We start from the raw sequence: 135,731 nt of genomic DNA, 5'->3' as shown, positions 1-135,731 counted from the left end.
GCCGTTAATGACTCTCAGCGAAACTTTACTTTCACTCACACAAACACGGCCTCGACAAGTTGTTGGATGAGTTTCCAATACTTGCCGAAACGTAATGGACGAGTTAAGACCCATTCCCAACTATTCTTATTTTTCGAGAAAGTTTAAAGAAAAACAAAAATCGAGAAGAAGGCATTTTCCTACTACTACTAATTTTACGAGCGAGGTTCGAGTTGTGAATCTTCACCAATTAAGTTAAATCAAATTAAAAACACGGCGTTGAAAACCCATTTTTACGTAAGTGTTTAAGTGAATCTACGTTAAGAATTACAAATGTTACAATAAAATAGATATGTTGTTGTTGGTGTAGTTCAAGTAAGGGTCCGCCTGACCTCGTACTTCTTCGGCTCATCCGCCGGCATTTTCAACCTTCTCGAAAGAACTCGTTCTTGATCACCTGCTATTGTGGTTTTTGCAAAATAAAGGCTAGGTACACCTGTGGTTGATGAGACCATGGTTGCCCCCAACTTTGCCGATATTTTGCAGCCACAACTAGGGATAAGAAAACAACCAAAGGCTGGTATTTCTTGTGGTAAATGTACCGTAACAAGCTTTCCAGTCAACTTTCCAATAAAGTGGCCTTAGTTGGAAGGGAATTTTTTGACATCTGGCCAATCAAATACTAGAAACTTTGCCTATTTCCAGTCAATTATGTAGTATGAACCTGCCCAATCTTCAATCTGTAAATTAACAAATTGTCACTTGTCATATGTTCAATTTTCAATGTTTATGGAGACCCGTCATATAAATTTTTGTGGGATTAGACCTGTAGTGCAAAATTTAGGAACCTCACGTATAGAAAAATGAAGGCAGGAATAATCATAGTTTTAGTTGAAACTAATTTTAAGAATTTTAAGAAATGGAATTCAGTTTCCCATTCAGCATTCCCTGAATGGGAAACCTATTTGTAAGGTCTTTACAAATTCATAATACGACATTCGAATCACTATTTTTTTTTAAATATTTTTATCATCAATGCGTAGCATAAGAATTGATCTGTCCAGACTATGAATAGAGGCGCCATGTCTGGACCTACATATATTCTTTCCTGTTGTATTTTGTATACAAATAAGTGTATTTATGTCACATGTGGAAATGTATGCTTGACAAAAGACCAACAAATTCAATTAGGTATGTAGGTAAAAATCCCAATGAAAAGATATTTTACTGTCCAAAATGACATGTGTTTGCAAACATTGTGCAACAGATTTATAGAAACCTTCAACTTAAATATTTATTTTTATTTACAAAACAAACAAATCAAAAACAATGCAACATGACTTGAAAAACATGTGTAGTATTTACATATTTTTTGTTTGCGTTTTGTTTCTTTTACCTACATACCTCCTATTTTTTAAGAAAGTAGGAAGTAAGTTTTTGTTCTACCTGTGTGAAAAGCATAAAGCATAATCTTATATAATATCCAATAAAAATGTCTTCAAAAGTTAAATAAACATTACTGTGATTGATAAGGGTAAAAAGAGTCAAATGATACAAAGTAAATTGTTTTTAAGTTGTCGGTAAGCTCTCTTATCATGAATCATATTCAACACAAAAGTATTTCAAAGAAATTCCTTAACTTTATATCGGTGAGCTTATTTCAACGTACACATTTTTTAATGACAATTAAATTTCGTCTTAATTTAACAATCTTATCGAGGATGGAGGCAAGAAATAAAAATAAAATTATTTTAAGCAGATTAAAGAATTTTGAGAAAGAAAAAGACTTGGTTTACAAGAGAAACACAAACATATTGTAATACATAATTATCAATGTAAAACTTGGAATAACAACTTCGAGAAAGTAATTGAGTTACTGAACACTACCAATTTTGAAAATATAATGCTCATAGGGGATATGAACGCTTGCACAAGGACGACACAAATAAAAACAGTACTTACAGAACCATTAACGACCGAATCGACAATTTTCCTCCATACAAATGGACGCGTTTTCTTGGAAATGTTTCAAATCAATTACCTTTTTATCCTTAACGGATGCAGTAAACAGGATAATCAAGGCGCATTCACATTTACAGGAGGGCCAAGGTAAATCAATTGTAGACTATTGTGCAGTATCCTCAGGTTAGAGGAAACTTATTCAATCGTTCAAAGTTGACTCACAAACATGTTCGGATCATATGCCACTAGTTGTTTCCTTTAACTTTCCGCCAAAACTAATGTGGAAGGAAAGTAGAATGGAAATATACCAAAATAAAATAATACAAAGTTTATAAATTTATATCTTTCTACTTTAAACCCAATGCAGAAGGATAAATATCTTTTTTAAACGGCTATAAGCTAACCCTAATAATCTAAATTCGAAAACACTCAACTATAAACAGCAATGGTTTGATAACGAATGGTGCACAGCCAGAAACTTATCATTTACATTGCTAAGGGAAATAAATTCTTCATCTAATTTAAATGAAACACTTACCAGAAAGTACACTGTGGCCAGTAAAAACTACAAACACCTGTGTACATTACAAAAAGAACAATCTTACCGGTCAGTAGCAGCAGGACCCTCAACTTCATGCAACGGTAGAAATTTTTGATGCAAAATCAACCAACTAAAAGGTCAAAGCATGATTTGTGGGATTAGACTTAATGTTAATGATCTTGCAAAAAGCTCCTCCTGAATCCTCAGGTAGAACCCAGTAGCTTTTGCATTCAAAGCAGCAAATAATAAGGCACCGGGCCCTGATAGAATTCCAAACGAATTTTATAAAAATGATCCTCATGAAATTCAATCAAAAATGTTGGAGATATTCAATTATATCTACAATTCTAGAGATGTACCTCAAAGCTTCAGGGATTCCATTGTCTATCCTATTTTCAAAAAAGGTGATGCAAACTTGCCTTGTAATTACAGAGGCATATCTTTTATGAATTCGGTAGTTAACATTTTCACGTCTATTTTGTTAGAACGCATAAATGCATGGCTAGATCAAAAAGAGATGCGTAGTGAGTTTCAATCCGATACTTAACCATAGACAATATTTGTACACTAACGTCAATTTCACAATACTTTTTGAGACACAAAAGAAAATTGTACATATTTTTGTTGACTTCAAGGCAGCTTTCGATTTGATAGATCGTAATGCATTGTTTTACAAGCTGTCTTAAAAAGGTTTGTCAACTAAGCTTATTCGAATTTTAAGAAATATTTAAACAAAAAAAAGCACGCGTGAATGTGTGTAGAATGGAGAGAGTACGTCCGATTTGTTCGAGACAAAATCTGGAGTTAAACAAGGATGTCTTTTAAGCGCAGTATTATTCGCAATCTTCATATGCAACTACCAGCTGGTGTGCAAATAGATGACCTAGTCATAAAAGGTCTCCTTTATGCTGACGACATACTCCTGCTGGCAGAATCCCCTTCAAGCTTACAACTCATGATTAACAGACTCTCAAAATTTTGTAAGACATGGAATTTATCTGTTAACCTCGAAAAATCAAAAATAATGATTGTGAAAAACGAAGCTTGAGAAAACTGGCAAATAACATTTTGATGGTCAAATAATCGAAATAGTTACTGAATAAAAAAATCCTGGCATTCTTTTTCACTTTAACATGAATATGTCATCACATCTAGAGAAAAAATTAGTATCAGCAAAAACAATGATCTTGAAAAAAAAGTTATATCCCGTGCTGAAATCCCAACATTAGCTAAATATAAAGTATTCGAAGCTATTATGCGCTCAGTCATGGTCTACAGCTGTCAGACATGTTGGTATATGGCATACGAAGAAGTTGAAAAACTGCAACGCTTTTTTTCAAGAAAATTATTTTATCTGCCGTCAAACACACCAAACTACTTCCATACCCTTAAAACCGGACTTCCAACTCTTTTCGTGCATACACTAATACTTAATTTTGACTACATCCTAAAGATTCTCACTTACACACCTAAAAGAATACCAAATAGGCCTGTTAAATACACTATTTGAAAGCAAGTAGAGTGGATAAAGGAATGGCGTACTTGGGCGAAAGTATGTGGTGTAGAGCTTACAATTCAATGTGATAATCTTGATCTATTAAAAAGTCAACTTTATAGATTGTTAAAAGAGATAGACATATTTTAACGTAATGATAGTATACAAAGATCAATCTCATCAACCAATAGAATATGGACTCAGAACTTACCCATGACTTCGTAGAAAATTATTTCAATGACAAATATAGCGTGCGTGCGATGTCCTTTATTTGCAGGGCTAGAAGTGAAACACTAAATTTGAATGGATCACCTTACAGAAATTCCTCAGATACACGGTGCACTCTATGTAACCTTAAATCAAAAGAAGAATGCTTTCACTTTTTATCAATTTGCACTGTCTATAAAGAAATTAAAAATGGCATGAACACGTCGAAACAATTTAGGTCAGAAACAGGTGTCCCACAGGGTTGCATTTTGAGTCCCTTGGTTTTCTCGCTCTTTATAAATGACATTGAAGATAATATACCAGGTGGTGTTGTTTTTGGTGATCTAGTTATCAAGGTGCTCCTTTATGCGGATAACCTTGTTATTTTAACTGATAATCCTGTGACGCTTCAACTCCAAATTAACAAGTTAAAACAATATTGTGATTTATGGGACCTTCAAATAAATACTGCGAAGTCTAAGATCATGATATTCAGATACCATAATCGCAGTGCACGTAATGACCGTTCTTGGAACTTGAGCGGTTCAAATATAGAAGTAGTGAAGGACTTCAAATATCTAGGTTTCACAATAACACGCAATCTGAACTTTCGAAGTCATATAAGAGATAAATTGACCGCAGCAAAAGCAGCTATTAACTGTATGTGGTCAATTTTTTTTAATAACAAAAATATAGATCCGGTTAATCCGGAAATTTAAAGTGTTTGATTCAACCGTTAAAAGCTGACTTTGCTATGGAAATGAAGTTTATGGCTACATGCAATTAGACGAAATAGAAGCGAATCTTTAGACTCCCATCTAATACCCCTAATTATGCCATACACGTTGAGTCGGGACTACCACCAATTTTTTTAAAGAATCTAAATGCAGACTATAATAATCAAAGTCATGCAAAGATCTAATAACAATTTGCAGAAAAGGATTCTCCTAACAGCGTTACGCTACAGATACACACCTTTTAAAGATTGTAGTGATTTGGCCTCAGAACATAACTTTCCTTTGACGTTTTGTTTGGATAATCTAGATTCGTGGAGGAATGAACTTTACGATTGTATTTCTGTTATAGATGACAACATTTTTCAGACATTTCTTAATCGGGCAAGGGAGTCCGAATCTAGATCATTATACAGTAAACTTAATTTCTCTTTGGGGGAAGCAAATTATTTTCAAACAAAAGTGAACTTTGTTGAGATAAGTCTGATATTTAAGGTTCGCACGGAGATGCTTGAGCTTAACTATAGACCTCACAGAAATGATATAAATCCTAACTGTACATTATGTAACCTCAATCAAATTGAAAATGTTTTCCACTTCCTAGCGTTATGTCCGATCTTACAAGAGATACGGCGTTTCTACTTCAATAAGAGCCTCCTTTTGTTTGAGGACTGTCTTGGAGTTTTGAATGGTGAGGGTGGTTGGAAACTTCTTATCCGTTTTTTTCTCTGAAGCTGTTGCGTATAGAAATTCATTCGTGGACCTCTAATGTAATGTTCATTCTAATAGAATTTTGTTTTAGCTAAACTTAAAGCCCGTTTCAATGTTGATATTGAAAGTCTTTTACTGCTCTTCCATTTTTTTTATGTGTTTTTTATGTATCTAAATATCAATGATTAAACCTAAAAAGTTACCAATAAGCTCAACTATACCAAACTAATATTTATTTCAAGATATATGTTAGTAGTTTTTGTTTTTGTTAAACTGAAAGCCTGTAACATTTGTTATTTTCAAATCAAATAAATCGTTCAATCTGGCATACCTAATCATAATCAGTATCTTAATCTTAAATTATTTTGTAAATTGTTAAATTTTATAACATAAACTGATGATGACGGAATTAAGGGTTCTTTTTGTCTCCTAAGTTAGCGAAACTCCAAATTAGTATCTCCACCACTTACCCCCTAAAATGAGTCGCAAAGTTGAAGTGTTTGGAGACTTTTTAAACCAAACATAATTTTAAAAAACTAATGATGGGGTCACTAAGTGCTACTTTTGAGCTCCTTACTTCGCGGAACTCCAAATTGTTTTTTTAAACCCATATCCCCAAACTTAAGTCTTAAGGCTTAAACTTTTGGAGAATTTCCCAGCCAAACACAATTTTCAAAATCTAATGATGCGGATTTTTAGGGCTCTTTTTGTGCTAATTTAGTGCTTCTATCCCCAGTTGGTTCAAAAATCCCTTCGCCCTAAAAATTAATTTCAAAAATTCAAACATTGTACATTGATTTGAAGAAAAAAAAATAAAATCTACTTAAAAAGGATAATATATAATTTTATAAATTTGTTATCTTACCAAAAACAATGATGATAACACAAATTTGAGCTTCGACCAGGGGTTAATAAGGTTCTCAACCAAAAAGTATCTTAAAGACGATAATTTGGTTCCTAAATTGTGCTCGATAAGTTAGTACTTGAGATCCTCTTTGACTTGCATTTTTCGTCTAAATCAAAATCTTTCTATATATCCCAATATATTGCGCCTTCTTTCAGGAATATATTCGGAAATTTTTAATTTGAGAATCCAAATTATCAATAATCTAGTCATCAAAAAATCAATTAAAAATATGAAAAAAAAAAACATTTTTCTTTAACTTTACTTTATTTCTTTTGTGTTTCATTAGAAATCTTTGGGATAACAGGTGGTGGTCCATTGCCGGTTCTCGCTTTAATACTCATCCACAAATGCTGATACGGATTTTGTAATTCAGTCTGTGTTTGTGGTATTCTAACTGCTCGTCTTAATTTTGGAGAAAGTAATAACAAATTTTGTAAGAGACCATACGAGCTTGATGCTGTCCAATACACACAAAGGGCCTAGAAAAACAAATTGAATATCTTATTAATTTTTGTTTTCTGACACAAGAAAGGTCTGTTTCTTTAGTTCGAGTTTATGTGGTTATTTGCGATATTCAGTCTTAACAATTCAAAACTAACCAAACATACTTCTAAAACCCACAGTAACTCAGAGCAAGCTTATAGACCTGAAAATGAAACTTACCGATGGAACAGTACAAGCAATCGGTATCATAGCCACACTGAGAACTCGAAAGGCATTCGTTGCTATCGTTTGAAATCGACCAGAAGGACGAGTTTTCAGCATTTGTTGCATCTTAAATAAAGAAACAACATTTAAAGCAACAAAGTTCACATCTTTCAAACAATTAAACTCACTTCAATGATAGACAAGTTAATAGCTCCAAGTACCACGGGTAGAATAAAAGAACTATCAACCTCTGTCAAATTGGGAATCCATCCAAAACCACCAAGCGTTAGTTCAGTGAAAACCAATTGAGCATCAAGCGAATTTGGATTTGGTAGCATGTAGACTAAATTACGGAGTGCCACCGATTGGAATATCCACAATGGAATCTGACCCCAGAGAACTATCAATGTTTTAGCAGGATGACAATTATCACGAACAATTAACTGATTCCATTGTTTTTTAAGCTTAAATTTGAGAATATAAAAAAATCTTCTTAATTCGACAATAGTGTTTTTTTTTAAACAACAATCTTACCGAATGATTGTACGCCCGCCTTGTTTGTGCTTCGGTCCAGTTGAACTTCTTCATAGCAAAGGCTGCTTCTTTTTTAAGTTCAGCAACTAAGGCAGGCATTTCAAGTGTGAGAAGTTCAATCCTGGCCGTGATTTTGTTTTGATAAATTGTAAGTGGCAGGGTGACTATAGTTCGAAAGACAAACGTGGACAAAACTATAGTTGCCCACCATGGTAAGCCGGTGAAATCATGTATTTCGATAAGACCCTGTTGCATGTACGAAACTGGGGTACTAGTAGATATTGTTTGCCAAAAACCCGTCAGAAATGATTGCTCCGTTGCAAGATTTCTCTGTGGAAGACGCAGTACCAGAGGTTGAAGTCTCTTTGGCTCATCTTCACGTCTTCTCAGACATGAAAATGACCTAGCAGCAAGAGTGATGTTAGGTCTTCCTGTACCCTTAGCGGTAACTCCAACTAATTTTCCTACCCACAGCATTTGGTATTTCATAACATTCTATACTTTGATTCAATAAATAAAACAAAAATAAAGTTTAATTTTTCATTTTAATTCAATAGAATTTACAAGTACATGTTTCTTTACATATAATAAATTTATTTGGTTAGAAAAAGTATTCAAATATCATTTTATTTAATAAAATAAATTATATTATTCGTTTTGAACTCACAGAAACAGAAATAAACACCAACCACACCGGATAAATTTGACGTTTCATCAGCTGTTGTACTTCTTTTTATATTTTTGCTAATGGCTGTGTTCAAACGGCCTGACTTTTGTTTTAGTTATTTATCCGAAGACGGTAGTTTTAAGCTGTGTTTTCACTTATTAATTATTTTATGGCTCAAAAAGAAAACGAGTCTTTTCATTATATTTGTTAAAATTAAGTGACTTTAAAAAATAACTGAAACTTAAAGAAAATGTGCATATAAAAATAATTCTTTATTGATTTTTAAAGATGATCGATCTATATATAAAATATTTATGAGTTCTATTAGTAGTCGAGTCTTCGTGAACTTATTTCAAATTTAAACAATTATATTTTTTTTATGTTTTTACCAGAAAAAAACAATTAAGGGCTCATATTTAACAAGCTTTTGAAAGTTTGAATATGTAACACAAATTTTTCAATTTTGTAATTCCACGAGAATTAATTAATTTGGTGTCTCTATTGAACAGATAATCGAATAGAGACCAACAATCCAATATCCAGTCCATGATCCATCGCAGTTTGGATTTTTCGAGCGGATCAAAATCCTGTCATCAAATTTGACGTTTGTATTGTATGTAGTGGTGAGCTTCCATTTTCCACAGTCTTTTTGAAATCAAAATTTCATTTCGTTTAAATTGTCGTCGAGTGCGTACATACCTACATATTTTGTACATTAATTAAGTAAAATTAATTAAAGAAATGGAGACATATTTAAATTCTTATATTGTTGTTGTTCACAACTACTCAAAGGCAATTTTTTATACAATTTGTTTTAATTTTATTTTGTAAAAAAAAACAACAACTACCAACACAAAAAGTAAATCAACAAAAAAGTAAACAATAGATTAACCGTTGTGTCAAATGTGACATTTGAGGTTGCGCATGGCAAGACATAATAAGCCCAGTCAAAAAAAAACACTGCATTGTGGATGAGATTACAGAAGAGAAGTTGGACTGGATTTTACTCTTGTGGAGCCTCAGGGTAACCATTGACGTACTAGATTTGGACTAGTAGTCGATACTAATTTTCATAGGAAACCCCTCTTCAAAGTGATTACCTCTTTATCCATTTTTATTATAATTAGCGAACACTGAAAGGGTTTTGTATACCTTTAATATGCCAAAGACACAGTGTGAGCGTAAGGAAAAGAGGAAAGTGTTGGAAAGGAGGTGTCGGTGTAAATTCATTTTAAATTTCTGAATATTGCAATGACAAGGAAAGATAGAGCGTAACAAGGGGTTCCACATGCGCGAAGTACAGCTAATTTGCGCTCAAGGGTAAATTGATGTGCATTCCTAGAAGCGCGGGTATTACGGTTAAATTGTTTAAGGGAAGAAATGCAACTGGCTATTTCATTAGATCATAGTCCGTTAAAAAAACGGTAAAAAAGGGTGAGCAATATCAATGTCTGAGTGACGTAAACGAGTTGATGATGTTAATGTCAACAATCATTTTAAAAGCGGTTTCGAAGCATTAAATTCCACACGATTTTTTATTCCCTATTGTACAATGCTGTGTAGGTCGGAATTTAATGAGCTAATCATATTTTTCCTTTGCTGTTCCACACCCGAACTATTTTGGTTTAAAAAATGATACAAAATTTTCAAACCCCATCACTTCTTTTCTTTAAAAGGCTTGTTTTTTAAAGAACAGCTGTTGTTATAAAGTTTCTAAATATTTTCGGTGAAGTAAGAGAGTATATGAAACCAACGTCAAGTTGGCTACTAGCAGTGCATATTTAATAGGCCAATGGAATTAATGTTCCGATTTCAAGAAACTTGAGTATATTTTTCTTGAAAACTTTTTTACATGTATATGAACATTTTTGCCCAGAGACTATCAATCTGCCTTTGCTGATGAACACTCTCCGGTTCATTTTCTGTTTGCAGTTTTCTTTAAATGTTCTTACACTCACTGATTATTTTCTTAATGGAGAAAATATAATTTTAACCATTTGTTTGTATCGTAATAATTTCAAAAAATCACTCCGATACATCCCCAGTTGATTCTCCAATCGCCTTAAAAAATAAGCAATTATAATGTGCTCTTAAAATATTTATAAAACAGTAACACCATTGAACAAATATAACAATTAAATGACAATACTCAATAAAAATCAAGAAACAACATTTCATCAAATAAAAGCAACAATGAACCACTTTCATGCAATCACCACCTTACGATGAAATTCATTCTGCGATGAATTCATCAACTTTCGTTGTCTCAAGTTTTCAGCACTGCGACAACTGCACCGTTGTCAAAATCAGCTGCTTTCTGTTTTTATCTGCAAGTGCAAAAGAGACACATCCAAAACAATATCTAAATTTGTCTCACTTTCTCCATCATCTTTCTTCATAATTTCACCGTTTTTTTCATAGCCGTTGTCGCGCTATCCTCTTCCTTGTCTATAGCCATCGCTCCTCATCATCATTCTTTTTCTTTATTTTGAACTGAACTGAGTGCATTCGTCGCAGTGTTAAAAAAAAGGAAAAACTTTTACTTGTCCAGCTAAATTATCGACGACGACGACAGAAGGAAAAATCAAAAACTCAACTCATACGACGCAATCACAGTTCAAAAAAAGAAAAGAAATCAAATCAAGTTAAAAGTTTTTTCCTTCATCAAAATAAAAATCATCAAGATAATCAAAAAACAAGGTGAATAAATTGTAGTTGAAATTTTAATCAAATCGAAAATTTGATTTTTTTACATTTTAATTTTTGTTCTTCTAAATTTTTTGTGTACAATTCAATCCTTATTTAAAAAAAGAATTTGACAAGAAAAATTTAAACATTTTCCTCAGAGCCTTCAACTTGAACGAACAGTTTGTGACTTACCCCAAAAGATCACCAACCGAAGGAAAATAATTGGAGAAAGAAAAACTAAACAAGAAAAATTTTCATTTTTTTCCGTACGTACTGAAAATCTCACACAACTCTTACTCTGCTAACTGGTAATCATCGCTGCTGGCCGTGGGGTGGTCGACGGTCGTTGATTCGAGAGGAGGCGAACGAAACATGACCCGAAGATCCCCACAATGGGGCGAAGTTCCAGCCCTTGCCCTTAGTCGGGTCTTTGAATACTTGGACGAGACCAAGGATCGATATAATGCTTCCCTGGTTTGCTGGCATTGGCGAAGCATTCTCTTCCAAAAGAGGTATGTAAATACTTTTTTTTTTGTGTTTTGGGTGTCTTGACGTGACTTATTGGAATTCACAATATGCTGCCACCTTTTGTTTAAAGATTCTTCTAAAAATAGCCAGAGTTAAGATTCAATATTATATTTGTATGTATGTAATTTTTTATTTTGCGTTTTAAATTTTTCGAAAGTGGGCGGAGGAGGGAGGGCGGGTTGCGATAAATAATAAGTTAATCAAGTGGCAGTGGTGCTGGTGCTGGTGCGCTGGGTGTTGCGCATTTGCTCTTACTCCGGTCACAGCGATATGGTGGTGCAGCACCAGCAATTAGTTGAAAAGTGCAGGTGCAACTGTATTTGCAGAGGCGAGGAAAAAAAATATTTTTCTTTTGTCTCTCGCTCGACTCTCCTCGAGTCGATAGATGGATGGATGGATGTGACCTTAAACGGGCGGTTGAAGTGGGTTGGGTTGAGTTGGTTGGGTTAATCCAACCTTACCCTACCATAGTCGGAGTGGAGAAGCTTAAAGGCATTTTTGATGGACGTTGGAGTCGCTTTTGATGGCTTCAATTTATTGTTTGTTTTTCTCTGTTTCGAACACAAAAACAACAACAACAACAAACTACGATACGTAATGGTGAAAGTATTTTTTTCTTCTCATTTTTGCTATAAAGTAGGTATGCCATACCTATCTATCTACTTGAGGTATTTTTGTTTAGACTTTGTGATTAAGTTTCTTGTTTTGTGGTTTCTGTTTTGAGTTATTATTCCGTCAACGTGCTTGATACATTTCTTACAAAGAGAGAAATACCACACTTATGATATCGGGCCATGCGTTTAGCCACACAGATAGCAAAAACAACAACAAGAACAAGACCACGAATAATGTCACAACACAAGAGTAAGATAAGGTGATGCAACTTTTGGGTAAACTAACTTTGATAATATGAAACCAAATTGAATAACACTTAACTGAATTATTTGTATATTGGGTTTTGTTTCGTTTTTCTTATGATTAAATTACGGTAACTTACATTTCTGGTTTTAGATAGTATTAAAAATGCAATTTAGTTAGGTATGTACATAATAATTGTGTAGGTACATGTTGTCATGACATGAACATGGAAAGATTTATAAACTATTTCTTTCCTCAGGTATCAGGAAATAGCACCTGCCTACTTATTGTATACAAATAGAACATGAAATATTTTAATGATCTGGAATTATAGATCACACAATATGATTGAAATACCAGTTGGCAGTTATGTTAAAAATAATGTATTGTTACTCAAAAATTAAATTAATTAAACGTCTAAATTGCACTATTAAAATTAAAGCGACCTTGAATCATTTCAATAATTGTATGGTGTGAAAAATCAATTAAATTTAAGTCTGAACTTTTTTTATGACTTATTTTTACTACTGTGAAAGTAGAATTCTGTAAATAACATGTTTAGCTATGACGAATTCGCCATCTCTGTTTTGAGGTACTTAATCATATTTGTTCTTTTTTGATCGAATTATATATGCTTAATTTAACGACGTTTTTTTTTCTTAAGTTTGAATAAGGATATTGAGTAGTTAATGTGCCGACTTAAGTATATACATATGTCTTTTTTTTTCTAAATCGATCAAGATTTCAATTAAATAGTTAGAAATATTTATTATTATATTATTATATTTTTGAAATCAATCACAAACCATTTAAGATACAGTGACGGACAAAATACGAAAAACTCAAAATTTGTGTGAAGCTGCATTTTTTTTGTTTTGTTTAAAATTGCAGATAAGTTAATTTTATGCAATGCCGATGTCTATTGATTTATTTTAATTTTTAATGTTTACATAGTATAAAATATAACAGAAACGATAACTTAAAGGCTTTTTGGCATACTAATACTGGGCCTTTGTGTTGTACATACCTAGTCGTGCCATAAGTTCTGCTAGAAGCATACAATACAAAATAAGAACTAAAGGGTCCTGCAAAAAAACCTCACGTAATTTTAGACGTTTATATTTAAAGCTATTTATAGATAAAATGGTAATGTTTAAAACTAAAATTATTAACTTCCCATAGGAAGTTATTGTAATGGGTCCAATTTGTCAAATTGAAAATCTTGACATTTCTCGAAGTTTCAAGATGTCTGCGCGTGCGTGTGTACGTACGTTCGCGACGTTTTTTTCGTCCTCCATAGCTCAAGAACCAAAAGAGATATCGACTTCAAATAAATTTTGTTATACAGATAATAAGGCAGAAAGATGCAGGAAGGGCTCTCAAGAAAATTGCGTGGGGTTTTTGGTTAAACCTAAATATCTTACGAACCAAAAACGCTAGAGACTTGAATTTAATTTTATTTGATATATTGTAACGTAATATCAAACAAGTATATTTTTTGAAAAAAAAAACAATATAACGGTTTTTTTATAAATCAATAAAACTGAAAAAAAAAATTGTCACCTCCAAAATTTTACGACAGAAATATAATTTCATCTCTAAAACAATTTTGTGCAACGAAGAATAATGTTTTTGACATCTGATAAAATTTAAAAATTGACAGTTTTTTTACAACAAATTAAAAACCGAAAAAAACTTAACAAAAGTTGGTTAAAATTGATTTTCGACTCAAATATCTTTTCTAAAATTGTAGATATTAGCTTTTAACTAATTTTTATTTATAAGAAATATTGTTTTTACCATTAGGACACATTTATAGAAAAATCTAATTGACAGTTTTTTTTTATAAAAAATAAAAATCTAAAAAAAACATTACTCAAAGTTGGTAAAAATTGAATATCGATTCAAATATCTTTTCAAAAACTTGAAATTTAGGCTTCAAGAAATATTGTTTTTAACATTTGGTAAATTTTTTTTAAAAATTCGAATTGACAGTTTTTTTTACAAAAAATAAAACTCTAAAAAAAAACAATACTAAAACTTGGTCAAAATTTACTTTCGGTTCAAATAGTTTTTCAAAAATTAAAAATATTCGCTTCAATCTTATTTTATTTCACAGAAAATATTGTTTTCAATATTCAGTAATTTTGATATAAAAATCTAACAGTCCGCTTTTTCATAAAAAATAAAATCTACAAAAAATAGTACGCAAATTTGGTAAAAATTGATAGGAGTACATATAGACAAACTTTTAAGCAAGACAAATCGACAGACGGGATGGGAAGTTATCAGTGTGGGTCGCATCCCAGCCTCTTTTTTCAGATTTAACTTTTTATTTTCACATAGATTATATCAGAAGCGATAACAATAGTAGAAATATTAAAAAAAATATACATTGGTATACATTAGGCCATTCCTATCCAATGAATTGTGTTTACCTAGTCGTGCCATAAGTTCTGTTACAAGGATTTTGTACCCTAAGACAAAAATTATCTAATGTTTTATTTTCATTGTTGTTTCATTTATTTGTTCATGGAATTAGTTTGTTTAAAAAAAATTGTTTCACTCAAAATAACTTTAAAAATTGTATCCATTGATCTATAGTTACACGCACTGTTTCTGTTGATATTTTTACTGATTGGGTCAGTTCTATTTTTAGAACTTTAAAATTCCTGTAAGATTGGTTTCCGGCACGCTTTCCAATTTTCAACACTAAACAAAAATCTTAAGGATTAAAATATGGACTACACAAGCAGAATTCTATTGTAGAATCCATATCTACAGTTGTGTTCACAAAAATAGCAGTGCTCTCCAAATAAAACAAAAAGGCCTTCAATATCAACTTTATAAAATGTTTCATTAAACTTCTAATAACAAACTAAAATATTTTATTCATAATAACAGAAAATAAGTATTATCGATTTTTTACCGTTAGCTTTGTCACAGTAAAAACCGCTTTTAATATATATGGCTGTTCATAAAAATAGCAGTGCATGGAAAAGTACTGGATCTATCACGTAAGAAGTAAGAAGAAAGTAAGTTATATGAAAGTATACAAAAAATTTTAGCTTACAATTAGTACTTTGTTGCATAACCATTGTTTTTTATGATGCCTTGCATCTACGTGGCATCGAGTCCACCTGACACCTCTCGACTGGTATTACGTTCCACGAATCACGCACTGCTTCCCACAATTCTTTTAAATTCTTGGGTTGTGCTTTATGAACTGCGTTCTTAACATCCCCCCACAAATTTGCGATTGGGTTAAGGTCGGGGGATTGAGCGGGCCACTCCATAACGAATAACTTCTTCTGCGTAAACCATGATTTTTCATTTTTTGACGTGTGCTTTGGTCATAGTCTTGTTGGTATAACCAAACCAACGGCATTTCCTCTTCAGCATGAGGTAACATAACCTCCTCGAGAATTTTCACATAGTCGGTTGCATCCCTTATACTCCTGATAGATAGATAAATAGGCCCGACTCCGTAATATGAAAAGCAAGCCCATATCATAATTTTTCCTCCACCATGCTTCACTGTGTACCGTGGATCGATTGCTGCATTTTAGGGTCTTGTCACATATTTTGACTTTGCTTTCATCGCTCCACAAAACATACCTGCATTTCTCTTTTGCCTAATCTCTATGCTCTTTAACAAAGTCCATTCTCTTGTCACATGTCTTTTCGTCATGTAACTTCGCTTAAAAAAGACGTCTTCGTATTGTGACAGCGTTACCAGATAGTTAAAGTCCATTTCTTTTTTTTCCTAGAGCCTATGGAAGGGTTTTGTTCTGCTAACTAACCTAGCGCTTTCGGTTTATTTTGCCATCTTCAGGCGTTACTGACAATTTTTGATTAGCAGCCTTGGATGTCTTGAATATTTTGAAAGGTTTTTCACTCCATACGCAGTTTTCTAATAAGTTTACGAATTTCTTCGGTGCAGTGTCTTGACCGTCCCGTTGTTTTTTTTGAGCTATTATTTATTCATTTTTTATATGCTAGTATGTTACAAATACCTAAAACTTTACATAGTAAAATATTCACTTAACGAAAAATGAAAAAAATTGAATTTTTAACACTTTTTAATTATAAAATCAAAAGCACTGCTATTTTTATGAACACTCTAAATCCAGAGAGTTTGAAATAATGTGTGTTCACCGGGAAAAGTAGGGTATAACTTTAAGCTTAAAGTCTTTAATATGAGAACGAAAGACAGTTAGATGCAAGTAACAAGATAATTTTGTTGAAAGAATTTCCGTTATTAAATAATTGACAATCTAATAAAATGTGACCAGCACTGCTCCATTGAAAAAGGTATTTGTTAAACCTTTTGCGAAATACATTATCTTTCTCTTCCATGGTAACAGAAGTGAAACTGAGAATAATAAGATAAATATTTTATATCAAATGGATGTTTTCAGCAGCAAGGTCTTGAAGTTTTGTAACAGAATGTATAGTACGACTAGGTACATACAGTTTTGGCCGAAAAAAAGCAACTTTAATTGCAACGGTTATTAAATAATTAAAAAAAAAAACAAATTTAGGATTCAATTATTGTATATTTTTGTTTTTAAAATTTAAATAAATATTTACAGTTTCTAATGGAAAATAAAATATAGTTGTTTTTGATATAGTTTATTTTCAATCACTTCCGGGATACTTTCAAAAGCTAACTAAATTAATCAAACAGATCGTTTTTATATTTGCAATTAATCTTTAAAATTCATCGATCTACAATTTTGCCCCGAAACCACGTCTGAACCTTATAAAACAATCCATTGTACCATCCTATTTTTGGTGAATCGGTCCCAGTCCATGCACTGAAAAATATCCTCACACCATTACGTTACCTCCTCCATGTTTTACAGTAGCTGCGGTGTAACGTGAATTTAGTGACTTTGGCTGGTCTGCGAACACGACGGACTCGTCCGAAAGGAGTACGTTCCTCTATTTTCTAACAGTCAAGTTGATGTGGTCATGAGGAAATTTTAATCTCAACGGCTTCTTGTGGAAATAAAAGGCTAACAGCTTTTAAAGATGTTAGTCCAACAGCTCGTCTCCGATTTTTTCTCGATCTTACGTTTAGGTCGAGTTGGGTTCGTATTTCTCTTGATGATTTCTTCTTTATTTGATATACTATAGCAGAATCCTATCGTTTTATTGTTTTTCTGAGTCTGCCACCTCGATGAATCGTTTGGAATGACTTTTTGGATTTGTAAAACTTTATTTATGGGCAAATGATTGATTTATAAATATTTTTATTTGACTCATTCCACTTTTATTTTAGAAACAAGTTGCTTTTGTCCTACTCATGACGTATTTTAATATACGGTTATGAAAACTATATCCTCTTGTGGTCTATTTAGAAGTACATACATATGTACATACATAATGTATTAAATTTTGGAAAAAATTAACATGATTTGTTTAAGTTATTAATTTTGAAATTCATAAAGATGGAGGTAGTTTTAGTTGCTAATGTTTTGGCCAACACTGTAGTTCCAAATGAAAGTTAATATTTTGAATTTGCTTTACTCCTACTTTAGTGGTTTTCAAAAAAAAGTTTGTAATTTCTGTATCTCATTTTCTGTCTCACTTCAGCACAGGAATTTAAGCAACAAACAAAAACAATGGTGTTTGTGTTTCTCAATTCTTAAATTTCTCAACGTTTCATGCAAGAAATTAATTTTTTCAGAAAGTTATCTAGCATAACATTCTTGTTTATTTTTTAAAAATCTTTTTATCTTAAGACACTTTAATTAGCTGTCCTAACTCTAAATATATTCCAAAGCAAATAAATTTAATGAAACAAATAATTCCCAAACTTAAACAAAGTTGTTGTATGTTAACACTTAAAAGAAGCTTACTATTGGACTGCGTAAGGAACTGTTGACAAATGTATTATTTAATTCAAATAAAAGTTAATTTTTCTTATGTTGCCTACGCAAGGCGTTATATACAATTTTAAGTTAAATGTACAAACATTCGACCCGAATTTAGCACATTGAAAAGAGTACAGGTATTTTTCTACTTTCAATTCTTTATTACTTGCAAGCAACGGTTCATTTTTATGTTTTTACTATGACTACCTAATATGTTAATAAAAATGTGTAAATGATTGAAAAGTAAAATAGCGTTTTGCGAAAAATGAAGATTGTTTGTGATTCGCGTTGTTTTTAGCTGAACATAAATTTAGCCCGTTTTGCAATCAAAGAGTGTATTTTTTTTGTTTTTTTTTTTCAAAAGAAAATAATAATTTTTGAGGTAATTAAATATCCCTTTAATGATCTATATTAAAAAAAATGAATTAGTCATAGCAAAAGGAAAATGATGCTCAAAGGAAAAAAGAAGTCTGATCTTGAAAATTAAGTCAAAGAGTTGGACGGTTACAGACATTTCTAAGTTGTTAGAATGCACCAGGAAGCTGGTTTATAATGCCCTTCATCATTTCAAAAAGTTTGGAGTGATTGAAAACGTTAAACAAAACCCCCGGGCCAGAAATATATGTTCTGGAGCGATGGATCCAAATTCTGCCGGTTTGGATCGGATGGAAAAAAATATGTATGGCGTCCAAAAAACAGGGAATATGAAGCAAGGTACTTCGTAATAATTGACACAAAAATATACCAGAACGTGTACAGAGATATCCTGTTGGATCATATGATACCCTACTCAGAAGACAATTTGCCGTTATTATGGCGCTTCATGCACCACAACGACCATAAACACACTTCAAAGTTAGTGAAGTGTGCCTTAGAGGTGAATAAAATCGACGTTTTGAAGTGGCCAGCACAATCTGTCGATCTTAACCCGATGGAGAATTTGTGGAATGATGTTGAACATCACATTGAGCAAAAAAAAACAACCAATTTAACACAATTGTGGCAGCGGGGTGAAGCTGTGGTTATATACATATATAAATTGACTTATTTATCAAGTAATACTATTATTTTAGTGCATTCAAGTAAAATTTCATATAAATGTGATTATTATTTACCGTTAAATCCCTATTTAAACAGAATCATAATGGCAACTGAGACGATTATGGTGAAAATTAAGCATGGCGCTGTAATTAAATTTCTCACTAAGCAAGGAAAAAGTCAAAAAACTATTCATAAAGAAATGGTGACAGTTTACCAGGGTTCCGCACCTTCATTATCAACTGTGCAAAAGTGGTCAAGTGAGTTCAAGAGAGGCAGAGAGAGCATTGAAGACGACTAGTGCTTGTACGGGAGAAAGCATCAAAGAAGTCGAAAAACTTGTTCTCGAGGATGCCTGAATAAGGGTGAAAATGATGGCAGAGATCACCAAGCTTTCGACTGGTACCATTCACACCATCTTTCATGACCATCTTAACCTTTCAAAGGTCAGTGCAAGGTGGGTGCCACGAATGCTCACAGCGCCTCAGAAAAAAGTGAGAATCGCATGCTGTAGAGAGCTTTTGGAGATGTGTAGTGAGAACGCGGACGGTGTTATGCATCGGATTGTTACTGGGGACGAAACATGGGTTCACTACTATGACCCTGAAAGCAAACAAGAGTCCATGCAGTGGCATAAAAAAGGAACAGACCCCCCGAAGAAGTTCAAAGTCACTCCGTCTGCCGGGAAGCTCATGGCCACAGTTTTTTGGGACTCAAAGGGAATCTTACTCATTGAGTACAAAAAAAAAGGTGAAACCATCAACGCCAAATCCTACGCTTCCACTTTGCATAATTTGCGGGAGGAAATTAAAAAGAAAAGACGGGGTAAACTCGCAGCGGGACAACGCTCCTGTTCACACGGCGCGAGTTTCCAAGGCTGCTGTGCGAGATAGTGGTTTTGAAGAAATTCAACATCAACCCTATAGTCCATGTGAAAAAAATGTCTTCGTGGAAAAAGATTTTCGGATGATGAAGAACTCAAGTCGGCATTAAATGGGTATTTTGCAGGGAAAGAGGAAACTTATTTTTTTGAGGGTTTAAAAAAGCTTATCTCAAGATGTAACAAATGCATTGATGTTAGGGGAGATTATATTGAAAAATAAAAACAATTTAAATTGAATTCGCATTTTCCTTCATATCGATACCGAGAATATATTGAACGCCCCTCGTATCTATAGTAATTTCCATTTTGTCTTACTTTTTCTTAAAGCTTTATTATTTATTTATGGAAAATGAGTACAAAAAAATATCTTGATAATCTTGAAAAAAACTAATCTTTCGAGTCGCTGATTTTGCTTAACATTTGTAGCAAAATGCTTTTCTTTGCTTTTCGCAATTGTTCTATTTTGAATTGCAAATTTAATATGTAACTTTTAAACGATTCACATTTCTAAACTCTAAATGTTTTTTCTATATCAATTTTGTTTATGAAACCTATAGTATTATCATGGATACGTTCGCCGCAGCCGCAATATGTCGTCGTCGGTTTTATGAAATAAGGTTAAGCACAAGCTAATGTCACTGGATTCACTAGTTCACCCCCTCCCCTAATCTCCCGCTAATAGTTCTATAGGTTTTGTATACAAAAATATCACTAGGTTTGAAATTTTTCGACCAAACATTATAAATGCATGCATAATTTTATTTATTCATATTTTATGTGTTAGGATCTTTCTTCAAAATCGTAAAACAAGCATAAACGTCATATAAACTAGAAACTTATTATTTGTTATTTTTTTATTACAATTTATCTAAAAAAAAGAGGTTATTTTATATGTTTATTTTTCTTGCAGGTTTTTCCAAAAGTTTAAGTTCACTCTGAACATTGATAACGACCGACAATGTTCGTTTTTTCTTCAAACTCTTTTGCACTTAACAAACGAACTTACAATGGTTTTCGATTTCATGTGTGTTTATCACATTGAGAAAATTCGAAGGATCCTTTATAAGTATGTTTATCAATTTATCATATAAAAATTCAAAAAATATTGATAATATTTCATTTATTAAAAAAAAGAATTGCCAGAAGTGATAGTTTGGAAGGTTTACGATTCCAAACAAATAACGTTGGACATGTTGCACCAGGTGATATAATGGACGAAGGTCTAATCGATATCGAAAAGTAAGATCAAGATATAATTATTATATTTTTGGGGATAGTATCTTTTTATCTCATTTTCTTTTAGATTCTTTGTTGAACCAATAAAAATTATTTTGAGTCGCAAAAAATCATCAATCAAAGTTCTTGATATGGGCGCTATCGAATCGTTGACATATTATGGTGGAGATTTTCTCAAGTCCATTGCCAAGCCTCAAGAAATCGAACAACTAACATTCGCTTCGATTAAATTCGATCCTAGTCACTATCCAATATTTGTATTGGAACCTGTATTCCTAGAGAAATGTGCATCACTTCAGGTAAGAAAAAAAAACATTAAAAAATTGTTCCCAAAGAACATAATATATGTTTTTTTTGTTGTTGTTGGTTTTGAAGGTATTATCGCTTGACTATGACACACTGAACGAAGATGTCCTCCGTACAATCCAAATACTTCCATTAAAAAAACTAATGATTTGTGTTCATGGATTGGATCGTGAACATCCTGGAATCTCAGAACATGCATGGTCTGAGTTTTCAAAGAAATTCCAAAACATCGATTTGATTGTCTCATTGGTTTATGCTTATGAAGCTGTTGAAGTTCTTCAAGTTAGGATTTTACGCCAGAATATGCCAATCACTCATTTGAGAGTTCTATTTTGTGATTTTGTAAATATAAATGTTTTTTTTTAATTAAATACAAATTGTAACTAAAGTTTATTTTTTTTAGATAAATGTCGAAGCTTTGGAATGGATGTCACTTTATAACAAGAACACCTTAAAGAGTGTTCAATGGATTGACTCTGTAAGTTTTCTTTTTAGAATTTAAAATTGGATCTTGAATCTTAAATGTATTCTCTTCTTTTATTTTGAAGGCTTTTAAACATCCTGATAAAAATGTGATGGATCTATTCTTACGTTCAGGGCAGGATCCTTTTGTAATGATGTCTTGGCGATGTGAAAACTTACAAGAGATTGTTATACATGGTTATGTATTGGATGCGCACAATATTGTTGGAATTTCAAGACTTCGTGGACGATCATTGAAACGATTGGAAATTTCCATGATTGACAATACTCCATCTTCTGCAAGTATGGAGGCATTTATTGAGGTAAGTGGAACAAATTTTCACTTTGAGTGAGTTTTTTAAAAATTAAATTAAATTAAATTAATTAATAGATGCAATTTTAAATCTGATTTTCTTTAAGTGTTTCGATAGACGCCCATCGACTCGGGCTCATTTTAGTCGACTTATTTGACTTTTATTCATAAGAATTTGTAAAATTAGATGTTTGTGTTTCCTGAGACAATTTATTTTAACGGATTTTGCTCCAAAAAAAAACAGCCAGTTGCTTTCTCTCCTTTAAAAAACTTCATCCGTGATACTCGCGTTTTCAGTTTATCCTCGAGTCCAACTTCGGTAGTACTGTCAGTATAAAGATTAGTTCTTTATCCATACTATTCGAATGTAGAATACTTTACCACAGTCTATTTTTCTCAGTAATTGCAAAATTTAGCAATTCAAAACCAGCGTGCACCAATACCTCCTTTCAAACCCTATGTCAATTTTCTTAAGTTTCCAATATTGTCATTGGCATTATGAGTATCAAAAAAACCAATGTGTGTGCGCTTATTACAAAATGCACGAATGGGTCTCACAAAATTGCTCCGATGTTTAAAGAATCTCTTTAAAAATAGTGCCTACATTTTAAAATTTAAAAATACACCTGCAAAATAAGTTTTTTTAAAAAAATATAAAAAAGCGATTTTATTTCTCAAAAACCTTTGTTTGGAAAATAGCGTTTTTTTTTAAATTGTTTTTTTATTTAAAATTTTACAATTGTTTTAAGAAATATAGAAATAATTAAATGCTCATAAATTGTATAAGTTTTTATTTGAATTTCGTTAAAAAAATGAATTGAAATTATTTAAACCGTTTTTTTGTTTAATGAGAAAATTTTAAAAACAAATTAGCGATCACCCTTCTGCATCAATATAACAATTTTTTTAAATTAAAATAAGCCAGGTTATGTTAGGTTAAAGTGTCTGTCCATGATGGAATCAGACACTAAGGCCAGTTTAATGGCTAATTGTGATACCACATGAATCTTGAAGCTATCTCCTAAGCTCAATGAAACCAGTTTGAATCCCTTACGAAACGTGAGAGGCTCATTATGCTGATATGACTTAGATTGTTTAGATCGTTAAAGAAGAATTTCTCTTAGGTAATTCTTGCGTTTTCGAGCCAGAGCAGGGCATGTACAGAGAAGATGATGAACTCCTCTTAATCGTCCATACAGCTTCTGCAAAAGTCATTTGAGAATACGCTTAGTCGCGTGGCGTGCTTTCCTATTAGACAGTGTCCGGTTATGACACCTATTATCGAGCTTATATGCGATCTGCTTTGAAATAGCAAGCACCTTGAACGTTTTAAATCCAGTGTTGGCCAGATGTTTATTGTGACCTGACACGTGGTGATTGTGTTCCACCTGGTGTTTGCCTTCTTCATAGCATCTTGCATTAGCAAAAGTTTATAAGAAGCGATTGGTATGCCAGTATGTTCCAAACGTGGTAGGATGAGCTGCATTTTACCGTTCCTGGCGAGTTCATATGCCTGGAATGTCGCTATGACCCGGCAACCAGCAAAGGTGAATATTAAAATGTTGTGAAAATACGGGTATCCGATGTTGATATCACGTTTTCTTTAAGCCAGGGCAAGACTTCGGCTTTGAGCACGCTACAATGATTAGGAAGACGGAATGAAAGACTTGATTTCAGTCGTTCAGAGAACACTCCTCACTAACGCCTTTTTTTGTTTTTGAATTATATGTATAAAAATAGATTGACTCATCTTCCAGGAATGTCCTATCCTCCCAGAAAAATCTGGGAGGTACAAAAATCTGGAAATTTCTGTCGAATTGCAGTTGGGGGATGGTGTAGTCTGTGTGCTTTGGCATTGATTCTAAATACCTAAGAATTAAGGAGTGGCCAATGTTGTTGTTAGTCCACCGCGACGAAGCTTTGAGGCGAATAGCAGAGCTTGCAGCTACTTGTTTGCTAAATATGTCAAGAAGTTTAAGGTAGAGTAAGGTGTCCAGTGCCGCAGATGGGGTCGTGCGAAGCGATCCGCTTATACATACATAGGCAAGCTGAACGTTGGACTTTATTTAATTTATCTCGGTTTATAGATTTCTCTAAAGCATTCCAGTTTCCATCATTTGAATTCAATTAGTCTTTAGATCTCTGAAGATGGAATCGTTCGCACAGCTTCAGAACTTGACGTTTGTTATAGCCCTGGTCCAGATGGTGTACCTTCTATATATTTTGAAAAAAATGGGCATCCTATTTATCCTATCCTCTTCATATTCTTTTTAATGAATCGCTTAAATCTTCAATTTTTCCTGAAATTTGGAAAACTTCGTTCATAACACCGATACATAAAAAGGGTAGTAAAAATGAAATACAAAATTATCGTCCCGTTGCAAAACTGCCCGTTATCCCTAAGTTATTTGAGTCCATTATTTGTAAAGTCATATCGTTTAATTGTAAATCTATAATTTGTGACAGGCAACATGGTTTTGTTCAAAATAAGTCAACAGTTACTAACCTCTTTCATTTCAGTTCATTTTGTTTAAATTCGTTTGAAAAACGGAAACAAGTTGACTGTGTATTCACAGACTTCAGTGAGGCCTTTAATAAATTATACCATAACACGTTAAGTTCCAAACTTAAATCCCAAGGCTTTAACGATAAATTTGTTAGTTGGGTTTCTCGTACTTATATAATAGATCATACAGCGTAGTTTTTAGGAATGAGCGGTTATCATATTTATATACCTACTAACTATGGCGTACCACAAGGTAGCCACTTTGGTCCTTTACTGTTTATTTTGTACGTTAACGAATTACCTTTTATTATAAAACAATCATCTGTTTTAATTTACGCTGATAACATTACAATTTTTTAAACGTATTCACTTACTTGACGACTGTTTACTCCTACAAGATGATCTAAATAGTTTTCGCGAATGGTGTTTTATAAATAAGCTTTTACTAAACATAGACAAATGAAAATCAATATGTTTTACACGCAAACAAAAATTTTGACTTTTGACTTTCAATTATCATATAAGACCAATATTATCATTTGTAAGACCAATATTGGAATATGGCAACATAATATGGGCTTCCTTTTATTCAGTCCATATAAACAGAATAGAAGGAGTACAAAGAAGATTCATGCACTTCTGCCACCATTTCTTCCCATGGTCCAATTAGCACGAACTTCCACCCTACAATCATAGGCTTACGCTCATAAATCTTCCATCGCTTTCTAAACACAGAGATTACATTCAGCTGTGCTTTATTATAAAATTAATCAATGGGTCAGTCATATCACCATCAATTTTGGAACAATTAAACTTTATTTATAGCCGTTCAGGTATTAGAAAACAAGTTCCTTTACGTCCTATATCAAGCAGACCGAACCATGGTAAAAACAGTCCCCTCAACCATTTGATTTCAGTTTACAACAAATATTACTTTTTGGTGTATTCTGTAAGTGATGATTTTAAAAGTAAAACATTTAAATTACATTTTTTCAACACTTCAGTTTAGCTTTTTTTTTGCAAATTGCTTAAAGCATTGTAAATCTGTTAATCTAAGAATAAATGTAATATTAGCCTTAAGTTCTAAAGTTAGTTTGTTTAACGAATTCAATAAATAGATGTGTGAATAGATATTTGATTCGAAAATCGGTCTGATTACCGATGTGTATAGCCAATGCGTGATTCTGGGTTGTAAGCCCCATTTAGTATTGCCAATAGCTTTCTTGCAAGAAAAAAGAGCTACAGTAGCTTTTTTGACTCTTTCCTGTACGTTGCGTTTCCAATTTAGTTTTTTATCTAAGACAAGACCTAGGTATTTAGCCTCGTCTGAGAATTTTAATTGGATTTATTTATATAGAGGGTTTACAAATGGAATTTTGTATCTTCTCTAAAATAAGACTAAATCGGTTTTGTGTGGGTTAACACCCAGTCCACACCGATCAGCACAAAGTTTTAGTCTGACTAAAGCATTTTGTAAGAGTTCTTTTAAGGTGTTAAATTGCTTTCCTGAATAAAACAAGCCAATCTAAGAACGAAAAATCTATACGACATTTTTTTTAAATCTAGCCGTTTTTGAGAAAATTCGTTTTTTTCGATTTATTGACCGAAAAAATTGCAATTTTCGGTCTAAAAAAATTAAATAATGTAGCAAGTAAAAAAATACCAGGGGGCATATAAAAGAATTCCTGTCCTACGAAAAGACGAAAAATTTAAACGTGAAATTAATTAATTTTTTGTTTGTTAATTAATTAAATGGCGCTACAGCTCGGGGTGGACCTGGGCCTCAACCAACATGTGTCTCCAGCCAGCTCGGTCCCTAGTTAAGTGTCTCCAGTTTCGCACGCCAAGTTGTTTTAGGTCTTCACTCACCTGAGTCGCGGTCTTTCTCTACTGCTCCGTTCCTCGGGATTGGATTCGAAGACCTTCCGGGCTGAAGCGTTGATGTCCATCCGCTCTACATAACCTAGCCATCTAAGCCTTTGGACGTAAATTCTGTTAACTAGGTCAGTGTCGCTGTAGAGCCCCTACAGTTCGTCGTTATATCTTCTTCATTCGCCATCTATGCATACGGGACCAAAGACGTTCTCATCTTTCTTTGACAGGGTCCAGGCTCAGCGTCATAAATAAGAACCGGGATGATGAGTGTCTTATAGTTGGTGATTTTAGATGCTCGAGAGAGGACTTTATTACTCAATTGCCTTCTAAGTTCAAAGAAGCAGCGATTCGCAAGAGTTATTCTTCGTTTGATTTCAGCGCTGGTGTCGTTGTCTTTGTTTATAGCTTTGCCAAGGTAGACAAAGCCCTCAACTACCTCAAAGTTATAGCTGTCCATGGTGACGTTTTGTCCAAAACGTCGTTGTTCAAAGTCCTTTTTTGATGACAACATATACTTGGAATTATGCAGATACACAAGGGATAACTTCGATCCCTCCGCACTTTCTGGCACTCTCCCATCAAAGGAAGAATCTGCTTGGCAACTATTTCTTCGGGTATTTAGATGAACTCTCTAGTACGCCAGGTAAAAACATTCTGAACTTCGTCAAAGCCTCTGAATGGCTTGACTAACTGAACGCATAGGTTTTTCTTATTAGCTTGAGTAGCAATACTCACGGGTATCACAATGGATAAGTATTGATCTAAGTGTGACGGTAAAGGCATCAACTGTCAGCCCCTCAACCTAACCTAACCTATACTTGGTCTTGCCCTCATTGACCACTAAACCCATATTCTTCGCTTCCGTCGCAATTCTCAAACACGCTCCACTGATATCACGCTTTGATCTTCTAATTATGTCAACTTCATCTGCGTATCCGAGTGATTGGATGGGCCTTTGGAATCGTGGGTATCGATTTGAAGCTCCTAGGTTTTTTCCAAGATCTGCCATAGTGTGAATATTTGGACGATGGTGGACTTTTCTGGTCTAAAGCCACACTGATAAATACCTTTCAGGTTGTTGAGGAACAGCTTCAGTTGTTCACATAATACGTCAGAGAGGATCTTATATGAAACGTTAAGGAGACTGATGCCACTGTAGTTGGCGCAATTTAGGGGGTCTCCTTTTTTATGTATCGGGAAAATTTTCCTGAGGTTCTACTTATCGGGCATGTTTTCTTCCGACCATATTTTGCAGATGAGTTGGTGTATGCTCCCTACAAAGTCATCGCCTGCTGTTTTGAATAGTTCGCCAGCGATGCCGTCAGATTCAGTAACTTTGTTTGACTTCAGTGAAAGGTGAAATACATTATAAAAATAAACAGTGGTTTAGTAAGAAGAGAGATTCGACCCCTTGCTTCTTTTCCCTACTCGCCTAGTGTGGCATTAATAAGACCTTCAAAGACGGTCTATGTAATTATCAGTCACAAAATAAAAATACAACTTTTTTGTTTAAAAAATTGCTGACACAAATATATTGCTAACAATAATATGTCGTTTATATTCTCAATAGGAAATAAGCTCTTTACTTGGACAACGCTGGAAACCTCTAAATCCAGCTAATCTACATCCCTCACTTGGATATTCTCCAGTCTCTGATGACGTTCGTGATGAATACGTTTTTGATCTCATTCGATCTGATATGCAATCAAACTAACAATCTCAACTAAATTTATTTAAGTAAAAAAAAAACAACAACAACAAAAGACATCAAGTAAGTAATAATACAAACAAATTAAACAACATCTTATAAACAATAAAAAAATTGATTTAAATTTTAGAGCAAACTCTTAACTTGTGATCAAAACGCACCTCTCTCATAATATATAGTCAATATATTTTTTTTATTTATTTATGGAAATTCATGACTAACTTTTCCACCAATTTCCGTTTACACAGTCATTATTATATTATGTATACAGAAAAGTGTGTATAAAACAAAACAAAAAACAATTGCTCTTATTTTACCCAATTTAGAATGTTTTTTTTTTTCTTTTTTTTTTTAAATAAATTAGTAAAGAAATTAAATCTTAATGTATATTATGTTTAAAATAACAAAAAAATTATAAAATTTTGATGAAAATTGTAATATTACATATATGTAAAAAAATCCACAACAAAACACACACTGAAACAAAACCATTCTGTGATTTAAAATATAATTAGAAAATGAAAAAAGAAAACCGAAAATGTATTGAGTTTGAAAAAAAGGAGGAAAAAAATATCAATCGACATGAAAAACGATCGCCATATTATCGACAATTAAATATTATTTTTTTTACCAAAAAAAAAGAGAAGAATTTACATTATGGAAATAATTCAAAGAGTATATTTTTTGTTTAATAATTTTTGTCATTTTTGTAAAAAAAAAAATAATAACAACATTATAATTATTATAAAAACAAATTCAATGTTTAATTTATTTTATTTTTTTTTTTCGTTTGTGTGAAACTACTATTTTTTATAATGAATTGAATAATCTCTTATTTTTCTATTTTGTTTAAACCAATTTATTACTTTTTGTTTTTTGTTAATTAACTACCTCTGGAAATTGTGAACGTCTTAAAAAGGAGTTAATAATTATTTATAATAAGAGACAAGAAATAGAATAAAAACTAACAGTACGCTTTTTATATTGATGATAATGATGATGATGTCAGAAGAACCATACTTTTATGAGAGAATATTTACTATATACAATAATAAGATAAAATTAAAACTAAAGAACAATGCATGAAAGAAGAAAAGAATCAAGAAAGTAAAACAGATAATGTAGATGTTCTGGTATAGATATTTAACAAAGTAAAAATGGTAAAAAAAATTCGACTATGATTTGAAAAATCAAGCTAAAGTACAAAATAGTTTTGTCAGGATATTCATACATTTCTATTTTATCTCTTCAATAGCGAAATGGGTTTATTTCTTTTGTTGACTAAATTTTATGTAGTTTTACTTTTACAGAAATAAAACTTATCAAATCGTCCATGAAATTCCAAATACAAAGTAAAAAACAATCCTTCCACTTAAATTGTAGATTTTTAGCCATCCAACAAATGAAAATGGAGTTTTATTTAAATGAAATGTTAAACATTTATTTTTCACTAAAATGTTTGTGTCCGAGATTAAATGGGTTCCCTTTTTTACCTTGAAAAGTACTTTGAAGTCTTTCTGTTAAGTACATCCATTATAAACAATTTATTTTTATTGAAATACAAATTCACGACTAGTCTCTAGAAACCTAATGAAATGAAACTGAGATTTTATTTGACTTCAGTGATCCATTAAGGGAGGGGCCAAGCCAGTATTTTCAGAATATTATTTTCTGTATCGTCTTTTAAAACAAACTTTTATATTCATGAATATTCTCTACTTACCGATATTTCTAAGAAGAATTCAAGTTTAAAGACATGTTTTTTAATTCAGTTTCAGTGACTTGATCGTACAAAATCTTGGTCACCTGAGCTTTGTATAGCTAATATTCTAACTTTTCCAAAATAAATGTATTTAATACTTTCTTTACAAAAAAAAAACTAATTTTACACACAATTCAAATATGTATGTGTATGTACGTCAATGACAAAATAAGATTTCATTAACAATGCTTCCAACAAAAGTACCATCATCATGCATCAGTTTTATGTACTCGTACATAGAAAACATTTTATAGAATTCCTTTGAGCCTTTTTCAAGATATGAATATCATTTTGTTCAGTTAATTTTTATACGTGCGTCTTTTGATGGGGTACCAGATCACCAGTCCAATGAAACGAAAGACATTTTTGGCCCCATTTGTTAGCCGTACAAAAAATAAAATGGAAAATCAACAACAAATCTGGGCGAAGAAAATTCAGTAGTGAAGACCAAATCCAAAACGCCGATATTTAAACAATTTTCTCGTATATAAATTTCAATCATTAGTTGAAAACCAATTCTACTGTATTTATTATTTTTTAAACTTATTATTTTAGCTTGATTTTTCAAAAACAAAAAAACATAGGTGCATCTTAGAATTTACCATTATGAAAAAAATCCGTCAGCTATATTATTATTATATAAACAAACATATAAACAAAAAAAATGGCAACAAAAGTCGTTCTCACGATCTGTTTTGATATTGTTATTTTGTAGGTATTAAGAACAAAGTGCATTTATAATAATTTTTACTACATGTAACCAATCCAAAAGTTATGCAAAATAAAATGAAAATGGACGCACCAAAAACAAATATAGTAAATAAAAAATAAAGAGAGATGATAAAATATTCCAGACAAAAGAAAAACAAATAAAAATCAAATGAAATGAAATGAAAAATTACAAAAACAAGAAATAATTGTGATATTAACAAAACAAAAATAAAAATTACGTAGCTCAAATGTCAACGTAGCTCAAAAAGCAAAAGCAATCCAGCAAAACAAAAATATTTCTGATAAAAGATTAAAATCGAAAAAAATTGTGATCAGCCAAATTAAAAAAACAACAACAACAACAAAAAACAATCGAATTAAATAAAAGATAAAAATCAAATTAAAAAAATAGCGTGAAATAAATATCTCTTGAAATGTATTAAATTATGCGTTAAAATGCGTTTTCAAAACAAACAAACACACAACTTTTTAAAACTTGATGAAATGTGATACAAAACAAAAAATATATTGATGTTGATGGACATACGGATATTATGTACATGTAAATTGTTAACTAACAAAAACAAAACAAAAAAAAATGAACAATAACAATATTAAGAAACAAAGAAGAAGAAAATTAAATTAAATATATTTATCAATCAATCAATGCCATGATTTAAAACGACAAAACAACAACAAATTTGTATTTAAAAAAAAAAGAAAAAACATAAACATTACATTACCACTATATACGTTAGAATAGTAAGTTTTCAAAACAAAAAATGAAGAAAAACAAAAACGAAAGAAACAAACAAAAAAATATTCAATTTTATTGCAATTATTAATTATTAATATAATTTTTTTAGACGAAATTTAAAAACAAAACAAAAACGAATTGTATTGAATTTATATTTTATTAATATTGAAGAAGCCTCTAGACAAGGTTGAGACGTGTTTTTGTAAAAGAACGATAACGTGTGTGTGTGAAATAAGCGACATTTTAATCTATTATCTTAATGAGAAGAAAAGAGCGCAAACATTTTTACATTAAGATAAATATTTCTTTTAATTTAAAAAAAAATATTAATACAAAGAAAAACATAAAATACGATATAAAATGCAGCTATCGAGAGTAGAAAATAAGAATCTGGTCCTATCTCTAGTTCGAAAGTTGCTCAAAGCAACCAGCTCACTAAATAAAAAAAAATGTAGTGTTGCTTTCTAACATTTTATTAAACCATTTTTTAAGCAGTTATAGCAAGCTTAAAATTATTATAGTTTGTAGAAAAAAAAAGAAAATTAGATAAACAAGAAAACTTAAATGAACGATAAGACCAACGTGTATAGTTTTGCAAGTAGTTTTTTCATTGACTTAATTTTGCTTTAGATTCATTTTCACCATTCGAGGTGATTACGGGACGTAAATGTTAACGTTAACATAACATTATGCGCAGCAGGTGGTATAGCATTCGAAATGAAAATTGACACATAATAACGTGACATAACAAGTACCTGAAAAAAAACATATTATGTTTATTGTAAAAGATGTGTTGTAATTGTAAAACTTTCACTATCTCCAAAAATAGAATCCAAAGGGAATTTTAATCATTTTTAAAACTAAATTTCAGTAGTGATTTTACGTTACATGAGTTTTTAATTTTTTGTATTCCATCATCACATTTGCCTCAATCAGTTGTTGCATTTACTCATTTTCTTGCTCTATATTGATTTTTTAAGATAATATTTTCAAAAACAAAATTATGAGTCCAATATATGCTAAATTAATTATTTTATTATAACAATTTACTTAAGTTATATCGACACAGTCAGTTGATTATTTGGCAAAGCCGTAATTCAACTCAAATGAGCAATATCACACAATTGACTGCCCTTTTTCGTTAGCTGTTACTTATATCAATTGTATCAAGTAACTTAAAGCCCTATTCTGCTATTCACGTGGATCGAATATTCGATTCACCCATTCGATTCCCTTTCACACTGCCTTTGCATTCTCCTATCCATCGGGTGAACTACATTATCCCAAACACATTTGACATTCAAATAAACAGCTGTTAATGTAAAAATCTTGCAAATTTTGGATAAATTGTTTAAATCTATACAAAAATTAAGTTTAATCAATCCACCTAAACGGAATATTTTGTATAATTTTTGGAAATGAGCAGTATTTGACTTTTTATTTCAATTGTAGGCAGAGGAATAAGAGAATCCTCAAACAGAGAGCTTTAGAGAAATGTTAAAAAGTGTCTTGCTGCACCCTAAGAATGTTAATATTCTTTTATTTATAAAACAAATATTCTAAATTTAGCAATAAATTAGTTTTCACTTACATTTTGCTTACAAAAATGAACAACCAGACATCAAATTAACAATCCGCTGCACGCTGCTTTTACGTGAATAAAAGAATACCGCGCAGTGTTACCGACCTTACCGAAATACACAGATTCAATTCGAATGAATACAAGAATAATGATTAGTGAAAATTCAAGTAAAAACTTTTTAATTAAAAAAAAAAAAAAAACAAAAAATCGTCTTAACTTAATTGACCTTTTTAAAAAAGCTATGTTTTTAAGTGGCTATTTTCTTAGAACAGTATTCATAAAACATCACATTTTTGTAGTTATAACTAAGAAAACTCTAAGTAGGCCAAAATTATTAGAAATTGTTAGACTAAAAGTTTTAAAAAATTTAAATAATACACAAAACCAGTATTTTCAAGACTTCCATCCACTATCACTAAAATCGTACATGATGCAGAAATGTGTGAGACGTTCCACTGAGAACATATTTGTGAATCATTTATTTCAAAAATGACGTGATAAAGATGAAAGTAACAAAAAGAAGAAAGCTCAATCATTAAATCCTCTAAAAATTATGCCCAAAGTAGCCTTGTCTTTTTATTGTAATATTGTTTAAGTCTGTTAGCATGTCCAATAAGATAACAGGTAAATTTTGTATATTAATTTTCTAAAACAAATACCTTATTATATTTAGTTTGACTATTAAATAAATTGTAATTATTTAGTTCGCATTTGGCACAATTATTCAGTTATTTTATTTTCCTCTTTCCTATTGAATCTCAAAAACTAGCCATTTATAGTCAGCAGTGAAAAAACGTTTTACTAGTCCATAAAACAACTTATGTATGTCTAGTCTAAACTCAGCATAACAGTTTTAACAGCCAAGTTTTGCCTTTAGGTAATAAATAAGGGTTTTCATCAAGAAAGGTTTTTATTTAAAAAAATATTTAAAGAAGAGTTTTACAATTACAACACTCCTCCTCCATAACGCACCAACCAAGAATGTTTAAAATAAGACTGAGTCAACATCAAAGCGTAGATGTATACCACCTGCAAATATTTAAAAAAAAAAAACTTTAAAGCCGCATTATAATTTTTAAAGAATTTTACAATTTGAAAACATTTTAAATTAAAAAAAAAAGAAACAACTTCCACTACAGAATATTTTTTTCTTTAAATATTTATTATGTTTGTTTCATTAAAACAAAAGATCGATGATCCATATTTTTAACAACAAAAGATCCCATTGTTTTAATCAGAAATAAACAACAAAACAAAATATGGAATACAATTAAACCATGAATCTGTAGATATAAAAATGTAATCTTCTGTATATAATTTACATTTTAAATTATTAAACAAACAAAAAACTAAAAACTACAAAGTGACAACAATTTAATGTGATAGAAATGCTGCTAATGACAAAAGAACGTTCCGACATAAATATTACTTTTTTTTTGTTTCCTTCATCTTGTCCATCATTAGCAGTTGTTTCAAAAAAAATATAAACAAAAAAACAAACGGGAAATGTAAGTTGTACAAAAAACCAAACAAGCAACTAAAAGAACTTGAACATTTAAGTGATAAAAATGATGTAGAAAAAAAAACAAAAGAAAATCTGCTAATATATCATCATTATGCAATAATTCTAAGATATTATATAATTATTAAAAAACAAATTAATAGTCAAAATAATAACGTAGTTAAACTAACAACATGAACCAAACTATTAAAATCAGTTACACTCGTTATATACTGTTTTAAAAAAATCAAATAATTAAAAAATGTTATACACACCACGTAGCTAAACAACAACTTAAATAAAACAAACAAAAAAAACAACAACTAAATACAAAGTCATGTAATGATAGCGCATGAATAAAACGTGATATTTTATTTTCTTTCAAAATATTATCAAACTTATTTAAATTTTAATATAAAACAAAAAATAAATATTTAACACGAAAAAAAAACATTTGTTTCCTTATTTGCAAACAAATCAAAATCAAAACCGAAAAGAAAAAGAACTAAACTTTGCATGGAAGTGTTTTATTAAATAAAAACATAAAAAACTAAGAAAATTGATAATATTATTTTTTTGTTATTCTTAAATTTAAGCCTAAATAGACGAAATATCAGTCATTTATTAAGATCATTCCATTTTTTTATAGCAAAAGTGATGAAAACAAAAAACTAAAAGAATTATAAATATAAGATAAGAAAAAAACAAAACACGTTACATTGATATCGTAATGTCTAACGTATATTAAAGAAATATAAAATATATATTTATATGAAAAACAAATCGTTATAATAAATGTTTTTTTTTGTCATCTCTATTATCATGGTGAACGTACAAAAATTACACCGTACAACCGAACACAATTATTAAATTAAAAGAAAACAAAAACTATTTGTATCCTGAGAAAAAGATCAGCAGTAAATAAATAAAATATTTAACAAAAACATAAAATCAATCAACCTGTGATATTATAGTATGAACACCTTAATACAAATTGAAACAAAAACATTATGTAAGAAAAACAAACAAACAAAAAACGCAAACGCATAAAAATCGCCAGGACAACACTGCGCGAGTATTTGGGATGCACACCACACTTCCCTTTAAAATAAATAAAAACAAAAAATATAAAACTAATCAAACAAAACAAAAGTGATAAGAACTGAAAGAAAATTATATATTTTAATTGATATCTAAATCAAGAGAAAGTCGAATTGAACGAAATGAATATCCGCACTCATTAGAAACAAAAAATAAAAAAAACATAAAACATCAAAGTGTCTATGAAATCAATTATTTTCAAAAACAAATAATAAATGCAACATCAGAAATTGCATTGTATTCTTAAAGAAACAAATTCCAATTTAAAAACAAAAAAAAAAATGATATTTAAATAAATTATATTAGATTTATAAACATCTTTTAGATCAAATTCAAAATTTGTAAGATGAGTAGTAGGAATATTATAATTACAATGTATTTTTTAAACGCAACGAAATTTATTTCCAAATGCTTAATTTTTCTTCTTATTTTCCTTTAATTTTAAATTATAAAAAAATAACATTGTATGTTTGTCTATAAGAAAAAAACAAAAACATTCAATAATGTTTTTTATTTACTGGAAAAATTAAAATTAATAATTATAAAACATAACTATGTATTACTTTTGTTTTGAATTTAATTTCTATTGTTAGATATTACAACGTGTAACGATATTGTAACCCTTACATGCATTATGTATATATCCTTATATATAGGTATGAAAAATGATTACTAATATTGATTTGTGTTGGAACTAATATTTAACTTAACAAGTTTATGCATTATTAAGAAAAATTAAACAACAACAAATAAAACAAAAGAAAATCTCTTCATTAAGAATGTAGAAGAAATAAATTTGAAATTTACAAAATGTATTGTTACAATTGTTTTATTATTTAAATTAAGTCCTTCTAGTTCTGCTGTACGATGCAACGTCTGATGGGTATTGATTCAATTTACACATTTTTTACAATTGGGGTTATCGGGAACTTCTTTTCCCATGGATTTGTTCCCATATTCGAAAAATTGGTATCGGGAACTTTTCGAAAATGGGGAAAAAATTCCTATGGAAAAATACCTATCGGCAAATCTTTTTTCATGGGAAATCTTGTGTTTTTTTCTGTCTGAATATTTCCCCGTTATTTAGTTGTCGGAATTTAAAGCGAAGCAAACAATGTAAGCAATTTTCAACAAAATAATAATGAAAATATTAATACAAATTTATCTTTTTAAGGTCGAATTCAACAAATAGTCACCAAGTTCAAGTTTTAATAGGTTCTATGGAAAAAAAACCGAGGTATTTCTAATGGTTTCAAAACAAAACGGTGTAAGGAAGATCTATCAACATTTTGGAAAGAAGTTGAAAAAGAACTTAACAGTTTGGGCCCACCAACAAAATCTATTTCTGAATGGAAAAAAGTAGGTGATAACCATGATTTTTTTCTTAATAGCAAACATAATTTAAGGTATGGCTTGATAAAAAAATAAAAACGTGAGGAAGAAAATGTCTGAAAACAAGAGACAACAGAAAGCAACCTGTGGAGGCCCAAACAAGGAGTATAAATTCAGTGCGTTGGAGGAAACAATAATTAGAATTTGTGCTTAGAAGAATCGGTGGAAGGTTGCCCAGATGCATTTACTTTTGGTCTCCATTCATGTAGCAAAAAGAGAAAGACAGACGGTAATCGAAGTCAAATCGTCGATCGTGAAAATTGTCCAAATTCATCATCAGTCAGCCGTTCTGTTGAAGTGTTGAAGGACAAATCCTTCGACGAGAATGTTATGTTTGCTATGATAACGAATGCAACTGAACCGGAGGAGCAGAACATTGAAACAAATGGTTCCCATATGAACAGTGAACACAGAACTTCAACTCCTCGTCCTACAAAAACGCCACAAAAAGGCATAACTTGTGACGTCGCTTTGGAACGAGAAATCGAAATTCAAAAACAACTCTGCAATAAGGTGAAAGAGGCAGTTTAGGCTATGAAGCGACACCAAAAAGAAATGGAATACCATTCCAAGAAAATATGCATGTCCATTGACAAAATTAGTGAGTTTCAGAAGAAGATGTTGGATGAAACCTCAAGTCACAACCTTGAAATGGAAGCAATGAGAATGCAGGAAATTAAAGCAAAGCTGGAGTTCCAAAAACGATTACTTGAAATCGAGGAAGAAAAACTAAAAAAGTTATAAGTTGAACATAATTTTATTTTTTTAATTTTAAAAGTGCCTTTTCTTGTGATGAATTTTTATTTTTGTTTTGAACTTATTTTTGTATGCTAAAACAAACCATTTTTTTCACTAAGACCGACTGTCAAATCATTCCAAAACTATATTCAAAATTTGTTCCCAAGGAAAAAGAATTCCGTGGGGAATTCCGCGATAGTAAGAACTTGTTCCCGGGAAGGGAAAAATTCCTAGGGAAAAATATTTCCCAAGGAATTCCCGATAAGGCTGAATATTGGCCATTATAAGTTGTATACTTGTAAAATAAGACAACAATTTTGACATGAACTGTTTCAGTGAGTCGTTTATAATTGAGAAGCTACAACGAAAATACAAAATATTGGACTTACTTATACTGATCACTTGGACTCCTAAAAATTTGGAAAGGGGTTTTCAATTGGTGGGGGTAGATTTTGGCGCCCCGTGGCGGCCATTTTATTTTGGTGTAAAATCTTTTGTTGATTACACAGTTGTTTATGCCAAATCATCGTGGCAAGTTACACAATTGAACAGCACGTTCAAATAATAAAACTTAGTTATAAAAATGAGTGCATTGCTCCCATTTTACAGTAGACTTTGTGGCAAGTTAGGTGGCCTAATTTGAGACGACGGGTTCAGTAAACAATCAGCCCGTTCGTTCAAAGAACGCAAAATAATTTTGCATGAACGATTTGAACTAAGGTCATGCGATTTGACCAAGGTAGAATTTTTCCTGTGGGTTTTTTTGAAGTCACAGGTCTATGCAAATAAACCACAATCGAACGATGCCCTTATGGTGAACATAACACAGGCCATCGCTCAAATTTAGTCGGATCTATCGGGAAGAGTCATTGAAAATTGGACCACTCGGATCCGTCCGCATACATGCGCCTTTCAAATAAAAAAACAGTTTTGTTAATACCTCACACACAGCTTGTTTTATTCAATTTCAACATCTACCCTCAATTATTGAAAACCCCTTTAAATGACTGGTTGATCAAAATCAATAGTTTCATTTTGAACCACTTATTATTATTTGAATTCCTTTATTCCTTCTTTACAATTCGAGTTCGAAATTCAGTGCTACCATACAAAAAAAATACCAGGCATAAATAAACGTCAACTCATGAAATTTCAAAAAACTGTTGTGTTCATTAATTGATAATTTTCATATTTAATAAAAATACAAAATAAAAGCAACATAGATTTGTTTTCTTTGGAGAAATCAAAAATTACAGAAAAAAAGCAAGAATTCTTAAACCGCCAGGTTACCAGAAGTAATAGGATGTGTTGACGGAACCCATATAGGAATCATTGCTCCGATTGAGTTGCGTCATCACTCATCAGTATCTTAGCAGAAAAGGATATTACAGTTTAAACGCAATGATATTAAGTTTTTTCCTCGAGAGTATCTTTTTTTTTTTAGTGGAAGTTTTCAATGCGTGTGACCATAAATTGTGTTTTCGTTATGCTGACGAATATTCGTTTTAGTTTTTTTTTGAACAACCAAACTCTCCAACACTACTCGCTACATTCGTGTTCGATTCCAACAATTCGACTAACTTGACTTTTCATACTGATTTGTATTAGTTTTCTTGCAGCTGAATAAAAACACATTGATTCAAGTTATTTTATAAAAGAAATGAAATATACATATGAACTTACATGGTTTTATTTTCCGACATTTCTGTTACATAAGCTTCGACCTTTTCTCACACAATATGAACGTTGGACAAATAATAACACGAATAACGTTCATATAAACGAACATTTGATAACGACAATAGAGTCAGATCAATTTTCGAAAAATGTATGACATTTAAGTCAAATCAACGGTTCTCAATTCGCCAACGGTAATACAGATTTCTCACACTCGCACGTTTATTCATTCGACTTGCCAATGGTAATAGGGGTATAAAGCTTTTATGGAACATTGAAACGAATTGTTTTCAATTAAACCTTGATTGTTTTCTTCATGAAAAAAGGAAAATTACTAAAACTGAGGTGGTAAGTAAATGTGTCAGTTGTGATTAAGATAGCGTGAACGGGGAACTTTTCAAATCACTTTTAAAAAGTTCTCATCCAGAAAAGAAAAAGGTTTCCCAAGATGTGTTTCTACAAAAACGCGATCGAGAAAATGCTATATTATTTTAGATATAAATATCATGCTTCAATGGCTGGTGTGACGATTACTTTCAAAACACTTTGATAATAGAATTTTATTCTGTGTTTACAATTTTAATATTCACATTGTTATAACTTCTGAATAAATGTTAAAGACATGACAGGACTGTCGTCTGCCTGAGGGGCATTATTAATTACATTTTGCAATTAAGTAATTTAACATATTAAAACATAATTATTATTATTATTATTATTTTTTTAAATTTTCTTTTCAAATGACTATAAGAAACAAATTGTAATAGAATAAGGACTTTTAGATAAGTTAAATCAAAATACATTTTATTTATAATATATTTTTTTTTAATTTTAGGAACTTTTAGTTTAGTCAAAATAATATGTTAACTACGTAAAATGAATTATTGTAGGTTTTTATTTGAAACAAAATTAGTTAGTTGGATTTAAACAAACATATGTATAACTAAATATTAACAACATTTCCTATGAAATGAGTTGAAATCAGCACATTTGTTTTCTTTTCTCTCAAGATCTTTAAGTCTTAAATCAATTTCCTACAATTCTTATCAGTTTTTTCTTAAGGTTTCAATTTTTTTAAACTTTCATCATGATTTATATATGCACAAAATTTATCAAAATTTATTTGAAAGCCCTTTCACAAAATTCTGATATTATTATCTGTGAATCAAAATTTATTTCAAGTCGATATCTTTGCTGATATGGCATAGAGGACAGATAAAGGCAATCAAAACGCACTTTCTGAAAACCATGGATTTAGATTCTAGAATCTAGGTCCTTTAAAATGCAGATAAGTTTTCAATTTGACAAAATTCTTCGGAAAGTTCAAGAGCAAGGAAAAGTACTAACTTCTGTGAGCATTGTTGAAGTCATTTGTGTAGTATCATACCGTTCCGCACCTCCAACGACTGACAATTTTCCGGATTCCCAAACGTATACCTACCTGAGCCCGATTATGGACCAAGATTTCTAAGCGAATTCTGGGGTGGAATTGGTTAATCTAAGTTACAATAAATAAAAATAAGAAACTACCATTTTTGTGTAATGTGACAGAAATTTGTCGCAACAAAGATGCTATAGCCAATTCCCATCAAAGTACCAAAAATAATGAGTTACCAGACCTTTAAAATATACTAACACATTTTCTCCACCTTCTTTATTTTCATTCAAACAAACTTTTTTCTGACCTAAAAATCTTGCAGAAAGAAAAAAAGTTGAATATGACAATAAACAAGTCAATTTGATCCTTCGATTTCCATATCTTCTTAGAATCTTTGACAAAAAAGTTTAACCGAAGTGAAATGAAAAACAAAGACTAATTTCTGATGGTTTTCAAATTCTACTATCTGAAAAACAATAAACACTCATCCCCGTAGCTAATTCTACTCCAGCTTACATTTAATTAAATTTATGTTATTCAAAAAGTGTTTGGGAAAATTCCAGGCGTAATTAGGGCTCCCGGAAATTACACCAGAATTTATTTTTGGAAAAAACGCCAGAAAATGTTTTCTGCTTCAAATTGGAAAAAGAGGCAGATTTTTTTGTGGAAAATAAGCCATTGGAACATTGGAAATTGTGCCAGACAGAAATGAAAAAAAAAAACAGAAACCAAAATGGAAATTAGGCCATAAAACCAATTGATATATTCTGGCCTAATTTCCTAGTATCAAATTGGAAAAAAAGCCAGAAAATGTTTTGCATTTTAATATTCGCTACTTGGTCAATATTGTAGACATTTTATCACAACAGGAAAATACAGCCGGCGCGGTTAAGGTGTGGCTGCCACGCAAAAAATTACAAAAGTTTTCAATAATTTTTTTTATTTGTAACAATTTATTTAACAAAATAGAAAAGAACAAAATATTTTTACTAAATGTAAACTTGCAAAGTGTCTGCTACGATTTCCCGGCAGCATTAATTTTCGTTTGAATCTGCAATTGCTTGAGCTTGCAACTTTAAGTTGCACTCCGAGCATATTTTCATATGTCTGCACGGCAACAACACAACGTTTGGTGGAAGGACCTGACATATAATACATATTATTCCATCCGCTTCTTTTACGTCTTCAGGATGTTCCTCCGCCTCTTCTTCCTCGTTTTTTATATAATTGTTTCTGTTCGAGAATATATAAAAGTTTACTGCTTTTTTGCTTTCCACAGACAATTTCGTACTCATAACTTTGCATGTTTTTGTTTTTCACAACGTCAAGTGTCAATGATGAATTCGCGAAAGCAACTAAACAATAATTCTAACAAAAGATGATAGAGGCAAAGAATGTGTAGTAAAACTGTTTATTTATTACAACAATTTATACAAAATACAGTTTTCTGGCGTTTTTTCCTAAACATGAAAAGGAAAAAATGCCAGAAATTTTATTTCTGGCTTTTTTTCCAAATATTTTTTTTTTGCTTTTTTTTCATTTCTGTAAATGGAAAAAACGCCAGAAAATTTTTATAAAAAAATGCCTAAAATTCCGAAATTTTGCCAAACAAATTTGGGATTTTTTCCTAGGAAAAAAAAGCCAGAATTTTGTATGAAGAATTCTCTGGCGTTTTTTCCAAAAAAAATTCTGGCGTAATTTCCGGGAGCCGTAATTAGGGACTTTCGGTCTCTAAATGGTTATCTGGCATTTGGTAAAATTGTTTGTTGGAAAATTATTTTACTTAAATTTTATAAATAGTGGTTGGTTAACCTTTAAACTCTACCCAGGGTGCTGCATCACCCTGTACCTTATTTTTTGATAATATTTGTGGAGGCCCTTAAATTAAAATGTGTACTAAATGTGTTAAATAGAAGCTTTAATAAAAAGTTTTCTGATATTCTATTTAAATATTAATAAAAGTAAATAAAATAAATATTAAAAATGTAAAAGGACTTTTATTTAAAAAAATACTTTGAAATAAAAAGCAGGGTAAATATGAAAAGAAGTTCTATGGTTAATTGTCTACAGGAGAAAGTGCGGTTTCATCCCATTAATATAATACTTTATAAGCTAAGTTTTAAAAACCTTATATGAAAAATGAATACGTCATTAATTTTCAAATTTCTAAATTTTTTTCGGGTACAGTTTCAATTCAAGGAGATTTTATGTTTATTTTTTAAACATTATAATTTTATTACATCGAATTTAATTTTGTCCACTATTATCGGTTTTGTTTTCACTTTGAGTCAGTATTAAATGCAAAATCTACATAGCGGTTTATATAGCATATGAAAAGGGTTAATAACAAATTCAAATTTTTGTTATGCGGGCATAAGTAACATTTGTTCTATGTAAAACATTCTCTACCGCAAGATATTCTATACCAGTTTTCTAAAAAGTCATTCATTTATAGAATTAACAAGAATTTAATTTGTTCATTTTTAATGGAAGTAAACAATAATACTCTGCATCTCTGCATTGTCCTTAGAATGTTTCCCTATCTCGAACGTTGTTAACGTAAACATTTTTTCGAGAATTACCCTCAAAATTAATTTGTTTATTCGTAGGGAGATTCACGATACCAGATAATATTTCAAGGGAACGAAATATTCCGAGAGAAAAGAGATTAATAATTGATCGCTCTAAACAAAATATAACCTACCGATTTCTAAGGGAAATAATTCTAGACAAATTTAGCTCTCAATGAATATTAAATTTCATTCAACAAAGCTTCGCAATTCAAATACAATTTCTAGATTTATGGAAATTTATTTCCTTCTATTTCAGTGCGATATTCATAACCTGAAATTAAAGTTCAACATTTTAGTCCCCAATGGTCTTGAACTGAATAACTGAGGGCTTTATTGCTCTTCATATCTTCGATTATCAGTTGATATGTTTTCATAAAATCATTGGAAATAATTCCCTGACTCCACACAAATGAATAATACCTTCCCTTATCATCGGATACTCACAGCTCAAAACCCTTTTTATGTACATATGGGTATTGTAACCGCTGAGTTGAGTGACACAGTTACATACAATTAAAATCAAATTGATTTTTCTTATCGTGCGTCGTCGTTGTCGTTGATGTCGTCGTAACCAGAGTATTACGTAAATTTTAAAGCTCTATTCATCAGATAAATTATTCCAAGCAAAACCCGGATAATTCTTACGTAATGAAAACTAGGACAAGGATACTCAAGGATTGTTGTGATACACATTGGTTAACGTAACCACCAACTTACATTGATAAGCTTTTTTGACCTTGAACTTTTTCCATGTACATATCTACATATATAGCAACACCCACAATCTCAATTCTTACATACAAATGTACCTATTCATTCCAAACTTATACTTGCAACGGAACCAAAATATATAAGAATCAAGTTACATCTGGTGGAACCGAAAAATCTACTTATTGTGATTGATGGAGATGTAAAATATACACTTTTGTACACTCTTTCAAGAATAATAATTTTTCCTTACTTAAAGATGATGTAAATGTTGTTATTATGTAAGAATTGTATCCACCCTATTTTTTGGACTGTTATACCATTTATTAAATTTCATATATAAGGACGAACAATCATATAAAACTTTGAAGGACCAATTTTTCCCTGTCCATTCTAAGCTGTGATAAAATTGGCGCCCGACTAAATTGAATGATAGCCAAAACATGATTTTCAATCTAAAATTGGATTCAAATGCGCAGCAATTTAAACACATCACGTCAGTCTTTTACAAAAGGGTAAAGTACTGCAGAAAAATTCTTGAGCATTTGTCACATCATCAATAAAGATAGAGAGAGTGCATAAACCCCACCGGTCAAATCCACTCACCCGAAAATAGTTTTCAAATTGAAATGCAAATAAATAAAAATAAATACTATAGAAAAAAAAATAAATATCAAAATTTTATTTTATCGAAAAGCTTTTTATGAGAACAAAAATAACTCAAGTAAAATGAGTGTATAAAATGAGTATTCAAAAAAAATACTCAAGAACCTATTAAACATCAGTGACAATACCAGAGATACCTACGTTATAAAGGTCTTAATTAAACTAGCCATTAGTCTGTCTTTTGGGAAGATTTTTTGTTTGTTGTTAGCTTAAGCGGTGTCCCCCTTTTATGTGTAGAAGAACGAAAAGCTAAACTTATAGGTATAGAACATTGAATCATTGTGATGATGACTGACAACAATAAATTTGTCACTACTCAATTATGAGAATTTACATTGTCTGAAAGTCGATCTTGGGGGGCAATTAATTAGTAGATATAGTTGAACTCTGTCATTTAAGATTAAATTAAATGTTACGTATACGCCATAGTGTACGTTTTTTGAAATAAATTTCATCATAACATGACGATAGAGGGAATTTTTATATATTCACTGAATAGGGGGCTTGGCTTGATTGAAATTAAATCATGTTTGATTTGATCTTTATTAAAAAGAAAAAAGGTCCTCGAGTCAACGGAAATTGGAGAAAATTTCAAGTTTTTTATTACTGGTTCATTTTTTTGGAAGCTTTTAAAAATTTTAACTTATAGTTCATTTCAAACACAGTTTGTTTTAGATTTAATAGCATTGCATTAAATGAAACGGACAAAGCATTTAAAATTATTTGTCAGCATACCAAATGTCTTCTTTATATCATTTCGGATAAAACAAAGTTCTTTCTAAAATATTTGAAGAATATCCAAGACACATTCAACAACTATGCTTCGACAGCAGAGTCTTTCCCAACCAAAATTTTTGTAGCTGCTTATCGCAAAAATGCAAACCTGCATCAACAATGGAAATAAAAAACATAATGTTATTTTACAAATTATACTAGTTATGACAAACAACAAAAATTTGTATTGATTTTTAATTTCACTTCAAGTGATTTCGACAAGTTTTCGAAGTTATAAAAACGATTGAAAGATAGAACCCTGAAAACATTAATTTTCACTCGATTTTTTATTAATATTACGATTTCGTTTGACTCAATTTTGGAACGCTTTGTGAATATAAAAAATATTGTCGACAAGATAGATTTGTACTACTTAAAATTGTAAAATACAATAGTTTCGGTTACATTTGATTGGAATTTAAATTTGTTAATAAAAGTTTTTAAGTGGTGGCAATGCCGTCTGCCAGATTGACTATGTGTTTTCAAATTCTGTTCAAAGAAAATGTTCACTATTTAACAAAATGTAAATGAACAATTGCAAAAATTATATAAAGATGCAAATGGGGCTTTCAGTTTAGCTAAAAACAAAAATAAATTACTTTTTAATTAATACATAATTTTAATTTTTAGACAAAAGAATTAACAGCTTTAAGTTTGGCAAAAACAAAATTAGATTTAAGGGAAAATTTGGATTCAAGATTACAAAAATGAAGAGCTTTTAGTTTGGATCAAACAAAAATAAATGTTATTTGAACTCATTAAAAATAAAGCGTTATGTAAAGACTTTTAGTTTAGTTAAAACAAAATTTCAGTTATTTAAAATAATAATATAATAATAAATAACATACAATAATAATATATAATAGTACTACAAATTGCAAAGGGTGCAATTGCAATGTGTAATGGATGAACCCTTGTAAGGTGAGCCGTTTTATTTAAGGTGTTCACTTCTTGCTTTGCAGATTAACGAAATTTCCCTTGTACTGCATTCATCACTAAAATAATTATGTACGAGATCATGTTTCAAATCGGCGCAAATGACTCCTTTGATTGAAGATGACGTTTTTTGTAAATTTTCATTCCGCTGGTAGATGTCGACAGCCTGTTATAACCCTTAGAGTTGTTCTTTTAGTAAGATAAAATTAGTATATTGGAAATTTAGCTCAATTCCACACTTCGTTGCCCATTGTCTCCATTCTCCTATCCATTCCACTTTGTTATCTATGATGTACTTTGCTATTGACAATTGTATTCTATTTGGTCTATATGCCAGTACTTTCAAGATGGAGTCAAAGTGGAGTTTTAAAGTATGAACAAAAAGTGCAGGAAGGCCGGTTTCGACTGGTAGAACATAGTTTTGAATATTGGATGGTAAGTAGAAAAGCCGTTTGAGAAAGTAACGTTGAAGTTTTTCTACTTCTTCATGTGACTGATAGTCCTATATTAGCCAGCCGCAGCACATAACAGAGCACATTACAGCGTCAAATACCTTGTATTTAGCTTAGGTTGGTACAACTTTGCTGTACATAACATCTTTCCATGACGCGTTAATCATAGTTTTAGATGCTATCAGTTTTTTTTTGAGATGTGAGGTTAACTTCATATCAGATTTTAAAAGGATTCCAAGGTATTTGTGTTCTGTCACAATTTCAATGGCCTCACCATTAAAGAACCACTTTTCATTCGATTTAAGTTTTGATTGTGTATTTCTTACTATCATTACTTTAGATTTTTCTAGATTAACCGTTAATTTGCAGACTCTACAAAAATCAACTAGCTTATTTATCATAAGTTGTAAACTTTTAGGCGATTCTGCCAAAAGCACAATGTCATCTGCATACATGAGTTTAACGTTTAGATCTGCAAAACTTATTCCAGCGGGTAGATACATTGATATATCGTCAATGAATATAGCAAAGAGAACTGCGCTTAGAAGACAACCTTGTTTGACGCCAGATGTAGTCTCAAACCATTCAGACATATCTATCCCATCCCAAACCACTGAGTTAGTATTTTTGTACATATTTTTCAGGACCAAAGGAAGTTTCGTCGATAGTCCCTTTTGTGACAATTTGTAAAACAATGCTTGTCGGTCTAATGAATCGAAAGCAGATTTAAAATCCACGAAAAATATGTATGTGCAAACTTCTTTTTTATCGAAGGAAATACTGTGAAATCGAGTTTAAGCTGAAAATGTTATCAACTGTGGAGTAGCCTTTATTGAAACCGGATTGGTATTCACTAAGCACTGCATTATTTTCTATCCAGATGTTGATGCGACTAAGGAGATGTAAATATCTTCGCAATACAATTCATAAACGATATCCTTTTATAATTGTTTGCTAGGTTAACATCGCCTTTTTTAAAAACTGGATAGACCACTGAATATTGAAAAGCTTGTGAAACCTTTCCGATATTGAAAATATTATTAAAAAGGTAAAGAATTTCATACAAAAAATTAGCTCGTTTTTGTAAAACTCATTGCTTATTCTATCTGGGGCTAGAGCTTTGTTATTCTCTTCGTGATGCTATGTAGTTTGGATTTCAATTATTGAAATTTGACAATCGAGACTTTGGTCTAAAATTAAAGGTTCCGCAAAAGAAAAATGATTGGAGAGTGGATCAGGATGGAGCACATTTTTGAAATAATTGGCTAGAACACTTGCTTTCAAGTTTGATCCGCAAATAAGCTTAGATCCTTTCAATTCTTTGATATTATTCCAGAAACTTTTACTATCTATGATATTTGAAAGTTCATATGCTACTGATGTATAATATTCCTGGATAGATATACATCAATTTTAATACCAACCACAAATTCTCAAATACTTTTTAACTTACAAAAATAATTACGAAAGGTACATTTTTTTCATTCTCTTCATAGTATAAAATATAAATATAAAAAAACAGCGATTTGAATGCATTTTATTTTTAAAATTACGATGTTTAATTCGATTGCTATAGGTATGATTTCGCATGCAAAAAAAACATATATTTCAGCACTTCAAGAATTGTTTTTTGAAGGGAGTTATGATGAAGTTAACGCAACTCAAAATGCGCAAGAATGCATTTGGACGAACACATGTAATAAGATACTTTTATTTAATTCTTGCATTGGCGGATGAAACTTTATTGCAGATTCATTCAAAACTTCACGCTTTCCAAACAAGCCTTCCAAGAGGTGTTAAACGATATTCAGGATACACTTAAACCGATCAAAAGTCAGCAATCTATTCCAAATGTACTAAAACTAGCAGCGGTTTTAAAATTCCTTGCCCAAAGAAGTTACCAATTGAGCGAAGGAAACGTTGTTTACTTTCTATTCTTAAATACAAAAATTCCACATGAGGAAACAAAGTAATTTTTTATTAGAGCAAAAACATTTTCGCACACAAAATTTTTCCTTTAGTGGCCCAAAAAACAACAAATACTTTACATGTGAAACGTCAAACAAAATAAATAAAACTCATTCGCAATGAACTTTTGATAAATATTTACAATCGGTCCAAAATTACCAGTTGATTCCCATAACACCGTTTTACCAAATATTTGATAGAAATTATCGACTATAAAATTGATACTCATAATAAGGCTGTTAAAATTAAAAAAAAATGAAATAAAATTTTTACTGTGGAACACAAAGTGTTTACATGTTATTAAAGTAAACAATCACTATATTTGAGTCCACTATATGTGCTTTAAAAAACAACCCTCATCCCCAAAAAAATATTTATTGGCAGTTGTGATGTCATTGAAGTCGTGAATGAAAATTACCGACGTATTAAATACAATGAAGATCACTAGACAGAAATGTTGCAACGTTAATTATTTGAGTATATTCAATAGATGCCATGTTTCACAGGCCAAACAGCTTAAATACAGAGCAGTGATTTGCATAAATAAAGGTTTTCCAATAAGAGGTTAGACGACACTTTTGAAGCTGTCATCTAATGGCATTTGACAGATAAAAGCTATGTCTAATTTCATCCTCAGCGCGTAATTTTTTGGTACGGTTTTTTGGCTGGCGTTTTAATTGGACCAAACTTATTAAAAAGTGAGGCCTGTCGAGTTGTTAGGATGACAGAAATTGAAAGTTATATGATGTGGTAGATAAGACAAAGGTAAGACGAAAGAGGTGCTCACAACTGGCCAGCGAGATCTTCTAATTCAACAACTTTAGACTTTTTTGTAGAACACTTAAAAGTTAGGGTATATGCTAATACTCCAACATTAATTGATGGGATTTGTGAAGTTATAGAGGAAAACAGCCATTAATGTGGAAAATTATATGAAATTGATATGATGCTACAATCGTAGTCATAGCTTCCATTGGCTGATATTGGTTTCCGTTTTAACTGCATGCCTTCCTCTTTACAGAAATAAACATTCATTATTTTCTTATAAAAAACCTCGCTTTTTTAATTTTGTTAAAATATATTTCAATGCAATTTCTTCAAAATATCACGCATCGTGAAAAATCTCTTCGACCACGGTTAATAAAAACTGTCATTTAATGACATTTGACAGATAAAATCTATACCCAATTTCATTTTAAACTCGACATTTTTTGGTAAGGTTTTGGGCTGGCGTTGTTATTGGACCTAGCTTATTCACAAATGAGGCCGGTGAAACAGTTAGGGTAACCGGAATTGGATGTTATATGATGTAGACGACAAGACGATGGTAACGTGAGACACAAACGACGAAACAATTACAATTTGGGAATTCAATTTTTCTGTTTGTGTTATTTCTGAACGATATCTTTTAATTTAACACATTTAGACTTTTTTGTGGAGCACGAGAAAGATAGGCTATATGCTAATGCTCCACCATTGATTCAATACCTTAAAGATGGAATTCGTGAAGTTAATAAAAATTTCATAAAAAGGATATTATGTTACATTTGTAGTCGTGGCGGTAATTTGGCTGATATTGGTTTCATTTTTAACTGCATACCTTCCTCTTTACAGAAATAAACATCTATTCATTTCTTATGAGAAGACTTAGTTTTTTTGTTAAAACAAATTTTGTTAAAATATATATCAATGCAATTGCTTCAAAATATCTCACTGCATCAAGTTGCGAGTGGATACCTTGACAAATGTCTTCAACCACTTTAAATAAAATAGTAAAAATGTGTCTAGTAGGTACTTTTTTAAAGAAATTATAGGTTTCAGTAGCAACTCAACACGGAGCGACTAATAATTAATTACAAAACTTTCAGGACTAGGATCGCGTATTTCCATAGAGTCACAGAACTTTTTCCAAATGATTTGCTCATTTGCAAATGAAATACAATGAAATTAACAAAATTAACAAAATTTGGTAGCTCACAACTTTTGAAATAAATTAATGTCTGTCCAATTTTAGAACAACTTTTTGGAGAATCCTTGGTATTTTTTCAACAATATTTGCTTATTTACGTAAACACACTGAAAGTATTCCAAAATGGTCAACTCGAATTGAAAATGTTGACATTTCTCAACGTTTCAAGGTCCCTAGAATCGAAATAAAAGATGTTTAGAAAGATGTCTGTGCGTGCGTGTGTACGTCCGTACGTTCGCGTTTTACGTTGTCGATAGCTCAAAAACAAGTAGAGATATCGACTTCAAACAAATTTTGTTATACAGATAATAATGCTGAAATATTCAGAAAGGGCTCTCAAGAAAATTGAGTGAGTGTTTTTTTTTTTTAATATTGTTTAACCCAAAATACTTCACAAACCAATTACACTAGAGACTTGAATCAAATTTTATATTATTATATATAATATTGTAACGTGACACCAAACAAATATGTTTTTGGAAAAAATCCAATTAACTTTTCTTTTATAAATCAAAACAAATATTTGTCACCTCGAGAATTTTACGAACAAAAAGAAATTTTCGGCTCAGATATCTTTTCAAAAATTTGAGATTATGGGTTCAAGCTTATTTTATTTTATAAGAAATATTGTTTTCAACATTCGGTAAAATTTTGAGAAAAATTGAATTGACAGTTTTCTTTTAAAAAAATAATAAAACTAGGTCAAAATTTACTTTACAAAATTTAAAAATTTTGGCTTCAAACTATTTTAATCTCACACAAAATATTGTTTTTGACTATCAATATTTATTTTTTATAAAAAATCCAACAGTCAGTTTTTTCATAAAAAAAATATAAAATCTCCAAGAAATCATACAAAAATTCTACTAAAATTGGTAAAAACTCGTTTTCGACTAAAATTCTCTAGATTTTGAAATCAAACTATTTCATAATATGCAAACTATTGTTGGTCATTTTTAAAATTTTAAGAATAATTCAACTGAGAACTTTTTTAACAAAACACGAAAACCTAAAAAAAAATTAAGCAAGACAAATCGACGTACGGGATGGGAAGTTATCAGTGTGTGTCGCATCCTACTCTCTTTTTTTATATTGGGCGCGCATTAAATGGGTTATGAATACCCTAGTAATGATTAAGCACAGTGCGAGCAATTAGGAAAGGAGAATAGGATTAGAAAGGAGAAACCGATGCTCATTAGTTTTGAATGTCTCAAATCAAATGGGGTGGCGCAACAGTCCGTTGTGAACCAGGGCCTAGTGACTTACAACTCTCAACCATTCCTGTGTGCGAGTACTGTTGTCAGGAATGGAAGGGACCTACAATTTTAGGCCGAATCCGAACGGCTAGTTTGAGAAAGCACTTTTTCATGACAAGAATTACTCTTGAAGGATTTGTCAATTCCTCGCAAGAGGTAGTACCCGCGAAATTTTTTTTTTTTTTTTAAATTAAGCTGGCACAGGCAGGGATTGAACCCAAGACCCCTTGCATGACAGTCCAACGCACTAACCATCATGCCACGGGTACTACTATGTTTTGAATGTCTGAACAATGTTATAAGTGTGAAATATTAAGCCTGGTAAAGCACTCTAAATTCACGAAGTGCGGCTAAAGAAAGAATATCTGTACTTAAAAGTAGTCCGAAATTGGGCTCAAGGGTAAGCTGATGGGCATTCCTTGCAGTACGGTTATTACGGTTGCATTGTTGAAGCGGAGGAATGAAACTGGCTATTTCACTACAGCATTGTTTATAAAAATAGCGATAAAACAATAGCTCAACAAAGTGATCGTTTCACGAGCTGTTGTATTGTTGGAACCTTTTCTCCCCAGATAATTTGCCATGGCATTAATAATTTGTGTCACGTTTTTGAATTGTAAACGACATCAAACAGTAAGTTTTGTGTTACTTATTGGAGTCTCAAGAAAAAGACAATTATTTTTGCTGTAATACCCTTTAATCCAGAAATAAGCCCCTAATTTTTAGTTTTGAACTATTAATTTAATGGTATTCAATATTCAAAAAAGGCGCACACAATTTAGTGATTTTAATAACCAAAACCAGGAGAAACAGTTTCAAAGGTATAAAACATTTGACTATGAAAACAATAAAACCACATCGTAACAATGTATTAAAACGAAAGTTTAAACAAATATTGAACCTCAAAGATCTTGTCCTCAGAATGCATGATTTTATTTGTATTGTAACGCTGGTTTAGTAAGCAAGTTCGTTGCACCGAACTCAGAGCTTTATATAAATGTTGATTTGGTATGTGAGTAGAACCTAATGTTAACAAGGTCAGTTACTATTACAGCGAGCCATACACCTTTTACAACTTTGGAGACTTGAATTGCCATGTGAAGCCTGCTTAAAAAGCAAACCTAAACCTACTTTTCCTTAAAAGGCAATTAAGTATGTTTGTGGTTTGGAGTTTGAATGAAGGCTTATCACTTATTGAAACTAAGCCTTCTTTCATTCATAAGTATGTCTAGATTATTAATAACCATTGAAATTTTAGTTGTTTCATGTGGTCATGATGACCAATGAACGACCATGAATTGTTCTTTGACCAAAGTACGTCACAAAACAAAATATCAAAATCTGAAAAGCACATGTTTGGACTAGGGCAGGGTATTGTAGATATCTAACAGAATAACCACAGAAAAAGCTCAACAGAGCTATACGAGATAGATATTGAAAATACAGAAAAATATATCAACCCATAAAGAGAAGAGAAGTGCGAGAACAGCACGATATCTACTAAAAGCAACACTCCTCGTTCCCAAAACCTCACTTCCTTCCCCCCAACTCCACGCGAAGGCCCATCAGCAGTATACCTAACCTATACGCTATACCTCCTCAGCGGCGCCGCCGGCGGCGCAGCGTCGTCGTCGTTCGGCACCAGCCAGCCATCAGGCAGCGGAGCCAAGAGCCAACAACCAAACCAAACCAACAAAAATGTTTTCAATTCTATGAGTCAGGTAGGCAAAATTCACTCAATCAGTTTGCCTTGCCGGAGAGAGTGCAAAACTTTAGTATCCAATTGAAGGAGTCTGTGAATCGTAGCAAAGACAGCCATAAGTTCGAAACTTCTATAACAACTATTTAACTAAAGATAGAGAGTTCCTTTTTCATAAAAGTTACAGTCTTGTTGTTTTCGAATTAGATTTTCTATATAAACAAATTATTGTTTTTTTTGTATTGTGTCTATAGTATTATTAACTACAACGGCTATAAATTAAGCTCTTTTAAAACGGAAAAACAAGACGATACGACAAGTGAGTGAGTGGTTTTACGGGAAGAAGAAAAATCACAGTAGAAAATAAAAAGCTCATCGATGTTTTAATATACACTTTTCCTTTTTTCTTCTTTTCTACTCGTATATAAATTTATATTGATTAAAAGAAGTGTAAGACGATTATATTGTGTATAAAGCTAATTTGTTGATAATAAATTGTTTAACTGCCCACCTGCACAACTGTGACTATCTTTTTGATAGAAATTAAGCCTTTTCGAGTAACAAAATAAAGAGTGTTTTGCATTCGTCTAATATAAAATAGTTCTATAATACATTTTTCTTCATACATAAAGGTGAGTGCACTTGGGAGGAAAATGACGTAACGACAACTACAACGACGACGATGATTTGTATCCCTCTTTTAGTATTTTCCATCAACCCTTTTTTTTCCTGTCACCTGTCAATAAAATTTTTAAGTCACAAAATTTGTTCGAATTTTAAAGTTTTCAGAAGTGAAATACCAGATTTGAATGATATGTATCTATACGAATGGTGAATAATATAAACATTTATAACTTAAAAGTGTGTGACTAATATTTTATATGAGTTCGTAAGAAAAGCATTTTCGTCATAAAGTCACCAACCCTAAACAAATTATGACATTTATCTTGAATATATGTAGGTATGTGTAACCCACTAGAAATGTCAGTAGGTATTCATATTAAAATGTAGGTATATCAATTTATTAAAGTTAAGAAGAAGATTCTCTTTTTTAATCTGAAAGATATATATGTATACCTTATTATTAATTGCTTCTCGTCTAATGACAGTACTCGCTTGGTTTAGGTTAAAAAATGTATTTTGTGGACACTTTGAGTATTTTTTCTATTAATAGACCGTTAACATGCCGGCTTTCTTGCAATATATTTTTTTTTACAGTGCTGTGGAAAAGATTTTTGATTTAATCAATTTCAATTTTCATTTCATAATGAAGTTAACGTTAAAGATATGTATATATGTACACTGCCTGACAGCCGATTAGCGCCCCCTATGCTTCTTATCTTTGAAGCTTAATATCAGCCAATCAAATAAAACATTGGAAACGAACTTTTTGCCCATGAAAGTTTTTAACATTATCCTCGAAGATAAATGAAAGTTTCGGTACGATCTCAATAAATAACATTTTAACAGAATTTTAAAGAATTAAACAAGAAAAATCATATTTTTTTCTTGACATTTGATTAGAACCGCCACTTGAAAATGCCAAATAACATAAGAAAATGGGCAGAGAATACTTCCAAGTTTTTTTTTTTAATTTGAATTCCTTATATTTACAACTTATTCCTAAAAAAATTAATAATGTGTTGTACCACCACGGTTAACTATGACCTCGTACAGCTTGTTGGGTAAAGAATCATATAATTTCTTTATATAGTCCAGAGAAATAGTCTGCCAGGCACTTTTTATTCCTTCAATGAGTTCCGCTTCAGTTGGATATTGCCTTCCAGGCTCGTAAACCTTGCGTGCTAGCCACCCCTAAACATGTTCCATTAAGTTAAGGTCGGGCGAGTATGGCGGCCATATCAGAAAGGGTACTTTTTGGAGCTCAATCCAATACTTTACGACCTTAGAGGTGTGGATAGGGGCGTTATCGTGTTGGAACTTCCATTCTAAGGGCCTAAAAATATCCCTGACGGGAACGCCGTTCTTAGTACACCATTGTAAGCTGTGGTATTCATACGACGAGTAAGGAATTGTAATTCAATGGTGCCATAGAACGTTATAGCTCCCCATACCATGACACCACCAGCACAGCTGTGCAGTCTTCCTTTCGAAGATCATGAAAGTAGTAAGCATAACCATCGGGACCCTCCATTTTTTTTTCTCGTCTGAAAATACGACAAGCTGCCACTTCTTCGTCCAGGTAATATGCGCTCTGCAGAAATCGAGGCGTTGGGTCTTCCGAATTTGGTTAAGTGGTGTTTTTTTTTTATTTTAAGACGCTTTAAATGTTCAGCATTGGAAATAACTCTTTGCACAGTCCGCACGCATGCTTTTACACCGGTTTTTTCTCCAATCTTGGCTGCAGAATCGTGTGAATTCGATGCGTGCCTCAAAATAATTCGCTTGTCAGCTGCTGTAATAACAGAAGATGGCCGGCCCTTCATATTTTTTCCATAGCTATGCTCATTTCTTAAGAATGAGGAAATAACTTTGCGGCTGCGGTAAATTTTTTGGTAATTTGATGGATTGATTGACCACACTATAAGCCTTTATTTTGGCCCTTTGGGCTTTATTTAACTGTTTTGCTTTCCCCATTTTTACTAAATTTAATTGAAAATTATTCAAAATAAACTAATAATAACTTAAAAAAGAAAACTACGACTACTTACATGCAAAAACTTATAGAAAAGCGTAGAGGTGCTAATCGACTGTCGCACAAAAAATACATTAATTTTTGTCACATTTGACGGAATAAAGCCAAGAAAAATAACGGTTCATTTCCAGAACTCAAGTTTTTTTTAGAGATAGAGTAAAAAAAGGAGAATGAAAAAAAAAAGATTGAGCATTATACATATTAATCGTTCTGAGTTAATTGCATTTACACTGAAAGATTAGAGGGGTCGGGCAGTGCACTTACGCACTTCTAATTATTGGTGGAAAGCATACCACACCCATTAAAATTGTACCAAAATAATATCTAAACGAGTCAGTAAAAACCTGTTGATTGTACAAATCATAAAGTTACATAAACTAATTTTAAAGTTTGCAACTCCGAATTACGAAAACTCTCTGTTAACGTGGACCAGGTATCAATTCATATAACCATGTTATTTTTAAGAACTCTAGCTGCCCCCTGAAATTGTTTTTTCCTCTTTTGGATTCAATTGATTACCCATTAACGTTAAGTGCACACAAAAATTGAAGAAAATCTATGGTTTTAAAAAATAAGACAACAAGAAAAGTGAGTATACGCATGAGTTAACTATTAAAGGCATTGCACATGAGAGCGAACAACGAATGAACGAATGGGCGAACAAACGTGATTTTGAACATTTCAAAAAGTCAATTCCAAGCAAATACACATTTAAAAAAGAGGCTGGGATGCGACCCACACTGATAATTTCCCATCCCGTCTGTCGATTTGTCTTGCTTAAAAGTTTGTCTATATGTACTCGTATCAATTTTTACCAAATTTGCGTCCTATTTTTTTTAGATTTTATTTTTTATGAAAAAACGGACTGTTGGATTTTTATATAAAAATTACTGAATATTGACAACAATATTTTCTGTGAAATAAAATAAGTTTAAAGCCAAAATTTTTAATTTTTGAAAAGCTATTTGAGCTTAAAGTAAATTTTTACCAAGTTTTATTATTGTTTTTTTTTTAGAGTTTTATTTTTTGTAAGAAAACTGTCAATTCGAATTTTTTAAAAATTTTACCAAATGTTGAAAACAATATTTCGTATAAGATAAAATTAGCTTGAAGCCAATATTTAAAATTTTTGAAGAGATATTTGAGTCGAAAATCAATTTTTGCCAACTTTTATACATTTTTGTTTAGGTTTTTATTTTTTGTAAAAAAACTGTCAATTCGATTTTTCTCAGCATTTTTCAAAATGTTGAAAACAATAATTCTAATAAGATAAAATAAGCTTGAATCCTAAATTTCAAGTTTTTGAAAAGATATTTGAATCGATATTCAATTTTTACAAAGTTTGAGTAATGTGTTTTTTAGATTTTTATTTTTTATTAAAAAAAACTGTTAATTAGATTTTTCTTAAAATTTTATCAGATGTCAAAAATATTATTCTTCGTTGCACAAAATTGTTTTAGAGATGAAATCATATTTCAGTCGTAAAATTTTGGAGGTGACAAATTTTTTTTCAGTTTTATTGATTTATAAAAAAAAAACGTTACATTGATTTTTTTCAAAAAATATACCTGTTTGGTATCATGTTACAATAGATTATATAAAATTTAATTCAAGTCTCTAGCGTTTTTGGTTCGTAAGATATTTAGGGTTAACCAAAATTTTCACCTTTTTTCAAACTGCTATGGTAAAAAAACCACCCACACAATTTTCTTGAGAGCCCTTTCTGCATCTTTCTGCCTTATTATCTGTATAACAAAATTTATTTGAAGTTGATATCTCTTCTGGTTCTTGAGCTATGGAGGACGAAAAAAACGTCGCGAACGTACGGATGTACGAACGTACGTACACACGCACGCACAGACATCTTTCTAAAAATCTTTTATTTCGACTCTAAAGACCTTGAAACGTCGAGAAATGTCAAAATTTTCAATTTGACAAATCGGACCCATTACAATAACTTCCTATGGGATGTTAATAAGAAACCAATTGACAATAATGTTAGAATAATAATAATTGCATTTTGTTCTCTAAAACAACACAATGCAGTTTGGTGCTACGAACTATCAAACTCTATTCGCGTTCCACATACCATCCACATTTCAACGAATAAATTTTTCGCGCTCAACTTAACCTCAAAATTATACCACTCTTGTTTTATTTTTGTGTGAAAGATTATGGCTGAGGAAAATATGGAGAAAAGGGTAATGATAAATTGACAGTTCGCCACTGTCTGCGAATAGAAATAAAGCTCATGTGAAAGAAAAGTCAAAATATGAGAATATCGACAGTTCGCACATGATCTACGTAGTTCGTAGCTCATGTGCAAGATGCTTTAGTGTACTGTACTAGTTTTTAAATAGTTGTTCACTTTTTGACTTCAAAATTAACATGAATATAGAGAAAGTTTGTAAAAATGTCCTTCATATTACACATACAAAACTATAAATATTTTGACACCTGTGCCATCTCTCGAATTATTGCTGCTAAAACAAAATCACAGCAATCTTATCTTTTTAGCTCACGAAAACTTTATGGTTAGAAAAGCAAAATTACTTTCAAATTTTCAATTTCCAAATTTGAACACAACACGTAAAAAATATTACAAAATTTCCCCGCTTTCGTAATTTTAAGTATGAATTACCATTTTCTTTTTAAGGCTACTCTAAAAATTGCCTTGAGAGTGTGTCTGTAAATCTAAGGATTTCCAAGCTAAATTTTATTTCATTTTACAACAGAGTTTTAATTTTGTATTCATCGTCCTTCGAAAGACCTTAACTATTTTTTGACGTTTAAATTTACTTTGAGAAGTGTTACAAAGCATGTTTGTTTTAAAAAGTTTCTGTCACCTGTAAAAATAGTAAAATAATTGTCTTTTTATTTAAATTCTTAAAGAATAAAATCAAATATACGCGTTCAAAAGTGGTACAAATTTTGTGTTAATATCGCATGAAACCAAATGCACTTATGATTTGAAAATTAGGACATAATTTGGATGCGATTGGAAATTGTATCCCTTAAAAAAAAATTAAGATCCAGTTTATTATTTACTATTATTTTGTTTAGTGACAATTTTTTTTCGATTCTGATACTTGCAAAGTCGCAAAGTATTGAAACTAGGAATCACTTGAGCTGCCATTTTTAATTTCTCACATTTGAAATACGTTGTATTTAATTTTAATAAAATTTAAAACATTTTTGGTTAGATGAATTTGCCAATGAAAACATTTGTTGCATGTTCTAATAATATTTAATATGATTTTAAAGTCAGTTTATTCAAAGTAATTCATCATACAAAATTAAATGGATGTCACTTAAATGCATTATTCATATGCACAGCACTGTGTAACTTCTATTTTTTCTTTTATTTTGTCCAAATAGTTTTAATGCTTAGTGCATGGAAAGAAAGGAAAAACTTAAATTTAGATAAATTGGAGAATTTTATTCGAGAATAAAATATCCAAATATAGAGGATATGTCCAATGTCCAATGTCCAAAATATTATTAAAAACATATATTGTTTTTTGGCTACAATAAAGGTTTTTTTTAAAAGGACTATATTAAAATTACCCATCCCAATATTTAAAGCAAAATCTTATTTTGAATTTGAAATAAATTATATTTTTTTTTCATAAATTTAGACCTCGATTACTGGAAAAATAATTCAATTACATTTATGTAATTAAATTACAAGCAATTGACGCTATTCAATTATATGTAATTAGTATTTAAAATTCTTCAATTGTATTTCGAAGTAATTGAAAAAGTTAATGGATACATCAGTAGCAAGTAATTGTAATTGAATTTGCTTGTAATCATTTGTCCCCAATTCTGTTGGGTAAGTAGTGATAAATCCTTTACGGATCTCTTGAATTTTGTATCTTTACGTCTATTAATTTTGTTACAAAAAAAATCTGAGCCAAATAGTTTCATGACTGAAATTGGAATTTATATTTCAGAAAAAGATATCATTTTCAAAAACGAAGTTTTCTCGAAAATTTATTGGACCTATTTCGAAATAATACATTCTTTTTTAAACAAAACCTCTGAATAGCTTAAGAGATAATATTACTTAATAAGTGAAACAATTTAAGGTTGAATATTTTTAAGATTAAAATAGACATAAACAATTTCAAAAACTATTTCTATTTCCATCGATTTCCAATTTTACGCACCAAAAAGGGCACTTTTGTATTTAGTGTATTTTTATTTAGTCACTTAAAAAACCACTAATTGTGAGTTCTAAATAAGAACTGAACGTACTGAAACGTACTTTTATTCAAGATTTTTAGGGGACAATTTCTATTAATTACAATTTATTCAATAAGGAGAATTTAATACAAAAAAGGAGCAAACAAAATAAATTAACTTAGACTTTTTGCATTTCTGCTCTTCGTTAAAACTCACAAAGTGTTTTAGCACTGAAAGTCTTAAATTTGTACCCTGAGGAGAGGTATACAGGATCATTAATTAATTTCTGTATTAAGATTTATAATTCCAAACTATCTGTTAATGTCTTTTGTTGAACTAAACATTTATGTGGTTCAAATTGAGGTTCATATGAAAATTGCACTTAAATATCTATGCGAATAAAAATAAAAAACTTTTTAGGCAAAGTTTTCTTTGATGAACTATAAAATTATCGAAAACGTATGTTAAATTTTAATCTGGTGTTTAAAGATTTAAATAACAACAAGAACTCCTGCTTACTAATTGAACTTCAAAAGTAAGAAACTATTAACCCGAACTAATCAAGGACAAATAAATAAAGTGTTTTTTTTTTATTTCAATCTGGCAATACTTTATTTGGAGTTTATTTTTTTGACAGCTTTCACTTGATTCATGCTAATGGTGTGTCATTTTATTATAAATAGCCTAAATCTCGAATAATGTTTGCAAACTGTCAAAACGTATTGTCAAACAATAATTTAATTGAAGGAAACTTTTAGTGAGTGCACTACCTCGCGTCATGTGCCTGTCGTGTGGCCTCCAACACCAAGTGATTAAACAACAAGTGATTTGACGCCTTGTAAGAGAATTTTCAAAACGTTATTGCTGCAAAAAGTAGTTGAAACTTAGGAAGTTGTTCGAGTCAGTGGAAGCAGCCACTTGATCTAAATCATTTTTGAAACACATTGGAAATACCTTATTTTTATAATAAAACTAAATTAATGAATCCTTAACATATTAAAATAGAAATATTAACATTCAACCATAAAGTACTTTTAATTTAATGTTTTCCTAAAAAAAAAGTAATATATGTATATTTTTTATTTTCAGTTTGAATCATGTTTGCCTTATGGTATCTGTCATTAGCGCTCGATGAAATTCGGTAAGTAAAATTTAAAAATATTTTCAAATTATTAAATATCACAAATATTCCAACCACTTAGTGAATTAAAAACCAAAAGATTTCACTAGTATCATACATTTAGTCGGTTATTTATTTATAGAACTATTTTAAAGTTTTATATCAACTAAAATGAAACACCCTTTAATAATCATACCAGAAAAAAAGCTTTCTTAAAGAATATTTAAATTTTAAAAATCTGTTGCATAGTTGTGAGCTGACAAAAATAAACATTTGGTACCTAGAAAAGCTTTATGTTGAATATAAAGACTTTCGATTGAAATATGTATACTTCTGGGATGATGAGTTAGATTTTGAAAACCGAATTTCATTTTTTTTTTCAAAAAAATTATGAATTTGAATATACTAGCGAATATACCGTTTTTATAGAAGAAGAAGTTACAAAAATGACTTAGGAAACACAATCCTTTAAGCCGATATCAATGAACTTTGAAAATATATAAATGAAGTATTTTTTTAAATTTAAAAGGAAGATTTTAAAAGATAAGAATTTCTTTTTTTTTTACAGGTAAAAGATACGAAATGTATTTAGGTAAAAAAACACTTCAAATATTTTTTTTTTTAAACATAGCGTCTAAAAATACGAATAAATAAATTAATAAAACTAGAAAAGAATGTTGTAAAGCCATTCAAAAATTTCGATCTTAAGCAAATGTTTTGTTTATACTGATTATTATTATTTTTAAAAAATCATAAAATCTCAATCTATTTTCGGATTTTGTTTTCAAAACATTTTAAGAATAAATTAGAGATTCAGAAATACTCGATTTGGGGTCTAAATAATTAATTCAATTAAATTTTCAGATTGAGATCTACGAAGAGGTTAACTCCAAGCAACTTGTAAAAAATACTCGTATATTGAAAGTATATAAAAAGTGTATATAAAGGGTGTCTCAAAATTAACGCAAGATTTGAATTTGAAAAAAAGCAATTTGACAGCTAACAGTATAGGGTTATTAAAAATGGAGCGTTACACGATAGAACAACGTGTTTTCATTATAAAAGAATATTTCAAAAATAGTGAAAGCTTGGCGGCTGCAGTTCGAAAATTTCATACAAAATATGGTCGGAATAGTGTTTTAAATTCGTCAGCTGTGAAGAGATTAATTGAAAAATTAATTAACTGGTCGTCCAAAAACAAGCCGTTCAAATGTGAATGTCGAAGCAGTGCGTGAGAGTGTTGCTGACAATAAAGGAACCTCAATTCGACGTCGTGGACAAGAATTGCAAATTTCAAGAACCTCTCAACAAAGGTCTGTGTCTTCATGCTTACAAAATTCAATTAACACAACAATTGAAGTCTAATGACCACGGACAGAGAAGAAAGTTCGTTGAATGGATTATTGAACATCAACAAATGGACCCTGATTTTTCGAGCAAAATCATCCTAAGCGATGAAGCACATTTTCATCTTGATGGCTTTGTCAATCGCCCAAATTGCCGCATTTGGGGTTCGGAGAACCCACATGTGATTGTCGAAAAACAAATGCATCCACAACGCCTGACTGTATGGTGTGGATTTTGGGCTGGAGGCATAATTGGGCCATATTTTTTTGAAAATGATGCTGGTCAAGCAGTGACTGTTACTGGTGCTCGACATCGCGACATGATTACACAGTTCTTTCTGCCAAAATTGGATGATATTGATGTGTCCAATATGTGGTTTCAACAAGACGGTGCCACATGTCATACAGCCCGTGAAACAATTCAATTACTGCATGAGACATTTCCAGTTCGTGTACTCTCTCGTTTCGGTGATCGAAATTGGCCTCCTAGATCGTGTGATTTAACACCATTAGACTTCTTTTTATGGGGTTATTTGAAATCACAAGTCTATGATTCAACGCTGCATCAACGAAATTCAGCCACATTTATGCAGAATGGTCATGGAAAATTTCAACAAAAGAGTGCGCATGTGCATGCAAAGCCGTGAAGGCCATTTTTCCGATGTGCTATTCCATACATAACCCTATCCTATGTACTTTACGAGTCAATAAAAATATAACTATCAAAAGACTAAAAACGGCGTTTTCTATTTAATTCAAATCTTGCGTTAATTTTGGAACACCCTTTATATGCAAAAGTCTGATTTGAAATAGTGTTTCTTTTTAACGGCATTTAAAGCTTTTAAACTTCTTTCAAGATCCTCTTTCTAAAAACGGAGTCATTTTGAAAGTTGGTTAAAATGTTTGTTTGCTATTGAAAATCAAGTACTGAAAGAAGTGATACTGATATCGAAGGTTAAAGGGTGTGTTTTTAAGCCAAAATGAGCTTTGAATTTCCTTTGTGCATCCAAATCACAAAAACTTCATGAATAAATTATTTGAAACTTCTGGTTCTATTTAAGGTAATATTCCCGAAGTTATTTTATTGTTTTATATTTCATTAATGTTTTTGCTCCTAAAAAGTCATCACTAAATGTTGATAGGAACAAATGCTTATATTGAATTTAATTTCATTCAGATTTTGTATGTTCCCCACCATCTACGTTTATTGGCTTAAAATAAACTAACACTCTTTTCATAGTTGTTTACAAGTAGTAATTCTTCAAAAACTACTCAATTATAGTATTGAGCATGTAAGCTCTTGAACTCGAAGTACATAGTATGAAGTATATGTGTAGTGTATCTTATTTTTATTATCTATACAGACATTGCCTAGACAAAAAAGAACTACAAAATGCTACATTGAAACAACTTAAGTAGTTTTCTAGCCAAGAGTGATTTATATACGAATATCGATTGTTTTCAACACCAGCCCTAGTCACCACCTGTATGGTAGGGTGCTTGTGTTAAAAATGCTTTGGCTAAAAACATCGTTAGCTTAGCCAAAATGTATGTAGTACCTGTATGCATGATGTGTTATTCCACCTGCCTAACATTCTGAAGGTATTTAAAGATACGTCATACCGGCTTGTTGCCGGTCTTATGCACAAAACACCAGACATTACAATGAAATCATTCTGAGAGGTCTAAAGAGGTCGATGAAAGGGTGTTTAAATTCGTGTTTTGGCTAATACCTATTGCAACTATTACTATGTAGACTATACACTAAGTGACACTTTTGCCAAAACGTGCGGTTTCACTGAAATCATTACTCATACTCGATTCGATAACACGCAAATATATTTCAATAAAAGAATAATGAAATAAAAGTAAGTCATATGATTTACGATAATAACTCATTCAAAAAAACGAGGAGGTGTGATTTGCAATCTTGAAACCTTTAAAAAACAGCTGAGAATATGATTATCACCGATGATGTATTATGATGACTGCGACTAAACTAAGTAAGTGGTTTTGTATCTCCACAGCAACAAACAAAAAATAATATACACGAATTATTATATTATTATAAACGTAGATATCTGCTTACCTTTTATAGCCTAGAGACTTAGAGAGTTGTGAAAAGAAAGATCAGATGATTTCACATATGTAATCATAATGTAGATATTTGCAGTGATTCATATTTAAAATCACTCATGGAAGAAGTTTATGGAAATATTTAGATACTTTATTATTCTTGTCTTCAAACCAATTGTATAACCTAATGCGATTAGGTAAATGAAATATGCGCTTAGCAATAGGTGAAGAACTTGAGCACAATTTTTAGATATTTATAATATTTTGTTTTGAGTTAAAAAAAAAGCTATAATCTTTTAGAGAGTTTTAACAAAAAAAATTAAGAGAAACAATGACATAAATAAAGACGAATAAAGTTATAAAATAATTTATTAAAGTGTATTGAATATCAATATCCTAACAATTATTTGGGTAGGAATTTATTTAATTAAATTTATGGAAAATTTTATTTTTTTTTCATTGAATATAAAATAAGAATAATACGTATACGCCCAGTATACCGTTTAAAATTTTCGACCGATTTTATGGTAAAATATTGGTACAAGTTGGTATAGAAGAACTGAAAAATGTTTACTTACTTAAGGTGGCGCTACAGTCCAGGGTGGACCTGGTACTCAACCAACAAGCGTCTCCAGCCAGCTCGGTCCCTAGCTAGCTGTCTCCAGTTTCGCACGCCAAGTTGGTTGAGGTCCTCTCCCACCTGGGTGCGCCACCTGCGTAGCGGTCTTCCTCTACTGCGCCGTCCCTCGGGATTGGATTCGAAGACCTTCCGGGCAGGAGCGTTGATGTCCATCCGCTCTACATGACCTAGCCATCTAAGCCGTTGGACTTTAATTCTGCTAACTAGGTCAGTGTCACTATACAGCCCGTACAGTTCGTCGTTATATCTTCTCCTTCATTCTCCATCTATGCGTACGGGACCAAAAATCACCCGAAAAACTTTTCTCTCGAAGCATCCTAAGACGCTCTCATCTTTCTTTGACAGGGTCCAGGCCTCAGCGCCATAGATGAGAACCGGGATGATGAGTGTCTTATAGATGGTGATTTTACATGCTCGAGAGAGGACTTTACTTCTCAATTGCCTTGTAAGTCCAAAGAATCAGCGATTTGCAAGAGTTATTCTTCGTTTGATTTCAGCGCTGGTGTCGTTGTCTGCATTAATAGTGGTGCTTAGGTAGACAAAGTCCTTAACTACCTCAAAGTTATAGCTGTCCATGGTGACGTTTTGTCCAAGACGTCGTCGTTCAGTGTCCTTTTCTGATGACAGCATATACTTGGTCTTGTCCTCATTGACCACTAAACCCAACTTCTTCGCTTCCGTCGCAATGTTCAATGTTTGACATCAAATGCATCGGTAAGATCTTTTCCGACCTTGATAGAGCAGCGTGCATTCTCCATCGTCATTCTGCACAAACGGATAAGTTTGACAGGGATGCCAAAACTAGACATTGCTCGGTAGAGCTCTTCCCTATAGATGCTGTCATACGCGGCTTTAAAATCGATAAAGAGATGGTGGGTATCGATTTGAAGCTCCTGGGTTTTTTCCAAGATCTGCCGTAGTGTGAATATTTGGTCGATAGTGGACTTCCCTGGTCTGAAGCCACACTGATAAGGACCAATCAGGTTGTTGACGAATGGCTTCAGACGTTCACATAATACGGCAGAGAGGATCTTATACGCAATTTTAAGGAGACTGATGCCTCTGTAGTTGGCGCAGTTTAGAGGGTCTCCTTTCTTATGTATCGGGCACACTATGCTGAGATTCCACTCATCAGGCATGCTTTCTTCCGACCAAATTTTGCAGATGAGTTGGTGCATGCTCCGTACCAAGTCATCGCCTGCTGCTTTGAATAATTCGGCAGCAATGACGTCAGCTCCAGCAGCTTTGTTTGACTTAAGTTTAGATATAGCTGTCTTCACTTCGTCAAGGTCGGGCAGGCGGAATTGTTGATCTGCTTCGCCGAGGTTGAGTGGTTCTATCTCCCTTACAGCGGAATTCGGTTCGTTATCGCCGTTATATAATTTGGAGAAGTGATCTTTCCATATTCTAAGCGTTGACTGCGGTTCTACTACGGTGTTCCCCTGATCGTCTTTACAGGCTTCGGTTCGTGGCTGGTACCCTTGGGAGGTTTTTTTTACCTTTTGGTAAAATTTACGAAGCTCATTCCTGTTGTGACATCCCTCTATCTCCTCGAACGCGCGCTTCTCATGCTCTCTTTTTTTCCTTCTGAGAAGCCGGCGTTCCCCTCTCCTCTTAGGCTCGTCAATGTTGGCCTCTCGGAATGTTCGGATATCCTGGATACTGGAGAAGTGTCGTGCGTCAATTACAATGTGGTCAATCTGGTTGACGGTTGATTGATCAGGAGATTTCCATGTCCCCTTGTGGATATTAAGATGCGTGAACTGCGTACTAGCTACCAGAACGTCTCGCCCCGCAGCGAAATCGACCAGCCTGAATCCGTTGTCGGAGGTGGTGTCATGCAGGCTGTATCTCCCGATTATGCTATCAAAGATGTCTTCTCTTCCTAGCTTGGCATTAAAATCTCCTAAGACAGTTCTAATGTCATAGCCAGGGCACTGCTCATATGTCTTGTCCAAGAGCTCGAAGAATATGTCTTTGGTGCCTTCATCTTTCTCCTCTGTTGGGGCATGTGCGCATATTAGGCTTATGTTTGCGAATTTAGCCTTGATGCGGATTGTCGTGATGCGCTCGCTCACACTGTTGAAACTCAAGACTTTTTGCCTGAGCCTAGTTCCAACAACAAATCCACACCCAAATAGACGCTGTCTTTGTTCTCGGTAGCAGTCGCCGTAGTAGATATCACAGTCTTTTAGTTTGCGTTTGCCCGGTCCATCCCATCGCACTTCTTGGATTGCTGTAATATCTGCCTTGCAGCAGTTTAGGGCTTCCGCTAATTGTTCGGCTGCACGTGGTCTGTTAAGGGACCTAACATTCCACGTACATATTCGAAGTTCGTTGTCCTTATTTCGTTTGCGTGGGTTGTCAACAGTAAATCCGTCCGTATCCGAGGCTTGTTGGTGATTCGCAACTAAATATATTTTTTACCCCGACGGCACAACCCCCAAACTGGAAGGCCAGATCCTAAGTATAACTCCAAGGATGGGGAGTCGGATAAAACCGCTCCTTATAGACCTGGGCTCCGAATATGTCGAAGAAGCCCTATAAGGTGTTCACTAAGTAGTTCAACCTTACCGGAACTGTAGACGACACCGTTGATTCCATCTCGGGAATACCTCCGCTGCCGTCTGGATAAGGAGAGGTGCCTTAGTGGAAACACCTCTCCCCCCTCTCTAGTTTACTGCCCCCAACAACTTTCCACTGGGGTTGGAACCAAATCTCCAGTTGAGGTACTAGGCACCCGATGTTCACCACAGGGAGGTGAGAGTAGGAGTTGATAGACAGAGGTTGGTTTTAAGAAAAACCTGTGGACGCTTGTGTCCTCTTAAATGCACATGTCTACCATTTGAACTTCAAAAGTATACTATTCAAAAATAAATCTCTCATTGGAAAACCTCTTTTTAAATAAACCAATTTTAGGAACAACATTTCCTCCAAAATATCACTGACCAAATGATTCAACTAAAGAAACACAACTTTTTCTTCCGACCGATTCATTTTGGTTATAAATTAAATGAAGAAATTATAGGAAGATGTCATTTTTTGATACTTTGTGACAAGTGCTGTTCAATGCTTCCAAATTAAAAAATGTTTAATAAGACTATTAAAAATGTTGGTGTGTAGTTAAAAATGAACATGTTTTAATTTTGTTACCTGTATATTTTATTAATGGTCAATAAGACATCTTATAATTTGTCAGTCAATCAATTCAAATTTGTCAGCCAATCAATTAAACAGGATGCATTTAAACGGGGCCTACTGTATTTCAATGATTAGTTTCTTTACAAAATTTTTTTTTATGAAAATTAATAATTGATTAATAAAAATAAGTTTTGCCGTTATTTTTTTTACTTAAACTTATACCCTTAAGTTACTCTATTAAATTTAAAGAAAGTCTACTTATCATCATTGGGATGTAGCTGAGTACTATCATCTTGTTGCAATACTTAATTTCTTCAATTGACAATCTGACTCAAGCTTAGTTACCTTTACTAGTTTTTAAATTAGCAACAAATGGGTTAAACACTTTTTTAATAATATAGTGAAAGCAATTCTTTTGAAGTTTAAAATAGAAACTAGAGAGTTTTCAACTTGAATTAATTCAAAAATTAAGAGAAGAAATATATTACAAACAGTTGAAACTAAATCATAAACCTAATGAAAGTTACCATTTATTAAAAAATGTTTGAATTTATTTGTAATTGTATTCAATTACATATTTTGTGTGCATTATTCAAATTAGTTACATGAGAAAATTAAATTATTTTATATCCCTCCGAATACAAGGCAGACATTGTGGCAATGAATAATGTTGCCAACAAAATTTGGTACCAATTTATTTGTGACAACGAAAATTGCTTCATTATTGCATCTCTTTTTCTTACCAAGCAACAAAGTACAAAATAATTGCATTTAAATTTCGCAAATCCAACAATTCTATAAATAAACAATAAAAAGAAAAAAGGCAATTAGTTTGATGGATGGGTATGCATTTCTGGGTACGGCAAGATATGCATCACTAGTTTTGAAAATTTGTTTCTCATCTTCAAATACAATCTCAAAGTTTTGCTTCGTGGTATAGGATATAGAATAATACACAAAACAATAAGGTTGTCTTGGTATTTATAACATTTTCATACAAACATACAAACATACATACATATATAGATGATGATTATTGATTACAATTTAAAAACTATTGTTTTATATTTTCATTCATTTTATTTTAAATTTTTTGTTCTGATTTTATTTTTTGTTTCTTTTTTTTTCTTTTTATTTTGATATTATTTAGAAAACGTCTTGGTTGGACGTCAATTTTCGATATTTTCAAGGGCAACAAAGTAGCCACTGATAGAGCTATTGAACAAAAGCCTGAACCAGTTAAAGTGCCTGCACCAAAGAAACCAGAGCCAGCAAAACCGGCACCAGCACCAGTTGTGCAACCAGAAGCAAAACCAACGCCACCACCAAAGCCTGCAGCTAAGCCAGAAACACCAAAACCAAAAGCTGTAACACCAACTCCTCCACCAACGCGTACCACACCCGAACCTACACAAAATGCACCACCAAAGATCTCACCTGCCGAAAGTATGGATAGGAAAATTTTCGGAGCACCCAAGCATCTTGAAAATGGAGACAGCACACCCAAAGCAAATATCAAAGACGCCACAAGTTCGTTCCTTGCCGGAGAAGGCCAGGCTCCTCCAACATTCACACAGACTAAAACTATGACTTTAAGGTAAAAAAAGAGCTTACAGCTAAGAATAATAAGGCTTGCTTGAGTTTAAATAAATGATGCCCATATAGAGCTAGAAACCCGCTATAGTTGCTTAAGTTTGGATAAATTTTAAATATAAAGTGAAAAATTGTGGCGGGACACTGCAGACAAAATTCGCAAGATACCAAGACCAAAGGTGTCGAAGTAAATTTTAAAAGAATGGCTCACAATTTCTTTAGAATTTGGTCAGTTTATTTTTCAACGTACTTTTGAAATTTTTAAAGAAATTGGTAGTGAAAGGAATAACTCAAATATTTCAAAATCCAAACGTCGAAAACGCTTTTGTTGCTTTTTTCTAATGTGTGTTTTAAGTTCTTAGTTTTCAATCTTTATTTGTTTTATTTTCTTGGCAAGGAAGCACAAGCAATAGATTAGCGTGCTTCATTGCCTTCATCTGAAAAGCTTGCCAAAGAATGTGTAGCTACTTTTTTATTAGCCTTCCAACTTTCGCTGCGATCTTAGTTTTATTTTTACAAAATGCAACGAGGTTATACGGTATTGTGTCTATACTTATGCGTAGGCTCGGTTGTACAAGCATGTTTCACATTAAAACTATCTATACACGAGTTTTATGGGCAACATACGGTTGGGGTTCAATAAACCACGGCACCGGCACCACGGCAACGAAAACGCTCAAAACCACTTCTAAATTTAAAACATCACACAGACGACAAAGTTTGATCTGCCTCCTTCCTTGGTGATATATGCATCACCATCAAGACGAAGAAGATGCAATGTAGTCAACAACCCAGAGGTGCATCATATAACACTAAAATTCAAAATCTTTGCCACATCACGCTTCAAGACATTTTATTTTAATTAAATTCTGGTTCTTTGAATTTTGAGGGACAAAAATAATTTCCATTTTCATTTTTGGCCTCGTCAAATGTCAGTTTATTTTTACAAGAAATCTTCTACTCTTAAGGCATGTCTACATGTTCTATACTTTTTCGCCCTTCGCGAGTTGTAGTTTTTTGAATTCATAGGAAGAGGTAATTAATCTTTTCTATTGTGACTTAATCTAAAAATATATCACTTTTGTGCATATACGTTTTAATAATTAATTTAGGAGTATTTTAAATAAAAGAGACAGTTTTTAAACAACAAAGTAAAATGTTGTTTTGACTTTTTGAAATCGGACCTATGAAAAAAAAATACAGATTTGTTAGCTGTCAGCTGTCATTTTTCCCCTTTAAGAACGGATTCTACATATGAACGCAGTACGCATCATTTAAGTCTTCCCATCAAGTTCAATTATTTTTATAAGGAATTGTGTTTTCTGAAACACGAGGACAATATCGCATAATTACAAAAATAAACTTTATATTTAAATAATAATATTGATGCTTATGTATGATGTACATATATGGAGATATCAGACTGAAATGGTTTTTGGTAAAATTTTAGTTCAAATAATACACCTGTCTAAATTTGAGTTTTGTAGTTTCATATTTAGAGGTAGCTCATCGCAATTGTCAACAAACTATTTCAAAGATTTTGCTTTTTATTAATTTAATAACTTTAGAATTAGCTTAAGTTTAATCATGATTTCTTAAAGGAATTTGAATGGCCTTTTAAAAAAGTCTGAATATATATCATAGACAGCTTAAATGTTAAATCAGAAATAAATATTAACGCTTTTAATTTTAAAATCGCATTAATGGTAAATTAGTAGTTTATGTAATAAATGTTTACTTTTTCTTTTTCATCATGTTTTAACATTGACAGTTTGATAAAGGTAAAGGACTTTTAGCAGTAAAAGGACGTCATTGTCATATTTTTAATAACAATTACTTTAGAAAACATATAACTTAACTTCAATATGTTTTTAAATAATTCTAGGAATGATAAGATCTTAAGTTAAAATAAAATTTAATGTTGAGGATTATGTAAATAAAAACAAATTTGCTCTGTTTTTCAATGTTGTCAATACTATCAGCATCGCCTTATAACAGAAATTTCTTATAACAGTTAAGGGAAAGTTTTGGGTAAAAAAGTGTACAATTTAAACTCTACACATGTGTGTACAATATTAAGATTTTTTTGTCAGTATTTTGTTGAAAATCGTTTGTTTTTAATAATTGCTGCACATCTGCGTGGCATAGAGTTCACAAGGGCCTGACAACGTTCAACTGGAATTTGGTTCCATGTTTCCTCGACTGCGTCCCACAACTGCCTTGAATTCAAGGGTCTTCGTCGAGAAACACCCTTTTTCACATCTGCCCATAAATTTTCTATGGGATTGAGGTCAGGCGACTGAGCTGGCCAGTCCATGACCTCAACCCCATTGACACGAAACCATTCCTTGGCGGAGTTACTGGTGTGTTTCGGGTCGTTGTCTTGTTGAAACACCCATTTAATCGGCATATTCCAACTCACATAAGGCAGCATCTAATGTCCATTGGATCCACATAAACGCGCTGGTCCATCATTCCAATGATTTGATGTATGGGGCCAACACCAGCATATGAGAAACTGCCCCATGCCATCACTTTAGCACCTCTAGCTTTACCGTTTTAATGGTGTACCGAGGCTTAAACTCGAAATTTTCTGGACGTCGGACGTATTGCCTAGAGCCAGTTCCACCGAATAAAACAATTTTGGTTTCGTCAGTCCACAAAATGTTTCGACATTTCTCTGCAGGCCAATTAGCATGGCTTCTTGCAAATTTCAAACGAGCGGCTACATATTTTTTTGTAAGCATCGGTACAATCGCCTTCTTATTGTTATTCTACTTACTGCCAGTCCTAGATCTTCCTGGATCATCTTAGAGGACGCAAAAGGATCCTTTCGGCTGTAGCGAACAATACGACGATCATCATTTTCTCTTGTTTCCGTCCCCGGGTATCGACTTTTTTTCATATTTTACAGCATTGGCGATCATTTGGTCAGAGCACCCCAACATCAATTTTATATCCTTATTCATACGTTTTTCCTTCAATTTGCAACTTTTTTATGATTTCCCGTTTTTCGTCGGTGCAGTGCTTTCCTCAGACCACTAAACAACCAAATTTGTTTAGATATTCGATATTCCAACTATTTAATATTCCTATTTTAATTTAGTTACTTACTGTTTATTTTTTTTAAGTTTTTGATTTTTTTTTTGTACGTACAATATAACTCAGACTCCTATTATTTTGAATAGCCTGATTGAGAGTAAAGATCATTTGATCTCTGGTTACAAATTGCATGATCAGAAATTAAGGCAACAAATACTACAATGTCACAAAGGTAGTACACATTTCTGGTCATTTGTAAAAAACGTACGGATTACCACGTCGACACTACAGGAAAGTGTCATGAGTCCTCCTGTTCTTGAGAGCGTAAATAATTCTTTGGGACGAATCTTCTTTCGCACTCGTGCAGTTGCAAGACCTTGACATACACAAATCCGCTGGCCCGGATAGCATTCCCCCTATTGTTCTAAAGAGGTGTTCTTAATCGCTGGAAAAACCACTGCGTAAGCTTTTCCATCTGTCATACTCTACAGGTCTCTTTTCGAGCGGATGGAAAATAACATTTGTCCAGCTTGTCCCTAAAAAAGGCGAATCCCCCTCGCTATCTAACTATCGTCCAATTGAACTTACGTCCCTTATTTCCAAGGTCACGAAAACGCTGATAAATTTTCAGCTTAAGAAATATCTTGAAGAAGAGAAACTGCTTAATGACGGGCAGTATGGCGATCTCATTGTTTATCTCACCGAACACTGAAACAAATCTTTACATCGTTTTGGAGAAAGTAAGATTATTGCACTTAATATTTCAAAAGCATTTGATAGCTCACTAATCGAAAATAGATGCTTTTGGTATTGATGCATCTCTTCTTCTTTAGATAAGAAATTACCTTTCTAAACGTTCAATACAAGTTGTATTGGATGGTTCCAAGTCTGAAATTCTAAAATAAATGCTGGTGTTCCCCAGGGCTCCGTTTTGTGTCCGACTCTATTCCTTATATTTATAAATGATCTTATGTCTGCCACTTCTAATTCATTAAACTGTTTCGCCGGTGACTCGTTTTTAGATTCACATCCTTGTCCTTCGGGTGTGGAACTTAAACGATAGCGTACGATAAGCTCATAAAATTCTGATCTTGACAGCATTGTACAATGGGGAATCAAAAACCTTGTAGAATTTAATGCTTCGAAAACCCATTGCTGTCTCCTGTCGTTGAAACATAACACACCCCAATGCCACTTGCATCCAAGAAACTAATCCAATGTCAGTACTTGGTATGTGTATCACAGATCACCTTTTATGAAATGATCATATATTTGATATTGCCAAAAATGCTGCCAGGTGCTTAGGATTTCTCCGACGGTTCAAGAAATTTGTCACCCCTTCTGATCTGGCTGTAATTTACAAAGCTTGAATATAATTCACATTCAGGTGCAGGTGCCCTTAAAACAAGTTAAAATCTCTTGGATAGAATACAAAAAAGGGCTTTAAAATCGAAAAATTTACATCGCTAGAACACCGCCGCAATGTTTCATGCCTTTTGTTGTTTTATCGATATTTTCACAAACAATGTTCTGTCGAAATACCCAGTTGAATTCCACCCCTTAAACGATTCAGCCGTAATAATCGCACTTCCAGGAATGCTAATCAGTTTACCCTTGAGCTTAATTTCGGGCGTACTGTCAAGTAAAGAGATTCTTTCTTAAATCGCACATCGAGAATGTGAAATGCTAAAGCCAATTCTGTTTTTCCCTCCCATTTGGATGTTCAGAACTTTAAGACCAATGTGCACCCGTATCTCCTTTTAAATCCTTGTTTCAACATTTAAGCATTCGGGGAAAATGTTTATTTATTTTGGGCACTGCGATATTTTGAATTAATTTGTTCGCCTAAACGCAAACATTGAACGAAACAAATTTTAGATCGCCCAAAAACTCTGAACGTCAAGAAAGCGTAGGTTTTGTGTCCTATTTTAGGCTTTAACACTTTTATATGGCTTTGTTCAAAAAGACCTAACTTCTAACCCAAAATTGTCATTTTTAACCTCTTTTCTTATATGAGTAGATATATGAGCTCTACAAATTTGCATATTTTCCCTAAATATTTCTTTTTAACTTCAGGCTTATATTAGCATGAATAAAAATCATAGACCAAGCTCCACTTATGCCATATGACTTATAACTGAAACATAAACACGCTTCAGCTTCACCTGAAGTTTACGAGTTTAGCCGTAGGAATTCAATGCATGCTATCACAATGAAGCTTTGACCTCACGTTTCGTTTGTCAATCGTAAGAAAAAAAACGTAATGTTACGTATTGTGACTCTAACCGGAAGCTCTAGTTCAAATTTGTTGAACATTAGCTTTGTCTGACAGCCCAACAGCTGTAAAAAAAAGTCAACAAACAAAATACATTTGCTTTTGGAGGGTTTCTCATTGGTCATTATACGCTGTGTACGCTACTTCCCCTATAAATATAATTTTTTCGATTTCGAAATTCATATGTTTTACTGCACGAAAAATCAAACCAAACTTTTGAGAACAAATCACTGCTGCTAATGACAGAAGTGCCATTTAAGAAATGTCATATTAGAAATGTCATTCAAAGCAACGTTGAAGGAATCCCATCGTAACGCAGACAAACCGGAAGCTAAAGCGTATTTGTGTTTCAGCCATAAAGTTTTTCCATAAAACCAGGCTGCTATCTAAAGTCTAGTTCTCATGTTTGAACGTTTGGGTGGTTCATCTTTTAAGATAACTTCAGTTTTCGTTACTAAGTTGTGGTCTCCTGATATTTTGGTTTGTTGGCTTTTTTCGGTTATATTTTATTAATTTTAACTTCATCACACTTCCTTCTTGTATCAATGCAATATTAACATAAACTTAAATTCAGCTTTTACAGTCGAACTCATATTTCTTGCCCTCAGAAATTTGGCCTGTTAAAATTAAAAATTATGATATATGTATTAAACAAAACTTATTCCTACAATTATATTGAATTGCAATAATATATTATTTATTAATACAAGGCATAGGTATGTACAAACATAATACAAGCCTGAGAAAATGTACAACAATTTTCGTGTACAAACGAAATTTGTTTACAGCTTAATATTGCCAATAAAATGTTGTTTCATTAAAAAACAAGTACCAGAAATTTATCGTTAATAAACCAATTAAAGGTGATTATAAAAGTTAAATTACCCAATTTAAATTGGACATTCAATAATTTCAACTATCATCGCCCATCGGGAAACATTGCGCTTTTAAAACCCCAAAGTAAAAAAATCTATTATAATATGTTTTTGTAGCCATATATCTTACAAGAAGAGCCGGTGGTCTTTTAAGTATTTGAAAGATATTTTGGAATTTAGCCAAAATAATTTTAAAGATTCGAACTTAATTTAGACAGAGCGGTACCTACTGCTGCGGGTGCTGGGCAAACATCAACGGGAGATCCGCCCAGCCAACTAGCGCAGCACTAGCGTCAAGCCACTTGTTTGTATATTTCTTTTGGCTTCTGATCAATTTTATATGAATTCGTTTTTAATAAGTTTTTTTTTTCCGTTGTGAATTTAATGTTCAGACCAAAATGCAGTAAATTTGCAGTTGACAAGGACTGCTTTCGAAAGTTAGCACCAAGGAAATAAAAATAATTATCACCGCCGAAATTTAATGCGCTATTAGCTTGTGACTGTGCGGGAGAGCAGCACAGCGCAGCGTAGAAAATTACTAGATCCAAATATAAACTCAACGGGGATCTGAATTTGATCAGTGTACTGGGGTGGTAAATATTATTTAAAAATATGTATAGGTGTTTTTGAAAAAAAAAAATTATATATTTACATAACCACACGACGAACGACGCAAGGCAGCACCGCGCTATTCCGCCGTCCGACGACACGTTCGAGGAAAGTTTTCATATTTTCAAAATTTCATAAATTTTGAAGAAAAATCACTCGAAATCTGTCGAAATGTACACATTTTGCTGACGTAAATAGTACCTTCGAGTGTATCACGATCATGCGTACGTTATTTTTATATCGTTCAATATTATGATTATTTTCTTATGTTTTCTTTAGACATAATGTCGCTTGAAATAAACATTAATCAAAATCATCAATACATAATAAATCTTCAAGAAAAAAAAACTATAAGTTAGTTTTCTAATGTTCAGGTTCAATGCCAAATTTTGAAGAAGAAATATTTTTGACATTGAACGCTAGTAAGGTTCACAACTACGATAAATTATAAAAATAGATAAGCTTTCTGGGGGGCCAATCTATTCGTTTTTTTTTTCTACTTCATTTTCATTTTCGTTTTCAAAAACAAAAACATATGATCTTAAACAGAAAAACAAAAATCAAAAGCGGACAGATTTTGAAATTAAAATGCTTATTTTGTTGCCAAATTTTATGATGTTTTGGCAACACGACAATAAAGTTTTGGCTTCTATTTCAAAGTAATTATCAAATAAGCTAGAAAATTATTATCATCAAAAGATAATATTTTCATTAAATACTAAATTCTTCTAAAAATTTCTGTTTCATTTTAAATAAATAAAATTAATATTTAACATTTCTCAAATACCACAGGTAATATATTTTACATATAGATACATATATTTTTCCACTCAGACTTTTTTTGCGGGTTTTGATTTGAAAACGGATAAATAATGATTATAATGAAAACTTAGAAATGTACAAAGAAACTTAGAATTTAATTAAGAAACTTGAACAATTTTGCATTAAATTCATTTTTTTTTAAATTTATTCTTTAAAATAGACAAAAATTCATAAAACAAGTCTAATTAACCATAATTTACAACTAACTTAATAGTCCCATACGTAGACTCCAAGTTCAACTATAATACTCTACGCGAATACCTTTCGGCATTAAAAAACTATCATCATTCAATACCCTTTGACTTTCCTTGTAGAACAAGATCATCGAAGTTCAAACTTCAAGCTGTCTACTACTTAAAACTATCTCTATTTCAATATAAAAGTTCTTATAGAAAGCTAGCTATGACTACAAAATTATTTTTTATTAATTTAAAACCAACTCTTTTTTGGAGTCAACAGGTAAAGAAGCAGAAGTGAAGAATTGGATCAAAAATAACGAATTAAAGTTTTTGTCAATATTACTTAAAGATTTAAAGTAGTAAATTAGGCTGAGATGAAAAACAAATTTAAAAAAGAGGCTGGAATGCAACCCACAATGATAACTTCCCATCCCGACTGTCGATTTGTCTTGCTTAAAAGTTTGTGGTCTTCGATTTTTAAAATAGTTGTCAGCCGTTCGGATTCGGCCTAAAATTGTAGGTCCCTTCCATTCCTGACAACAGTACTCGCACACAGGAATGGTTGCGAGTTGTAAGTCACTAGGCCCTGGTTCACAACGGACTGTTGCGCCACCCAATTTATTTATTTATTTATTTATTTGTCATTTGAATTATTCTTAAAAATTACAAACAATATTTAGAATATGATAAAATAGTTTGATTTCAAAATCTTAGTTTGTTAACGAGATTTTTAGTCGAAAACCAATTTTAGTATAGAATTTCTTAAAAGTTTTTATTTCTTACATATGTATATAAACAAATACATATTGGATGGATTTATCTAATTTGAAGTCAATAACTTTATTTTTCACCAGATCAATTTTTACCAAGTTCTCGAACTATTTTTTGTAGATTTTATTTTTTTATGAAAAAACCGACTGTTGGATTTTTATAAAAACAATTAGTGAATGTTGAAAACAATATTTTTAATCAGATAAAATTAGTTTGCTAATATTTTTAATTTTTGAAAAGATATTTGAGTCGAAAATAAATGTTTACCTAGTTTAAGTATTGTTTTTTATACCTAGGTTTTTATTTTTTATAAAATACACTGTCAATTTGATTTTTCTCAGTTGTCAAAAACGTTTTCTTTGTTGCACCAAATTATTTTTTTATCGTAAAATATTCGAGGTGACAAATATTTGTTTTATTTATATAAAAAATATTATTAGGAATTTTTTCGAAAAATATACTAGTTTGGTATTACGTTACAATCCACAACTTTAAATAAAGTAAGATATTTTGGAAGTCAATGTGTCCACTGGTTCTTGAGCCTTGGACGATAAAAAAAACTTCGGGAACGTACGGACGTACAAAAGTATGTACACACTCACGCACAGGCATCTCTCTAAAAATCTTTCATTTCGATTCTAGGGACCTTGAAACGTCGAAAAATCTTCAGGTCGGCAGATCTAACCGATTACAACAACATCCTTTGGGAAGTTCAAGAGATGCAAAAAAGCCTGGAAAATACGAACATATAATTATAAATTAATAGCTTATATTTTAGGGATGTGTTTATTTTTTGATTAGGTCTAAGAAAATAGGAAATCTATAAAAAATTTCTGAAGATATGAGTACTATTTAGGAATTTAGGGCGTAGAGAATGACATTGTATACATTTTCAATCGGGATAGGAGTCACATTCTGAAAGGAAAGAAGATTTTTACCCTAACAATTTTGTACTTTTAAAATCTTTATCTTTTAAAAATGAGGTATTTTGAAATATTTGTATTTTCAGTCAATATGTTGTAAGGTGTTGAAAATATGTGAAAATGACCAGTATTTCAATAAGTTTTCAAAAAGGCAACAATTTCATAGCAATTGCTTGTGGCTTATATCCATAAAATTAGACTAGCTGGAAACACCACAGTCGAATTTCCAAATCTTAATTATAGGGTGATTTAGGGCTCTAATTTAGTGCTCTAATCAAAAATTCCTTCTCCCTCAAACTTGTGGCGTGCCCAGCTTGACGTCAAGCTGGAAACACCAAACCTTTAAATTCATAATTTCAAAAAACTGATGATGAGAGAATTTAGGGCTCTTTTTGGGCTCCTAAGTTAGTGAAAGGCAATATTATATATCAAGTCTTAACCCCCTAATCACGTCGCAAAGTTGAAAATTTTTGGAGACTTTCTAAATTTTACTAATCAAATTTGAATGTACGCATATTGTGATAGGAATTGTGTGCACAATTTACGCATATCTCAATATGCTGGGAACGCCACAAGTTTGAGGGGGAAGGGAAGCCTAATACGCAGTTGAAATGAAACGAATTTTTTCGGCGATCTCCAAGTGCAGAGCAAAATGAAAACGAAAATCACAGCGGAAAAATATTTGTGGAGAGTTCTGTCAGCTGTCAAGAACAATTGCTGCAGTAAACAAAAGTGAAACATTTTGTTCTAGTTCAAATCGAATCTATTAAATTATTAAAATTAATTTTCAAAATAATAATGAAGACCAAGACGATTTAATGTTAACAACAATAATCACCTCTGCATCTGTGTTTTTATCGATGATAACGAAAAGAAATAAAAAACTTCCATCTACCTATGTTAGCCCATATCTGTAGAACAGGCAGACAAAAAGGTCGTTTTGCTACAGATGTGTTTATAATTTTTGCAAATAACTTTAAAAGAAGAATTATTTTTCTGAAGCCTATGCTCCTACTTCCAAATAGCAAATAGCATCTTTTTTTCCTCCGAAGAGAAATCAATTTTTTTTTTTTTGGTTTATTTTTTTGGAAGTTAAAGTTCACTGCTCGTCTTCACTTCTTGCACATCAACAATACATTCTTCAACATCCTGAGTTTCCGACTCAGAAATTTATTGTTGCAACACATCAGAAAAATCCATTTTCATTAAATTTTTAATCAAAACTATATTAAAATCAAAACACCGAAAGTCACAATCACGAGTAAACAATTTTTTTTTTCAATAAAAAAATTAAACGTCAAAATTTCGCAAGCAATTAATATGCCGGGCAATTAAATTGAGAACGAAAAGAGTGGAGAATTGTACTAAAAAATCTTGTACAGCTATCCACTAAAATGACACATTTCGTGGTTCAGCAGCGTACTGAAATCGAAAAGCATACCGCAATCTTTCGTTTATGATTTCGTCACGTCATTTTTGTATGGCAAATTTCGTTTCGCATCAGCAGCGTACTAGGTTTTACGACTTAAAATTGGGGATATGGGCTTAAAAAAACCAAAAAAAATTGGAGTTCCGCGAGCTAAGGAGCCCAAAAATAGCATTAAATGATCCCATCATTAGTTTTTTTTAAATTTTTGTTGATTTAGAAAGTCTCCAAAAATTTCAACTGTACGACTCAATTTAGGGGTTAAGGGGTGGAAATACTAATTTGGAGTTTCTCAAACTTAGGAGCCCAAAAAGATCCTTAATTCCCTCATCATCAGTTTTTTGAAATTATTAACCCAAAGGTGTGGTGTTTCCAGCTTAACGTCAAGCTGGGAACACCACAAGTTTGAGGGAGAAGGGATTTTTGAACCAAGTCGGGATTAGAGCACTAAATTAGCACAAAAAGAGCCCTAAATCACCCCATAATAAAGATTTCGAAATTCGATTGTGGTGTTTCCAGCTTTACGGACCTGAAAAAACAAATTGTTTTATTAAAATAAGTTAGTCCATCAAAGTGGATCTCCAACTCAATTCAGGTTTTAAGAATTCAAAATCACAAATGCCATTTCCTGAATTTTAAATGCTTAAATGTATTTAAAAACGAAATATGAGTATTCAGAACAGAGGAGAATTTGTTCTGAGCATGTCCAGCATGCTCTGAAATTTCCGAGTTCCTCTAGTATTTGAGATCCTATATTGTAAAAATATAAATCAACTGTTTTTCATTTTTAATGCTATAAAAACATCGAGTTTAGCTTCAGCTGGGTGTATCAGCTTTTCAATGTATGCGTGTGGTTTTTCTGTGCCCCAAAGGGGACAATTTTACTTGTTTACATACCCGCCAAGATCAAAATGAATCGGAATCTTCTCCAAGCGTTGTTTCAGCGTTTACAAGCATATTCCTTAAGAGAAAAGATAAAACTAATTATCTGTCAAATCAGACATGAGCTACGATGTTACCATTCACGAAATAAGCACTAGTTGAATAAAAACGTTAAATAGCGGACCCTATACTTAACAATTTCCTTAAAAAAAGTGGGATAAACAAATTTAAAGGACTTATTCTAAATTCAAAAATAAACACTAAATTCCAAATATCGCCCCTATTCCCAAAGATTGAAGTTCGGAAATTGTTTTGCTCTAATCTAATTGAAATTTTAAGACTTTCTACAAGCCACAACTATTTCTTTATATTGAATATGAACCCTCATGGATTAAAATGTTAGCCCTTGTCAATTAGTTGGATAACTCGCTTTTTTCAATATTAATTAGGAGAATTCAAAGAAGTAATTTCCTCACATCGAACATTATTGTAATTACAATATTACTTGCGACCCAATGGGGCGTATTTTGTTTAACTATTGGGATTTTCTTTTAATTTGTGGATATGTCCCACGACAACATACCATAGAATCAAGTCGATTTATTTATTTTGCCAAGTCAACAATAAACAAAAATACTTTTGTATACAAGGACTGTAGAGGAGGGGCAGAATAGAAGGTGTGATAGGGGTTTGAGTAATTTATCATAGAAGCAATCAGCAACTATTATATACATGCTATGTAAACCTACCTACCTACCTTACCTCCATCTACTTTTTGCTTTTAGCTATAGAATGCCTGGCAGCCTACAAAATCCTTGCAAAAGCTTTCAAGGTCAATTGCAAGTGAAACAAACAAAAAACAACCCACCCACAATATTAATCTCGTATGGCGGTATAGGTTTTGTGTTTTTGTTACGCAATTCAAACTACTGACGAGCTAAGCTGAGTGAAAAGATACACAGTATGGCAGTGGCGGCGGCGTTCGGCGGGCGGCCGGCGGCCGGCAACTGTGCATATAAAAAGTTATGTAATCGAACAGAACTTTTGAGAAGTCACAGTTCAGAACTCAGCTGGGGTGAGATAAGGAAAAAACAAAAACAAAAATACGACACAAACACTAAACTTCCCACAACTGAATTTGCCACCAGCCACCATCAACATCACATCAGTATGAGATTATTTAATGGCGAAAATATGTTTTTATTTTCCGTTGGCACAAGGCCCAGAAATTAACGGTGTAGGAATAGGAATTCTTATTATTTCTGGCACTTTAGAAGACCTGAGACAGAGAGATCTGTGAAATGAGTTAAAACGGCAGATTTTGTTGTTTTCTTTTAATTTTTTGTTTTTCATTTCAAAGGAAGCGCAAATACTTGAGTATTGTTGTCGTTGTTTTATTTGCGAAAGAAAAAAAAAGATGCGACGACTTTAACTCAAGACGTTATACTATACCCGGACATCAGAATATCTAAATAATAATACAAAATATATCTAGGTGCTTATTTTATCTTTGATGCTTTCTACACAAACAATTTAAGAAAGTGGTTGCTGTTTAGATTCTTTTTTTTGACATTTGAGTTCTGTAGTTCTGTTAGACAGGAAATAGTTTTCGCTTGTCATTGAGTTTTGAATTTTTTCGTCTTGGCTTATTATTGTTATGCAATTTGAGATGGTTTCTATTTATTTTTGCGAATAAAAAAGTCCCCCCATTGTGGCTGCTGGAAGAACTACATAGCTGCAATATAAATAAATAAAAGATTTTTTTAAGGAACCAAATGTTCTAGAAAAAATGTGGAAGATGTTTTTTTTCGGAGAACATTCCACGAAATACATATGAATGAATATAAGAAATATTGAGAATTCTAAATAAGCAAATGTCATGCTGAGGCCGCTAAGAATGTTTTTATGTACACATAATCGAAAACAAAGATTGATGAGAACCAACTGGTATTATGATCCTTATGAAATGCTTGCCTGTACTTTACGTACATATGTTTAAAAATGTGTTTTAAACAAACAGATCGTTTTTGAATTTGAAGTCTTAAGCGGTCCCTAGACGCTCCAGACCATTCAATATTTTATGCAATAATTTAGTTGAAAGCTGATACTTGTGTCGCGTAGACGACATGCTGAGTTATGCTTTCTTTATGGATGCTGCTTTGCAACGTGAATGGTTCCTTCAATTTTTAAGAAACTGCATCGCGTAAAAATGACACTATCTCAACTGAACCACTTTTTTCATAATCCGTTTTTTGTTTAAATTCTTTTCTATAATTGGAGCGCAAAGAATTACATTTCTGTATTACTTGCAATTTATCAGCTTCGGGATCTCTTTCAATGTAATTTGAAATTTTCATATTGTCCACTTTTTACTTGAGACCCGTTGGAACTATTGGGCAAGTATTGTTTAAAATTCCCGTCCATCTGTCTTTCTGTCCTCACCCCACAGTCCAAACCATTCGGTCGATTGACTTCAAATTTGGAAATTAAGGTTTTGAGCCGATTTGCGTTGGAAACTTTTTTCTAACTAATTATTTGGGCAAAAATGAAAAAAAATCGAATCGAATGTCCTTGTTTTTGTTTTTGGTTTTTAAAAAATATCAAATTTTTCTTTGTGCAGTAAATATGAAAAGGGTTTTGATTTTCTTCAATAATGTTGCACAAGCTTGCAATATTATCCCTAGACGCTCATTAATATTGTGCCATAATATTAAGCGTCTAGTGATCGCTTTAGAATAAAGACAGGCACTTTAATATAACAATTTGAAAAACGTATCAAGGCAACTTTTCTTATGGACAGCTGTTGATGTTATCCTCTTTAATGTGCAATTACGGTACAGAATATTTAATTTCTAATTGATTCCACTGACAGAGCAGTGTACAAAAAAAGTGTTTCGTGTGTTTTTCAACCACGAAACTTTGATACAGTACAGATTTGATTAGATTTTTCTGAAAAAAATGAATTTCCTAGTATTTCAATTTTTAATGATACTAAAACTACCTCAAATTAAACAAAAGCAAATAAGGAATTAAATTTTATTTTTTCGTTAGTTTGTTCGACAAATATTTTAAACTAGTCGACAAAAACAATTCAAACCGAAGGTTTTCTGAATCCTATTTTAAATTTGCAATTCGAATCCAACTTTAAAATGACTCTATTACGTCCAGTTTTTTAAATATGACCTTTTAAATTTCGAGAAATAATAGGTCCGTTCGCGTACCTTCCTAAAACAGTCTAATTTTACGAAATTAAACCAAATCCTATTCGCGTACTCAAAATTTTCTTAGTTTTTCGTAAAGAGAGTACTCACGAGAGAGTAAAATATTTCCCCAACCAACGAATTTTTGCCCAAGAAATTTCTTTGGGCTAATTTTGAAAAGTGTCAAATTTGATAGAACTTCAAAAAAATTAATAAATTGTTCGCTTTTGCTGTCACTTATAAAATTAAAAATTCTTTCAAGTTTTAATTTAAGTTTTATCATAAAAAAAAAAAAACAATACAACAGCAAGATGTTGCTTGAAGTTCATGTTGTCTTCATTTAACCATTTACAAAAAAAAATTCTAAACACGAAATGAAACTATGATGTTTCAAAATTAATATTTTTTGACCGTAAAATTGAGAGAAAATTTGTTGTTTTCCCGTTCGCGAATTTTAGTGCAGAAAGCAAGCGAACGGACCTAATAATGAAGTAGTTTGTCTTTAAATAAAATTCAAAACAATATTCAGTTCTTTATTGCTACTGAAATGTCCTTCAAAAGACTCAACAAACAAAAACTGAACAAATTATTCTTAAGCCGTTTCTAAAAGTATTTTTTTTTATTTTAAAACCCAATCTTTTCTATTACAATAAGTTTTGAAGTAATAATGAAGAAAAGGTTGTTGTTTTGGATTCTAATTTAGCAAACACAAATTACATTTAAACAATATTAAAAAGATGAGATTCAGGTTTATCAAAACTTTCATTCAATAAACTTATACAAATTTCCTGATAGTTAGTAAGATAATACAATAATTTGAACTGTTGGTAGAAGATTAATGCTTGTTCCTTGCAATATGATAACACTATTTATTTGTATAAACAACTCAAGTCCCAAAAATAACTTTTTTGAAAAAAGACATACATACAGCTTTTCAGATTCACACCCCTCTTCTTCGGATGTGGAACTGCAACGACAAAATATGATAAGCTCATAAAATTCCGACCTAAACAGCATTGTACAATGGGGAATAAGAAACCGCGTGGAATTTAATGCTTCGAAAACGCAATGCTGTCTTGTATCGTTAAAGCGAAGTATACCCCCCTTGCCATTATCCATAAATGGCACTTGCATCGAGGAAACTGAACACTCGACATTCTCGGTATGTGTATCACCAACCACCTGTGGAACGATCACATACGCGATGTCGCCAAAAATGCCGCAAGATGTTTGGGTTTTCTAAATCGATGCAAGAAGTTTTTCTCCCCCTCTGATCTGGCTTTTATTTACAAGACTTATATACGTCCAAAGCTTGAGTATAACTCCCATATCTGGGCTGGTGCTCCTGCAACTTACTTAAGCCTATTGGCTAGTATTGAACGTAGAGCATTTAGACTGATTGGTGATATTACCATCATAATATCATTTACGTCACTTGAACATCGTCGAAATGTTTCTTGTCTCACCCTCTTTTACCGTTATTTTAATGGTTTATGCTCTAGAGAAATAGCCAGCTGCATTTCTCCCCTTAAACAGTTCAACCGTAATACTCGCGCTTCTAGGAATGCTCATCAATATACCCTCGAGCCCAACTTCGGTCGTACTGTCAAGTACAGAGATTCGTTCTTTGGCCGTACTATGCGAATGTGGAATGCCTTGCCACACTCTGTCTTTCCCAGCTATTGCAATATTCAGGAATTCAAAACCAATGTTCACCGACATCTCCTTTCAACCCCTCTCTCCCCTTCCTAGTACTCACACTGTGTCTACATAATAAGGGTAGTTATCCCTATGAGTGTGCGCTTATTATAAAAAAAGAAATACTTCAAAACATGATAGAAACACTTTAATGCGAGCTTCGACTTCAGGACAACTAAGTCCCTTATTAAAGCATTGTTTGGTTTGTGGGAATGGGACAGGAGAATACCTTAATTTTGCCCACCACTCTTAATGTTGACTTTTAGTCTTAATCTTTTCCATTGACTATAAAAACGTTTACCTTGGCTTTAAATAAGAGGCTAAGTGTGTAAGGCTATAATTGTATTATTTTTTTCTAACAACTAACACATGCACTTAAAGGTGGGTGTCCATTTGAGAGTAAACATGCTGAGAGTCGCTCTCAAGCTGCTCTCGAGAGCGATCTTGCAAGTGGACATAGTCTGGAGAGTAGCTCGCGGAGAGTTGACAAACTACTCTCGACATTCGATCTTTTTGAAAGTCACTCGCAAGTGGACACATGTGTTTACCACTATCCAAGATAAGCTCGCGGAATACACGAACACAGTTCGAATTTTGCGAGTAGCTGTCGAGAGTAAACATGGCAAAGCAGTGGATACTATGTCTTTTTTCATATAAATTTGATTTGAAAATACATTTTTAACTTCCCATAGGAAGTTATTGTAATGGGTTGACTTGTCAAATTGAACATTTTGACATTTCTCGACGATTCAAGATCCCTAGAACCGAAATAAAATATTTTAAGAACGATGCCTGTGAGAGCGTGTGTACGTTCGTACGTCCGACGTTTTTTTCGTCGTCTATAGCTCAAGAACTAGTAAAGATATCGACTTCAAATAAATTTTATTATACAGATAATAAGCCAGAAAGATCCAAAAGGGCTCCCAAGAAAATTGAATGGGTGGTTTGTTTACCATAGCAGTTTTAAAAAAAGGTTGAAAACGTTCGTTAATATCTTACGAACCAAAAACGCTAGAATAAAAAATGATTTTATCTCCAAAACAATTTTGTGCAACGGAAGAATAACGTTTTTAAAACATTTTTTTAATAAATTTTGAGAAAAATCGAATTGACAGTATTTTTTTCAAATAAAAACCTAAAAAAACATTACTCAAAGTTGTTACAAATTGAATTTTGACTCAGATAACTTTTCAAAAATTTGAGATTATGGCTTCCAACTTATTTTATCTTACAAGAAATATTGTTTTCAACATTCAGTAGACAGTTTTTTTTTACAAAAAAAAAAAATGCTTTCGACTCAAAAAGCTTTTCATAAATTAAAAATATTGTCTTCAAACTTTTTGTATTTCACAGAAAATATTGTTTTCGTTATTCTGTAGTTTTTTTTTATATCCATATTTTCATACAAAACTAAAATCTACATAAAATAGTACGCAAATTTGGTAAAAATTGATATTCGGTTCTCGATATCTCGTAAACAGATATTAACTTCAAATTAGAATCCAATTTATATTTATTTATTTAAGAAATACAAAAATACAAAAATAGATTTTGAAATCAAACTATATTTTATCAAATGCAAAATGTTGTTGGTAATTTTTAAATCTTCTAGAATAATTCAACTTACAACTTTTTTAACAAAACACGAAAGCCTATAGACCATTTAAGCAAGGCAAATCGACAGACGGGATTGGAAGTTATCAGTGTGGATAGAATACGTGGCCAACTGATAATATGCTAGCAGAAGAAATCTATCAAGTGGACACGATTATGAGAGTACTCTCAGCAAGAAAACTCTCAATATTCTAGCAGAGAGTTCGCGATGGCAAAACTTCTAAAATTTGGCTCTCAAATGGACAGTCTACCGAGAGCTGCTCTCGAGATTTAACTAGCAGAAGTACTCTCAAATGGACACGCACCTTAAGATGAGCCTCTGATCGTATTTTGACGCTTGCTAAAAGCTTACTACTTTCTGAACTGTGACTCCACTGATAACTTTCCAATAGTTTCGAAAACAAAATTTTCATTTAAGGAAATTCGACAACTACGTGTAATCAATAATAATTGAAGTTTAAACTGTTTTCTCCAAATATTTAGGACTTACTTACATACTTAAGGTGGCGCTACAGTCCGGGGCGGACCTAGCTAGCTGTCTCCAGTTTCGCACGCCAAGTTGGTTGAGGTCCTCTCCCACCTGGGTGCGCCACCTGAGTCGCGGTCTTCCTCTACTGCGCCGTCCCTCGGGATTGGATTCGAAGACCTTCCGGGCTGAAGCGTTGATGTCCATTCGCTCTACATGACCTAGCCATCTAAGCCGTTGGACTTTGATTCTGCTAACTAGGTCAGTGTCGCTGTACAGCCCGTACAGCTCGTCGTTATATCTTCTTCTCCATTCTCCATCTATGCGTACGGGACCAAAAATCGCCCGAAGAATTTTTCTCTCGAAGCATCCTAAGACGCTCTCATCTTTCTTTGACAGGGTCCAGGCCTCAGCGCCATAAATGAGAACCGGGATGATGAGTGTCTTATAGATGGTGATTTTACATGCTCGAGAGAGGACTTTACTTTTCAATTGCCTTCTAAGTCCAAAGAAGCAGCGATTTGCAAGAGTTATTCTTCGTTTGATTTCAGCGCTGGTGTCGTTGTCTGCATTAATAGCGGTGCCTAGGTAGACAAAGTCCCTAACTACCTCAAAGTTATAGCTGTCAATGGTGACGTTTTGTCCAAGACGTCGTCGTTCAGTGTCCTTTTTTGATGACAGCATATACTTGGTCTTGCCCTCATTGACCACTAAACCCATCTTCTTCGCTTCCGTCGCAATGCTTAAAAACGCTCCACTGACATCACGCTTTGATCTTCCAATTATGTCAATATCATCTGCGTATCCGAGTAATTGGATGGATCTTTGGAAGATTGTGCCTCTAGTGTTGACGGTTGAGTTTTGCACAATTCTTTCCAGAACGATGTTGAAGAAGTCGCATGACAGTGCATCGCCTTGTCTAAAACCTTTTTTGACATCAAATGCATCGGTTAGATCTTTTCCGACCTTGATAGAGCAGCGTGCATTCTCCAACGTCATTCTGCACAAACGGATAAGTTTGACAGGGATGCCAAAACTAGACATTGCTCGGTAGAGCTCTTCCCTATAGATGCTGTCATACGCGCCTTTAAAATCGATAAAGAGATGGTGGGTATCGATTTGAAGCTCCTGGGTTTTTTCCAAGATCTGCCGTAGTGTGAATATTTGGTCGATAGTGGACTTTCCTGGTCTGAAGCCACACTGATAAGGACCAATCAGGTTGTTGACGAATGGCTTCAGACGTTCACATAATACGGCAGAGAGGATCTTATACGCAATGTTAAGGAGACTGATGCCTCTGTTGTTGGCGCAGTTTAGAGGGTCTCCTTTCTTATGTATCGGGCACACTATGCTGAGATTCCACTCATCAGGCATGCTTTCTTCCGACCAAATTTTGCAGATGAGTTGGTGCATGCTCCCTACCAAGTCATCGCCTGCTGCTTTGAATAGTTCGGCGGTGATGCCGTCAGCTCCAGCAGCTTTGTTTGACTTAAGTTTAGATATAGCTATCTTCACTTCGTCAAGGTCGGGTAGGCGGAATTGTTGATCTGCGTCGCCGAGGTTGAGTGGTTCTATCTCCCTTACAGCGGAGTCCGGTTCGTCATCGCCGTTATATAATTTGGAGAAGTGATCTTTCCATATTCTCAGCATCGACTGTGGTTCTACTACGATGTTCCCTTGATCGTCTTTACAGGCTTCGGTTCGTGGCTGGTACCCTTGGGAGGTTTTTTTTACCTTTTGGTAAAATTTACGAACCTCATTCCTGTTGTGACATCCCTCTATCTCCTCGATCGCGCGCTTCTCATGCTCTCTTTTTTTCCGTCTAAGAAGCCGATGTTCCTCTCTCCTCTTCTGCTCGTAGAGCTCGCGAGCAGCTCTAGTCCTTTTGTGCAGCGCCGTTTTGTATGCCTCTTGTTTCGCTGCGTGCGCTTGCCGGCATTCGTCGTCAAACCAGGGGTTTCGCTGTGGTGGCCGTGTGAAACCTAGCACTTCAGAGGCGGCATCTCTGATGGCTGCAAGGCAATGTTGCCACTGGTTTTCAATGCTTAATGCAGGAAGCATAGGACTCCTTAGGAGGTTACTAGAGACTCGATCGGAAAAGGACATGGCAGTCTCTTGCGATTGTAGCCGTCTAACGTCGAATCTTCTCACAGTACCTCCTTGTTTTGGCTTGGATCGGGATATCCGTAGCCGTACCTTGGCTACAACGAGGTAGTGGTCCGAGTCGATGTTGGCCTCTCGGAATGTTCGGATATCCTGGATACTGGAGAAGTGTCGTGCGTCGATCGCAATGTGGTCAATCTGGTTGACGGTTGATTGATCAGGAGATTTACATGTCCCCTTGTGGATATTAAGATGCGTGAACTGCGTACTAGCTACCAGAACGTCTCGCCCCGCAGCGAAATCGACCAGCCTGAATCCGTTGTCGGAGGTGGTGTCGTGCAGGCTGTATCTCCCGATTATGCCACCAAAGATGTCTTCTCTTCCTAGCTTGGCATTAAAATCTCCTAAGACAATTTTAATGTCATAGCCAGGGCACTGCTCATATGTCTTGTCCAAGAGCTCGAAGAACATATCTTTGGTGTCTTCATCTTTCTCCTCTGTTGGGGCATGCGCGCATATTAGGCTTATGTTGGCGAATTTAGCCTTGATGCGGATTGTCGTGATGCGCTCGCTCACACTGTTGAAACTGAAGACTTTTTGCCTGAGCCTAGTTCCAACAAATCCACACCCAGTTCAAGTGAATACATTCAAGTCAGAAGTCATCCAAGCAAGAAGTACTGCCTTCATTCATATCCTATCCAAATTTCACAATGGACATCCTATGTTCTAAGTGTAAAATCTTAACTTCCGAAATTAATTCAATTAACTGTGGCTGTTGCCACTCGGTTTTTCATTTAAATTGTGCTAAACTGAGTGAATTCCATCATTCCGCGCTAAAATCAAATGAAAACTTGTTTTGGAGGTGCAATACGTGCAAAAACATTCCTTTATATAATTACATATCGAAAATCAATGATTTTTATTGTTTCTTTGCTGACCATAAGCTTGAATTTGAAAAGCTCATCACTGACCATCCAAGTGCAAGTGCATCGAAACCCCCCCGCGTTACCCGCTCAAATACCAAAAAGTTGGTTGTCGGAACTAATAACTGCAAAGCGTCTCCGTCACCCATCTCAAATAAATCAAAAAAGCCTTCCCCGTCATCTCTTGTCGCTAAGAGCGATAGTGCTAAAATTCTCCCTCCTACTAAAAAACCGATTATTCCTTCTAAGCTCAGTACAAAACCAAAATCTGAAAACAATCTTAATTACTCTCTGCGTAGTCCAGCAATAATTGATAAAACTGCATGTTGTATTGCTGTAGATGAAGGTAATACCATGGTCGTTGAAGGTGCCTCGTTTGCCGATGTTGCATCATCTGCTTTGTCTACTGGTTTAGACAACACTGATGAGAATTTACACACCGGTGCAAATCAACGAAGTGCTGAAGAAAGTAATGTGAAAGACTTTCCCGTTATTGATAACCAAGGTAGTGAGAAAGCTTTGCAAGATCTCTCTTCTAATGTCAACATAAAAAACGATGCTGAAGCTGATGCTCCCAACAATAAAATTTCTGATAGTGCTATTGTTTTTATTGTTGATGATGATGCAGATGACGGCGTTGTTGCTGTTCGTACTGATGATACTGCTGCTGTTGCTGCTCCTTCTGATGTTGTTGTTGCTGGTTCTTCTGATGTTGCTGTTGATGCTTATAATGATGTATCTGGTGAAACTAAAGCATACGAAAATCTTATTTCTGGTTGTATTAGTGTAAATGTTGCTAACGAAATTGTTGATGACTACACTCAGGTTCGTTTGATTGAAGCCAAATCAATAAAAAATAAAAACGTTCGAGAGATCAAAGGCAATAAAATTATCGATGACATCATTTTCGGTGATTCAATTATCCAGCGCCGTAAATGGCTCCACGTATCCAGCTTTCGTCCTGCAACAAGTCCTGAATCAATCATTCAATATATTGCTTCATCCAGTGGTATTGAGCCTTCTAGGCTTTCTTGCTTTAAATTAGTAGGAAAGGATGTAAATCTCGACCAAATAAAAAAAGTTAATTTTAAAGTTTGTATTCCGGCTGAGTCATTCGATGCTGTCTTCAATGCAAACTTTTGGCCCAAAGGAATACGCGTCAGACCCTTCCAACAATTTCCAAAAAACGTGAACGACAGGTCAGTGGGAACACAAATGTGACATTCCCATCTACAATTAACATCAATAGTCAAAACCTGAATGCTGTTGAATATTCTAACTCCATTACTACCTCTGTTGCTAAATTAAATCCTTCATCCGATGCCATACAAGTGTATTACCAGAACGTTGGAGGAATGCGATCTAAATTGTCTACTTTTTATAACGCCGTAAGTGATTGTAATTATGCTATCATCGCTCTCACAGAAACTTGGCTGGGTGATGACATTTCTAATGCTGAAATCTGCAATACTGGTTACGAAATCTACAGAAGGGATAGAGACAAAATCTGTACAGAACTTACTAGAGGAGGTGGTGTGCTGCTTGCAGTTAAGAGTAATTTTAAGAGTAGGCAAATATCTCTCACAAACTCTTCTGGTTTGATAGAACAATTATGTGTTCATGTGAGCTTCACTCACAACTTTAGCGAATTAAGTATTTATTATTTTGTTTCTTATATTCCTCCAAAATCAAACATTGACATTTATTATGCTCATGTAAACAATATTAAAGACATTGAAGGTACATTAGATAGTAACTCTTACATAGTAGTCTTAGGCGACTTTAATTTGAGTACTGTTAATTGGATTTTCTCTGAGGATGATAAAGCTCTTATCCCATATAATATTGTAAACGAAATCGAAACCTTTGTATTAGATACTATGTCAGCCTTAAATTGTATTCAAACGAATAATATTGCTAACTCTATTGGTAGAATCTTAGATCTTATTTTTGTGCAAGAAGACCTTGAAATGTGCTTATTTGAAGAGGACTTTCCTCTACTGAATAATAGTATACATCATAAAGCTTTGCGTTTAGAGTTAAAGTGTATCAATTTTAAAAATACACATTGTTCTAATCTTGAAGTGGATTATAAATACGATTTTAGTAAGGCCGATTACATCAGCATAAATAATTTTTTAAATAATGTAGATTGGAGTTCGATCTTGTGTTTTCAGGATGTTGAAAGAAATTATAAGACTTTGCTAAACTTAATTTACAAAGCTTTTTCTTCCTTCATCCCTGTTAAGCGAATGAAGAAAAATAATAAGCCTGTTTGGTTCACTAAAGGTTTAACAAGGCTAAAAAATGCAATGTGTAAAATGCAAGGTATGAGTAAGGTCAATTCAGGTTTCCGAAGTGAATTTTGTCGCTTACGTCGGGAATATGATTTTCTAAAAAAATTCTTGTATAAACAGTATGTTTGGTCTTTAGAATCAAACATTAAAACAAACTCTAAATGCTTTTGGCAGTATTTAAATTCTAAGAGGAAATCCCTTGGTATACCTAGTTATATGACTTATAAAGGCATTGGTAGTAGTGACATGAATAATATATGTAATTTTTTTGCTTCATTTTTTCAGTCGAATTTCATATTAAACTCAGCTTACTCAGAAGTAAACTATGAAATCCCTGCTATAACGGATGTCGGTATCATATCTCTATCAGAAGAAGAAATTCTGTCGGCGCTTGGTAAATTGGATAATAGTCTTAGTCTACCACCCGATAATATTCCTGAAATCTTCATTAAAAATTGTAAGTACAACTTATCGAAACCACTCCAAATAATTTTCAATCAGTCTCTTTCAAACGGTGTTTTCCTCGATTCTTGGAAACTTTCTTTCATCACACCAATCTTTAAATCTGGCTCTAAGCAATCAATTGAAAACTATAGACCGATTGCAAAGCTCCAACTGATTCCCAAAGTTTTCGAATCCTTGGTTAAAACCAAAATGTATGATGCTGTTAAAGCACATATCTCACCCTATCAACATGGTTTTGTCAGTGGAAAATCCACAGCAACAAATCTCACATTATTTACGAACTATTGTATCAATGCACTTGAGAAACGAAGCCAAGTAGATGTTATATACACTGACTTCTCAAAGGCATTCGATAGAGTTAACCATAAAATTCTTTTGTTAAAGCTTAGATGTTTGGGTTTTCACTCTCAGATGTTAAATTGGGTTAAAAGCTATCTAGAAAACAGAGTGCAAGCAGTTAGAGTTGGTCGAATTAAATCGGAATTAATTTTTAATTATTCAGGAGTACCCCAAGGTAGTCATCTGGGCCCTCTCTTGTTTTTACTCTTTGTTAACGATTTACCTAATGTTGTTTTAAAATCAAGTTGCCTGTCTTTTGCTGATGATTTTAAGATATATCGATCAGTAAATTCGCTCTCTGATTGTATGCAGCTTCAAAAAGACTTAACTTGTATATCAAAATGGTGTATGTTTAATGACCTTGATTTAAATATCAAAAAATGTTGTATAATGACATTTACAAGATGTTATAATCCAGTAGTCTTTAACTACTCTATATCTGAGAACGTACTTCGAAGAGTTTCCAATCACAAGGATTTAGGAGTTATTTTTGATTCCAGGCTTGATTTCAGAATGCATGTTGACTATATTGTATCTAGAGGCAATTCTATGCTTGGATTTTTGTTTAGAAATTCTTATGAGTTTAAGTGTCCTTATACTGTTAAATCACTTTTTGTCAGCTTTGTTCGTCCAATTTTGGAATATTGCTGTGTAGTTTGGTCTCCTTACTACAAAAATGCTTCTAATAGAATTGAAAGAATTCAAAAAAGATTCACAAAATATTCTCTTCGTAAACTTGAATGGACTTTGCCCTTACCAACTTATAAAGATCGGTGCGCGTTAATCGATATAAAACCTCTAGAAACTAGGAGAATTTATTTCTTGATTGCACTTGCTAGAGATGTAATAACAGGACACATTGATTGTGCTCCTTTAGTTGAAATGTTTATAAAACATACACCAGCTCGTTGTCTTAGGCCAAGAGCTAATCAATTTTTCTTCATCACACATCATTCGACGAATTACGGATTAAATGAACCGGTTACTAAAGCGTGCCAATTTTTTAACAAATATGCCGATGTAATCGAACTTGACTGTTCTAAAGAATTGTTCAAAAAAAGAATAATGAATACCATTGTTTATGTACCTGATTAACGTTATTTATAATATACCTAATTCTATTGATTTATTATTAGCACGCAATGTTTTTCTTTCTTTATTAAATTTAAGCTATGTCTAAGAAAGTAGCATGTACTTATAGACCAAATAAATAAATAAATAAATAAATAAATAAATAAAAAAAATAGACGCTGTCTTTGTTCTCGGTAGCAGTCGCCGTAGTAGATATCGCAGTCTTTTAGTTTGCGTTTACCCGGTCCATCCCATCGCACTTCTTGGATGGCTGTAATATCTGCCTTGCAGCAGTTTACGGCTTCCGCTAATTGTTCGGCTGCACGTGGTCTGTTAAGGGACCTAACATTCCACGTACATATCCGAAGTTCGTTGTCCTTATTTCGTTTGCGTGGGTTGTCAACAGTGAATCCGTCCGTATCCGAGGCTTGTTGTTGCTTCGAAACTATGATGTTTTTACGTGGCCAGGAAGTCACCCCGACGGCACAACCCCCAACCTGGAGGGCCAGATCCTTAGTATAACTCCAAGGAAGGGGAGCCGGATGAACCGCTCCTTATAGGCCTGGGCTCCGAATATGTCGAAGAAGCCCTATAAGGTGTTCACTAAGTAGTTCGACCTTACTGGAACTGTAGACGCCACCGTTGATTCCATCTCGGAAATTCCTCCGCTGCCGTCTGGATAAGGAGAGGTGCCTTAGTGGAAACACCTCTCCCCCCCTCTCTCGTTTGCTGCCCCCAACAACTTTCCACTGGGGTTGGAACCCAATCTCCAGTTGAGGTACTAGGCACCCGATGTTCACCGCGGGGAGGTGAGAGTAGGAGTTGATAGACAGAGGTGGGTTATGAGAAAAACCTTTGGACGCTTGTGTCCTCTTGAATGCACATGTCTACCATTTGAACATCAATATTTAGGACGTCTAACCAAAATATTGTTGTATTTAATAGATATTTGAGTTAAAAGTCTTTTTTAGAATTTTTAACTTCCCATAGGAAGTTATTGTAATGGGTCCGATTTGTCAAATTGAAAATTTTGACATTTCTCGACGTTTCAAGGTCCCTAGAGTCAAAATAAAAGATATTTTTTTTCGTCCTCCATAGCTCAAGAACCAGAAGAGATATCGACTTCAAATAAATTTTGTTATTGGGATAATGAGGCAGAAAGGGCTTTCAAGACAATTGCGTGGGTGGTTTTTTTACCATAGCAGGTTGAAAAAAAGGTGAAAATTTTGGTTAACCCTAAATATCTTACCAAAAACGCTAGAGACTTGACTTAAATTTTATATAATAAACTGTACTGTGATACCAAACAAGTATATTTTTTGGAAAAATTCCTTTTACCGTTTTTTTTTATAAATCGAAAAAACTGAAAAAAATATGTCACCTCCCAAATTTTAAGACTAAAATATGATTTCATCTCCAAAAAAATTTTGTGCAACGAAAAATAACGTTTTTGACATCTGATAAAATTTTGAGAAAAATCGAATTGACAGTTTTTTTATAAAAAAATATAAATCAAAAAAAACATTACTCAAAATTGGTAAAAATTGAATATCGATTCAAATATCTTTTGAAAAACTTGAAATTTGGGCTTCAATCTTACTTTATCTTATAAGAAATATTGTTTTTAACATTCAGTAAAGTTTTGAGAAAAATCGAATTGACAGTTTTTTTACAAAAAATAAAATCCTAAAAAAAATTAATAAAAGATGGTAAAAATTGATTTTCGACTCAAATATCTTTTCAAAAATTTGAAATATTGGCTTCAAACTAATTTTATCTTATAAGAAACAGTGTTTTCAACATTCGATAAAATTTTGAAAAAGTCGAATTGAAAGTTTTTTTTTTTTTCAAAAAATAAAACTCTAAAAAAAAACAATAATAAAACTTGGTAAAAATTTACTTTCGACTCAAATAGCTTTTCAAAAATTAAAAATATTGGCTTCAAACTTATTTTATTTCACAGAAAATATTGTTTTCAATATTCAGTAATTTTTATTTAAAAATCCAACAGTCCGTTTTTTCATAAAAAATAAAATCTACAAAAAATAGTACGCGAATTTGGTAAAAATTGATACGAGTCCATATAGACAAACTTTAAAGCAAGACAAATCGACAGACGGGTTGGGAAGTTATCAGTGTGGGTTGTATCCCACCCTCTTTTTAGTACTTTTTTTAAAGGTTCTTAATAAAAAAAAAAAAACTCTCACAAATATCAGAAACTTCATTCTTTGTTGCAAAAGATTATTATTATTATTAGGAATCAATGATTGTTAAAAATTTTGTCGAGTAAATTAAATGTCTGCATATCTTGTTTATTTTTATGTAAACCAGGAATTATGTTAACAAAATATAATTGTTAAATCGGACCGATTGCAATAACTTCGGAAGATACAAAAAAACATGGAAGCAGCTAAAGTAATTTCAATTCGGATACAAACATTTTAAAAAAATGTTAAAGGTAAATTTCTTACCAAAAGATAGAAAACCGTTAAGAAATAAAAATTACAACCTACAAGTCGTTAAGCGCATAATTGTTCCAAATCCTTAAGAAGTCCTATGGATTTAAAACAATTTTGATGTCCGTGGACGAAGTGCCAGTTGTTTTATTAATTGATTGATTTTTTACAATCCTTTAGATTGATATACATATGTACATATGTTCATATATATGCAATTAATTAACAACCCACATTGCAGTTATAGTATTGATTAGCTTTATCGATTCGTTTTCCAAAGTTCTCTATATATCACTTTTAATCACATGTGTTCAGTCCATAGATGCAGAATTCATTAAATCTTTATGATGATAATATACACGCCTCGATATACATACGAGCTCTACAGAGGTGCTAATTATTAAGGTATATATGAATGCATATGGATACCATATTTGCTCTGCTGTCGTGTCTTTTTGATTCTCACTTTTATTAATAAATTCAATTTGATAACATGCACTTTATCAATTTACCTCACAATACATAATGTATAAAATATCTATATATGCCTATACTTACCTAGTTAAGTTATCTTTTTTCTAATGAAAAGAGTTAGTTTCAAAGATTTTTTCTGGAAATGTTTGTTTTGAGGGTTTCTCAAGGTGAACTTGAAAAACTTTTGGCAGAAACAATACATTATGAACATTGCATTATTGATTATATTCTTTATAATTTTAAAATATTGATAAGATATTTGTGTATAGATCTACAATCTACATATATATAAAGATAAGGTATTAAACTTGGTCAAAAGGGGGCGTTATCACGCAATACAATTCTGAGTCATTATTACTTTGCTGTTTCTTATATTAATAAGAATGAAATAATGTAATTTCTTTTGAAATTGAGAAATACGAGTATCCTCCAATAAATATTGCTTTTTTTAAAGTATCTACATATCTAACTTGTTTTATACCAGATGTTAATGTACTTTCAAAGAAATAAAAAAAGAGATTAAATAATAAAATGTTTCATTTCATTTGAACAACAGAAAACTTCTCGAACACTAAAATCAAAATGTTGTTAAACAACATCATCATTTTGTTTTAATTCCCAAAAATTGATTTCTTAAACCTAAATATTATATGAGTGGGTGTAATATTTGGTGTACTTATTTCTGGTGATTCAATATTCTTAGAGTTAGTAAGTAGGTAATAGATAGAGGGGTTGTCAAGCAATAGAAACTAAATCGTCCTGATGTAATCCAATAGTAAAATCTATATCACTATGCCAACAAAAAGTATCTAAATGTATACAACATCCTTTTCGTTGTTACATAAATGAAGCTTTGCCTTCGCTGTATGTTACAATTTTTTTTTCAGTGGGTGTATTATGAAGGTCGTATATTCCATAAGGTTTAGGCACCTACCTTCTCAGTCTCATCTCTAACGTCAACTTTATTTCGATTCTTATATTGCCACCATTTTTGAGAGAATATTTTAACGTAGGTTAACGTAGATACGTATGTACGTTTTGTAGCACATAAATGACCTACAAAAATTCTAAAGGTACATTAACAATTTATAGGAATGTATTACTTACAAGTATACTCTAGATAGAAACCCAGAGAGCAAACATATGCTGGTATCAATTATTATACCAATTATATTGAACATTTTTATTTTAAAAAGGTTAGCTGAAGTGAAAATAGGAATTTAGTACATGAATTGCTCCTTAGATTCTTTATTTATTGTCAGTTCTTTTGATACTTATATGTATGTATATTTGTAGTTAAATAAAAAATACATATAGCAAAAACATGAGGGTACAATTCTTTATTTCTTACATTTGAACTTTAAAGTTATGTAACATTTACAAAATCGATTTTTTCCACACAAAAGAATGAATGAAACAAAGAACTAGGTAGTATGTATAATTCTATAGGTAACTATAAAATGCCCTAGTTTGATGTAAATGGTCAACAACAAGTTGCAGTTGCATATATATGTATGTACCTACTCCTAGTTTCTCATCTCAGAGAACTTTAGTCCTTTTTTTGTCAGTATAATGAAAACACAAAAATGTCCTGTATTTTATGCTTTTGATAGAAACCTCACAATGAAAAAAGTCTATGTAAACAAAAAGACCAACAAACTCTCAAAAATTAAAGTGCATCCAACCTACTTACCAAGTCGTAGTAGTAAGAATACATTTAGTGGTTATATAAGGTCATTGATTTCGTGATTTCAAGCAGGGCCTGACAAAGCATATGTGCAAGATATGCAAATACACAGGGCGCAAAATTCTGGGGGCATAAGAGTTTTAGCAAATGCAAAAAACAGTTTCATTTAAATGCGTTTCGATAAAAAATTGAATGGGTAGGTATGTTCAATTAGCAGAGCGTATTGCTGGTTCTCTAGAAAAAAAAATGTTTCCTGACTTTATGCTGATGAAAATCCTGAAACTATATTAGATCCGAAACAAAGATTTAAAGTAGACTTATTTTGTTCAAAATACTTGATCAAGCCATTGAATCAATTACAGAAAGGTTTGAACAGCTTGATACGTATAGGATCAATTTTTCATTTTTAGTAACATAAGCGAATGTTTAAAAAATAAAAATGTACGTGCTTCATGCCTTAATTTGCAGAATGTTTTAACATTAGGTAGTTTTAAAGATTTAGATTGAGAAGAATTGTTTCAAGAGTTTTACACCACAAAACTCAAGTTAAGTTGTGTTAAATTTTATTTTTAGTTCAAACCTTGAAGATTATTGTTCCGCATTTGGTAATTGCTCTCCAAATCCTTAATACAATCCCGGTCACGGTAGCTTCAGGAGAACGTAGTTTTTCTAAACTTAAAATTATTAAAAAATTATCTTAGGACAACCATGACTCAAGAGAGATTGGTAGGCTTATCTTTAATGTCCATTGAAAAGGAATTATTAAATTCTTTAGACTTTAATGATCTCATTTATGAATTTGCAAAACGTAAGGCCAGAAAAGTAAGTTTCTAAGTTTAAACGTTGCTTCTCTGCTCATTTCTTCGCTGCGTTTTAGTTTATGGTATAATAAAAAATATAACATAAAAATAAAACGCATTAACAGTCTTCCTTTCTGGTAATGTGGGAAAGGCTTCTGCTCGTGTATGTGTGAAAATATAAAAAAAGGGTGCTTTCCACAAATCCTGCACAGGGCGCAAGTTTGGCTTGTGCAGGCCCTGATTTCAATTACTACTGTAGTTGAATGTTTACTTTTTACAATAATGATTGAAAGTAAGTAGTCGATTAAATTTTAATTTGCATGCTCAATCGAAAATATTGTTGCTGTAATTGTTGTTGATAATCCGAATTTATCGAATGTGTCGTACAGATTTTTGTTGGTTGCTTATTTAAGAATATGACTTGGTCGATATGTGGATAAAACACAACAATTAAGGTTTTATTGTGAAGGAATTAGTGAACTAATTAAGAACGATTTTAGCAACTCCTGGTAGAACCGTTTGGTTAATCATGAGAGATGACAACCAACATGCAAAGTAACGCTCATCAGTTAACAAAATTATTGTGCATGTAATTTGGTTATTTGATAAAATTCATACTATTTCAATTGGCGATATAATTAGGAACGATTTTTTCTTGTTTTATTATTCCGTTTTAAACTTAACCATTTGTTAGTAAGTTTAATAATTTGTTTGCAAATTTACTGAAATACAAGATCTTTGAAAGTGAAAGGGAAAGAAAAAAACTCTACAAAAAATCTGAGAGAAGCAATAATAAATCTAAGAAATACAAAAAATATCATATATGGAAATTTTAAATAAGCTTAATTGCTCTAAAACGGTGGTTTTCAATGCAATAAAATATGTTGAATACCATACAACCACTGAAGTCCAGAATAGTTTTATTGTCCGTGCTGCAAAAAAAATCCATTCTTGAGTTTTAGAGAAATATGAAAGAAAGTTTTCGGTGAAGACACAAATGCTCTTTCAGCACGATCTATTAGAGAGCGATTGTGTGAAAGCCAGGTATTTTGAAGATCGACTAGAAAAAAAACACTGTTCTCATTAAAAATCTGAAAGGCTAGGTTAGCTTCTGCCAGAGAACATGAGAACTGGTCCATCTGACAGTGGAAACAAATATTGTGGAGTAGTGAAACAAAGATCAATAGAGTCGATTCCGATGGAAAACAACATGTTCGGCGACCAAGAAACGACGCATTCAACCCTAAGTACACAACTGTCACCCTTAAACTTGGAGCTGGAAGTATCATGATATTAGGTTGTATGTCATATAATGGAAACGGTCCGTTACATCGCATAGAAGGTATAATGAATAGCCAAAGCTACATAAACATCCTTGAAGACGTTATGGATGGAGAGTTGCCTGTGACGTGGAAATTTATGCAAGACAATGACCCTAAGCATACTGCGTGAGCAACTAAAGCATGGTTTTCCAATAATTCTGTTGATGTCATCGATTGACCTTTATGTAGCCCGGATATAAACCATATCGAAAACCTCTGGAAAGCATTGAAAAGAGAAGTTAATAAACCTAAAATAAAAATATAAATGAATTGTATGAGGTCGTTTAAGCAGCTTGAAAAAAACATAAACCTAAACAAATGTCAGGATCTTATAGATTCAATGCCCAGGTGGTGTAAGGCAGCAATACAAAATAAGGGTTTCCGGACAAAATACTGAGCTAAGACTTCAAATTTGGACTGAAAATTAATTGTTCTTGATTAGTTCGCCAGCCAAATTCAAAACCTTTCGAATTTAACTAAAATATGTATGTTAGAAAAAAATAGCAAGGAATTTTAATAAAAATTACGAGTACACACGATTCTTTAGCGTTAGGTAAAAACGTCTTAAGTCAAAAAATTGCATTTTGTCCATTTGATAGGGTTTAATAACTTATTTGTTTCTCTTTCGTTTGGTACTTACGACTTAAGTCTAGTGCAACTGCTTCCCATCGTAATAATTTAATATTAATGCAATAAGTCTGAAAAACGCATATTCGGTTTGGTATTAACTTAAGTTGATTAAAAAAATTATAACACCTGTTTATCACCTCCACGATTGGTTCCAACTAGTAAGAACAGCTGGCTTAAAAAAGAAGTTCCAAGTTCGTGAAAGAGCAGCAAGAGGAATTCCTTGACTTTGCTGCTTTACTGAAGACAGTTTTTGTGTGCAAAAAAAATACTATTAACGAGCATTTTTTGGCATATAGCAACAGAATGGGTTGGTGAGCTACAAAAACAACTTAAACCACATCGAAGGGTTTAAGATTTTAAGCTTCTTAAGAGGGGGAAATCATACATGTCTCAAAGATTATCCACTCCAAGCAAATTACAGAAGTTTTGTCCAGATATCTTATTTTAACCTTATACTCTTAATCTTTTTATAAAAAAAAAAAAAACAATTTCTTATTTAAAACTAAATAACAATAATTTATTTTCTGAGTAAAGTCATAGAAAGAAACAATTTTTTTTTTCAAATAATACGAAATGCGAAATGCTAGACTTAAAAAATTAAATTGGGTGGCACAACAGTCCGTTGTGAACCAGGGCCTAGTGACTTACAACTCTCAACCATTTCTGTGTGTGCGAGTACTGTTGTCAGGAATGGAAGGGACCTACAATTTAAGGCCGAATCCGAAGGGCTAGTTTGAGAAAGCACTTTTTCATGACAAGAATTACTCTTGAAGTATTTGTCAATTCCTCGCAGGAGGCAGTACCCGCGAAAATTAATTATTTTTTTTTAAATTAAGGTGGCACAGGCAGGGATAGAACCCAAGACCCCTTGCATGACAGTCACGTTACAATATATTATATAAAATTTAATTCAAGTCTCTAGCATTTTTTGTTCATGAGATATTTAGGGTTAACCAACATTTTCACCTTTTTTTAAACTGCAATGGTAAAAAAACTGCCCACGCAATTTTCTTGAGAGCCCTTCCTGCATCTTTCTGCCTTATTATCTGTATAGCAACATTTATTTGAAGTCGATATCTCTTCTGTTTCTTGAGCTATGGACGACGAAAACAGTTCGTACGGATGTACGAATGTACGTCACACGCACGCACATACATCTTTCTAAAAATCTTTTATTTCGACTCTAGGGACCTTGAAACGTCAAAATTTTCAATTTGACAAATCGGACCCATTACAAAAGCTTCCTATGGCAAGTTAAAAAATGAATTGTTTGAGATCGCTAAAGCAACTTGGGAAAACATAACCCAGTGTAAGGTAGTTATACAAAATAAGGGTTTCCCTAAGACTTCAAATTTGGACTAAAAATTAATTAATTTCGCCAGCAAAATTCAAAACCTTTTGAATTTAACTAAAATATGTTTGTTAGAAAAAAAATTAAACTTTTTATTGCGAAAAATTTTGATACAAAATTACGAGTACCTACACAAAATTTCTGTAACCATTCTTTATTAGTTACCCACAACTGTATATTGTCGTCAATTATCCTCGAACTCTAAACGCATCGGAAACCAACACTATTATTGTTTAGATTTAAGATACCACCTGAAATGTGCAAAAAAGTTGTTAAAAATTACCTCAAAACAATCCTTCGAATACTCCCGAGGCGGCAACTTGAATGATATTGTTTTTCGAACGTTATGGTAAAGTCCAAATTTAATAAAAAAAAAAAAAACAAATTTTTATCAAAAATGGATTGCTATGTGTGTATTATTCAGCTTTACTTTCCAAGTCGAAGAATGATTGATCCTGTTTCTATTCCTGCCTCCAGGCGCAGTCCAAAAAAGTCCTTCATACGTTATTCCTAATTATTTGGTGAATGGGAACCTCATTTTCATTAAAAAAAAAGTAGTTTACTTATGGTGCCTAAGTAGTAAGTATACCTACCTACTTGACCCATCCGTAGGTACATATGAGGTAGGTAGATACGTACTTTTGTTGAATTTTAGTATTGAATTGTAAGAACATGTTGAACTTGAAAAAGCATTTCAATAGGTACTTAGATCCCCTATAAATTTATCCTCTAAAACCAGTTTCAATTAAACAAAACATATCAAAAAATTCTCAGATTAGATAACTTACCTTTTTTATGATAGATATTGTACCTATGTTTTTCGTAGTCGTTTTGTTGTCAATGTTGGTTGCAATCAATGACATTCTGTCTTCCTCTGCCTAAAAGAAAGAAAACAAATAGGTATACTCGTATGTTAGAAACGAAACTTTTCTCAATGGAATAACGGAAAAAACCGAAAACAACATTTCAAAAATATCTTTACATAGGCAAAGGCAGCACACCAAAAACAAGATACATTTGAAAGGAGGGATTATATTTTAATTTCCTTCCTTTAACTTTCGTCCCAGTTTCATTTTTCCTCTTTTTTGACGTTGTTGTTGTTAAAAATTGAAAAATCCTAAAAAGCTTTCATATCATACAAAAAAATATAAAAATAAGTGTGGGTGTCTGTCCATGTTCACCTCCTGCTGCTTTTACTTCTGCCCCCAACCATACCCTTCAACGATATCATCTGCTGCTTCTGCTTCTGGTTCTGTCTAAGTTCAAAATACAGTACAGAGTGAAAAATCTATATGTAGATAGTTTGAGTGAAACTTTTTACCCAACTTAAAACACACTCAAAGTTGTTTTATTTTTGTTATTATATCTTGAGTGTATCGTATTGCTATGATAAAAATACCGGCAGTATATAAGAATTCCAAACATGTATGAGTGTCAGAAGTAGGATTGTGTGGGAATTGACTGAAATCCAACGTGAATACACTAACTTAACGTACGAACGAGGAATCAAGAAGAACATTTTGAGATCATTATTTCGTTGAACGTTGTATTCAAAGGTTGCGAAAGGTGAGCGTTCTCAAAAACAAATAATATTTTTTTTTTTTTTTCAAAAAATACCAAACTTCTTATATTTTCTGACAAAAGTTTTATTTTATTTTATTGTGAATTTTTAAAATATTTTAAATTTTTACTGTGATACAAAAGTGTTTGATCGTAATACCAAATTGTTATTTAGTGAGTGAGTTGTTTCAGTTTTTAAAATAAGAAAATTCGAAACCCAAAAATTGCAATTGTGCTGCAGGTTTTCATTTTTCAAGCCGGTTAATGCTTTTTTTTTATTTTTTTGTTAACGGTTTGCCAAAACTTCATTTTCAGAGGTTCCTTACCCTCATTGATTGTGTTGTTGGTTGTACAGACTGTACTAAAAAAAGTTAGCCGTCGTCGTCGTCGTTGGCGGCCGGTGGCGGCGGCGGCGGGCGGTCACCTGGGCTGATTTGAATTGTTCGTATTTTGTTGTTATACCAAGCAGCAGCAGAAGCACGGCATATAAAGTGATCCCCTGCATTGATTGATCAACCAAGTGTTCCTATATGTAGATATTTCTTTTGTGGAAATTGAACCTTCTTGCTTTTTTAGTTTCTTCAGCAAGCTCAGCGAAATTTGAGACCGTTTTCGGTTGAATTCAAACTATTGGTGCAATCCAAATTGCATTTAATATATGTACCTATACATAATATGAATAGCTTCTCAAGTAACAGTGTTAACTGATTTCTTTTTTGATCCATACAACGGGAATTTGTGTTAAAAATAGATTTTTTAAAGTGGAAATAAAAATGAAAAGTAAAGGTACCTACACCTTTGCTCCTTGATACAGTTTGTCTTCTTCGAATTTCGAATTAAATCTGAGATTTTATTTATTTTTTTTATATTGTAAAAAATTCATAACTTATCCAATTTCCAAGAGTGACACAGTATATCAAAATTTATTATTATGATGGAATTCCCGTTTGGTTCATGCACTTGAAATTGATGAGATGTCTGAGAATTTCTGTCGGTTCCTCTCTTTTGAAAAAAAAAAATGAAAATAATAAAACTGCCCTAAAAGCTGACCTCTTGTCGACTCATAATTAATTGTTATTCATTTTACTTGCCATTATTCAATTGAAACCAGTTAAGACACCGGACAGCGGAGGAGGTCTGATCTCTGATGTGTCGTCGTCGTAGTCATCATCATCGTCGTCGTTAAGAGAAGACCCCTCAAATGAGATTTAATTTTTTTTACATATCGCTGCATTTGCAAAGACAATGAGTAAATCGAAAACGACGACGACGACGAACTTCGACAGACAGACATTCAAGTACCCAGTAGAGACAACAGACAATCAAGATATTTGCAAACGAGGAGTAGGTTTCTATTAATGGCCCGCGACCCGCCAATTAATTTATACTGAAATAAATGCGCTGCAAATATACATACAATCTAGTCAGCTAGCCTAGCCTAGCCTAGCTTAGCTTGATGGGATAGTTTATAGCCTAGTCACATGGATGAAGATCTGTTTTGTTTTCAGTTTTTATTTTTTAATTTAACATTAAAAAAAAAGTGAAAGACACTAATATGAGCTTCCTCTTTAACAAATAGAAAACAAAAAGTGTTTTAGTTGGCTTCGAAATTGTTTCGTTTCAAATTTAGAATGCAGTTTTGTAATGGGTAACTTCCCGGCTTATTTTTTGTACTACATTATATGAGTTTTATTTTTTGTTTTGTAATTTGTATTGGTTTAAAACGAATTTAAATTGTTTTTGTTGAATAGAATGTTTGTTTCTTGTTTTTTTTTGTCAAGCAAATGATGCGGGTGAATAGTTTTATTTAAAAAAGTTCTCATTCTATTTGTTTTTGCTGTGAAGGGGACTTTATCATTCTATATATTTAGTTAATATAAAAAAAAATACGTACACTATGTACATGTTCATCCATTCGTAATGGTTTTTGTTTTGATTCTATTCTGCTGAACGTAGGTACAATTAGCAGTTCTCATAGTCTATTCTATGTTGGCTTTGTATCTATAATATTCCTAACGAAGTTAGAATTAAAGCTTTTGATTGCTTCAAAGAAGAGAGTTAAAATAAATTAAATCCAACGATCATGGAACAATGCCCTAGAGGTCAAAAAGTTCATTTCAATTTTTTGTAGAAATCTTGTATAGGTATACCTCTCTATTCATAGATTCAATGATAAACGTACAAGTATTCATTCATTCACTCACATGAAGAACCTCGCACAGAGACTTAGGCGGCGTACAGTCATGCCTAATCTCCGGCGTGTGAGAATATTTAACTTTCGAAAGTTGTTGAAGTTTTAAATGTTAAAAAAAAAACATTATTACAAACCTATTAAATACAAGTAGCCTAGTACCATGAACTTGGCTTGTTGGTGATTCATATCGAATTTAAATACATGTACAATTGTACATTTGTTTATATGAATTAAGTGGCTACTTAAAACTTTTCTTGTTTGATTGCTGGTTGAGGGTTGACTTGGCTTAAATACTGCAATTTCAGTGTCTCTTTTAAAAACAAAAGTGAGGTTTCTGAGATTATATTTTTTCGTATTAATGCAATTAATTAGAATTTGTTAAAAGACCTCTGAATGAGTGAATATTTAGCATCCTATATAGTTTTAAACTAAGAGATTTTATTTGGAATATCTTTTTGCTAGGACAGCTATCACTTTGAAGCTGCCATTTTTTAACATTTGCCATTACTGCAAACATAATGATGCACTCTTTGGGGTCAGTTATCATTGAAATCGATCCGTTTTCTTTTCCTTTAATTAGAAATGAATACTGATTGATCTTAAATCGCACAAAGATTTTTCTTTGAGAAAAAAAGTGTAACTGCGCATTTATTTTTGCAGCCGGTTGCAGCTATAAGTAAAATTTTTGTTTTTAGTTTTTGATCATGTTACAGATTTATTTCTTGCAAAAATTGATGCAATAATATTCATCCTATATTCAAATATTTTTTTCAAAAAGAAACAATACATTTAAAGATTTTTTTAAATTTATAAATCCTTTTTAATTTTTTTAATGATGAAATTTCATTTTACTGAACAGCTGACTGCAAAAAGCCCAAAAAAATCCATTTCGTTTTAGGACCCAGTTATAGCTATCATTGAAATTGATCCGGAAAAAAAATTGAATCTATATTTGACGGTGTTTCCCTTTCATTAGGGACGAAAATTATGTGCTAATCGATAGAAAATCACACAAAGAATTTTTTGAGGAAAAAAAGTGTAATTGCGCATTTTTTTTTCTCTAAAAATTTATTTTTCTATTTTCCTGACCAGCTGATACTTTTATGTTCAAAAGTGAAACGAACTGATTTGTGTTCTAATTTCACACAATTCCAATGATAAATTTCTGTCAGTAAAAGTTTTTCGGAGGATTTCAATCAGGACATTTTTTCAATGACCTGTCAAACAAATTCCAATGTTTGTTTTCAATGATGAAAACCAATGAAAGCTTTAACTGGCGCCTTACTGTTAATGCTCAAATTTTTAACTGTTCCGATCACATCATTAAAAATTTTACTGATGAAAACAGTTCACAAATTGTCTAAGGCGCATTTAATTTTCTCTAAAAATTTATTTTTCTATTTTCCTGAACAGCTGATACTTTTATGTTCAAAAGTGAAATGAATCGTTCCACTGATTTGTGTTCCAATTTCACACAATTCCAATGACAGATTTCTGTCAGTAAAACTTTTTCGGTGGATTTCAATCAGGACATTTTTTTAATGACAGAAACTTTTAATGATAGCTACGACCTGTCAAACAAATTCCAATGTTTGTTTTCAATGTTGAAAAGCTATAACTGACGCCTTACTGTTGGTGTTCCAATTTTGTACTGTTCCGATTACATCATTAAAAATTTTACTGATGAAAGCAACAGCCTCAATGTGACATTTAATTTAATGACGTAAATTTACCGACTGCTATAAAAGCTCATCAGTAAAACATTTCAGATTCCTCCTGTTTCAAATTTTACTGGTGGATTTTACTGATAGCTATAACCGGCCGCTTTCTTTAAAAATGTATTTTTCTATTTTCCAGACGGAAATTCATTTCCCTGAACAGCTGATACTTTTGTGTTCAAAAGTTAAACAAATCGTTCCACTGATTTGTGTTCCAATTTAACACAATTCCAATGACAGATTTCTGCCAGTAAAAGTTTTTCGGTGGATTTCAATCAGGACATTTGTTCGATGACAGAAAATTTTAATGATCACTATAAACGACATGTCAAACAAATTCCAAAGCTATAACTAGCGCCTTTAACTAGACTTTGAATTTCTTAGAATGCTGTTCACTTAAAAAGTAAACGAGAAGCTTTTATTTTTTCCAAAAGTGATAATTCAAATTAATTAAAAAAAACACTTGCTGCAGAAAAGTGTCTATTTATACTGTAATTTTTTAGTCGATGTTCCTGAAGTATGATTCCTTTATAATTGTTTGACATAAGAAGCTATTAATATTTTCGTTTTGAAAACTAAAATTCATATGAGATAGGCTCACTGAATTCTTCTTATTGTGACGTTTCTTGGTTATAACTCTGGGAAATAGATTTGTTGTATAATCAATTCCTTCCTTAGAGTATATAAAACAAGTTGCATTTAATGCTTTCAAAGGGAAACTACATATTTTTCATTGTAAACCAACCTTACCCACTCTCTACTATATTTTATAATATGTTTAAATGTAAATTGCCACGAAAAATAATGTTTAATTTTGACAGAAATTTCTCTCAAATCGATTTTCTTATTACTAAATTAAAAAAAAATAAAAAGCTTTCAAATATCTGGAACGATTTTAATTTAATTTTAACAGATAATTTAAAATTCTTATTTTTTTCATAAAATAAGTAATAACAGTTTTGTGTATTTCTAAGCCTTATATTTTATATTCGCTTGTGCAAGTAAAAATACAGAAAAATAAATGCAAACAACACAACTCACAAAAACAGAGTCGCTACTGTATTTGAGTGTAAGCTTATTTGAGTGAAAGCTTATCATAGGAAATTAAAGTAAAATCAAAACACTCAAGCTATTTTTCCCATAATATTATTATATCTCAATTCAAAGCTCATCCATAATATCACCCTCAATGACAAACTTCTTTGCCTCTTTTAACAACACTCACCTCACTTAGAATAAAAGCTTTCATTTAAAGGTTGTTATATCATCTTTTATCTGGATAGGGTTTACAGAATTGAATAAAAGTTATCACACCAATAACGATAATTAGAAAGTTTGCGTAATGCTTTTTTTAAGTGCAATAAAAAAAACTGTTTAATTTAAAATGCAACAAGCACAATCAGATGTACAGACAGGAATAATTTAATTGTACCGACCGACTATTACGTGAATGGCTATGTCTGGGATCTATCTACATTATGTAGCTAGGTTTTGCATTTTGATACAATTTCAAATCCATTTTAATTAGCTATAAAATCTTTACCATTTTCAAAAGCCCCACAATAGAATTTTTGTATTATTTTACCCCTTTCTGTATTTGTGTTTATCATTAAAGTGTATAGATTTATGGGATTTTGTTAATGGCTTTTTGAAAGCTGAGTTATTGCCAAAAATCTTAAGTTATTCAAATTTACAAACAAATAAACTTAAATTATTGCAAATTAACTTCAAAACTATTTTAACTTTAAATAGACCAGCACACATACTTTCTTTCTTTTTCGGATGATTCAGTAATGAATTGTGATGCAATAAAATGGAAGATTATTTACATTATTTAATTTATGATTCTCTCAACTAAGGATAAGAGGAATTTGGTATCGTTTTTCTTATTTTGAAAATGTCTATGGAAGTCACATTATCATCATCCATAAAACAGAATTTCAGCCCCTGAAATCCACTTAAGTGACGCCTACGTTTTTGGAAAAGCACCTGTACATAAAGCTTTATTCTACAATGGATATTTTGATGCTAATTCAAAACTATGCAGTACTCGCGTTTCCTAAGTTATCCTCAGGATTGAACTTATATATGTATCTATATCAATGACATGATGGTAAGTGCGCAGGACTGTCATGTTAAAGGTCTTCTATCTAGTGCCACCTAAGTTTTTTTCACTGATACTGTCAAGAGTAATTCTTTTCATGAAATGTTGTTCTTAAATCAGAGGTTTGGGCTGATATAACTGACACATAGGAATAGTTAAGAGTTGTTAGCCCCATTTTTATTCAAATTATACTGAAATAAATAAATTTATATCATTATTCTTAACTCAACGTTAGTTTAACCGAATCCATATTTTAAGCATATCCCACTGACTGACTATTTAACATCTGATTCGGAACAGCGTTATATAAAAGTCAAAAGTTTTAAACTAATTTAAAGCCTTTATACTTTCTATCAATCACTTTTACTCCGTGATGCAACTATCTCCATACTTTAAACTTCGTATCACATATTCAAATCAGTTTTATCAATGCAATTTGTATCAATGCACTTTGAGGTAACTATTAAGTTGGCCATTTTTTTGTTATTACTTAAAATTCATTTGACGTTCATAAAATGTAAACGTAAACCATCGAAACCAAAATAGGAATTGCGTGTAAATTTGCAAATGCAATTTTAATTTTTATGTGGAACATGCGTTTCACTTCACATGTAAATTATTAATGACGACACTCACTCATTCAATCGAGCACCCACTTCCTTCTTTAATGTTAGCGATTGAATTATCTACAACAAAAAAAATCATGTACCTATATAAATTTCCCCGAAGTGACCATTTAATTCAGGTGGAACTGAATTTGCATACCTATGTATGTATGTAAATCGTGACAGTGAAAGGTATCTTCCTTCGTTTAAAAAATTAGCAAAAGGTTTCTGTGTGTTTTAACTTTTTCTCCTTAAATTTAAATCAGAAACAAGAAGTACTTTGATGATCCCGATTCATTAACAACTTTATCTTTTTCTTCTTTTTTCTTTTGAATGTCAATAGCACACTAAATTTTTAACTTAAAATAAAACATGTTTAATTAAAGAGTTTTTTATTGTTTGCATAATTAACCTATTTTAAGTTAATGTTAATCAGCTGTATAACTAAAATAGGTAAGAAGAAATATATAAACGTAAAGCTTCACACAAAAATCAGTTAACTATGACGTGAGAAAGTGCATTAATAAAAAAACAGATCTTCTAATTAAACACGCAAATATTATTTGCACAGATTTTAGGAACTGAAATAGAGAATGGATATGAAAAAAAGTTAATAATTATTTTTTGTTGTCAAGAAGACCGCAATAACTCCAAATACGAGTATCTATGTACATACGAGTACCTCTGACAACTTCTTCATACTTTTATCTAAAATATTATAACAAAAAGAAACACAAAAGTTAAAGCTATAGTTATCTAGGGAATATAAAAATAAAAGACTTATAAAACTCAATAATATTCTTTCAAGAGGTTCATAAACTAAATACCATAAACATCAATGTCTTGTTTTAAAGACTTATACATTTATCTCGGTCTTAATTCTCACTTCACACTCCTACGTAAACTATACTATCTATCTTCATAATTTTTATTTTTCCATATCTGAAGCTTAAAATAAAGTGAATAAAAGTTGCATGTGATTTTCATTATTAAGATTAAAATTTATACACCAACAACAAAAGCCAACAAAAAATCACTTCTGAGTAACGATATACCGCTATACTTTACTGTCATTATATTAACTGCCAATGGCAGTTGGTAGGTATAATAGAAAACGGTAGAAAAACGTGCTAAAACTTTAAACGTCAGAATACCATAACCACGAGAGAGAGAGAAAAAAAAAACAAGGCAATGGCAACAGTAGAAAAAATAATAATTATTGTCACCATTCATCAGGGACCGAGCCCGATCACCGTCAACAAAAATAATGTTGGTAACAATACTTTCTTCCGTTAGTAGTGAGTTTAGTTTGTTCCGCTGAGATTGAGCAGTTGGTCGCGGTCCTATATTCCTCGCGCGATTTCATTTCAATTAACAACTTATTAACATGGTTTGATGATTCGAATTGTTTTTATTTTTTTTTTTTTGTTCTACAGATAATTGACTGTTATTTTTTTGATTTCTAACTGTGTATTCTTTCGTGACGCGTTCTACCATAATTACGCTAAGTCAATACCGGAAATAATAACATACGCCAAGTGCACATACTAATAATAATTGTGATTTTCTTTACTGTTTTTGTTTTAATTTGAAAGTACATAATTTATTATTACACGCAAATCAAAAAGGATCCCTCTAGCTGTCCTTTTCACTTGGGAATGGACACGGATTGCAGTAGTTTTATGTTTTTTTTTTTTTCATGGCAATTTCTCTTTACTTATTTTGTTTGTACAGTCCTATGTAATGTCCCCCTTTAAAAAAATCACATGTAGTGTAGGTAAAATGTCACCGGATATCCTGGAAGTTCGAAAGCCTAATGGTGTGGATAAAGTGGCAATAGAGTTTTGTTTTGAATTGATATGACAGTTCAGTTAGTAATTTGACACTTCCATACAGTATACAGTGACAGTATTGTTGACACAAGGATATCAGTTAATTTTATGGACAATTCACAATAGATGATGTGTGAATATGAAATTCGAAACTTATTGAAAATATACAATCATTTAAATTTTAAAATGTTTAAAAATAAATTAACCATGATTACTACTTTTGTCTCCATTCTCCATAATATGGATTATATACGTGATGAGCAGTAGCTTTTTTCAAACTTTAGTCATGCTTATCTGATTTTGAATTTTAATTTATATTTTACTCTCTCAAGTATGTACATATAAGTATGTTTACAAAATTAAGAATAATGAGTGAAAAATTGTGCATGCCAATGAATGATTTAAAAACAATGGTGTTGAATTTTAAATTTTTGTTTAATTAGCATCAAAATGTAAAATATAAAGATTTTTTAAAATACTTGGTACACCTCAAAAAATAATTGTGTTCCATTCCTACATTATTGCTCTTATATCCACAACAATTTAAATGACAGTAGGATAGAAACATTTTCTTGACTGATGATTTTATCTGTCAGAATGATTTTTTTTGACATTTTTCAATCTTCATTAGACCTTAGCGTATTTTCCCATATAAACTGGAATGCGCATAAAATGTCGTTAGACGAGTTTTATATTCGCAGACAAAAGACAATTTTATCCTATTTTTGTATATCTTTATTAGAAGCTATATACATAATAAAATATATCAAAAATAGATAACATATGAAGACACTTCAAAAACGTGTTAAGAGGTGATTCAGATTAATTCTATGATACCATTCAAACTTCAACAGACATCAGAGACATCATTTTATTGTCAAATTATAATATCGAAAGTCTACACGAAGGTATAGTAAAATCTATCAAAATTTGGTATATGCGAATAAAATGAACCACTTAACGAAAGAAAAAAAATTCAATAATATTTTTTTCTTTAAAAAAATATAAATAATAAATCACATAACAATGTAAATTAATACAGCTCTGTTTTTGACTAGGTATCATGTGTCCAAAGCAAATATTTATATTGAATTGCTACTTCTTCTTGAGAGTGTTTTAACTTTTAAGTGGGAACTTTTTCCACTTCTGTTGTGTAAGAGAAAATATTTATTGTAGTGTAACATAAGGATAAATAAACAATATATGAGGTGCCACTTGTTATAAATATAGTTTCCTGCAGAGATCATAAGATTCTGTTAGGGGTAAATGTTTCAAGTATGTACTTATGTAGGTAAAGTTTTACAATCAAACATTGTGAGAATTTGAAATGATATCAGTGAAACGACAGCCTTTTTATCAAATTTTCCATGACGAATTCGCGAATTTTTGGTTGTATGACCTCCATCTTTAAGGTCTTAAATCGATTGTGAACTATTGGCATGAACCTTATCTTTGACGTGAGTCGATGAAGTATTGTTTACTTGTCAAACGTCAAAGGTAACAGCTGCCTAAATAGTGACCTATTCAAAATAAAACTCGTATTGGAATGCTATATGGTCCTTTTGAGCAAATTACTTTAATCTTGGATCTGTCAACATTGAAAAAGTATGTGTTAGTTATTTTGTCTTCCTAGAAGCTAAAATTGTATTTAGGACACACATTTTTGCATATTTACACAAGTAAAATGAAAAAATCAGAACTGATGTCATTACTGGTACCTACTTTATTCTTTCAAATTACTGTCAATGTCACTTAAGTGCGGTGAACTACCAACCACTCTTCTTCATCAAAACGAAAAGTGAACGATTTAACTCAACGAAAAACAACTATTCACAATCAAGTTCAATTTGTTTCTTTCATTTCTTTTTGTTTCCAAGGGCCTCTATTTTATTGTAGTTATATACCCTTTCGACATTCAAAATCCTAAGTATACCTTAACCCTGAAACTTCTTGTGATTTTTTGTCTTTTTTTCGTGTAACTCGTTCATATATTTATGTAGCTAACAATATTTGTACTTTCATTTAAAAAATGACCTCAGCCAATGTTTAAATTAACTTTATTTGTTCTCTTTATTTTAGACAAACTTTCGTGTTGCATGTCAGAAATATATTTACTTTTAGTTCTCCTTTTTAAACTCTTTCCAACAAAGTTTAACAATGTTTATTTTTGTGTCATAGGTAGGTACCTTCACTACTTAAAAAAAAGAACTGACAAAGTATTACAAAACCCATTAATTCCACGAAATGCTTCCTTATTAGTCATATTATTATCCTTGTAAAGAGTAAATACATCAACTTAATAAATGTCACGTTGGATAATTCCAACAAACTCTTATATGCATTTGACTTAAATGTCAATTATACATATTATAAGATCGTTCAGGTCATTATAATACCTAGTTCTTTTATTTTGTGTAGTGGATTAGAAGGGACATAAAATCACAGTTTAGAAATAAGTCTCGACGTAAAGGATAAACAACACCTGGTCGAGTTGGTATTTCAAATCCTGGCAACAAATTCAGCTCTCATAAATTTCTTTCTCTTTTATAAGAACACACCCCATATTTATATTTGTATACCTATTTTGTTGTTTGTTTGTTCTGTTGGTTTCCTTTTTGAAAATAAAGTCTGCAACATTATCTATCAGTACAAATTTTTTGTTATTGTGTACTTTTAGACTTAACTATATTTCGAGACTATTCCCAAAGGACCTATACCTAGCGAAAATTTGTTTCTATGCGCGTGTCTGCTCAAATTTGTATAAAATTCCCCTTTACCTTCTACCGTTTGTGGTCGTCGTCACCGCACTGCAAAATTTCACCCTGTTGACTAAATTTCTAAGATTATCTTGTGCTAAAAATCTTTCCTATTCCTAAATTTAAAAAAAATACAAAAAAAAATCTAGAATCTAGAGCTAGAGTCCTGCCACGACCATGTTGATAATATGATGATGATTCGCAGACAAAAAGAGAATAACAAATTTGCTTGGAGAATATAATAATATATCCTTGCGGTGTGCACAATGCCACAATGTTTAAGAAACGGTCGGTGGTGGTGTATAGTGAAAATACCAACAACAACAAAAAGAATTCCTATCTTTTCTAGGAAAGGGGGATGGGAAGCTGAGGTGGAGGGAGTAAAGTTTTTTTTTCTCTACATTATACCTATCTTAGGGGTGAAAATATGGGTGTGCGCACGTTTCAATTGTATGTATATGTGCTATTTTCAAAAGTGCCGCATACGGCACACTCAACTGATTCAACTGTACCATTACTCTTGTTATTATTTCATTTATACTCTCATGTCTCGTTATAGGGAAGGTTTGCTTCTTATCCTTAATTTAAAACAAACAATATTTGAGTTTCATTCAAACCCAAGATATCTTTAGTAAATATCACAAAAAAAAAAAAACATTTTTCCATTGTGAATAAATTAAGGATCATTGAAAAATGGCATTTTGACATTTGCGTTATTAACAACTATTCACGAATAATCGTGAATCTGTGTATAAACACAGATGTCATTTTCATTTTTGTGTCCGCTTTGGTCAAATCTTTTGATTCACTTGAATTTTTCATATGAGATCAATCTTCTAATTCTTTAACTCAAATCATTACCAATATTCTACTTTGCAAGTTTTAAGGAGAACCCAATTTCGAAAATGTCCTTCCTGAGTTAAATTAAGACCTCTGGCTAATACTACTTGTCTTGTGAACTTTTAGCAGAATAACACATTTTGACATTTATACTCACTGACATTTGAACACAACATATTGGACAGGTTCAGGCGATATAAGGGACTTGAAAATTAGGCAGGTTTCTGGTACCTGATTGGCCAGGTGCCAAAAAATTTAATTTTTTAGTAGTTTTTGTACTATGAACTTGCAGTATAGGTTTGTGAAGTAAGGTTCTGAACTTGAAATTCATGACACTTGAAATATTAACTATTTCCCTTGGTCAAAATGTACGTTCAAAAAATGTGTTTAACTGAAAATGAAGGCCTTGTGTTGTCTGAACCTGCCCATTGCCCAGGTTCAGACCACATAAGGGACTTGAAAGTAAGGCAAGTTTCTTATATCTGATTGGCCAGCTGCCTAAAACTTACCTTCCAATTGAGGCAGCTTTAATGAAAAGTTGATTGGAAAGTTAGTAAAGAAAAATCTCCCTAACTATCAAGTCAAGTCTACATCTGTTAAAAGGACAGTTGGTCATGTTTTTTCATTTGCCTGAAAGCTGAACGTTTTTACTCTATGATTTATTTATTTTCTGCGCAACTCCATTTTCTGTAAATGGTTTCCTTGTCAATTCGGAAAACAAGTAAGTAATATTTCTTTACAATACAAAATACAAATCGTGATGGACTTAAAGTACGCCTGAGGAATTTTTTGTAAACAATAATGTTTTTGGTAGTTTTTGTATTATGAACTGAAGGTAGAGGTTTGTGAAGTAAAGTTCTGAATTTGAAATTCATGACACTTGAAAAACTAACTAGCCTTGGTCAAAATGTACGTTCAAAAAAAAAGTGTACTGAAAATGAATGTGTTTGTACATTGTGTAGGAACGGACGCATGATCGTTGACTAACGATATTTTGACACTTCTGTTGCTTATAACTTAAACAACGATTGTTTTGAAACTTTAAATAATATGTTCATCGTAAATAAAGTCATTGTAGTTGATATTTGCATCGATTTTATTACAAACAAAATACTTTTAAATAATTCTTTTATCAATTGTGAATGAATTAACGGTCATAAACGTAATTCATTTTAAAATTTGTATTACTTTAACTCCAACAAAAAAATGTGTTCTTCCATTTTGAAGAGACTAATGATCATTGACTTAATACATTTTGACGTTTCTGTTGATAAGGACTTCAAAAACAAACATTCAAATTTGTTTTGTCTATCGTGAATAAATTTACCATAAATTCCTCTGTGAAGATTTTAGACGTCATGATCGGACAGCTGTCAAAAAAATAAGTGACATTTAGTTATGCTTCAACCGACATCTTTACGTATTTATGACATTTTGATTCGAATTGCTTTTAAAACTTGCTTATATTTGTAGACTGATTTCAGAATTAACGTTCGAAATAGCTATTGACAGCTGTCGTTTTGACAATTGAAATATTACAGTTGATTTTGTTTGTTCACATTCATGAAATGTTCACATTCATGAAATGCAATAGGTATTTTTTTTTAAACTTAACTCCCCCTGCTAAAAATAGCCTTTCTTCAACTATGAAGTCTTTATAGGGTACATTAACTTAAGGTTAACATAGAATTTATCCCAGTTTTCCTATATGTCCCATAATTTTTGTTGTATACAAATTCATTCCACCCCTAAAGTACCTCTACTATAATTCAGGACGTATTCATTAAAACGTGAGTACGAAGCACTCTCATCGTTTTTCGCTCTCTTGTCGACAATTTAATGTCCAGCACTCCTTGCTTCCGTGCCTTATACCTATTTTATAGATGTAGATATATGTACAGTTGTTGTATATTTCTGCATCAACTCTCGATACATGATCATAGAGTTTTTGAAGGTAGGTATACCTCTCGCTATACCTAAATATACCTTCTACTACCTCCAAGCTACAACCAACAATATCAGAATTCAGGAATGAGAGTATACAGCACACATAAAACTGTACACCGGACTATACCATACCATACAGGAGCATAGGAAGAAGAATTCACTAACGGCAGCGCCGCGCGAGACAGGACTTTATTTAACTTCTCGACATGATGGTAGTTTAGTTCCTTTCATTTTCCCGATTGTGTTCGTTTGTTGTTGGCAGTGCGCTCGTCGCAAAAATTCAAAGAGAAAGAAGAAAAAAAAAATTGGGCGCGGCGACCTTCAGGAAGAAAATACAAAATATATTTAAAAAATTTAATTAAACAAATAAAAAAGAAAAACGAATACTCTAGAAAATACAACAATTTTTTTAAACAAAATTTTCTACACTTTAACCCGCATATGTCGTGAAATTGATACAAAATAATTAATACAATTAAATTGTCCTGTATTTGCCAAAACAAAACGAAGGAAAATTTTATACCATAGTATACATAAAAATTAAAAAATACAAATTATATAGCAATAGCAACATAAAAAAAAATATTTAAAAAAAAAAGAAAAACTTTTCAAAGTTTTTTCTTAAGGATTTTCAAAAAAATAAAATTTAAACGCCAAAGATATTAATATTCTACCTTCTTATAGAATTTAAGGATACAAATCAAAACACAACGCACAAATCAAAAAACAAACTGATCTAATATACATACTCTGTCTCTCTCTACATACATTTAAAATTTTAAACAAAAAATTACAACTTAATGTGAAAATATTTATTACAAACAAACAACAAACAAAATAAAAATAAAAATAATAAAAACTTGTCCATATCCATCGAACAAAAGGATACATCGCGAGTGAAATTTTTTTTATTCAACACACAGACTAACAAAATACTCCACCCACCCAAATCCACATTTTTTATAAAATTTAAAATATAACAAACAAATTCATACAGTTTTAAATATCTTATAAAAAAAAAGAAAATTACAATTTAAAAATTGAAAAATTGCCATGAAAAATATAATTCTACTGCTTTGTGTGTGATTTTACTCAGCTCATGAATATTTATATTTATTATACAAAAATAGTAAAAACAATTTTGATTTAATTTATCGTGAACCTAGAACTAACCATAATAACGAATATTTTATACCAATAGATTATTCCACAAAATAAAAAATAAAAACCATTTAAAGAAAAATTAGTATATAGTAAGAGTAAAGTCCTTGTGATTGTTAATTTTACCTGTATAAACGATAACTTTTACATATTTATCTAATCTTTTATCTAAAATTAAAAATTAAACTTTAAACAAAAAAAAAAAAAAACAATTTTTGCTTATAGTAAAACCAAAAACCAAAAAAAAAGATAAAACAAATATTTTTTACATATACAAAACTATAAAACAAACAAAATCGTGTGTGTTGTGTGTGACCAAAAAATTTGAGTAATTTTCTTAGAATTTGTAATTTTTAATTAAATACTAGTTTTACTATAAAATAAATTAAAATGGGCGGGTGCGCATCAAAAGATAAAAAGGACGAAGTTGTCACAGATGCCGCCACCGCGGCTGATACAGGAGACGCTACAACCGATGGGTGTGTATCCTGCTCTCTGTTTTCTCTATATTACTCTCTTTTTTTTTGTTTTAATTTGTTCTCTCTATACCTACATAAATGTCTACTACTGTGCAAAAATTATTTAAACACAAAATGTTTAAATTTACTATTCTAACATCTAGGCAGGGTTATTTAACTTTAAAAGTTAACATTTTTTGAATAGATCCTGCTTGAAGATAATTACTGTCATCGTTATGACTCAAGGGATAGTCGCACCCTTACGCGTCCTTTCATATTAGATTTTTCTCCCCCTTGCGCAGAGGGTGGCTGGATTTTGTATTAGGGTTAGGGTGCATTTCAACTAGCCCATTTTTCGAGGGGAAAGCATGAATTTTAAAGCAACAATCGTTTTTTCCTAGGCAAGGTTCTCTCTCTGCCGTTCTCTTCAATTCAGCAGGAAAATTTCTCTTTCGTGATGTTTAGATATAAAATTGTTGACAACGTGCGTGATTTTTACTCGTATAAACGGCACGCTGCTACGGTAAACCATCGTACTCAATATTTTGTGTACTTTGAGCTGAATTACACATTTCTCGCCGACCTACCGAGTACCGCCCGACCATGGCGTTTTATTGTGTTTTTTTTCTTTTCGTTTTGTTAAGTAGTTGTCTTAAGCACAAATAAGGAAAAAATTAAATTAGGGGTTGATGCGCGCATTAAAGTCTCGTAAAGAGAGATAAAAATGGGTGTGGGTTACTTTTTAAACACGCGCCTTTCTCGTGTTTCCTTTGTTCTTTAAAGGAGTTGTTTTTCTTTCCTAATCACTGAACTTTATTTGTTGAATACTCGTATTTTTCTTTAAAGTCGGCCAAAACTTATGACAAATTTAAGAATTCTGAAAAAATGAGAATGTAATTTTTATTAAACGGGATGTTTTGAGCATCTTTCTTCATTTTTATGCTTAAGATGATATTTTCAAAAATGAATGAGCTGAAATCAATATCCTTGTCATATTAAATATCGAGCTTCCCACGAATTTGTAACTTTACACGAATTGTAATCTAATTTCCTTTTTTTAAAGAAAAATTCTTACAATTTCAATTCATCAAACAAAATATTCAAAACATTATTAAAACTTATTTTTCGAGTTTTCTTAGAAATTATTGTTATATATTTAAAAAGATCCCAGTTATTTTCAAATTGTCAACGAAGACTTTACCCAAGACAATTATTTCCATTTCAGGATATCATTTTCCAAACACATTGAATTTCCATAAAAAAAAAAACTAAAATCCATCATGAAAATTGTTTTAAGCTTTTGTCAGAAAAATGCATTCCAAATGATCAAACGCAACTTAAGCCGGATGAAGTAATCCTGTTTAAAGAGACTAAATTATTTCCTCAACTAATGTTAATTCTTCTTTTTTTTTATTTATAGAAACAAATCAGACACCATGGTTGACGCCGCTGTTCTACAAAAATTGGAAGATGGATTCGCCAAATTGGCTGCATCTGACTCAAAGTCTCTGCTGAAGAAGTACTTGACCAAGGAAGTCTTCGACAATCTTAAGAACAAGAAGACCCCATCATTCGGTTCAACTTTGTTGGATGTTATCCAATCTGGTTTGGAGAACCACGATTCCGGTGTCGGTATCTATGCTCCCGATGCTGAAGCCTACTCAGTATTCTCTGACCTCTTTGACCCCATCATTGAAGACTACCATGGTGGATTCAAGAAGACAGACAAGCATCCAGCTCGTGACTTTGGTGATGTAACGACCTTCACCAATGTCGATCCCAACAATGAATTTGTTGTGTCAACACGTGTCCGTTGCGGTCGCTCCCTGCAAGGTTATCCATTCAACCCATGTCTATCCGAGGCCCAATACAAGGAAATGGAAGAGAAGGTCTCGAGCACCTTGTCCGGCTTGGAAGGCGAGTTGAAGGGTAAATTCTACCCATTGACCGGCATGGAGAAGACCGTTCAACAGCAACTCATCGATGATCATTTCTTGTTCAAGGAGGGTGATCGTTTCTTGCAAGCCGCCAACGCCTGCCGTTACTGGCCATCTGGTCGTGGTATCTACCACAATGACAACAAAACTTTCTTGGTTTGGTGCAATGAGGAAGATCATCTCCGTATCATCTCCATGCAAATGGGTGGTGATTTGGGTGAGGTCTACCGTCGTTTGGTGACAGCTGTTAACGAGATTGAGAAGCGTATTCCATTCAGCCACGATGAACGTTTGGGTTTCTTGACCTTCTGCCCAACCAACTTGGGAACCACCATCCGTGCTTCCGTGCACATTAAGGTACCCAAATTGGCTGCCAACAAGGCTAAGTTGGAGGAAGTCGCCAGCAAGTACAACTTGCAAGTGCGCGGAACCCGTGGTGAACACACCGAAGCCGAAGGCGGTATCTATGACATCTCAAACAAGCGTCGTATGGGACTCACCGAATACCAAGCTGTTAAGGAAATGTACGATGGTATCACTGAGCTCATCAAATTGGAGAAGAGCTTGTAAAGAGGATATCCTTAGCATTTTTTTCCTATTCTTTACATTTTTAATTTATGTACTGTGAGCGATGGAAAACTAAAACAAAAAAAAAAACAAACAAAAAAAACAACAGCTAATGTGTGAAACCATCTAACATTTAAAACTAAAACAAAATATAAATTTTTAATTTTAAGCCTTAAGTTTATAAATAAAAATAAAACAAAAATTAAGAAAGAAATCTATAGATGCGCGATTTAAAAAATCAAATCAACAATCCACCAAAAAAGTATTTAAAAATAGCATCAGTTCCACTTGTGCTCTGGAAGCACCATCTTACTAAGGCCTGGTGGGATTGTCATAAGCAACAGCATTATGTGTAACAAATTTTAGAACACCTAAAAAATTATTGTTATGGAAAATTTAATAAAAGAAAATAAACGTGAAACGAAATAAAACAATTTTTAATGGACTTTTCTATTTATTTATTATTTTGTAACACAAAATACTTAGAAATTATTACATGAGATATTTGTAGAAAAAAAATAAGATGTAAGTATTTCTATGCTGGGAGCCCAGGCTAATTAAGTGAAACATCAGATTGTAGAATAGGGTTTAATTATTGGAAGCTATCGTGAATACATTTTAACTGATTATTATAAATATGAATTTGGCCTATTCAAAGGTGAGCTCAACTTTTATTTTACATTTTACTCACACTCAAGGGTTAATGACTGTTCTTAGAATGATAAATACAGTTCCTGCAATTAGAAAAAATAGGATAGGATAAGGAGAACGGAGATACCGATGCACATTGGGTTTAAGTGTTTGCTCATTGCAATTTGTGGAAAATATTGAGCTAATTAAATGTTCAACATTCATGTAGTTCGGATTAAGTGTAAGCTAATGAGCATCCCAGAAGGATGAATTGTTTTAGGTGAGGATGGAAACTGGCAAAAGTATTTTTTGTGAAAATAAGAAAAAGATAAAAAAAAATATTGCGGTGATGCTAAAAAAATAAAAATGTTTAAGTTGGTAATTTTTAGAGCCTTTTTTAAATTCTGTTCATAAAACCAAATTAGATTGTTGGAGCACACGCCCAAATACCAAAACCCTACTCGAGGTTCGGAGGCATAAATCCTTTATAAGAGGGGTTAAAAACTTCTTGCATCGCAAGAGAAAGATTAAGCACTTAGCCGCGTTTTTAGCGACTTCAATATTTCCTCACACCACAAGAGATGGTCTATTACTATTATGCACATACTTATAACGGAAAACTTTTCAGTCTCATGTATGTACGAACTGTTGTTAGCAAATCAATTTTGTAAAGTAGACGTTTCAGATAAAAGATAATTTATAAACATAAGACAGACTTAATTTAGTATATTATGCTTCTTCTTCTAAGCCCACCGAAAGTATCATGACTAAGTAGACAAGGGTTGCATTAACAAATTGACTTTAGTTTAGATAGAGCTATCTTCACTTCGTCTAGGTCGGGTAGGAGAATTTTTGATCTGCGTCGCCTAGGTTTAGTGGTTCTATCTCCCTTTCAGCGGAATTCAGTTCGTCATCGCCGTTATATAATTTGGAGAAGTTGTCTTTCCATATTCTCAACATAGACTGCGGTTCTACTACGATGTTCCCTGATCGTCTTTACAGGCTTCGGTTGGTGGCTGGTACCCTTGGTAGTTTTTGTTTACCTTTTGGTAAAATTAACGAAACTCATTCCTGTTGTGACATCCCTCTATATCCTCCATTGAGCGCTTCTCGTGCTCTCTTTTTTTCCATCTAAGAAGCCGGTGTTCCTCTCTCCTCTTCTGCTCGTAGAGCTTGCGAGCAGCTCTGGTCCTTCTGTGCAGCTCCATTTTGTATGCCTTTTGTTTCGCTGTGTGCGTTTGCCGGCATTCGTCGTCAAACCAGAGGTTTCGCTGTTTTAGCCATATGAAACCTACCTCTTCAGAGGGGGCATCTCTGATGGCTGCAAGGCAATGTTGCCAGTGGTTTGCAATGCTTAATGCATGCAGCATAGGATTTCTTAATAAGATCGGGAAATGGCATGGCAGTCTCTTGCGATTGTAGCCGTCTAACGTCGAAACTTCTCACAGTACTTCCTTGTTTTGGGTTGAACCGGGATATCCGTAGCCGTACCTTGGCCACAACGAGGTAGTGGTCCGAGTCAATATTGGTCCCTCGGAATGTCCGGATATCCTGTATACTGGAGATGTGTCGTGCGTCAATCGCAATTTGGTCAATCTGGTTTACGGTTGATGGATCAGGAGATTTCCATGTCCCCTTGTGGATATTGAGATGTGTGAACTACGTACTAGCTACCAGAACGTCTCGCCCAGTAGCGAAATCGATCAGCCTGAATCCGTTGTCGGAGGCGGTGTCGTGCAGGCTGTATCTCCCGGTTGTGCCACCAAATATGTCTTCTCTTCCTAGCTTGGCGTTAAAATCTCCAAAGATAATGTTAAAACCATAGCCAGGGCACTGCTCATAAGTCTTGTCCAAGAGCACGAAGAATATGTCTTTGGTGTCTTCATCTTTTTCCTCTGTTGGGGCATGGGCGCATATTAGGCTTATGTTGGCGAATTTAGCCTTGATGCGGATTGTCGTGATGCGCTCACTCACACTGTTGAAACTCAAGACTTTTTGCCTGGGTCTAGTTCAAACAACAAATCCACACCCAAATAGACGCTGTCTTTGTTCTCGCCGTAGTATACATCGCAATCTTTTAGTTTGCGTTTGCCGGTCTATCCCATCGCACTTCTTGGATGACGGTAATATCTGCCTTGCAGCAGTTTAGGGCTTCCGCTGATTGTTCGGCTGCACGTAGTCTGTTAAGGGACCTAACATTCCACGTACAGATACAGAGAAGTTCGTTGTCCTTATTTCGTTTGCTTGGTCTGTCTGATTAAAAACACTAAAAAACCACAAAGGAAATTTGAACCACCCAGTAAAGAGGTTGAACTTCATTGCCGATTATGGTTTGTGTATTTGCTAACAGAACATAAACCATTAGTCTGTTGTCGGACATGTAGTTCCGCCGACCACCCCGTCAAGCCTCCACCCTCTTCTGAAAACAAACTTATCAAATTCATTAAATAAAAATGTTGACAAAACAAAAAAGCAAACAAAATAAAGAAGTGTGTAGGTACTCAATAGAATGTATTTTTTCATTAAAATTATTGATTCTTTCTTATCAAAATACAACTTGTAAATGCAGAAACTAAAGATGTAACTAGAAAGTTCCTATTCATCAAAATCAGCTTCTTAAGTTGCGCATATTTAATTGATTCTTTATCTAATTGAGAGTCGTGATCTAGAGACGAGACGGGCAAGGAAATTCGTAGGAACTTACCTAACCTAGGTAATGTACCCAATTGTTGCTTTAGTTCAGATTAAGTGAAGTGAACTGTCATCGTCATTTAGTTAGTACCTTTTCAGCAGTCCAACATTTCAGTAGCCGATTACGATTTGTTTCGGGAAGCGTGAAACTTGCTAAAAGCCCAGTTGTTGTTATTTATTATTTTCAAAGTTTTGTTTTACTTTAATTTTGCTATAATGGTTCAGGCCTGGTACATGGATGAGGAACAAACTGATCAACGTCTAGAACATCATCGTAATCCAAAAGAATTCCTGGATTTAGATGAATTATTAAAGAAAACCGGAGTTGAGTATTTTAAGGTATGGTTTGTTTGCTATTATTTTTATTTTTGTCGTAGTGATGTGTTTATTTTCGAATTATAATCGATTATTCGATTGAATATCGAAATTAATCGACAGCATTTAGATTTTAAAGAATTCTTATAAAATAACTTTTGTTTATACAAAGGTATAAAGATAGCTTCATGATTAAACTGTTTTATGACAAAGACGCTAGGACACCTATTACGCTGCAAACTTACAGAAATAATTCGAAAAATGTTGGTTTCATGTACAATTTTCAATTTTTTTAGCTCGCTTACTCATTTGCCATAGTTATCCTTCCTATTGTTAGCCTTCTATTAATTGTTTCTAAACATTCGATTGACATTTTTTGGAATTTTCAATTGCTAGTGTAGAAAGTGAAGACCTCACGAAATGAAAGTTCTTCTAAAAAGATGAAAAACGCTAAGTTTTCATTTAATTTCTTTGTTGAAACAAATTATGAAACAACAATTCTTTACAGCAGCAATTTGAAAACGCCCTACTAAAGTACTACAGTACTTTTAGCTTTGTCATTCCTATTATTCCTATTACACTTAGTTAAGTTAATTTAAGTTTAATACACGATCGTCATTAAGAAACTAATTTATTTATATTTTAATCACCTATAGATTGATGCAGACAACTACAAGAACGATTCTCTTCTGGCTGAGATTAGAAAGAAGAGAAATTATTCCTACGAAGATGAGGTAAATTTTTCATTATTATCTGGTAGCCTTGTGATAGTTTTGTTGTCAATTGGAATGTTAGAGTTAAAATGAATGTAATCTTTATTTTAGATCAATTGTTCAAAAGAGTGTCTATCTGACTACGAAAACAAGTTAAAGTCCTTCTTCACTGAACACTTGCATACAGATGAAGAAATTCGTTTTGTTATTGATGGATCGGGATATTTTGATGTCAGAGAGTATGTTGTTACAACTATTATGTATACATTTTAAAAATGTTTTAATTAATAAATTTGTTTTATTATAAAGTGCTGATGAAAAATGGATTCGCATTGCTGTATCCAAAGGTGACATGATTGTAATCCCAGCTGGAATCTATCATCGCTTTACTTTGGATGTAAATGTAAGTAAAAATTGGAGAGACATATTATTTAATTATTTAAGTAAAATTAATTGTTTAGAAATTTATATGAAGTTATTTTTGTTTTAAGTATTCTCTATCTCAAATTCTAATTTTTGTCAATATTTTACTGTTAAAATTTTAGAAGAATCCAAATCGAATCGTTAACAGGAATAAAGCTTAAAAATTAAAATTTCATTATTCTTAGAAAAATTGACAATGTTTAGTTTTGTTTGTAAGAATTATTAGTATTTGTTCGTTATACTACTCTTGGCTTTTAAATACTTACTACTTGTATAAAAACAAACTTTATCTATTCATAAGAAAACATATGGAATAATGTATTTATTTTCACATTTACAGAATTACATCAAAGCAAAGCGTTACTTTGTTGGAGAGCCTGTTTGGTTGCCATATAATAGGCCAGCTGATGAAATGGAATGCAGAAAAGCATATTTGCAACAACAAGCAAATGGTTTTGTTAATTTGGGCAAAGCCTAAGTGAGGCAATTGTGTTTTGTTACGGCGAGATATTTACCCCTGAGCTTATTAATTTTAACCAATTACTAAAATCGTTAATTTTGTTTTAAATTTATATCATTATTTTGTAAATAAATAAAATATCAAATAAGCTAAAAAAGTGTAGTACCCGTAGCATGATGGTTAGTGCGTTGGACTGTCATGCAAGAGGTCTTGGGTTCAATCCCTGCCTGTGCCACCTTAATTTAAAAAAAAAAATAATTTTCGCGGGTACTGCCTCTTGCGAGGAATTGACAAATCCTTCAAGAGTAATTCTTGTCATGAAAAAGTGCTTTCTCAAACTAGCCGTTCGGATTCGGCCTTAAATTGTAGGTCCCTTCCATTCCTGACAACTGTACTTGCACACAGGAATGGTTGAGAGTTGTAAGTCACTAGGCCCTGGTTCACAACGGACTGTTGCGCCACCCCATTAGATTAGAAGCTAAAAAGTCTTATTCTGAATATTAAAAAGGGCAAGTTTTTATTTCAATAATTTCAACATGTAATATGATAATATTCAGATATGTTCTGTATTTCACTTTCACTCGAAATGAAATATTGAAATCTGTTTATAAGAAAATTAGTATTCTGAAATTCACTTTTATCGATATCGATTTTTTTTCTTTTCGAAGTTAAAAGTAAGTGAATTTCCGTGTTCTACATTGCGATTTTCAAATGATTTAAATTCGACTAGATTATTCCGAAGTGATATTTCATTGAAAAGTACAAAACAAATAAAAACACAAGATATTATAAAAATTATTGCGACGGAAGCGAAGAAGATGGGTTTAGTCAATGAGGGCAAGACCAAGTTTAAGCTGTCATCAAAAAAGGACACTGAACGACGACGTCTTGGACAAAACGTCACCATGGACAGCTATAACTTTGAGGTAGTTAAGGACTTTGTCTACCAAGGCACCGCTATTAATGCAGGCAACGACATCAGCGCTGAAATCAAACGAAGAATAACTCTTGCAAATCGCTGCTTCTTTGGACTTAGAAGGCAATTGAGAAGTAAAGTCCTCTCTGGAGACGCTTGTTGGTTGAGGCCCAGGTCCGCCCCGGACTGTAGCGCCACCTTAAGTAAGTAAGTAAGTATTATAAAAATTATGCTTTGTTTAACTGACGAGATACCTGTATTTCAGCTGCTTTAATTACACTTTAGTGATTTCGAAGTTATAAAATCGATTTAAAATGATAGAAATCTGAAAACAATTTTACTGAATTTTCAATTTATATCTTTTTTTTTATTTCACTTGATTTTGGAAATCAAGTTGATTACTGTTAAATAGAGGTGAAAGTGAACACTGCAGAAAATAAAAAAAAGTGAAAGGAAAATTGAGGCATTAAGAGTAGTAGTGGTGTAACCATTATTTTTTTCAATTTTGAGTTTATTACAATAACATGATCAAAATAAAATTTTCTTTGTATGCAGATTTGTTCATAAACCTACACAAAATTATTGAAACATTGTTTCTACACGCAATTTTTCGTAGGACAGAAATGGCGTAACCCACTTACGCCAATTCTGAATTATGCATTTTTTTTAAATTAATCAATTCCAAATACATACGCTATTTCTGCACCAAAATTGTACAGTAAGCGAAATCAAAAATGAATTGTATCTTAGAAAAGCGGAGTCGGCATAAAATGGCATTAGAAATGATGCGGCAAAAGCAAAGAAATCTAATGACACTTCCGTAATTGCATTTGATCTTATGAAAACCTTGCCAACTCCAGTCATTTCAAGGGGTATGTGCTATTATAAGAGGCAGCTTTTGAAAAATTGTCTAGGTATCCATGACATGATAAAGAACAAAGCTTATATGTATATTTGGGATGAGTCGGTTGGATCAAGAGGTCCCCAAGAAATTGACAGCTGCTTATTGCATTATATTAAATATTTTGGGAGTACCTCAAATTTAATTATGTACACAGACAAGTGAGTTGGGCAAAATAGGAATGATAAGATGTCCGTTTTGTGCCAATATATTGTTTCGCATAGTGACTATCTTGTAAATAAAATTGATCACAAATTTCTATTGAGCAGCCACACTCTTACTTACTTTGTGATCAAGACTTTGGTCTTATCGAAAGACAAAAGAAGTATTAAAAAGACATTTTTGGCCCTATGGACTGGTATAAGGTTAAGCAGCAGCAAGAAGAAGAAGATGGATCTGTGATGTTTTCGACGAAAAAATTTTAAACAAATAAAACAAATCCAAAGATCAATGTTAATAAAAGGGAAATTGGAATGGCTTAAGATTACCGAGAAAGTTATTCCTTCTAATGGAGAGTGCTTGACATGTACATAGAAGGTGTTGGACTGTTTCCTCTTCCTCCTCGTCCATGCAGCTTCTACAGAGGTCATTTGTGTAGTTTGTGAGTGTTCTGTTATTACTCCAATTGTAGAGCTTATCCTTTGTCTGCTCAGGGATATCAAGCCTTTTGACCGTTTTAAGTCAATACTTGGCCATATTTGCATGGTTGCTAGGCAGGTGGTACTCTGGACCATCTACCATTTGTTGATTCTAGAGCATATTGTTTGAGAATATATTTGCATGTAGCAAGTGGTCTTCCTATGTTATGTTTTTGTCTAACACTAGGCAGAAGTGTTCCGTTTTTGGCGAGCTCATCAGCTTTGCAATTTCCCGGAATGTCTCTGTGGCCCAGCACCCAAATGATTTTAAATCATTCAGAGATGATCGACAATCGTGGACTATTTGAGAGTTTGTGGAGACAGACACGAGAGATTTAAGAGCTGCTTGGCCGTCCGAGAAGATTCGTACATCCTTGCAAGATATAACGTTTTCTTTGAGCCAGGATAGTGCCTCTTTAATCGCCATTACTTCTGCCTGGAATACACTACATTGATTGGGAAATCTGGATGATAGACTGAGATTCTGTTGTTCCGAATAGATACCACTTCCAACTCCGTAATCGGTCTTTGAACCGTCTGTATAGAAGTGTACCGCATCGTCTTCCAGGGGTCTCTCTTCTTCCCAGGAGGATCTTGACGGGATGGACACATGGAAGCTTTTACCGAATACCATTTTTGGGGTGGTATAGTCTAGAGTAGTAGTATGTCCAGTATTGCTACTGTTACTGTGTTAGGTTTAAAAGCACTTCCAGTGCTGCGGTTGGTGTTGAGCGAAGTGCTCCTGTGATGCACATACCTGCTGACCGCTGGACTTTGATGAGCTTATTTAGATTTACCATCTTGTCCCGTGCAGTCCACCATACGACAAATTCATAAATTAGTATCGTTCTGATTACCGAAGTGTATAGCCGGTGGGTTATTTTTGGGGAGAAGCCCCATTTTAATCCTATGGCCTTTTTACAAGTAAAAAGCGCTACAGTAGCCTTTTTTACTCTTTCATCAATATTTGCCTTCCAATTTAGATTTTTGTCTAAAATGAGGCCTAAATATTTAGCTTGGTAGGAAAAGCTTAATGGTATTCCATTAATCTTGGGTGGGCTAATCTGAAGAATCTTATACCTTCTCGAAAAGAGTATTAGTTCTGTTTTATGTGGATTGACGTCCAAGCCATATTGCTTAGCAAATTTTGTTAGCCTATTTAAGGCATTTTGTATAGGAGTTCCGAGAGAACTTGGGGGTGTTTCCCAGTTACAGATATTGCAACCTCGTCTACATAGGCAATCACCCTGAAACCCTCTGCTTCCAATGATGTTAGTAAGTCGTTTACTACCATGTTCCATAAAAGAGGAGAAAGGAGCCCACCTTGGGGGGTGCCTCGAATCACCGATCTGGTGGTAGTAAAACTCCTCATACTAAAAGTTATTGTCCTGCTTTTGAGCATGAGACTTATTAGATCTATGAGTGATTTCTCTAATTTCAGCTTATCCATTGCTGTTGTGATCGCCTAGTAACTGACGTTGTTGAAAGCTCCTTCAATATCTAGGAACGTTACTAGGTTATATTCTTTGTATTAGAGGGAATATTCAATAATATACGTACCAGCGAATGAAGTGCTGATTCTACTGATTTTCCCTTAGAGTAAGCATGTTGAGCTGTGGAAATGAGACATGGTTTTAAGTTATGTCTGATGTAAATTTCAATCAATCTTTCCAAGGTTTTAAGAAGGATGATTGGTCGTAGATCTTTAGGGTTAACGTGGGAGGGTTTTCCTGCTTTAGGAATTAAGACTACTTTTGCCATTCTTCAGGTTTGGGAATATATCTCAACCTTAAACAGCTCGTCAGAATGATTTCCAATGGTGGAATGATCATGTCTGAGCATTTTTGTAGTTCGGCCGGAATGATTCCATCTGGTCCTGGAGATTTATATGGATCAAAGCTATCTATGGTCCATTGCAGTTTTTCCCGCGTTATTAGATCAACTAAATCGCTTGTGGAAGCTTGAGACTCTGATGTTAAGTCGTTGAGTATGTTAGAGCTACCTGGAAAGTGGGTGTCTAATAATAAAATAAGAGATTCTTCATCTGTGATAGTCCACGTGCCTGCTTCTGTCTTTAAAGCACTGGTTATTGTTGGACTTTTTGAGAGAATTTTCCTGAGTATTCTGAAGTATTTTCTATTTGCTTAGAACAAAATAAAAAGTTCGATAAAGTGATATTCAGTTCGATGAAAGCTGTCTAGAATTTGTATAGAGGATTATCATTATCAATCTGACAATTAATTATCGAATTAAATAGGAATACAAAATATATATATTTCCATTATCCATTATCAAAAAAATTGATACATGGTCTAAAATAAAAATTAATTTGAATTGATATTGAAGTTTTACTCACATTAAAAATCTTTTCCAGATAGTTGCAGGAGAAATAACGGGACATATGTCTCTTAGAATCTTTATTGGGGCGACTTTCCATTAGCGCTATACGGATATCCTTCTGATTTGTTTAGAGTAAGATAGGGGAACAGGTTTAAAGTATAAAAGACAGTAATCAACGTTAAGTCAAAAAAGTTTTCTTTTTCCCATTTAACTTTATTTTTTTTTTTGGAGTCACTGTATACAAATCAAATACTTTTTTTTAATGATTAGTACGGCATACAAGCAGAGGGGTATATA

The 135,731-nt window shown here is 32.5% G+C and overlaps 4 protein-coding genes and 2 long non-coding RNA genes across 14 annotated transcripts; 3 read left to right on the top strand and 3 right to left on the bottom strand.

The window, feature by feature from the left end:
- Positions 1-6,544: 6,544 nt before the first annotated feature.
- Positions 6,545-8,494, bottom strand: LOC129945753 (cytochrome c oxidase assembly protein COX18, mitochondrial). 4 transcript variants are annotated; one of them, XM_056055654.1, is made up of 6 exons: positions 8,386-8,494; positions 7,719-8,213; positions 7,373-7,648; positions 7,200-7,310; positions 6,799-7,015; positions 6,545-6,738 (listed from the first exon to the last, which is right to left on the bottom strand). In XM_056055654.1, the coding sequence occupies exons 1-5, from the start codon at positions 8,431-8,433 to the stop codon at positions 6,800-6,802; spliced, it is 1,146 nt and encodes a 381-aa protein (XP_055911629.1). In that variant the 5' UTR covers positions 8,434-8,494; the 3' UTR covers positions 6,545-6,738; position 6,799. The 4 variants fall into 4 exon arrangements, with proteins under 4 accessions (XP_055911629.1, XP_055911632.1, XP_055911631.1 ...); XM_056055657.1 differs by lacking the exon at positions 8,386-8,494 and adding an exon at positions 8,301-8,316 and having other exon boundaries at positions 6,547-6,738; positions 7,719-8,218; XM_056055656.1 differs by having other exon boundaries at positions 6,548-6,738; positions 7,719-8,218; positions 8,386-8,481.
- A 2,342-nt stretch (positions 8,495-10,836) lies between these two features.
- Positions 10,837-32,711, top strand: LOC129948497 (F-box/LRR-repeat protein 21). The gene is made up of 10 exons (XM_056059517.1): positions 10,837-11,085; positions 11,232-11,585; positions 21,173-21,328; positions 21,397-21,501; positions 21,566-21,797; positions 21,874-22,146; positions 22,208-22,282; positions 22,353-22,589; positions 28,531-28,731; positions 28,799-32,711. Exons 2-9 carry the CDS (start codon positions 11,446-11,448, stop codon positions 28,672-28,674), a joined length of 1,362 nt encoding a protein of 453 aa, XP_055915492.1. The 5' UTR covers positions 10,837-11,085; positions 11,232-11,445; the 3' UTR covers positions 28,675-28,731; positions 28,799-32,711.
- LOC129948498 (uncharacterized) lies at positions 11,089-13,037 on the bottom strand. Of its 5 annotated transcripts, none has more exons than XR_008781887.1 (2): positions 12,599-13,037; positions 11,089-11,677 (listed from the first exon to the last, which is right to left on the bottom strand). It is a non-coding gene; the product is annotated as an uncharacterized LOC129948498 (long non-coding RNA). The 5 variants fall into 5 exon arrangements; XR_008781888.1 differs by lacking the exon at positions 12,599-13,037 and adding an exon at positions 12,502-12,573; XR_008781889.1 differs by lacking the exon at positions 12,599-13,037 and adding an exon at positions 12,538-12,564.
- A 22,052-nt stretch (positions 32,712-54,763) lies between the features above and the next one.
- On the top strand, positions 54,764-125,841 carry LOC129946424 (arginine kinase 1). Its single transcript, XM_056056610.1, has 4 exons — positions 54,764-54,900; positions 62,202-62,253; positions 70,586-71,032; positions 124,324-125,841. The coding sequence occupies exons 2-4, from the start codon at positions 62,210-62,212 to the stop codon at positions 125,408-125,410; spliced, it is 1,578 nt and encodes a 525-aa protein (XP_055912585.1). The 5' UTR covers positions 54,764-54,900; positions 62,202-62,209; the 3' UTR covers positions 125,411-125,841.
- On the bottom strand, positions 106,128-114,820 carry LOC129946425 (uncharacterized). Of its 2 annotated transcripts, none has more exons than XR_008781581.1 (3): positions 114,737-114,820; positions 106,517-106,606; positions 106,128-106,457 (listed from the first exon to the last, which is right to left on the bottom strand). It is a non-coding gene; the product is annotated as an uncharacterized LOC129946425 (long non-coding RNA). The 2 variants fall into 2 exon arrangements; XR_008781580.1 differs by lacking the exon at positions 114,737-114,820 and adding an exon at positions 106,711-107,154.
- A 2,971-nt stretch (positions 125,842-128,812) lies between the features above and the next one.
- On the top strand, positions 128,813-130,796 carry LOC129945875 (acireductone dioxygenase). The gene is made up of 5 exons (XM_056055825.1): positions 128,813-129,067; positions 129,700-129,777; positions 129,868-129,995; positions 130,066-130,159; positions 130,520-130,796. Exons 1-5 carry the CDS (start codon positions 128,945-128,947, stop codon positions 130,655-130,657), a joined length of 561 nt encoding a protein of 186 aa, XP_055911800.1. The 5' UTR covers positions 128,813-128,944; the 3' UTR covers positions 130,658-130,796.
- Positions 130,797-135,731: the final 4,935 nt, after the last annotated feature.

Source organism: Eupeodes corollae, chromosome 2 (genome assembly GCF_945859685.1).
Source record: "Eupeodes corollae chromosome 2, idEupCoro1.1, whole genome shotgun sequence".
Taxonomy (NCBI): Eukaryota; Metazoa; Arthropoda; class Insecta; order Diptera; family Syrphidae; genus Eupeodes; species Eupeodes corollae.
Note: the sequence above shows the minus strand (reverse complement) of the source record. Positions and strands in the feature narration are given on the sequence as shown.

What these genes read in the sequence shown, in the direction of transcription:
- LOC129945753 (XM_056055654.1), bottom strand. Translation starts at nt 8,433, where the DNA reads ATGAAACGTCAAATTTATCCGGTGTGGTTGGTGTTTATTTCTGTTTCT. An exon ending in TGGTGTTTATTTCTGTTTCT is followed by an intron (nt 8,214 to 8,385) that starts GTGAGTTCAAAA and finishes ATCAAAGTATAG; the next exon opens with AATGTTATGAAATACCAAAT. An exon ending in TTAACTTGTCTATCATTGAA is followed by an intron (nt 7,311 to 7,372) that starts GTGAGTTTAATT and finishes TCTTTATTTAAG; the next exon opens with ATGCAACAAATGCTGAAAAC.
- LOC129948497 (XM_056059517.1), top strand. Translation starts at nt 11,446, where the DNA reads ATGACCCGAAGATCCCCACAATGGGGCGAAGTTCCAGCCCTTGCCCTT. An exon ending in AGAAATGTGCATCACTTCAG is followed by an intron (nt 21,798 to 21,873) that starts GTAAGAAAAAAA and finishes TTGGTTTTGAAG; the next exon opens with GTATTATCGCTTGACTATGA. An exon ending in GTATGGAGGCATTTATTGAG is followed by an intron (nt 22,590 to 28,530) that starts GTAAGTGGAACA and finishes TATTCTCAATAG; the next exon opens with GAAATAAGCTCTTTACTTGG.
- LOC129946424 (XM_056056610.1), top strand. Translation starts at nt 62,210, where the DNA reads ATGTTTGCCTTATGGTATCTGTCATTAGCGCTCGATGAAATTCG. An exon ending in TTAGCGCTCGATGAAATTCG is followed by an intron (nt 62,254 to 70,585) that starts GTAAGTAAAATT and finishes GATATTATTTAG; the next exon opens with AAAACGTCTTGGTTGGACGT. An exon ending in ACTAAAACTATGACTTTAAG is followed by an intron (nt 71,033 to 124,323) that starts GTAAAAAAAGAG and finishes TTTTATTTATAG; the next exon opens with AAACAAATCAGACACCATGG.
- LOC129945875 (XM_056055825.1), top strand. Translation starts at nt 128,945, where the DNA reads ATGGTTCAGGCCTGGTACATGGATGAGGAACAAACTGATCAACGTCTA. An exon ending in ATTATTCCTACGAAGATGAG is followed by an intron (nt 129,778 to 129,867) that starts GTAAATTTTTCA and finishes TCTTTATTTTAG; the next exon opens with ATCAATTGTTCAAAAGAGTG. An exon ending in GGATATTTTGATGTCAGAGA is followed by an intron (nt 129,996 to 130,065) that starts GTATGTTGTTAC and finishes TTTATTATAAAG; the next exon opens with TGCTGATGAAAAATGGATTC.